This window comes from Lagopus leucura, unplaced genomic scaffold (genome assembly GCF_019238085.1).
Source record: "Lagopus leucura isolate 7727_CA_CO unplaced genomic scaffold, USGS_WTPT01 Super-Scaffold_100002, whole genome shotgun sequence".
Lineage (NCBI taxonomy): Eukaryota > Metazoa > Chordata > Aves > Galliformes > Phasianidae > Lagopus > Lagopus leucura.
Window position 1 is genome coordinate 68,127,324 of NW_024962263.1, and position 144,179 is coordinate 68,271,502.

A 144,179-nucleotide genomic window follows, 5' to 3' on the forward strand; every position below is an offset into this window, starting at 1 on the left:
ACAAATCCCATTTCCTTAATCAAAACCCTGTCTTCCTGTAACTTTTGGAAGTCTCCGAAGCCCTTCCAAAAACCAGAATGACATTTCATTTGCTTTATGTTACAGTAAAAGTACAGGAGCCACATTCTGAATCATTCATGCTCCTTACCCTGTAATTTGTTATTCTATTTAATTTCTGCTCCCTTTTCTGCTCTCTGAAGCAAACTGTACAACAACACTCAGATTATGTCATCAGTCAAGTAGATGACAGTCACATTAGCCTGACTTTAATACTAAAATGGTTGTTCGTAAAATAGTAGCAATTGCTTGCCCCATCGCTTCTCTTTTATATTAAACCCTTATCAGGACACACTGTGTGCACCGGAGCCACTGATCTGAACTCTGTAACACCTGTAACAGCTAATAACAAAAATCACTAGAGTCACTTCTTTGGTGTTTACATTCAGGCAACAAGAAATGGTAAATTATGCATTTCTCCCCTTAGTGAAAGACAAGATCTGTTACCTAACATTTATTCTGACCTGTTCTGAAATCTCCCAAATCTGGCTTGGTGACATGAGAGTTTCTGGCAAAACAGTTCTAATCATCTTCATTCTTTAGACTCTGTCACTGACACCCTGCTCACCTTTAGTCTCTCCTGCAACACTGTGTCACTCACTGTCTGTTCTCTGTGTCCTTCTTTAGCAAGATGATTTTCAGCCCATTAACATCATAACTCTAAGCCTCTGAGCAAATCTACTTCTCTCCAAGTCAAGCTGCCTATGAATTTTAATTTCTCAACAGTACTTCTAGAAAAAAATATGTATCACATAACCCGTCATAATTTTAAATATTTCTCCATATATACAATATCTGAAAGCACGAGTTCCTTGAAACTTACATTAAACTGCTGCTTGCACTGTGCAGATGCCTAGATCATTCAACACTTAGTTTCCAATCAAACTATGTTTTTTCATTCCTGGCTTATTCATTTTCTTTCTCATCCCCATGATGCTTCACTTCTGGTCCTCTGTAGATGATGTATTTTTCATAACTCTTGCAGATATAACCCTTGTGCAGTTGCTATGCTTGTTTTTCAAAAACACCTAACCTCCACTTGCTCCTTGTTGGTGTTGACAACAAAACTTTGTCACTCAAAAAATGGTTTCAAGTCACTGGCTTCAGAATTACAATAAAAAAAACTGCAATATCTGTCTTCTTCCTCACTTTTACCTGAAAGACTGCAAACTTAAAAATGCATTGAATTCTTTAATACTTAATGCCACACAGGTTTTTTACAGGTTCCCTTCTGCAGAAAAAAATTCTACAGAGTGGCACAATTTATTAACTACTGTTTACTGATTCAGCAGTAGCAGTAAGGGTGCAGATTGCTACACTGAAATGAATTAACAGATTTACTCTCAGTTACACCGCTAGCACAAATTCCAAAACCTGACCTGAAGTATGCGGCATCTCAGGAGAATCTATAACACAAAAAATACAAAGATGGGCTGGCTTTCATCCAACACGGAAGTTAACTGCCAAAAGAACAGGCAATATTACCAGCACTAACATCTTTATAGCTTTTTATCTTCTCAGCTGTGCCTGGGATCTGCTGGGTACAGCCCAGGAAAAGCTGCTGCAAAGAAATCACGTTTGAGCCCTGATTTGGGATCTGTTCACAGCCCTCACTTAGTTCCAGCTCTCCCTAAAGACTCTTAGGGCCACTCAGTGTTACATTTGCTGAGCCTGAGACCTAATCAAGGGAAACCCAGCTATAGTAGATCTCCCCTTCACGGATCCCCCATAATCCCACCTGTGGAAGAGGAAGGAGGTTGAACTGAAATCAGATAGGCTGGTACTACACTTCTAACATTAACTCTGTCACAAACCGTGCAATTCAAATAGAAAAACCCCATCCTGTGAGAGAGACACAGCCTCCTTCTACAGTGTGGATAAAAGGCAGAGAAGCGTTCCCCAACGTTGTTCACAGGTATACTTTTCATTCATGGACATCGTGGCAATAAGGCTTCAGAAACTAACCCAGTCTGTTTGCTAGACAAAACCTTATTTCTTCTGGATAGTGCAGCAAGTGCCATAATCAGACAACTTTGTTTGGCAGAAACCTCTGCAGGAAATGACATAAGATGATCTCATATTTCATGGCTTTGTGACAATAAAAACTTTCAGTCATACAGAATCTGGATTTGAGCAGATATGTAAAATTCCCCTACTACCTAATTCTGTAAGGCACCTATTCTTAAAGCAGATTTTAACATGGTGTCACCGCCTGTATTCATTTTAACTCCTGTTATGCTAAGTGGAAGCAAATATTGTCTTCATGAGGGTGATTTACGCCAGAAATGGTGCTCAAGAAATACCTGCTGTTTGAAAAACCACAGGAGAATTTGCAGAGGAAGGCTGAAATCATGGCTGCAAAGCCAAAATATTTTGCTCCAGTGGCAGCATAGAGATCAGTAGCTCTGGATAAGCACAGAGGAATGCCAGCATCCAGAATCCCTTGAGATCATTCTGTAGTGGTGCTGGGAGCCAGGCTGGGTCTGTCTTCTCACCTGTGATTTCTGAGAAATAACATTTGATCTGTTTGTTTATAGAAAGAAGCATTTAGGCTTTGAAAGCTATATTCCACTCTGAAGTCATAACTATTTCATAAAAGCTCTAACAAAAGGTAGACAACTGTACCCTTGTGTCTTGGTGCCCTACATGGTTACACAGTGATGTCAGTAGTGAAATTTTGCATCCATTAAAGTCAATAACTTACCCCTGTAGTGCAGACAGTCTCACACTTGCTTAGAAACAATCTTTCTGAGATTAACTAGCCCCCAAATCCAAAGTCTAGGACTCAGGACAGACACAGAAGTCACATACTCATTACTGTTGCACAGGATTCAATAAAATTACAGTAGAATGCATCTCTGCAAATATCCTTCCAGAGAATAATAGAAAATTCATACAGGCACTTCCAAATTTTTCATGCTCTAGTGGTATAAATTTGAGGTAATTCCATTGGAATTCACAGAGCTCTAGGGCTATAAAATCTGTATCAGTGATCAGAGACTCCAATTTATTCATTTTTGGCATATCTACCATGTTTTCTTTATGAATCTGACTAGACTTCTAGGTGTAATTTAATCAAGAGAATAAGCATTATTTGAATTTGTAAAATAAATGATAGCACGTCCTGGGAAATACTTGTGGCAGGTGCACTTCTATCTAAAACAGATTTAGCTAGGGCATCATTGCTACGATTGTTGGCACCTGGCTCTTTATTACATAACAGTCTAGTAAGAGTTACGGCAAAAGAGAGAATCATTTTTGGAGCAGATACATGCATGAGACTCTGGGTGTGTGTAAACCCAACCTACCCAGCTGCATCCAAGGCATTAAAGAGTTATATATACCCACTGGAAATGCACCACACTTCTGGCAGAAGTTCAAGAATCTCTGAATTTATATAATCCTCAGAAGACTTGTTAATAACCAAAGAGTGAAAGAAAAAAAAAAAAAGAAAAAGAAAAAGGTTGGCAAATCAGTCATTTCTTTTTCTTATATAACAAGGACTTTTTAAAGCAATAAACCTGAACTTTCAGTATGAAAGTCCTAAATTACCTTTCAAAGAAGAAACTTGCAGAAAACCCATGCTCAAAAACACATGGAAAAAAATGGTCTAAAAGAATGGAAAATTAATGAGCTAAAGAAAAGAGAAAAATGCACAGTAATGGGTAAAATATCCACGTATTCAAGATCGAACAAAATACCAAGAGTAAATCAGAGACTGTAAAACCAATAGCGGAGAAAAAAAAAACAATTAAATAGAAGGAATTGCAATAATGACTTCTTGTACATAGTAAGTTAATACTTCATTACTATAAACTGTCCATTCCCAATACATCAATTGAAATGAATGTATTCTCTGCTGAAAACTCCTGCCACTTTCAATCTCTTACTTATTTTCACAAAAGTTTGCAGAGAAAACACATTATGGGTTTTGAGATGACTTATACTGTTTTGCCTGTATTTTTCCACAGACCCAAATGTTAATGAGAGCAGGATCAACACCTGTTGCTAAATCTGAATAGTGGGCATTCACACCCAAGATAGAGACATAAATTTCACAAGAAACATTCACAGTTCACATGAGCACTGCTTTGTAGCACAATCTTATCAGTCTCTTATTCAGACACCCTGGGAGTCTTGGTGGGCTGGCAATGGCCACCTGCATGGACACAGGTGGATTCCTTTCCTTTAAGTTGAAAGCATTTGCTGCTTCTTTTTTTCTGGTTGCCTTTTAACTTTAATTCCATTTCTTTCTTGGAGGCTTATTTCAGCAGTTGCTTTTCTTCTCTCAGATGTTACATTACTTTATATATTCAAGGACACTTTTCCCAAATCTCCCGTGTCAGATAGCAGTGCGTGTCAGTATCTGCTAAGAGAAAAATGCTCAAGAAAAATGTTTTTGTGATAACTATAGCCCATGTAAGGAACCATCTGCTTGGCCCATAGACCCTCTTGTAATAAATGAGACCATTATCCACAGCAAGGACTACCACTGCAGGTATCTGTGCTATTTAAGGTTTAATAGGTGATGGTTAAGTGAAGTCAACACTTAGCTGTGGCCAAGACAAGGGCCTCATCTTTGAGTAAGGCAAGAAGCACCAGTCCACACTTGAGCCATGCAAATGGCTGTCCTTTTGGCACACTGCTTGCCTCAGCCATTAGCTAACCATTTTTACATCAGTAGGCACAAATAATTAGTATGTTGTTAGCATTATTAACACTATTAACACTATTAGTAAAACTGCAGTGAGATGCTACAATTATATATTTCCAGCAGCTGTGTGGGATCACCTAAAGAAAATTGCACTAGCAGTATTCTTACTTCTTTTGATTCATGGTAGTATCTGCCAATGTGATGTACACTTATCAAGACTATAAAGCAGCATCTGGATGCTTTCATAGCATTTCTAATAGTCATTGAAAAATTGAACTTTCTAATATTTCTTCTACATGAGACAACTTCATATCAGCTGCATTTGGGGTTATGTTTTGATACGAGGTACAGTTTTTAATGAGGAAACTAGAAAACACAGGTGGCTTATACAAGAAAAGTCATCCACTAACAACTACATTGGTGTCAGTAAACACAGTTTAATTAGAAATGTCATTATTTAGATCATATTTACACATTGTTCTCACATATCGTTTCCATACATAAGTTAAAGTTGTTTTCTTACTCCTCTGCAGATTGATCTTAAATGATACATCAGGCAGTCTTAGCTCAGAATGGTCCTGGATAACAGTGAATAGTTTCCATCAAGTCTATATTTGCCTTTATTTATCCATAACTGAATCCAACACAGTCCTTCAGATCTCAGTATATGGAGGACTTGATTATCTCCTCAGTGCTTCTGCTGCAAGTGCTATACGCAACCAGAAAGAAGGGAACATATTTTTTTTTTAAATTTCTAATATTTTCAATAACACTTCATCTTTTCACTTGTCTATTTCCAAGCAGGCAACACAGCTCCTATCAACTTCCATTCCAGTATTACTGAGCTTGGCTATTGTTCAGGATCTAGAGGTTTTGTACAACACTGTATCCTCCAGTTAATTAGCAATGGCTTCAACACTCATGCTACTGAGTTGTATGAATTTCCCAGTTTCTGTTCCTCTCAATGCCTTATACAGGAAGTCAAGCCAGACTTCATAGACAAAGCAGCTGTGAAGCTAAGTCAACTATTCTCAATTTACGATAGACAGAAAATGTAGAGTGAGCACTGGGCATTGGATAAGTCTGCTTCAGATTTTAATTTTATATTTTCTTCATTTTTTAATATAGGCTTCACATTTTGGACAATATATGCTGCTCTTTTATTATATGCCCTTACTGAAATATGCACTGATCACTGACTACTTTATCAGAGTGTATTTTTAACTGGGATCTATTACCTTTCCCTCTAAACTTCTCACAGGTGTGTAATTTTAGTCAGGTGCATCCTCTATTCAGTGCTATACACCTACCATCAACCACAGAAAACCCTGAAATCACAAATTCAAAAGTGATTCCATGTACTGAAACAATTTGGCGGAGATGCTGTGAGGTTTATCTTTTTCTGTCACAATCAGCCTCCGTTTTGTTTTCTCTGCAAAACAAAAGTCGAATCCTCAGCTTCATTAGTAATCCTTCCATGAATTTAAATCTGAAAAATAGAACTTTTTTACTCAGGTCTTTCTTCTCCCTTTTCACTTCAACATAGTAGGGCTGGCCTCCCAGCCTGTGAGGTCTCAGAATGTTTCTTTTGTTTTCCTTAGTTTCCTTCGGCTCTCTTTTACTCAGCTTTCAATATTTCATTCTATCAGGTGCAACAATCATGCTACTTTATCCATCTTTTGAACATTTGCTTCTAATGCACGCCTGGCTACCTGGTGGTGTGTAGCTGACACTGTCTTTAACATACCTTGAATCCATCTGTCTGTTGGACCATATGGTTTGAATTTATTTGGCAGCCACCCTCCTAATCACAAAAGGAGCATCCTCAAGTCTCTCCTATCTCATGAGATGCAGCAGTTCATCACTGCAGCACCAGGAATACTGGGGAATTTTAATCTCTGGCTTTCCCTTGCTGCTTTACCTCTCAGAGCCATCTTTAGCGTTCAGTAGCTCTCCCTGGGGATGTCCAGGAATGTGGAGCCTGTGGGTAAATCCTGATGCCAGATGTGATCATTTATAATTTCTCCTATGACACACAAGCCTGAGTCATAGCCAGTTTCCTTCAGAGAAACATCTGTTCTATCCATGCCCTAGCAGCTGTGCTGGCTTTCTCGCTTGAAGTTGAAAATAGTTCTGGCAATTGGTGATACTATCATAAGATGATCCTTGTTTCCTTACACAGTTTGGGAAAGATGGATCCATTTCTTTTTGATAGTCCAGAAATCATCTACTCAGCTTATTACTTTTGTATCTGGACTGCTGGTATATAAATCATACACTTCCTAACATGCATCTCTACATCTTTTTATCCTAGACCATCACACTCCACTCTGTAATCTTGTCCAGTTTTTTTAATTCCTAAATTTCCTTGAGGGTGAGTTCACGCTGTCAACCTGATTTGCGTGTGTCCAGGCACCATCCACATTTTACACAAGCCTATAGACATATGACACCTTACTATTTCCCATCTCAAACCTTCTTCTTCTTCCACTAAATCAGAGAGAGTTAGGTCTTGTTCTTGCAATTCTATCTTGCCTAAGCTCTCTGTCCTCCTTCTTCAAGATGATGCATCTGTTCATTTCTTAAGGGTTTCTTGGCCTTGCATGCTGAAGCTGAAGGAGGTGTACTGCCTGCTAACTTCATGACATTTTCCTTCCAGACAAAGCACTGGTCCTGCACCACACAATCTGAAACCGGTCCCTCACAGTGGCTGATCCTATGGTACGTCCTGAAATGCTGCCATCTGTTATCCTGAACACACAGTGACAGCAACTTTCCCATGATTATTTTGCTAGTAATTACACTCACTATCACGTACTTCATGTGAGTTGCTCCCTCTCCGTAGAAATTCGACCCACCTACAAATCAACCAATGCACTCTCTGTTTTTTTGCCCCACCACTTTAACATTGCCATCCAAAAAGAACTGTGGTTTTGGTTTGGGGAGGAAGTACTCATAGTCTGCCACTGCTTTTCTTCATCCATTATACAACTCTACAACTGCCTGAAAGGAGGTTCTGGTGAGGTGGGGGTCTGCCTCTTCTCCCGTATAACTAGCAATAGGACTAGAGGGAATGGCCTCAAGTTGCACCAGGGGAGAGTCAGGTTGGATGTTAGGAAATACTTCTTCTCCAAAAGAGTGGTCAGATGCTGGTATGGGCTACCCAGGGAGGTGGTGGAGTCACCGTCCTTGAAGGTGTTCAAGAAACATTTAGATGTTTTACTGAGGGACATGGTTTCATGGGAATTGTTGGTAATAGGTGGAGGAGGATCTTGGAGGTTTTTCCCAACCTTGGTGGTTCTGTGATTCTATGAAATCAAAGACTGCTGAGACAGATCTTGACATCCTCTTGCATCCCTTTGTTCAGCAGAGCCAGTGACCACTTGGTTAGTTCACGATTTGATGCATGATCTTATTAGTCTTTCCTGATAACAGAGACATTACCAGGTGTGTCTCAGGCTCCTGGTATGCCATAGATGACAGGAGTGATATATATTTGAAGCATGAATGATTAGCTTTCAGTTATTTCTAATCTCTTTCATAATAATGTAAGAGGAGATAACTGTTTTCATTTCAAAACAAAGTTGTCTTAGCACTTGCACCTTTCTTACATTTAGAGAAGGAAATGGTGATCCTTCAAACCTCTAGTTCTGAAAGCTTATCTCTCTCAGTTCACCCAACCTTCAAGCTCATCTAGAAATGCCAAATCTGTTGCTGAAGTGACAAATGTGAGTAGCAGGCATTCAGCAACTGAGATAAAAGGTCTAACAGACAAGCACTACTGGAACATCCACTAAGCAGTGATATGTAGTCTCTGTCAATAAAATCTCAGCAGTCTGCTGCCCAGATGTCCTGTGAGCCTTGAGGATCTGGAGATGATCTGCAGTAGAGATAATGTAGATTCAACTCCTTTAAGCTCAAAGCATTCACAAGTTCAAAGCACTTGCAGGTTCTCTGTTCTGGTCACCTTTTATAATTTTTTTCCAGTTCTTTGTTTACAGCTGGTAATGCGTCTTCTTACCTCAGCAGTCACTTTTCCTCTCTCAGCTGTTGCATTCCTTTCTTTATCTTTCCAAGGAGGTTTTCTTGGCTTTCCTTATCTCCTGTTTTGTTTATGGAGTCTTAGATAACACAATGTCAGCAGCTACTCTTCACTAGGAGGGGGGGAGGAAGGTTCAACCATAAATTACTTATGCTAGCTGTTGCTTATGCTGGCTACAGGCTATTTGGCTTATAGTCTACTGACTTAAAGTAAATCATAAAATAATTTAAATTTAGCTTTTGTTTGTCTAACCATATTAACTCATCACTAATAATTCTTCACAAGTACTTGAATAGATATCAGTAGCTTTTAAAACCCAAGCACAATAGAGCCTGGAGTTGTGTTTATCTGTTGTTTGTTTTGGTTTGTATTTTGTGGGTGTTGTTTGTTGTATTTTTTTCTCTTTTGATTTAAAGGATTCCTACTCTACAGGTGTAGGATTTTCTTTTACATAACCACTGATCATGTTCCATCATATCACGTCATCTGGCTGTTTTATAATTATTTGTAGTCACCCTTCCATTCAAGTCATCTAAGTTTTGCTGACTTTCTTATCATGCCCAAGTTTGCCACCATTCTCTTACTTTGAGTGTTGGTTTTAATCAGTGATAGTTTCAATCAGAGACATGCATCGGGACTGGATAATCTAATCAGCAGCCTCGTATTGTGCTCAGAATTCATGGGTGTTCTCTCATACAGCCTTGGAATTCTGTTACTTCTTATTCTTCCCAGACACTTTTCCATCTTTATTTGACACGAGTGAGATCTATGTAGTGGACTTCCTGACATCTTCTGAAAAGAGAAGCTTAACAAAAAAATTCAGTTTTTGGCAGACTGTTTACCTACCTTAACTGTTTGCTCAATTTTTTGATAGCTGGTAAAACGGCCACCACTTTTTTAATTCATTTGCTGTCCCTTATCGTAGAATCAACAAGGTTAAAAAAGACTCCAAAGTCCATCTAAAAATGACTCCAAGGTCATTAAATCCAACTATCCACTTACCAACAGTATTTCCCCACTAAACCATGTCCCTTAGTATAACATCTAAACATCAGTACTAAACCATGTGCCTTAGTACAACATCTAATATACTTAAAGGTTTCTTGTTGTGTGTGCCGATATCTCTGAATAGTGTTTCACCATATTCCATTTAATTAGGAAAAAATGTAAGGCTGTAATTAGTATGTACTCTGAACAACACAAAGAAGCAATTCAAGTATGTAAACACATGTTCAAAACCATGAAAAACAAGAACGTGACTGGGAACAGCCGGTGTGAATTTACCACAGGCAATTTCTGCCTGACTAACGTGATAGCTTTGCATGATGAAAAGGTTTGTACAGTGGACAAAGAAAAAGCAGCAGGATGTTCTTTTATGTTGACTTTAGCGATGTCTTTGCCATGAACTTCTACGGTATCCATATGGTTAAACTGATGAAATACAGATTAGTGGATGATAAGAGAATGGAAAATTGTCTGGACTGACAGCCTTAAGGAGCTGTGTTCACGAAGTCCAGCCAGAAGCTGGTTACTAGTGGCATCCCACGGGGATTGATGCTATGGCAAGTACTATTTCATGCCTTTATTAAAGACCTGGAAGAATCAGTAAATACACAGAGGATATCAGAGTAGCTGATAGGTTGAAGGTATACCTGCTATGCAGACAGACTTCAACAGATTTAAATAAAGGGCTGGCAGGAATCTCATGAAATTCAAAGAAGCCAAATACCCAACAGAGATATAATAATCCCATGCAACACTATAAGCTGAGAACCATTTGCTAAAAAAAAAAAAAACAACAGTAGTTTTCCCAAAAAGGACATAGGCGAGTAGATGGCTGAACACCATCATCAGTAGGCCCCTGCAGCAAAGAAGGCCAACACATACTTAGTCCATTCTAGCAGGAGCAGCCAGCTAGTTGAGGAAAGCAGTTCTTCCTCTGCTTGACACTAGTGAGATCACATTTGGAGGATTGTGTCTAGTAGGAGATCTCCAATACAAGGAATACAGACACAGTGCAGCAAGGCCAAAGAGCCATCAAGAGCAGGAGATATAATGAGGACAAGCTGAGGAACCCGGCTTTGTTCTACTTGGAGAAAAGGCTCAAGGGAACCTTACAGGTAGCTGTCTTCAGCTACCTGATGGCAGGGTACAGAGAAAAAAGAACTTTATGCTCTATCTGTATCTTCTCCCATTACCAGTGATTGGTAGGAGGACACTAGTGGCAAATTCTCCTTCACACACTCTGGTTCTTTCTTCTCAGGCATTCCAGCATGACCCTTGACTTACCCTGAATTTCCACTTTGGTAAGTGAGAACTACACTGTCTCCTGTGTTGCATCCATTTTATCACTGTTTTTATGATCACTTTTGAGAGAAGACAGTGATACTGTCTTCAATAGCCTCTGTTATTTACACAAATTGAGGTTTTTGTTTATTTTTGTTTGCCTCCAGAATAAATTTTATGAATACAAATCCTGTTAAATCAGCTATGCTTTTGAAGGGAGAACAGCAGATCTCTCATTTATATTCACACTCATACACTGTCTATCAACAATATAAAAAACAGTCATAGCAAAGCTCTCTTCTTCCTCAACAGTCTCTTTAAAGTTGGCATTAAAATTAGCAAATCAATCGCCTCCTTGAGATAAAGAAGGGACAAAAGTTGTCCAAGTAAAGTAAATGAGTACTTTTCTCAGCGATCCACCTAAAGATCCCCTACTGATTTATACGATAATGGAAAAACCTTCTGTGAGAATTCTTTGATGTCTTTTAAGGACAGAGCCTTTCCTATGGTGAGGTCCTGTAGAGTTTCATTCCTCTGTAAGGATTTCTATTTTTTACCCAAAATAGAAGAACACAGTGACTGTAAGATTTCTACCCACTTACTTATTAAATATGGTAGAACTTGATCATTAGATTCAAAAATGAGTTAGAGCTTTAAAGCACTAAAGCACATAAATTTATATGCCTTCACAAACACACACATGCATTCCTGTTACCACATCTCATTTGCTTAAGCGAGCAAGATAAAAATACCTTTGCAGAAATACACAAATGAAATCTCGTGAGTAATATTCAATCTTAGCACTTTCATTGGAGATGGTGATTTTTAACAAAACAATAATTTAAGATCAAGTATTAATATTTCATATGAGAAGACCTACTCACTGCACACAGCTATTCTATAAAACTCCAGGAAACAAGAAGGAGAAAAGCAAGGTAAATCACCACCTTTTATATATGTTATTCATACTCTTCCAATTATGAAAATCCATTAAAAGGTTGACAGTTCCAGTAGGATTACAAAGGATTTGTGTCAGAATTCCATCTGTTCCAGCCCTCCCCAACAAACGTGCAGTCATTGCTCTCAATTACTCAGCATGCATTACAATCACCCCTTTTTCCAATTTCCCACCTAGCTTAATAGGACTCCAGGTTAGACTCCACTCTAACCCTGTGGCCTAGGACAACATGGGATACACCAAGGCATAAGCTGTGCCTGCTGTCAAATGCATAGTTCTAGCTGTGCCCAAGAGGTAAGCATTAAAAAAATAGTTGGGGACACTGAAACTCCAAGTCAGAAATTCATGGGAGGATCTTTAGGCTGTTCAGCTGTGTTTTCACTCTATAATTCCCAGTTCTTTTTACACAAACAAGGAGCACATCACTCCTAACCACCACTAGATCTTCCCCACCATGACCTTTTCATCACTGTTACCATGGGACTTTCCTCCTCCGAAAGCAGAGACCATGGGTGGTAACATCCGTATGAACCAGACCTACTGCTGGCACCAGGCTGAAAGGCTACCTTCTGTGTGGAAAACAAAACAAAACAAAACAAAACAAAACAAAACAAAAAAAGAGCTGAATGTCCTAAGCACATTTCAGTAGTGAAACTCGAATGTTAAGAAATGTTAAAAAAACAATGTGAGAGAATCACAGCAAATTCTATTGTGATGACTGTCACTGCCATTTAAATTTAGCTTGCATCTTCTTTGTACTGGCATCTGTCAATCCAACACAAATTTTAGTCAATATTGATAGGTACGTTGTCACAGATTTATGTATTTAACAGTGTGACTTAAAACTGGCTTAGTTAAATTCATGTCAGTTTGGGGGCTAGAAAAGGCGTAAATTGCTAGAATAATCTTTCCAAGTGATAGAGTAGAAAAATTATATATTCTAAAAGAATACGAATCAACTAAAAGAGTTTTAAAATTATTCTAAGTGAAAATTATCATCTCTTTGGGAGATGAAAGTTATAGAAGAAAGCTTCATTAAAATGTGTAATAAGGTGCAGGAAATACAAAAGACTGATCATAAAGCAGCACAAACTAAAGCCCTGAACTACAAAGGTATTCCTGAAGGATTATCCCAGTCTTAAATAGGTGATTTGGATTTGATTAAGAGATTTTAATCCAGCAAAGAAAATGAGTAAAATTCAGGCTACATTTATGCCAATTGGAGACTGGTAACTTACGTGTTGTAAGGACTTCATTCTGTGTTTATTGTATACAGTGAAATCGGCATGTTGGCATTCAGACTGAAAGCATTTCATGTGCAACTTTAACTTTCCCTTGTCTGCTTTTATATAACATCATAATATTAAGGGTGCCCTTCCTCCAGTCTTCGTCTTCAACTCAAGTCAACATCAAACATTCAGTACTTTTTATTTTTCCTTTGAAAAGTTGAGGTCAAGAAAAGTATTTAAAAGAAGCTGCACTGCTGTGTTTGTACCTTGGCAAGTACTCTTGTCATACAATCCTTTATATGTAGCTTTCTAGCATTTGACAGACGTTTATGACATCATGTATGCAGCTCATAGGATGACAACATGTTATTGTTTTGTAAGGTGCCTGCCATATTCTCAGTGCTCAAAAAGATATGAGTGGCAATATTGTACAGCAGTATCTGGTCACTTTATCTTAAATCTTTAACGCAAATGGCATGACTAAGCCTCAGACGCGCGTATGGATCTTAGTGAGTAGAAAAATGGATAATTAAAATAACAGTTTCCATAAGTTTATCACAGAAATGAATTAGACCAATTGTTGACTGATAAAAATAAGTACAGTCATTAGTTAAGCTGTTTACAAAGCTGTAACTTCTAACTGCGCTCGGCTAAAAACAACTTTGCCCATCAAGCTAAGACAAAGCCTGTTCAAATGACAACAGCAGTTCCAGAAGAGAGGTTACAATTAAGGGGCCAGATGCCATTTCCTAGGATAAACAAAACAGTAGGCAGATAGTGGGGACAGGATAGGGTATAACTGTTTATTATTCATAATATATTACATAGTGTCTATTTTCATATGCAGGTTGTTCCTAGTAGAATAACTATTGTGCCAATGAACAAATAGTGGTCTGTGGTTATTTTAGCCAAACTTCCAGATTTTTTCACTGGTAATATTACTGCTTATTACATTTTGTGGGTTTTATAATCATTTTTATAAAAATTCTATTTGACAAGTTTGGCTTCATTCATTTCATCTCTCAGATTCACTTCTTCAGGAAAGGCTTCCTTTCAAACAGCTAGAAGTAAAGCTGTTGCTGTTATCTCTATCATAAAAGTCCCCAGTACTCTGAGGAGACCAATGTGGGTCTGACCCTACCCCAGGTTATCCACAAAGTACTTCCTCTTTGCAGGTGTGCAGTGGATACCAGGATCCTGGGAGTTCTGCACATCTGCAAAGCAAGCATGCTGAAATGCAAAGTTTGGAATTGGGTCACTGAGCCTTTTGTTTAAATACTGGTACAGGGCTATCGTGCAAGATCTCCACACTCATACATCCCCATCAACTGGAAAGGAAAGGATCTGAGCTTGTCTTTCTTTCTTTGTAATACAGATCTCGATGAGATATTCAGAATTCAGTGTGGGATGTCACCTCTGTAATACATCAGCTTTTCACTTTCCATGAGAATTTGTGGTCTGCTCATGAAATGTTAGTTGTCTCTGCCATGGCGTGCAAACCCTTGCAAAGCACATAGGAAGCCACGTCAGGCTCTGAAATACACATCTGGATATTATAGGTCTGCATCTTCTCAATGTGTTACACTAGATAGAGTGATGCTGTATTTAATTAAAATATATTTCTTCAGCCATGGATAGCTTAGGATGGTTACACTCTCTCTTTTGTCTAATATTCTCTCTTAATGAGACTATTTCTATTTTTGACTAAAAGTGAGCAATTTCATCCTGCTACAGTTGTCCTTTTCTTTTACGTACATATATTAAGCCTAATTTGCATGTATAAAAATTCCTTAGGGACAAAAATCAGTTTTATCTTAATCTATACAGTACACTTGACATATAATATTTTTCTAAGCACCAGTGTGTACTTCCCCACCCATCATTTATTAATAGGCTTACCATCTGCATTCAGCTTTAAATTCCACCAATTAATAGATTCAAGCCTGGCAACATTTTGGGTACAGCTTTCATAATGTGCAAAATCTAATAAACAATTCATTTTATTCTAAGGAATTTAACCCAATACCAAGGAGATTGTAAGAATACATTTGTTCCAAAAAAAAACCTTAAAATAAACTGATCTGGTTGGATGAGACAACTTTTACAGGCATTCATTTAAACTCTAAACCTCAATAGCTGCACAGAGTTAACAAATGTGCTACAAAGCTCTTTGACTCCCACACAAGCTGACTCACACAAGATAACAAAACTATTAGTTCTTGAATGGACTCTGCATTTTTCTTTATTATTCCAATGACTTCTCCAGTTTTGAGGGCACAATTTCAGAAGTGTATAGTATAGGGGAAGTGATGTATGGAAATGGATGGGTAACCAGGTTATAAATCAAAGAAACGACTCATGTTGACAAGTGGTCTATGTCATCATCCCAGCTGCAAAATCCATCTGAAACTGAGAAATTTATCCAGCTGTAACCATTATTTTTCCCACTAGCAAGCAGCCCATTCCAAAGCAAGCATAATCATTGTTGTTCAGTTCCCTCTTTTCACGGCATCCCTCTCATCTCATCTTCCCTCTCACCTCATCTTTCTTTTTTTTTTGTTGTTGATATCATTTCAAAACTCATTTCACATGCCCTTAGTTAATATGCCCACACTACTCATTTGTGCGTCCAAATGTTATTTTCTATGACTCACATGTTTTCTTCTAATACTTTTTTATCTCACTTGCTCCACAGTGAAATACTTTTTCCGCTGGATCAATACTGACCTGTCAAACACAAATCTCAAGTTCATGAGTTGTAAATGTCAAAATAAGATCTGATATTTCTTTTTCATTTTAATCGGGGTTTTTTTTTGTTGGTATTTTTTTCCAAACAGATTATGTTTCATAACGCTAATGAGGTGTCATAGTTACTTCCAGGAACATTATTTCTTTGCGTTGTGTAATGCACCTGAACGTGTCATTATTGAAGCAGTGATTTCCAAAACAGGTAACACCAATGCAGCCATGTGTTCTTCTTCTCTATTTTGCCTGACTTGGGCCCAAATACAAATAAATAATGAATAGAAAACAACAGAATCCTTGGTGTTCTTGTCTTTTAGGCTTTGTCCAAGCTGGGGCACCTTAGAGCCCTTCCAGCCTCCTTGGGCTGAAATATGCACTCTTCAACTTTAGACTTGGGCAAAAGCAAGCACACAACAGCAGCTGCTTTACTCTTGAAGCTGCCTGGTTTCCCCACAGTGAAAGCCAGAATACATGAATCAGATCTGCCAGTGATCTGAACCTTCAAGGGACTATGACTGCAGGTGTGCTGCTGTACTACATGCAGTTTATACACAGCATTAAAAAAATAAACCCAATTACTGAACAGTATGGGATGAATTAAGTCTTGTGCAGGTAGTTCAGTATGATAGCCAAGAATGTCAAATAACTGTCCAGAAGAAAACTGTTCCTCTTACAAAGAGAAAGCCTATTGTCTTTCTGAAAGGAAGAGCAAGGAATTGTAGATCTCAAGAAGAGGTTTGTGGGAAATCAACAGAGAGAAGACTGTGAGAGGGACTTCACAAAAGGGCAGAGAAACCAAGATGGCACTTCAGAGAGAATCAAGTGCAGAAATTCTTTAATGAGTCAGTCAGGTCAGAAAGAATGTCTTTCTGAAATGTGGAAACAAAAAATGGACTGAAGAAAGTTGACTTTGGGTTAAGATTAAATTTGAATTGAGAATATAATTTGAATTGAACAAGTCTGAATGTGGTTGTGAGAAAATTGGAGAAGAAAGAGAGGGTGTACAGCAGGCTTGATACCATTTGGCATCCATACTGACATGAGAATGGGAATTTTTGGATCAGGCTTGAAGAAGCTGAAGAGAAACAAACAAAACTCTCTGCTGATCTGTACACTGAGATGTAGAAATAAGACGAACTGCAACTACCACTTGATCTATTGATTAGATGCCACCAGATGATGAACTACAAGCTAATGGCAAGCTATTACCCGATTCAGTATAGGAGTAGTGGAGTAAATCAATACATAGAAGATCTGTGACATTTTTTTATGTTTTTAGTGGGAGGAATACTAGCAACTTGCTACATTCCTTTCAGTATGGACAAGACAGATTTACACGTTAGGAATTACATTTTGCTCATAAGATTTCATGGGGCAATTATTTTTTTTTCTCTGCTTACTTTGGTGGGCTGACTGGACCATGATTAAAAAGGCCTTAATCCCAGAATCATTAGCAACTTCACTGTTAAAGTTACACAATGGATTTCATAGGATTGTAGAATTGATTGGGTTGGAAGGGACCTCAAGGATCATCAAATTCTAGCTCATTGGCGATAGGCAGATTTGCCAACTTCTAGATCAAGAATTAGATCAGAATGCCCACAGCCCTATCAACCTCTCCGTAAACAGCTCCAGGGATGAGACATATCCACAATCTCTCTGGGCAGCCTGTGTCAGCACCATGCCATTCTCTCAGTGAAAAACCTCCTCCTGACATCTAATCTAAATCTCCCTTCCTTTAGTTTAAAACCATTTCCCTTACTCCTATCACTCTCTACCTGTGTGAAAAATTTATTTCCTTCCTGTTTATAAACTCCCTCTAAATACTGGAAGGCTACAGTGAGGATCTAATGTGGACCTGCTGTCCACAGTTTGGTGGAACATTTTTCAAACACATTTTTGAAGCAAGAAATTTGAGTAGTTACCTGTCTACTTAAGTAGAAAAAGTAAACTGGCTTCTTACTGACTTCACTGAGTCCCCTCTATTTCTAGTTTGAGCTATCTTCCAAAAAGCAGTTCTATATTCAGCTAATCCAACACCCAACAATTTCCTAAAACTTAATCAAACCTTCTTATCTTTCTTGCCTCCTATTTGAAGGGGCTCAGGCTTTGTAAGTTCTCTTCATAAGGGAACTACTCCATCCTCATTCATCCTAGCTGCCTATATCTTCTCTAATTCCACTGTCCTTGTAAGCAGAGACCAGAATTGCATTCAGAACCCAAGATGAGGCCCACAAGGATGATCAGAGGGCTGGAGCACCTCTCCTGTGAAGAAAGGTTGAGGGATCTGGACTTTTTAGCTTGAAGAAGAGAAGGTCTGGGCAGTTTCCAGTACTTGAAAGGAGCTTACAAGCAGGAGAGGGACTAACTTTTTACAACGTCTAATAGTGATTGGACAAGGGGGAATGGCATTAAACTAAAAGAGGGGAGATTTAGGTTAGATGTTAGGAAAAAATCTTTTACTCAGAGGGTGGTGAGATATTGGAACAGGTTGCCTAGATAGGTTGTGGATACCTCATCTCTAGAGGCATTCAAAGCCAGATTGATTGGGATCTTGGGCAGCCTGATCTGGTTGGTGGCAACCTTGTCCATGGCAGGAGGCTGGAACTAGATGATCCTTAAGGTCCCCTCCAACCCAAGCCATTCTATGATTCTATGTGTATATGCTACAGGCTTTATATGGTGATAATATCCCCTCCTTATTCTGTATATCCATTCTGATTATTTCCAATATTTTGTAAGCTATATTTGCTGCAGCACATCGATCCAAGAAATAAATAAAATGTCTTGAGTTTAGTCACTAAATGAAAAAGTATTAATCTCATCATGTTCTATTTTTGCCTTTCTCAGTTACGCTGTATTCTTATTGATTTACCTCAGCTTCAGTTTTGATACTATCAAGGAGTGTCAAGTTTTGAATAAGTTTACAAGTTCCTTATGGCAATGAATATGCCTTTTTTATTGTGAAGTGCCCATGAATTTCTTGAGCATGCTTCAAGACTGATGTAGCAGGAATGATAATGAATTTGTAGAATGATGCATTAACTACTGTCCTTCAGGACTAATGACAAGAACTTTTAGCTTAGCAATATCAGGAGAGGGAAAAAAAGTTTTTTAACTGATCGTATGGTTAATCCTAACCAAAGATGTCAACACTGGAGGTGATTTTGGTACAAAAAATCATGGAACTTACAATTGATTAAATGATGTAGAAAGAGATTTGGTACTGCTAACATGGACTCTACTGCCAGTAGTAAATCCTGATTTGGAATGCTATGCTTTAGGTTGGTTCCCCTTGTCCACAAACACAGAAAAGATGCTAAGAAGAGCTAAAAGAACAACTGGAAAAGAAAATAAGAACAGTCAACAAACTCAGATTATTAACCCAGACAAGCAGTCTCAAATGAGATAAGATTACTCTCAAGGAATGTAAAAGGGGTAATGTCAAGATTGAAAGGACTGATATACAAATCAAAAGAAAACATTAATGTAAATGGCCAAGAATAAATTTGCACTGGGAATGGAAGGAAGCAGAAAGAAAGGAGTAATAGATTGCTATAGGAAGATTTAATGTGTAGTGACTTATTTAAAAGTCCTCTCTCTTCAGCATTGTGTGGAGGTGGTTGGACAGCTCCTGAGACAACACTTTGTGAGCCACCTTGCTTTGCTGGGGATAGCTCAGCACACTGACTTGCTTCTCTGTCAAGGCACGTTTAACAGCTTGCTACACAGAGGTTTTTCTTGGGACTACTGGTCTCATAGGGGCCTCAGCAAACACTGGATCTCTAAAATTCCAGAAAAGTAGATAGAAAAAACTCTCCCATGAAAGATTAAAAGAAGGTACAAAAGATTCAGAATGAGATGGATATTTTTAGCTTAAGGACTATGGATTTTGTCAGTTTGCCAGGTTGCTGCTGTCTGTATCTGCCCTGAACTTGATCCTCTCTAAAAGCAATGCTGTGCTAGAAGAATTCTGTTCAACAACAAACCTGATAGGTCTCAGCTGGAGAACTTTGTTTAACTGCTTTCACATGACTATTGAGAGAGTTCAGGGAGAAGGCACACTTACACACAAAAACAGAAAATCAGTTTTGGAAAGTATCCTCTCATGACAAGATAGGAGTGGTCTGCCTGCCCACCCCGGGGAGAAAATCTGCTCACAGCCACTGACAACCAGGACTTCATAGAGGGAAAATCTCTTAGGCAGCAAAATGGCTTAAGTTCCTGTGTCAAAGTGGAAAATAAGATGGTGACTTTCAAAATGTGATTTCAGAGGAAGATGAGAACTCATTAACAGAGGAAGAATCAAAGATTTGGTTCAGTTACAAAGTCAGAGACTCAATACATATGCCAAAAATAAAGGTGAAGACCTGCTCTTGCTTTAATTATTTTCATATTGCCTTCAAAGTCTGTTTTTCATTCAGTGTTTTCACAGGTCAAGTATGCAAAGGGCACAAGTTTGCTTTATCCCAGTCCTCTCACTGTAGAGCTTATTCCAGAGAACAAGGAGAGCTTTAAATGTAAATTTTGCTCCTAACAGCTACGGATGATTTTACAAGAAGTCTCAAAGCACTTTGGAGCTTCTGGAAGAAACCAGCAGTTTCTTTTGAGTCATCTTACTCTCCTATTTCAGTGCCTTTCCTCATTAGAAATCACCGCAGCAAAACTATTTCCACCACAAAATTGTTTCATGATTTTTTCAGCCCTGTGCCTGTGGTTTTTTGAACGCATTGCAGTCCTAAGAAAAACATAGGGAGGCAAATATTAGGCTAGCATATCAGCGTATGAAGTGGCAATGTAACTAGATCAGTGAGCTTTTTAAAGTCCCAGTTTTTTTTACTCAGTATCTCTCTGTTCATTCACTCCAAAAGAAAGTACAACAAATAGTGATTATTCATCAGCAATCATAAATATGTACGATTATACATATATATATAATAATTATAAATAATTATTGTATGTTACAATGACTCCTCTTCCATGGCCTGAGAATGAAATAATAATGACTGTACTTAGAAATTTCACAAATATCCTTCTTACTGAGAAGCATAACATTTTTATTAAGAATGTACAGAGGTTCCCAGGGATCAGACAATTCTGCCTCTTGGCAACTTTTCAGAAGTTACCAACATCAGGCAGAAAGTCAAAGTGTTATGAACTGAATTAGGACAAGCCCTTCCAGGAAAAGAAAAGGCAAGCTTGAGAACACATGTTCATATCTTATAGAAATGCTCTTAGATCAAGATCCTTTCTGACTCATTTCTGGTGTCAGTTCTATGCAAGCTAATGATCACTTCAATTTCTCTCAAGAAGCTAAAATATATCTTAGCTGATTACTAAAGCTATGAATTACATGTTATTAACCACATAAAGAGAGTAGGATCCCACCTTAAGGGCTCAGTTCTGCCACGAGTAGCCACCAGGCTTACTGGTGTATCTGCAGCTTGGAAGGGTTTCCTGCAAACCTAGAAGTCTACTACATTGCTCTTGGAAGGCTCACTGCCCTCTCAGGTGTGATATCTCTCCTCACACCTTCCCACTGCTGCAGAACTGGGGCTGACACAAGTCAAAGGCCACAAACTCAAGGAAAAACAGATGCTCAGCTTTCAATTTCAAAGTTATCCTACACACTGTTGCCTTCAAAAGAATTCCCAGGAGCTGGGTGTGTTCAGCTTTCAGCTGTAATTTCAAACATCAGCCACCTTTTGTTATCCATAACATCTTCCTACCACTGCACTCAGCTGACACAAGGCCTTGCCTTCAGCTTGTGCCAGGCATCCCATAACTTGCATGCCTCTCCTCTGTGTATGTACACAGCCCATGGTCAGCAGGTGTAACACTCAGGGGTCTCAGACAAGCTAAGAGGAGCCCCTACAAGGTGCTGCATGCAGTTCTCCCTCTGCCCTCCCTGGATGGCTGGGGCTGTAGACCTGTGACATCAGCCCTGAATGGAAGAGCTTGGGGGGCTTCCTGACTGTCCTCAGAAATTTGATGACTGATTGGATTTGGAGAAAAAGGAAAAAAGTGACTCCATGAAAGAAGAGCAGCTGATGGGATGCCACTATAAGTTTCTGCCTGGCACAGAACATGGCTCTCTGAGGACCCTCCAGTGCCTCCAGACCTCTACATACTACCAAGTCTTCTTAGCCTCTCTTCCCCATCCAGGCCTCTTGCTCCTTTACTCTTTTGTTGAACTCGCTGTCTCACTCCCACTAGGGTCATGGAAGTAGCTTTCTATCTACATAGACAAATATCAGTACACAGTCAGATAGCTGCAACTTGAAAATAAAATATAAAACTCCTACAAACTAAGCATATTGATGAAACAGGCAGTGTAATTCAAAACCTGAATGAAAATTCCAATGGGACCTCAAGCTCCTAGTCAGAGAGCACAGGGTTGACAGAAAAAAAGGGATCCTGGATTTTTTCTACCTGAAGAGCACACCAAGTGCATCATCATCACTTAATTATATGGTGAAGTAACCTCTCAATTTTATTTGGTTCTATTCTTCAATGTTTAAAAAACTTACAAGCTGAGATGGTAAAAAAAAAAAAGAAAGAAAGAAAAAGAAACAGTAGTGCCATTAATCTGCTCCAGATATAACAGGTTGTGAAGTCCGAGGATAAGGATCTTCCTCAGATGAAGGTTTTCTTGTATGCAAGCTAAAAAAAAGACATTTAAAAATAAGGAGGACTGTTTCATTTTAAAGAATATTTTAGAAAAAATATGATTTATTTTAGCATACCATGCACTTTTTCTGTTAAGTATGCATCCTGTTACTGTCAAATAGAAGATTAAATTCCTACAAGCATCAATTTATTATTTAAATGATACTTTACAGTTGTAATATATTTCATTCTCTTTTGGCTTTCTAATCAATTCTTAGAACTCCTTATGTATACAACCAAAATTAGCTTAAATGAAGCTCAGCTTTAATAGAATCAATCTTCAGCAGATTTCTGTGAAGTGTCCAAGCATGTTTGCATTAGGAACATATCCTCCTGCTGCTGCACAAGAGATAAGAAGAGTTTTTCTGATTCCCAAAAACAAGTACATTCACTCAAATGAATCTCCCAGAACCCAGTATCTTTCTATCTTCCATCTTCTGTGAATTAGCATTGCTCCAACCACGTTTATAATTTAATATCTGCTTTTTTATTTTATTTTATTTTATTTTTTGCAACTACTTTCCATTTTTTCTCTTTTCAAAGAAGTCTGCTTTATGCAAGAATGCCTATGGCCAAAGTTTGTCACAAGCTTTTTGTTGTAATTCACTATTCAACTAATGAATTTTGTCTTGAACTTCCGCACAAACAAGAACAAATTGCTTTAATATTAAGAGTGTGTCCATAGGAATCTTCTAGCACATTTTGAAAGAAATGTAAGCAGTATGCTCTCATTAGAAACATTTCTGCATTTTCCACACATTTATTTTTCTGGAATATTATAAAATTGCAGTTACGCAGTCCATATCTGACAGTAATTTATATAACCTACAAAATACTAAGATTTGTTCAACTGCAGAATATAGAATTAATCACCTTGTGGGGACACGCTTCATTATTTCCTCATTGTCGAGGCTGACAAAATTAAATCTCCTTTGTAACCCTTAAACTCTTTGACAGATGCAGTGTCTGAAAACCTAAATTACACAACCTTAAGAATAAATAACAGTGCAGCTACCAGAGAGTTTGCTGTGTTATGTAGTACATGAACTAAGCAATTAGTTGAAAACAAATAATTTTTCTGATTTTCCATTAATCTGTATACATTTTACCTCTGCATTATCTGCAGTAAATGTACACTATCATGATGATACATCACCAAAGTTCAAAGCTGGAGTCTCTCACAAAGCACTGGAGACACTACTAATGGAGTATTATTAATGTCTTGAAGATAATCATGCAGATGCTGGATGATTCTGCTTTAAACTTTAGTTAAAAGCAATTATGGAAAGCACTTTGGCATTTCCATGATTTTAGTTAGAAGTGAAAAACATGCATATTTCAAAAGTCTTTGTTTTCTCAATGAAAAAAAAGAAAAAAGATTTATTTATTTATTTATTTATTTATTTTTTACCATAATAAGCATCATTTTAGCTATAATTTGTTTTCATTACCAATTCAGCTCTGCAAGTGATGGCAAGAACTGGTAAGCAAGTCTTGGGTGACCTTTGAGCAATTCCCTGGATACTTTTTCAAGCACTCCCATACTGCTGCCCTCCCAGCAGCTCGAGCTGGGCTCCAACTGGCAGCAGGGCAGCCAGGGTGAAAACCTCTCCGAAAGGAGCTTAATCTCCAAGGTCTGCCTAACACCACACTTAGCACCACATTTCAAAGCCTTACCTTTGCAGTAAGCATATCTTGACTCTATTGCAACAGCCAGTAGCATCGCTCTTCCAGAAGTATTTTTCTTGAATGTCCACTAAGTGAAAAAAAAGCACAGAGGCCAGGCCTAAAAGGGCCATAATGTGCGATATTTTCTATTTTGGGTGTGAACATTATTGTAATCTCAGCTAAAATTTGTATGGCATTTTCTTCTTAGCTGTGAGGTTGGCTTTTGTTAAATGATGTGGTTCCTTTGGGCTGACATGGTCACTGAAAACAAGGCTTAACCAATAGTTTCAGTCATTAGCATTGCTCTAAAGGTTTGCTTGACTGAGGATCTTATACCTTATTCATGTGATACATCAAATAAGAGCCCAATAATGTATGGAATCTGCAGAAAAAGACAATGCAGTATGACTTATTTATCTGATGACAGTATCTCATGGAGAATTTGAAGTGAGATATTTCTAATGTAATAGAGCAAAAATCTCAATTTCTAATAAGTTTCTAATGTCTGCTTGAACTGGAAATGATTTGTAAGGCGTGCCTGTCCGTGTGCGTGTGCATGAAACTCCAAAATACAAAAGTGGAGAGTTTGTGACCATTAACAAATGGGGATGACTTTATTGCAGCTCATGTTACACTACAGCAAGATTGCCTCCATATGTGCTCTGAGTGAGGAATGGGATGGATATTTTAGCAAATTCAAAGCAGCGACAATGGCTAATTTCACATATCTTATTTCTGTCAATCTTAAGAGGTCTTTTGTTGTTGGTGGTGGTTTATAAAGATGGCCAATTTTATTAATGTAGAAGCACTAACTTCCTGCTTGTTTTCAGTTTTGTGCAATTATGGTCTTAAACTAAGACGGGGGAGGTTTAGATATTAGGAGGAAGTTTTTCACACAGAGCGTGGGGATACACTGGAACAGGTTGCCCAAGGAGGTTGTGGATGCCCCATCCCTGGAGGCATTCAAGGCCAGGCTGGATGTGACTCTGGGCAGCCTGGTCTGGTGGTTGGCGACCCTGCACATAGCAGGGGGGATGAAATTAGATGATCTTTGAGGTCGTTTTCAACCCAGACCATTCTATGATTCTATGATTCAATGAATAAACTGACAACTGATCATAAAAAATTCCTTATGTGAATATGAAGTGATCTCCTGCCCAAAGAATGGGTTTCTCAGCGAGCTGACCTGTGCATGACCAGCTCAGATCTGTCAGCCACCCCAGCTGTTACGCACCACATCTGGGGCAGCTCCCAGAGCCAGCGCAATCCCTTGCTCCTCTCACTGAACTCCAAAAGCAACACACGAAAAGCTGACTCCTCAGCTTTTTTTTTTGTTGTTGTTGTGCCCACAGCGTAGTTATGCCCAATAAAGCTGTAAACTGGAAAGGTATTGACAGCTCTGAACTCAGTCGCAAATTTTGCTTGGTTATCTCAGCCTTTAGTTTTCTGATTGCTTTGCATTGGAGCTGTCAAGCTGACTTATTTACTTGTCTGCTCAGAGAACAAAATGAAAGCATGGCTATTCTATAAGGGCTGGAAACAAAACCTTGTGAACTGCGTGAAACAAAACAAAAATCCCTACCTCCATATAATCATAGAGAAAATGTATTCTACATCACGAGAAAGAAAAACACAGAAGTGATTCCCAGATTTTTAAGTTATCCAATTTGGATTTCATTGCTGAAACGGGAATAAAAGATTGAGTTTTTCTACTGAGATCTATTTAAAACTTGACTGATAGTTTAACAAACAGTAACTGTATAAAAACCTCAGCTGAAGCAGATATCCTTAGTGGTACCTTATTAACAGGGGAAGAGTTCACAGAGCTGTCACACAGGAGCACACGCAGCCCTGAATACACCACATGAACACTTGGGCACTGGCTGCAACCCCTGCCCTGAGAACAGAGGGATAGATAGTGAAATCTGGTTTTGGCAGTAGTCAGTAATGATGCACAAGGAACTTATTTGCTGAATTAGTTGCTATCGTCTTAAAATCATCACATTTCAGAGCAGAACCACAGTTTAAACATGGGAAATGCTATTTGGTGTATATGCAACAATTATTAAGCATAATGAAAGTTGAAAGCCACAGAACCACACTCAGTGCTACTGCAAGTCTATGGAACATTTCTGTGGCCAACACAATAAAGCACCATATGCTGAAGACGTAAGCAGCCAAAAAGTAATACACTAAGCCTAAACTGCAACATGCTGTGGGCCAGTATCTGTGCAAATATTTCTGAAACGAGTTATTATTCTAAGAAGCAACTATGCCATTGCAATCATCATTTTTAGATACACACATAGCCAAAAATTAAATATAATCCTTGGAGAAGAACAAAAATTCCCTTTATACGGGTGAAAACTCTACAGTATTTCCCTGCTAAGGACATCTCAAAGATACCATATCTAGCTAAAGTGTTTCACCTCTTGACTTTTCTAGAAGCCTTGCTGTGATTTTTTCAGGCACTAAGTCGCACAGAATATTCTATGTTCCCTTTGTACACTTCAGAAGAGACAACAAAAGCTTTTTTTTCCCTCTTACATTATGTTTTATTCATAGCCATTGAAAAGAAAAAATGAAACTATGGTGAGAGTCACTCTTTAGACTTGTCTCTATTAGAAAATTGAATCAGAAGTGTGAATGGTTTCTGATACAGATAGCCAGGGCTAGCACTGCAAACAAGGGTAAGAACTAATGCAGAACTAGAAAAGGTAATTCCAGCACAATTTTTCAAAAAGTGATTGAAATGAGATCACCAGATATACTACTGGAATCATTCACTGCTGGAACAAGTAAACAGTACATCTAGACAAAGTAGCTGTAGGCTTTGTCAGACTCCAAAGCAGCCATGGCACACAGCACACACCTTCCTTCCTCCCAGTGGTCCTGGACTCACGGCACTGGAAAGGAGTCAGTTCGCTCAGCAACAACCAGCACTGGCAAGAGCTTAAAAGCATAATTGCTTTCCCATAATGAAGAGATGTTTCTCAGCTGAAAGAGAGTTCCTCAGAGTGTATGTGAGCAATCCCATTTGCTGACCTGTGTAGTACTGCAACTATGACCGTCAGGGCCTGATTCTGTTACATTGGCTGTTATTTCTGATGTTCTGTTAATTGGTAAAAATCCACTTTAGGCCAGAGGACAGACAAACTACTTCTTAGATCTTCTTAGGCAACGATGTAGATTTTGCATTATCAGCATGAACTGAGCTATGACTGTTTTCATCCTTCTACATGCATACGCAGCAATGAGGAATAAAACTTACATTAGAAAACCTCCACAACGTCATCAGTTTATGTCTGCAGCCCCCAAAGAAGCTGCAACATGATCAGTTCCCAGTTTCTCTGACTAGAATTCAACTAATAGTAATTTTGAGAAGAAACTGTATAATTTTTTTCTTGAGAGAAGAAGAGGTAAGGATCATAAGGGCTACAAAGTTAGAATAATTTCTACTGAGATAGAACACTGACCAAGAAAAATTAAATGACTATGAGATGTTGAGGCAATTTATCACCATTTTCATTGACTACCGATATATACTTACATGTGGTACTTTAAAGGGAGCTACAGAAAAATGTATGAATAAACCAAAGTGGATTATATTTAAAATAAAACATTTATATATCATCTCTTTTTTTTGAAGTTGCATTAAGCAACATTTGTAAATCCATCATTGCTTTTCTCTGATTTTTTTTCCTGGAAAGTGGGGAACACTGCACAGTTCTCATCTACCATGTATGGCCATGAGAATTAAAAAATCTTTCAGGTTCCTCTAAATACCACAGAATAAAGCGGGTTAAAGAAAGTAAAAAATGTCATTTAAGTTAAATACTATTACAATCAGGTCACATACTTTTTTTATGTCAAGTGAATGGTAGCCATAGAAAGTTAATAAAAATGTGATGCTCGCACCCATTGTTCATTTCATTCTGTTTAAAGAATAAAATAAATAAATAATGAGTGCTTAACGGAAGTCTAATGTATTCTATTTATCCACTTGAAAAGTGGGGGGCAAAGACGGCAAGGAAGGCAACTGGGGTTTTATCCTGTTACCATCAAAGAAAATGGGAAGTCTGACATTAACTACAAGATGTTGGATTGTGCCTTTGGTTTGCCAGTAAAACTGTATGTGAATTTTGGATTTTCTCTTGTAGCTAAAAGGCAGTCATTTGCTGCCCTCTACAAGCAGACCATTGCACACACTTCGGTATATTCCAAATAGCCACATTTTTTAGGATATATGCAAAAACAATGCAAAGAAATGTTGAAACATTTTACTGCCTCTCCATAAGCACTAAACTATATGACTATAATACGACTGATAATGATCATAGATTTCTACTTTGTAGTTCATTCAGTTGGTGCTATGGTAACAGTTTTCAAACAGAAGGAATGGAGAGATGAGATGACCTACAAGGTATTGGGAATTGTGTTCTCTCAACTCAGAGCAATTTGATAATGTCTGATTATTGTGGTGGAGATCTGGAATGTTACCAGGTATTGCTCCTAAGACTGTTAAACAGAGTTAACTTCCCAGTGGAAATTAACTGAGATTATTCCTTACCCTGTTTAATAAAACTGAAAATTAGCAAAAGAGAATCATTACTGTATTTTGCTAAGCTCAACCCTCATCACGTTAATTCAGAACACATAGAGGAAGAATGGGGAAAACATCAGATTATGCTGAAATCATCATAAAATATGCCAGCAAGTTCTGATCATGTGTAATTTATTAATAGCTTTTTTTCTTGTCCCCTAAAGTTGTAGGGATCTTTATTAGTTCATAAGAGCATTATTAATAATGACTCTTTGATTATCAAGTTGCCAAGTTAGGTAAATTGAATCTGTAGACACTTACATTTTATATGCTCATAAACTTCAATTTATTAGTAATTTAAATGTTGCACCTCTTCCTTTGAAAAGTACAAATCAAAGATTCAAGAACTCATTTCAAACACTCTCTACATGTTATTTTTATTTCTAATCAACTTATCTAACATTAAAGCTTATTTTTAACTTCAGGTTTAACTTGAGGTTCACGACAAGGGCAAGAGCAAAGGGCCAGGAGTTTATGCAGACATTCTGTGAATAAACAGCTGTCTTCCAAAAAAACAGCATACAGACAGACTTTAACTAATCACTTGATTTAACTGCAATACCAGTAAATGTGTATACTCAAACACTAAAGGTGTATCACACATATTTCAAGTCCTGAGCATACCAATCAATATTAACGCAAGGCTAGCTATTTTAAATACTCACAAAGAACAATAAACCAGGAACTTACAAAGTTTTCTGAGCTTACTGGCTGGTAGTTGACAGCTAAATAAAGCATGGAGGGGATGCCACCAAGTGGTGGCTGTTATCACATACCGGTATCTTCAGCACTACCTTGCCTAAGTCTGCCACTTCAGCTGCAAAGAATATTCCTGTTCCTGCTGTTTGTTGGAAACAGAACAGTGCCAAAAAAAAAATTGCTGAGGATAAAATTATTTGCTAATGACAGAACTGTCAGAGACTTAAATGAAACCAATATCAACTTCCGTTTGAAGCCTTGTAAAGTATTTATAATATTCTGAGAGCAAACTCAAGGCTACCCAGAAAAGCAGAACTGCAGGTCCTGTTGTCAGCAAACCACCAAGAGCAGCCCCAGGTGTATCTGGAAAAGGCCCTCTGAGTAAAAAAGATTATCTGGACTGCAGGATGATGTAGGGCCATGAGATACAACCAAGTACTGGAGAATTATCTCATCCTTCCCTCACTCTCGGCAGCTTCAAATTGGTCTCTCAGACAAAGTCTGTGCACAGTTCTGGGAACGATATTCTCCAAGGAATAACAAAAAAGTCATTGTGGTTGAAGCTACATCAGGTCTGCTTCTTCCGCTCTCCAGTTGACTCCCTCTGTTCTTTACAATCCTTCAACTTTATTACAGCAAATTTTGCCCCTCAAATATCTCATAAACCACATCCCAGGACATATATAGCCTCGGTTCCATGCTATAAAAACACTCAGGAGGGCTATTTCGTGCCTTTGCATTATTTCAGCCACTGCGGCGCCGAAGAGGCCCAGAGGAGACATCCAGGCCCGCAGCACGGATGCAGCCAGTCTGCCCTGATACCAGAGCTGAGCCAGTAATTGCACTGAGGGCATGAGCTACCCCTGCCACTTGCTGTGGGATCTTTGGAAAGCACTTGCTTATATAAGAAGCAGCTTAGTAACATGCCCTGACTAGAAGCACATTCCTAAAGAGCAGCACAGACTTCTTTCAGGAACCCTGCCACAGCTCCAGTGTAAGTCATGCATAGAAAACATGAAGAAACTTCCATTGGAGGTATCACACCCAGGATGTGCTGCAGATGCCTGGCCCACTTGGAAGAGCTCGATCCGTCTCACAGTTTTTCCAAATTCACTCACTTTAGTCATGAGGGATCTAGGAGGAGTTTCCTACCTGCTGAATGAGGCAACAAAGTATCACAGAATTGTAGGGGCTGGAAACAGTATGGCCAGGTTCCTTTGTCTCCCGCCCCTTAAATATTTATGGACATTGATTAGATCTCCTCTCAGTCCTCTTTTCTCAAGACTGAATGGACCCAGGTCACTCAGCCTTTTCTCATAAGTGAGGTGCTCCAGGCCCTTTATCATCTTTCTGGCCCTCCACTGGACTCTCTCCAGGAGATCCCTGTCTTTTTTTGGACCGGGGAGCCCAGAACTGGATACAGTTCTTCAGGCCTCACCAAGGCAGAGAAAAGGGGGAGGATCACCTCCCTGGACTTGCTGGCCACACTCTTATTAATGCATCCCAGGATACCGCTGGCCTTCTTAGCAACCAGAGCACACTGCAACCTGTTGTCCACAAGGACCCCTAGGTCCCTCTCTGCAGAGCTCCTGTCCATCAGGTCATCCCCCAACCTGTACTGGTGCATGTGGTTATTCCTCTCTAGGTGCAAGGTTCTACGCTTGCTCCTGCTGAACCTCATCTGGTTCCTCTGCCCAACTCTCCAGCCTGTCTAGGTCTCACACCAGAATGGCAGCACAGCCTTCTGGTGTGCCAGCCGTTCCTCCCAGCTTCGTATCATCAGCAAACTTTTTGAGGGTGGACACTATCATTGATGAACCTGTTGCACAAGACCAGACCCAGCACCAACCCCTGAGAAATACTGCTAAATATAGACCTCCTGGTCTCTGGATTCTGCATTGCCAATCAGAACTCTCTGAGCTCTGCCAGTCAGCCAGTTCTCAACCCACCTCACCGCCCCGTCATCTATTCCACACTTCCTTAGCTTCAATATAAGGATGTCGTGGGACACAGTATCAAATGCCTTGCTGAAATCTAGGTAGACTAGATGCACTGCTCTCCCCCATTCTACCCAGCCAGTGATGACATCACAGAAGGCTACCAGGTTGTTTGAGCATGATCCTCCACCTGGTGAACCCGTGCTGACTACTCCTGATAACCTTCTTCTCTTCCAGTTGCCTGGAGATGGCATCCAGCACAAGCTGTTCCATCACCTTTCCAGTGAAGGAGGCTGACTAGGCTGCGGTTTCCCAGATCAAGAAGAAGAACTTTCTACACTCCAGTGTTTCTCAGGCAACAAAGTAGATTGCCACCGGTTTTGTATAAATATGAAACTGAGAAAGAAGAATTCTCAGTTGCTTGTTCTTGTTGACTCACACTTACTTCATAAGAAAATGGCAGTCAGATTGAGACAAAGCCGTACTTCCTTACCAGTCACTTGAAAACGAGACATCAAAAAGCCTCATATAGCAGCATATTTTGCCTTTCACCTTCAAACTCAGTTTGCACAGAGAGAAGCATAGAAGCAGAAATGTTTACCCCAAGGTAAGCAAGGAAGCAAGAATAAGAATTCAGCTTATAAAATACATAACTTCATAAAAGCACGTCCGTAATAAAAGAGATCAGAGATCCTGCTAGTCTTACCTCTGACAGCGGCCAAAGCTCTTTTAAAGAACTAAGGATACAACAGACATTCATAAATCATCAAGAGGCTTATATATTCTAACCAATACTGACAAAATGGATTACAGAAGGTTATACCTGCCTACGGCTATTAGCCTGAGGAAATGATGTTTTGCTGGGTTTTTTTAATTACGTTGTCATATTTTTCTGTAACAAACTGATTTTTAATTATGATATTTGGAACTTAGAATTAGAGTTGTACATTAGGGAAAACTGGTTTGCAGAAACTGCCTCTTGTTCCTGAGAAAAAAACAGAGAAGATGGTGTAGTTCCTGCCTTAAATAAGAGAACTGTGGACCCAAACTTGTGGAATTAGAGGAAAAGAAGAAATGCTGCAGTAGAAGAAAGGTCTTGAAATTATTAAATCCCAAAGTATAAACCCCAATCCATTATAAGCTAAATGCATATGTTAAAATTAATGTTATTTGACATACAAGATATACAGTGATTGCCCTTCTATGCAAATAATAGGATTGGACAGCATAGGAAGAGGTGAAAATGAAAAATTATTGAAAATAATAATTAAATATTGTAAAAAATATTCTAAAGATACAAACTGTGATAGCAGAAAAGTCACACAAACACACACACAGCTCTCAGTTACAGAGACTCCTTCACAGAAATGTGCATGGATGAGCCTCCAGACTCATGTGGATCCATTTGGAATTACTATGCCATATATGCAACATTAATGAATTTAAATGAGCAACTAGATAAATTCATTCAAAATTCAAAATTCAGTCCAGTAGAGGGGTTCTAACTTATCAATGGCTGCAGAGTTCCCTGAATACTACAGAATAAATTCTGTCCCAACCTGTGTGCTTGAAGTTACCCCAGAATCATGTACATCATGTTTTTTATACCTAGCTATGACAGACAATTTTTCACTGCTGCTGCAGACAGCTGGAGTTTTATACTATTTTTCAGTATGAAAGTACACGGAATTTACTTGAGTTCCTTTTGAGGGGAGAAGTTGCAGGGAGATTTCACATTGAGAGCATGCCTAAACTGATACCACAGTATAAACAGACATCATCATAAACCCTGTTAGTTGCTTATGCTCCGGAGAAATATTGGAAAACACTGCCAATTGGATATTTCAAAGCTTTCTTATCTTTAGAATTTGCCATTTGTAAGATATCATCATCTTTAGTATGTTATTCTAGAAACTTACTTAGAGGTAATAAGCAGGAAATTGGGCATTATTTTCAACATCATAATTACTTCTAAATGATAGCACAAAAATATTTTTCCATTCCGTGATTTATGCAGCTTGTGCTCTTGTGTGCACTCTGATGACTCAAAACTTCAACAGGCCCTCATGACATTAAAGTAATTCTTTTCAACCTTGTATGTGCAGCTGGAGCTGCTAGGCCATACATTTAGGACTATCTGTAGCATCATGTTAAGCAAAATTATGTGCAAAATCAGCATATACAAATTACATTTTTAACTGTCTATGCAAGTCCTATACTTCAGAATTAAAGTAGATTTAGTTTGCAGTAGCTGAAAATAAACTGTCATTGCTCTTTTGTGTCTTGTTCTATTGACAACCACTTCTTTGGTTTTAATGGTAGCTTTTCCTTATTTTCGAAGTATTTTACCTTATCATTAAGTGTCGGTTTCTGTCTCTCATTGGCTCCTAATTTGAAAATGAAGTAACTCTGTATTTTCCCTTAGAATGTAGCACTTTACACAGTGGCATTCTGCTTTCCTGGGTGGCAATTTGAAATAGGCTTTAGGTAACAGAACACGTTTTCAACTTTCAGACTTCAGTGCAACAGAACCAGGTCAGAATTTGTGAGCTAAAGGTCCTGCTGGAGTACAAGGGCTATTGAGCAGACAGGACATCTGCAGGAAATCGGGAGACTGAAGACATCAAGACCAATGCTTTGTGCTTAGGTATATAAAAGCAAGAAGCGTAAAAGCTGGAGACGGGGGTGAGTGGGGGAGAACATGTGACAGGATAAGCCTTGCTCTGTTATGTCAATTGCCTGTACTCAGGATAAACTGCTCAGACTTAACTGGACCTATGTAGAGGAACGAGGACAAAAAGCAGCACAGTAATTCGGCTGTAATTGCGCGTAATCAAAAGGCTTACGCGTGATGAATTCAAAAATTGTTACAGGATGGAACGGGGAGCGACGCCTTCCCTCAGCAGACCCCCGCCATCCCGGGGCGGGGCGGAGGGCGGGCGATGGTTGGTGTCCAAGGAAACCGAGCGCACGCCGAGCCCGCCTCCTTCCCGCCGGGCCGCCGCCGCCATGATGATGCTGGGCCGCGGGCTGGACGCCAGGTAACGGCGGGCGGGGCTGGGCTCGGGGCTGCGGGAGGGGAAAGGAGAGGTCCCGGGCCCCGTGGGTGGGCGGCTGAGGCCTGGTTGCGGGAGTAACCGCGCACCGCTGGAGCTCTCCGCCCGTCTCTCCCCGCTTGGCCGGGCTGGGTGAAGGCCCCGGTTCGGTCGCGGTGCCGGGGATGGGACCGGGAGCCCGCCTCGCTGCTGCTCCCAGCCGCCTTGCGGAGTGCGCACTGCTCTGGGCTGTTATGCTCACCTCGTAGTCGGGCGGTAAGTTTGCGATTGCCTCCATGTGGTCTTGAAGAACCAGTTAAGAGGGGAACAAAATAAATACAAGCACAAAACTTATCGCGCCCTCCTTTAAGGAAACGGCGTGTTTCGTGTCCCAAACCGTTAGCTGCGGGAGCGCGGCGGCATTACGATTGCCAGAGGGGCGAGCAGCCGAGCCGAGGGCTGCCGCCGGGAATGGCACGTTTCTAAACGCCAGGCCTTCAGAGAGGTGGGAAAGGAGAGGCACAGGGTGGAAGCTTTGCTATGCAGCTGTTTCTGTGCTCAAGCATGTCCTGCGGGAACAAAGTAACTGGGATTTATTTTTTGTTCTAATGTATGAAAGCACGAGGTCTCCTTTGAAACGTATTTTAGATAGCTTGCTGTAAGCAGCCTGTTTTCTCCCTGTAGCAGTACTTTTTTTTTTTCTTCTGAAGAACATTTCCTTGAAGAAAGGCGTACTTTGTCTGAAGTGACTGCATGTCTGCTCAGTCTTAAAGTATTGGTTTTTTTCTCAATTTTCTGATTTGCCCACTGTTGCCCGATTCCTCCACCCTTCACCTGTCTGTATGGATTGCAGAGTGCTGCAGGAAGCCATGTAACCCTGTCTCGGTTGAGACCTGCAGATGTTATGTCAGTAACAGTAATCCTGAACTTTGTTGTTAAACAGCAGTAGGAAGGCTTCTGAGATGACTTTTGTGATTTGGGTTTTCCCCTATTGGATCAGTAAGTACGAATCCCGCTTTATTTTGTTAGTCCTAAGAACGTGTTCCATTAGAACACTGTTAGAATGTTATGTTTTTAAGAGTAGGTCTGTGTTTAGCAGCGAAATGAGATATCCAAATCACGTATAAATTATTCACAGTATAATTACATGGTTTTTTATGCTGTATGTGTTGTAAACACTTTTCTCCGTCTTATTTTTCATTTTCTTTGGTATCTAGGGACAATCAAACTAGACAAATACAAGATGCTGTTTCAAATGTGGAAAAACATTTTGGCGAATTGTGCCAAATATTTGCTGGATATGTACGTAAAACTGCCAGACTACGAGACAAAGCAGATCTTCTAGTAAATGAAATATATGCATATGCAGCCACAGAGACACCAAACTTAAAAGTTGGACTGAAAAACTTTGCAGATGAATTTTCCAGACTTCAGGATTATCGCCAGGCAGAGGTACAAAATGAAAGCTGTACATGTTGCGTTTGCCATCTGAACTTTGCAGTTACTTATCTGTGATTAAAAGGGGAAAAATATGCTCTGTAATCAGAAGAGAAACATAGAAGAAACCACTTTTAAATGTATTAGTGCCAGAACAAGAGAAGCTGCCAAATCACTCATAGTTTATTGTGCTAATAACTTTAGTGAAAACTGCCTGTAATTAATCCTGCTGAAGTCAGTGGAACTGTGCATATGAATGCTCACAGAATTTGAGATAGAGCAAGTCTGCTACTGGTCTCAGATTTTGGATTACTATTTAAGGTTAATGAAGTGATGATTGTTTGTCTGATTAGTTGCTATGGAACTCAAGTCACAAAACATTTTCCTTTAGCTGAATTTGTGCAGTTCAGAAGAGAATCTTTCACTCTGACTGCCAGTCTCAGGTGCTGTTGGGGACCACTTTAGGTATCTGTAAGGCTGTAATTCAGTGCTTCCCATACGAACTCGGACAACACGTATCAGTACGGTCACAGTTCTGCTGGATGCATTGAGAGTGGTTTGTGCCACCGGTGAATCTTTAGGTGCAGAACTGTCACTGTTACAGTCAAATGGTAATTTATTAAATGCTTTTGAAATGCTGAGATTTGAAAGAATTAATTTACATTTACTTGATCAAAACAAATTTTGGTGTGCATATCTATTCTTCAGGAGGGCATCTAAATAGGAATTTTGTAGTTCTGTATCTTTCATGGTGTACACAGAACTGGGTTTTTAAGAAGTAATAAGAAATCCAAGGAGGTGGATTGTCTAATAGGGTTGGTTGTTTTTTGTTTGTTTGTTTTAAGCTTTAACCTTGTTTCTGCACACTATGCATGCAGATGATTTGAGCAGCCTCATGTTATCTTTTATAGGTTGACAGGCTTGAAGCCAAAGTTGTTGAACCTCTGAAAAGTTATGGGACTATAGTGAAACTGAAAAGGGTAAGTCAGATGTGCTTTCTCTCACAAAGTATGCTGTCTTCTGGCCACTCCATTGAAAATTTCTACTTTGTGATGAGGGAGTGGTGTGTGTGTGTGTGTGTGTGTGTGTTGCACTCACCAGTGAGAATGCATCTGAATTGAAGCTATTTACATGATGGAGGAAAAAATGTTTGTGAGGTCAAGGATATTCCAGATCTTGGATCCCACACAAATGCTTTAAAAAAAGAATAGTGGATAGTGAGAGGCTTCCTGAGTGGTGCAAATTCAGTTGGAAGATGTTTTATTTAAAGTAATGCCATTTTGTGTTATTATTCAGACTTCCAAAAGGTGAACTGCATCTATTGCTTTTGTCTCTCAGTCATATATGTGCTGGATTTAAAGCTTCTCTAACTCAGAATTGCATTCTGTTTTGATGCCTATTACATAGAAAACCTTTTCTGAAACTGACCAGTAGGTAGCGGTGTGAATCTATCTCCATCCTATGATTTCATCAGGATGGCTATGAAGATATACAGATAATGAGATCTCTTCATCCCCTACATTCTGGAAACAGTGTATATAAGGGTTCAAAATATTCCCACAAAATAGCTGTAAATTTCTTTCCCCCTTGTGGGATAGCTGGCTTCCCCTGAACAATGAAATTTCAGTGTGCAGTTACTGACTGAGGATGAAAGCAAATTCTCTGTGATACTTGTACATACATGTATTACATAGAGGTTACCTTCTGCCTGTAAACAAATCTGTAATTGATGTGTATATCTTTATCATAGTCTATGTAAACAGAAAAGTCAAGTGGTGAATACTAGTAGATGGTGTCTTATGTACCAAAATCTCAAAGTGTTTTCATAATGGTTAATTTGAGCACACTGTGGCATTGCATCTCAGACTGCAGTATTTTTTCATGCATTTTTGTTCTTGTATCACTTTCATATGGTAAAGAATCAAGCGCAGCGTTTGCTATGCTGTATAGCTTTCTCTTGGCACGATGAAGGTATATCCTGCACTCAGGTGGCCTTTGAAAAGGCAGTAAACTATGGGGTCTGGATCCTAGAGTTTAATAGCTAAATAGTCACAGTGAAGCACAGTTGGTGAGACCTAGAACTTGACTGAGTATTGTAAATTCAGTTGTAAATACTGAAGGTGAGAGACCAATTCCTTTGCATTGTTAACACGGACATGAGGAGACATGCAGAACACTGCACCAGTTCTTGGGAAGCATTGAAATACTGCCTTGAGGCGTCCTGTGTTGCTATGACAGCCAGTACTTGCTGGGTGTGGAACCAGCTGAAGCCAGGTCATGCCTTGGCACAACCAACAGCATTTCCTGTCATCTTTGCCACTCAATGCTATAAAGCATTACATAATGTTTATCTTTGCTACAATGAGGAGTCCAGGAGCATTGCTGAAGTGTAACTGGCATGCATCAAGATACTTTTGAAGTAAGAGAGATGTTACTAAAAATGTAGGCCATCGATTTATTTTTTTTTCCTGCTAATTTTTAAAGACTTTGGTTGAAACTTCGCCTCGCTGGTCTTTTATCATCTTCAAACAGTCAGATGTCTTTTAATGATAAAACAAAGTTTGTCACTCATGTAAAACTAGCACAGGGTGCTGGCTATAGGACCACTTCACCTTCACTGGTTAAATAAACCTGGCATAATGTATCATTGTATCACCCTTTTTTAAAAGGGTGGTTTTTTTATTGAATCTGTTCAATTGTATACACAAACTACTTTTGTGCCATATCTAAAAATAACTAGCTATTTCTTATGATAATAAATGCTTTAAAGAGACTGAGGTCAATCAGAGTACATTCATCTTTTAACTGCTAATGCAGTAAAATTGTTTGAATGAGGTGTTTACACTTTTACTATCTTGAGTAGACATTTGGGGCAGAGTTTGGCAGCCACCATGGAAGCTAGTTTAGTGGTCTTGGCCTGCAGTGCAGCTTCAGTTTAGGATTTGTTTCTGTTTTGCTGTTCTACACATCAGTCTTCATTTTCTTTTTGGCAACTCTCTTCCTGGTTCCTTTTCTCTGTATAAAAGAGGACATCATAAAGTCAAGGTGATCCACCTGTAGGAGAAAGAACTGGTTTGCTTTAATAACTTCACAGGGACTAAAGCAGGTGACAGTAGAGTGATGGGGATCTGCCAGTTCTCTGGTGGCTGTAGCTGTACTTCTGTGTGGTTTGAAATGAGATGGCTGAACAGTCTTAATGTTTCTTAAATTCACGGCTTAATCCAGAGGAACTATGAACAATTTAATATTCTGTATGTCTCCTTTATCTCACTGGTGATTACATTCCATCCCATTTCCCATTGGATGCAATTAAAGCATGTTTTTCAAGAACACATCCAGTCTGGGTCTGCAGACACTGGAGGAGTGCGTATGACTGTCTGTAATATTTAATGAGTGGTTTGCTGAGGTTTGTGGTGTTGTGCTTTAAATGAAACATTTTTCCAACTCTTTGGTGCCTGTTCTATCTTCCACTGAGATTAGAGAGCTCTATGATATTTATTTATTTATTTATTTTCTGGATGAAGGTATTTAGATGCTAATAAAAACCAATTTTTCATTGGTAAGCTAATATTTAGACTCCTAATTCTTTCATCATACTAACATTATTCCCCTCTTTTGAATATTTATATGGCTGTTCTCCCTTTTCAGTTTTCAAACATCTCAGGTAAAATATGTATGTAAATACATACACGTACATCCAAAATGTCAATATATCACTACCACAGCATCACCAAATCTTTGTCAGTCTCTGGCTAGCACAGGAAAAAAAGAAAAAAAAGTTTGGCTGTTCTTGCCACTGGGAACAGAAGTGGGGAAAGGAACAGTACAGTCAGCCCCAGCCCCTTTTAGACATTTCCAAAGCCATTGTGTGCTAGAAAAAAAATACTGAATTTTATAATGGTAAGTAATGTTTTTCCTCCCATTCTGAAGTGTACTAGGATGAAGGTCAGAGCCTTTTTTGAGCCAAGTGTTAAATTCATCTGAGTGATTCAAATGGCCCTTAACAGTCACTGCTGGAAAAAGTGCCCAGTCCTGTTACACACTAATAGCAGACATTCAGCTGTTATTGTTAGATACAAAACGGCCCTGCTCTATGGCAGAAATAAGTATCTTTTTGCCTCTTCTCTTTTTGTACTTTTAATTTAAAATGTAAAGCATCAAAAAAGCTCTTTTTTTTATTATAGTTGCTTGATTTTCACAAAGGAGAAAGCCATTTCCAGCTGTCTTTCAGATGGCATTAATTTGCTGTGACTTCCTTTTGCAAGAACAGAAGCAAAGTTAGTTTTGATACTCTAAAGGAGTGGTTGTTTTTATTACGACAAACCGGCTCTGTCTGTGTTCTCTGAAGACAATGCAAAATGACAGTCATATACACAAAGACACATAAATTGCAATAAGGATAGAAAGTAGGAGGAAACTGCACATTGTGATGCTGACTCAGTTACAGGCTTATTATTGAAGAAACACACAGTACTTCATCAGCCTTTACTGTATCATGGAGGTGGAATTATACTGGGGGGAAGAGGGCAGGACTTCATAGAAGGGAAAGTAGCAACAGGACAAGGGGAAATGCTCTAAACTAGAGGAGGGTAGATTGAGACTAGATACCAGGAAGAAATTCTTTACTGTGAGAGTGGTGAGACACTGGAACAGGTTGCCCAGTGAGGCTGTGGATGCCCCTCCCTGGAAGCATCCAAGGCCAGGCTGTGAGCAACCTGGTCTACAGGGAGGTGTCCCTGCCTATAGCAGGGGGTTGGAACTGCATGATCTTAAAGGTCTCTTCCAACCCAAACTGTTCTATGACTTTATGATTCTGTGATCAACAAGTTTTATCTTTTCCAGTTCCATCATTACTAGGATGTACTTTATTCCAAATGTAACTAAGCACTTTACTGCATGTACGAATATGCAGTTAGTTGACCATTTCGGCCACAAATTTTCTATGTCATCTTAAGTTCTTTATAACAGTTTTCTTCTTAACTTGTATTTTGAGCCTACTGCTGCCTGGTGTTTTTTTGTTGTTGTTTGGTTGCTTTTGTTTGTTGTTCTTCTTACTGATTTCTTAGATGTTGCTTTTTAGTTCCAGATGTCAACTTGATTCCATTGCTCAAATAGAATGGATTTCTTACTGCTTTGAGGATTTCAGCTTTTGACTGCCTACTGTACTTTCTCCAAAAAGTCATACGTTTCTTTGCTTTTTAAATTATAGTGTGCATTATGTAGAGTTGTGCAAGGTGCCAAACTCTCTTGTTCCCCATTGCCTTCTTTTTCAGGGCAACATTTAATAGGAGATAAGCTCAGTAAAACACAGTTTAGTTTAAACCAGAAGTTTTATTTATGTTTTCCAGGGAACCCTCTTATGATAAAACGTATATTTCATATTTTCCTAAATCTGTTTCAACGTGTCTAAAATATCTTTATTTCCAGGACGATCTTAAAGCAACTTTAACAGCAAAGAATCGAGAAGCCAAGCAATTATCTCAGCTGGAAAAGACACGTCAGCGGAATCCATCGGATCGACACATTATTGTATCCTGTATTTCTAATTACAATAAGATTTTATTTTTAAATTTTCCAGTACTTAAAGTATTTAGAAGGTATTTAGAAAGTAATAGAATGCTTTTTAGAAAGACTATTTGGGATATTGATTTTTAGAGGACCTATGTTGATTTTGGATCTAAGCAACTTTTCTTAAACTTGGTAATTATAAGTTATTATTGCTATAATAACATAGCATATAATAGTTGCTTTGTTATCAGATCTCTTTTTGATTAAAAAAAAAAACTGAGGCAGATGATGCATTTATGCAGGAGAGGTAAGCATAGATTACATTTGGAGTACTGATGGGCTTTGAAAATAAGTAGATACTTTTTTTACATCTGTGCAGTTTTTGCTTTCCTTTCCCCTAATTTTGGTAGTTCTGCTTCCTTGTCACTGAGCAGGATATGAATGTTCTCTAGCTATGAGATGATGTGTTATCAGAAAAGTTGCAATTCTGCTAGTTGTGGTCAAGTCATACCGCTCATTCTCTGAAGAGACCAGTGACCCTTCCCAGTATATTCCAGGGAAAAATCGAGCCTCTAATTGAATTTCTATTAAAATTTTATAGTAGTTTCAAATTCTGTAACAATGAGAATCTAGAAAATAACAGAATAGAGATCTTAAAGGTAATCCTAGTTTGGTTTCTATGCACCTCTGTGTTATGACACAGCATTTAAGTTCATTTCCATGTCCTGTTTTTCTTGCACACTTGGAGTTGGACTCAGGGCTGCACAGTAAAACAGTGGTATCCTTTGTAGGATTTTGTCTACTTATTTCAGAAATTAAGACTTTTGTAGCAAGTGGGGCATGGTACTGCAGAAGGAGAAAAATAATTGCAATGGCCAAATGCCACCCAGGACAACCACATTCTGTTTTTCTCTGTGCTAAAGAATTTCTGTTTATTTCTAATGAAATCAACTAAACTAAGTGATGACTAATCAGATTCCTCGTGTGACACGTGGGAATCAGCAGTAGGACTGGAACTTGAGCTGTGATGTAGAGTTCTCCAGTGAGATTAAGATAGTAAATATTAACAGTAACACATTATCCCTACAGGGAAGATGTTGCTTTTTTCTTCTCTCTTGATTTAATTCCTATTTAATTTCACATATAGATTGCTGGCAACTAACGTGTTTCTTCTTCTCTCTTTGCACTTCCAAATGCCCTTGCATGGCCTACCTTCTTGTAACACCTGTGTTTTTGTACTTAAGATTTTGCCTGAAAGCTTAAGTCTATTTTCATATATACCCAAAGGCATATGCACACCAAACACCATGCATTTGCATTTAAAGTGATCAGCAAAAAATTTCTAAGAACTACTGGGAGTAGGAAAACATTGTGCAACTTGGTGGGGCTTCCATGCACCAGGAAGAGACTCGGCGCTCTAAACTGCCTTGAGACAGAAAAGAACACTGCAGTTGAGTAAGTTTTGTGGCAATGTGGCTATGACAAATTCTGGTGAGAGGTGGGTACAGTGCATTCGAGTGAGTGCAGACTGAAAAGAGCTTGTTTCCTTTTGCATGTCGTGTCTCATCTCAGTCTTTTCTATTGATGCCCTGCACAGTCTCTGTTGTTTAGTCTGTCTTTTGTGGTGCTGCAGTCAGCTTCTCCTCCACACTGCCCAGGACCAGCTAACGGTATTCAGAGCACTTGTTAGGAGAGCTTGGCTCCAATCCCTCACCCTCTTGCCAAAGAAAGAACATCTGTTTCATTTCAGTTGAGCTGGAATATGTTCAGTTACTTTTGAGGATGCGTGCAGGCCAGCTTTCAGATCTGTGAGGTTTCAGCATGCTCACTGATGATAGCACAGCTGTTAGGCTCCAGCAGTGGTTCTGTTCTTCATGCACAACTGTCATATTCCAGCAGCTAACAACTTTGGCCACAGATAGCAAAGGAGTTGTACTTGCTCCAGATTTTAAGTCCATCTTAGAAACCATGGGAGTAGCTCAGCTTAGCAAAGAAAACCTTGCCAAATTTCTTTCTATATAAAAATGCATCTTTAAAATCAAAACTTTTCCTGACATGGTCAACATAGGTTGTCTGAATTAATTTAAAAAACAAAAAGTAAATAACCTTCAGTCCAAGACAAACAGCTGTCCTGAAATACTTCAGCCTCGATGTCTGAATTCTGTAACAAATTGCAAGAAAGCTTTAACAAACTGTAAGTAATGTCTTGCAACAGGAAGCTTCAGGCAGTAACTCCTGCCAAGTAGGGAGAAGTTGTCAAATATCTGAGGTAAATGTTTCACAACATATAACATGTGGAACTGGAAACAGCTACTTTTATGGCTATTGGTTACTTTGCTATTTGTTTCCTTTACTATTACTTCCAGTCACAGGTGAGTGTTTCAGACAAGAAAATATCCAACCGCTGTTATGGAAACTATGCGGGTGCCTCAAGTTTGAACATTTCACTTTACAACAAAGGAATTTCCTTTTCCAAAGCTTCTGCACGTATCTGGCCAGTCTATTTAAGATGTCTCAAGAAGATACATTTGATCATCATAGATATAACATATGTATATTCATGTGTAATGGCTGCTTAGGCATAACAGCTGGCTTCGACAAAGGATGGCACTGTAGTATCTGAGAAAAGCACAAAATGTATTTTCTTACTCAGTTTTTCTCCTGTGCTTTGGACAAGATCAAGAAAGGGAAGTGAGCCTATGACCTGAGTCATACTATACTGGGCTACATTAAAGGAAGTGTGGGGCCTGAAGATCATGGAAGGTGATTGCTTACGTGGGACCCTACCTGGAGGTCTCCCCTGGGAGACCTTACAGTGGCTTTACAGTACTTGAAGTGGGGCCTACAGGAAAGATGGGTAGGAAATCTTTGTCAGGAAGTGTAGTGCTACAACAAGGGGTAGCACACTTAAACTAACAGAGAGTAGATTTAGATTAGACAGGAAGAAATTTTTTACTCAGAGAGTGATGAGGCACTGACACAGCCCAGAGAAGCTGTGGATGCCACATCCCTGAAGGCATTCAAGGCCATTTTGGCTGGGGCTATGGGCAGCCTGGTCTGGTGGGGAGCAGCCCTGACCTTGGTGGAGAGAGGTGTGACTGGGTGCTCTTTAAAGTCCCTTTTGACTCAAACTCTGATCACCACTAATTTTATATCCCAAGTAATGTCAGAATTATATCTGTGCAGACTTAGAACCATTGTGGTATGGAGATTGTCTGAAGTTGATAAGCTGGTAGTCTAAGCTTAGTAGATTTTGAAGAAAAGTGACAGAACATGCCTTATGTATATTTTCAATAGATAAGTAACAGTAAAAACTGGATCATAGAAATTGGGCTTGTGATGTCTGTTTCCATGCCTTAGCACTCACATTTAAGGAAAAAAAAGAAGTTCCTAAGGTACAGTTCAGAGAGATGTGAAGAATTCTACATCTTGATAAGATACGACTGTTTGTTGCATATACCATTTCCAAATGCCAAAACAGAACAGATTCCTAATGATACTCGCTGACCTAGTCTTTAAATAAGGACTTGACAAGTCTGTGATATTTGACCAGTAATTTATGGAAAATAAAGCAATTTTCAACCCAAATGTTGCAGCTTAAGTGCAAGCTCCTAGAACTTCACATCTTTTTTATTGTAATAGTACACAGTTCTCAGACTTTGGATTACTTAACCAGCTTCAATAATGTTAAAGCAGTACTGTGCACATAATACAGTTATGTCTAATTAAAATACTACAAAAAACTTTTAGGATATGTAATAAGAAAAGCTGCTTATGTATTAGGACTTGGTTTGTACAACCTTCTCGCCAGCGCCCTGTTTAAGGTATTTTTATAAAATAATTATATCAAATGTTTCTAATATAAAGTATTATAAAATAGATAAAATGCTTTTGGAGCTCAAAATGTTGCCTGCTCATCCACCACTCTGGCTTGTGCATTTCTACTCTCTCCATTATCAGCAGCTCTACTAGCAGGTGAGTATTAAGGAAGATGGCCAGGACAGTGAGACTTCCCTGACTGCCTGGAGTTCCTTTTACTTTTCATGTTTTGCATCAAAATCCCAACAGTATAAGAGACATCTTTATTGAAACTACAAACCCAGTAATCAGAAGTGTAGTATTTTGAAAAACAGGTTTCATAGCAATTATAACAAATAAATTTGTATCAAATATAGCACTAATTTCACCTTTGTGTTACTTCACCAGGCTGAAAGTGAATTGCAAAGAGCTTCACTGGATGCAACACGAACAACCCGGCAATTAGAGGAAACCATTGATAATTTTGAGAAGCAGAAAATAAAGGACATAAAAGTACGTGTGCTCCCATACCTGTAACACCACACTTTTCCTTGCATAACATTTACTATAGTTACTCTTCAGCAAGATTTACACCTGTACAAATACAAAACTTAGGATATTGAGAATTTCATAATCTAAACATCATGAGCTTTGTAACTTGAAAATTTATTTCTCCATGCTGGGATTTGTGTAGGCTAATGTAGTGCAGAAAGCACCAGAGCCTTACTGACTGCAAATAATCAAAGGTTTCATTTCCTTCTTAAATCTCAGACGTGAAGTAGCGTAAGTCCCAAAAACTACAGTAATTGAAAAGCATTTAAATTGTGTGATATAATAACAAAAATGAGATAGTTTTTATTAAGATTAAATAGGAACGAGTGATTAATAGGGACAGGGTTGGGGAGGGGAAAAGAAACAGAACAGTGATTTTTATTAGATATACGAAAAAAAAATTGTATTGAGTTCTGTATCACCCATTGAGAGTTATATATATAGTGTGTATATATATATATATATATATGAGAAAAACAGATAATTATCTGTAAGTTATAGATGTGTGTAAAGTTTACCACTGATTTGTTGAGTTAAAAAAAGATTCCTATCAATGCATAAGTAAGTCAGTGAACAGTTACGATTGGATTGTGAAGAAAATCATCTGAGCTTTTAGTGTGACGTTTTATTTACTCCTTATAACTCTTATCTTCAGTGTAGGAGTGCTTCCTCAGAATTTAGTATGAAATAATGACTGCTTAGATGACAGCCCAGCTAGTATTTACATGTAATTTCTGAAAACCAGGTCTGACCACTTGTTACAAGAATGTAGTAGGTACTGTGCAGTTATTTGTCTCATACAGATACCAAGTACAGAATTCAGTAGTTCCTGGCACTTCAAATAGAAGTATTTATTGCATTAAGACAACTTTATTTTCATTTCCTTTTAGAACATATTTTCTGAATTTATAACTATTGAAATGTTATTCCATGGGAAAGCTTTAGAGATTTATACTGCTGCCTACCAAAATATCCAAAACATTGATGAAAATGAAGATTTAGAGGTAAGAGTGATGAAGGTTTGCTTTTCAATTTACTCGGTACAGAAAGACAGCTCTCACTCTTCAGCAGTATTTACGTCTCACGCACAAAACCCAACATTATTTTTCTGGTTCCCAGAACTTCTCATTTACACTAAGCCCCTTTTTTGCATTTCTCCAATGAGCGTGTAGGTTTATAAGCACAGAGAGTTTAGAAGCAGACAAGAACCATCCGGATCATCTAATGTTTCCCACAAAATACAGATGAGAGACTTTTCCAAAATTAATTGTTATTCCATGCTCAGCTATTCACAGTTTTTAAAGAACACCTTTGCAGGGAATTTTACAGAATAGATACACAGAAGAGAATGTTGCGCTACGCTGATAATTTAAAGACTATTCCATTAAAAATCTCTGCTTTTTGTTCCGAGTCCTGTTATTTTTTATCTTTCAGTTGCTTTACGTGAGGCTGTATGCTGTGGCAATTTTGTGCTGTTCTAGTTTCAGAATTAAAATGGTATATAACACCGCTTAAACAACCTTTAAGTCAGTATTTTACCTTTCACAACCAAGTTTCTAATCTCGTTTTGGAGTTCTTGTTAATCTCACAGCATGCACTTCCCATGAAAATCCTGACTTACCATAACTCTTACGTCTTCTTTCATGTTACTAATGAAGTTTTGCACAAATTTTTCTATTATTTTTCATATCAGGCTTAATTCTGTCATGTACTCTTTTTGGCTATTGGAAGGAGCTATTAAGTATAACGGATACTGTGTTCTCCCCTGTTCTATAAGAGTTTTCCAGAATTATTCTTGAATTGCACATTGCTCGAATGTTTCAACTGGAAAGCCTGAGAGTAGCTGCTGGGGTTGCTGTGTTGCTGGGATAGGTTAGCCTGAAACTGGCCATGTGGTAATGGGAAACCATTACAGTTTTTCCTTTGTAAATTCCTTCAGATATCCGACAAGTGGCTACTCTGACCACATAAATGTGCATAAGTTTCAAGTTGAGTAGGGTTGTTTCACTTCAGCTGAAAGCAATTACTCCAAACTGCAGTCAATATATCTATCTAGAGCAGAGTTAATTGTCCAGTGCTGCACTTTTATTAGCGTCAGGTTTGGTGGCAGTTAACTTGCAAGCTGTATCCTGGCATCAGTGTAACAGCTTTCTTCATCTGAACAGGTTTTTCGGAGTTCACTTTATCCACCAGACTATCAGTCTCGCTTAGACATAGTTCGTGCAAATTCCAAGTCCCCCCTGCAAAGAACTGGCTCCTTAAAATCTTCACTGAAGACAGTCCAGGTAAGAAAATTTAAATGTTAGATCACTGTATAGAGAGAATGTCTTAAGGAAAACCTTAGCCAATGTGAATGGACATTAATCCACTACCTTTAGTCAGTTTAGAAAAGTCAAAAAGTTTGGGCATGAAGATCATATTAACTTTTAAATAATGCAGCTTCAATTTTTTTTTTTTTTTTTTTTTAGGAAAAAATACAAAGTCATTTTAATTTTTAATTTTAATTTTAAGCAATGTTGTTTGCTTTTGAAACTGCCGTTTCCAGTGATACCATTTCTTTTATTAACAAACAGTGGCATCTTGCAGTGCAAAGACATAGGAGCTTCTTGGAAACAGAAGTGATGTTCTTTAAAAAACACTTGTGTATTACTAGTCAGTTTCCAAAGCCCAGTGTGAATTCCCTACCACATCCTGATTCAGACTAGTGATACCTCCTAGCAGCAAAGCAAAACTATGCCCAATACTCCAAAACTTCACAGCAGATGAGGTAAAGGAAGATGGTAAAAATTAGTGAAAAAACTGAACCAAGCATCACTGCTTCTGAACTGCTAACTTGCAAAAATCTCTGTTGTTTGCAACACTGAACTTGCAGTTATCATCACTAAATAACTATTTTTTTTATTGCTAAACTGATTGTTAGTAGTGTTTCAGTTACAGAGATGGCCAAATGTAAAATGTATGCATCCCACCTTTCCTCATTGGATAGCCATGCATTGGTAGTGTAACACTGGAAGGTTTTCTTGATTCCATACTCTGCATTACCCCTTCTCTGCTCTCAAAACTTAAAGGATCATTACAGTTGAGTTACTCTGTTGATCAAAGCGGGAGTTGTGCCATCTGAAACAATGAAAGCAAGCTGTGTTCCAGGGCACGATGGCCAACTTTGACTTTAGATAGGCTGCCCTTCCTCTTTAAACAAGCAAATTTCAGGTTCAAGTTATTTCAGAAATTGTTTAACCATTCCTTTTTGAAGACCAGAGAAAGCCATGAAAAATCCATTGCCACAATCCTTGAGAATTCCCTGCAGTGCCGTAAAACTTTATCAGCATTATGAAGTACTTGTAACTTCAGGTGAAACAGCTGTATGTTTGATCTGTGTTGAGAAAAATGGAAATCTGAATATATACGTGGTCAGAGATGGCACAGACTGTTTGGACTAACATGCAAGTTTACCTTTTCTCCCCAACCTCTCCTTTGGCTATGTATTTTAGCGTTTAATGTTCTCTCATTATTCTTATATCTGAGCGGAATGGGAAGTCACCTAGACCCAGAGGGGAAAATAATGCCATGTCACTGTTATGCAATGTATCCACAGAGGAGGATCCTACAGCTGGGAGGAAAAAAAAAAAAAAAAAGAAAAAGGTGGAATACGTTACTTAACACAGTCACTAGAGAGCAGTAAAGGGACGCAGACATCCCGTTCAGTACCTTCCAACTACACTGCTCTTTCTGGTTCTGCAAATACCGCGTAGCCATCAGCTCCTTGAATTGCACTAAGGGCTACAGTCTCTTAAAACCACCAGACATCTCGCTAGCAAATCATGCTGCTTTCAGGAAAACCTTCAGCTGACTGGCAAGATCTTTCTGTAGATCTTTCTCTCCTAAAGTTTTCCCAACTGTTTGATTTCACGCGTCATAGTAATCTATTACTGACCACAAGTTTGGAATTTTCGATCTAAAGCAATATAAGTAATACTAGTTTGTACAACAACACAGACTAATGCTGTAGGGAGGGGAAAAAAAGTCACTGCGTATCAGGTGGGATGAACTGTGCCTATAATAATACAGTATTTGTTTTTCAGAGGATTTAGCTCATAGCATCCTAGAATTAATTTCTAGTTCTGCAACTGGTTTTCTGCAGTTGTTTCTACATAGAAAATCAGAAGTGATCCTTAAGCATATAGCTAGATGTGATAGCCATTCTGTGGGCAGCAAAGTATTTTAACCATTGTTAGAAGTGTACACAGCAAGGTGTTTAACACTGTATGTGACTAGCAAGGAGAAAAAGCCAAAATTAGCAGGAAGTGGAAAGCAGCTTTTATTCAGAAACGTGATTTGAGCTCTCTTCTTTCTAGAGCATCTGAATTTCTTAAGACTTAATTTTCCAATCTTTTTTTAACCTATTGAAACAAAGCTACCTTAAGAGGCTCAATTTGCAGCACTCCGATTACAGATTGGCATTGTTGTCCTTCTTCTTTCACAGAATGAAAGATTGGTATTTTAGGCATTTAGACTCCATGCAGTTCTATCTAATGATTAACTCAATTTTCCTGTTACATTCAGAAATTTGTAACCAAGTATTTGTGTAGACCTAGATAATGCATTTTGTGTCAACCCAACTGAGGATTCTTCTGCTTTCATTGCTTTGATAGTTTACTTTTACGCACAAAAATACATACACAGCTGTACAAACTGTGACATTTCAAAAGTCAGAATAACCAGCTTTTAAAATAGGGTGTTGGAGGAAAAAAAAGTTTTGTCTTCAGTACTGAAGTTTGTAAGTTCAAGTGCATGTGAGAAAACTAAGGAAACAACGTTAGAGCAGCAGCTTCTCTCAGAGTACTGCCAAAACTAGAATCATCTTTCAAAAACACTCCAGATGACACAGACAGGTAGAGAGCTGTCTTTGTTGAGTTTAATGTTCCTTTATTTGAAGGGGGGAACAAACACCTGCACTCTACCTCAAATTTCAAATACTCCATATTTTGTGCAGAATCTATCTTTAACAGGATTGAGCTCTCCTTAGAAAAGAACTATTGATGGCAGAATCTTAAATCATTCTGATGGGAAAAATGTACTGGGAAAAATGTTCATATGTGAATCAAGACTTCTAGTCAGAAACGTCGTAGAGCAGCACAGTTCTGAGTTTCTCAGCTGACTGAAAAGATTTGATGTCTTCAAGATAAGATTATGCCCTAACACTCACCTTCAGCCTGCTCTCTACGCAGCCAGCCTAGCAAAGACCTGACTTAAAAATCAGCAGCATGTAATATTAATTCAATCAGTAGTTTTCCTTATCATATAAGTAGCTCTCAAGACTATGGGAATGTTAAGCTTTTAAGATTCATATGCTGTTTTTCTATTTTGTGCCTTATCTTTCTGTTGGCATTGTGCATTTTGCTGTAAGTTGCAGATTAAGGGATAAACGCCACCATCAATAAAACCATAAGAGTACTTTCAGTGCCAACAGAGAAGTTTTTGTTGTATGATTAGAAATATACTTATGTTGCATTTTCATTTCAGATTTCTAGCAGTACCACAAGGAAAAATGAAGAGGAAGAAGAAGAGGAGGAAGATGAAGAAGAGGAGGAAGAAATATAGATGCTAAGAACGAAGAGACGTAACTAAACTGTTATGTCTGAGTGTCTTAATTGAATGGCAAATAGAAAAGACATCTTTTTACATAAAGGTATTTATGTATTAATCAAGAACTTCACTGTGGTTGTATTTTTAAAAATTGCAACAGGAGTGAGAGTTAGTACTAATGGTAAAGTGTACAGACAACAAATGATGTTTCAAAGAATGGAATGTTAACTTGGTGAAAGTGGGCAGTTACAGTAGCTAGAAAATGAAAAATTTAAATATAACCCTGTATTAAACAGGCTCAGATGTTCTAATAGTGTAGTCATTCATTTAAGCTCAGATAGAATCATAGAATGGTTTGGGTTGGAATGGATCATTAAGATCACGTAGTTCCAACCCCCTGCTATAGGCAGGGACACCTCCCTCCAGACCAGGTTGCTCACAGCCCCATCCAGCCTGGCCTTGAATGCTTCCAGGGAGGGGGCATCCACAGCCTCACTGGGCAACCTGTTCCAGTGTCTCACCACCCTCACAGTAAATTTCTTCCTGTATCTAGCCTAAATCTACCCTCTTCCAGTTTAAAACCATTTCCTTTCATCCTGTTGCTACATGTCCTTATAAAAAGACATTCTAGCTTTGTAGCCCCCCTTCAGGTACTAGAACACAATGTTCAAGAAGTGCACTCAGCTGACAATTTTCTCATTCCTGAGACTTGACCTCTGATTCCATTCCACATACAGAATGAAGCATTCATGATTAAGGATCTAGCCCAGTATCTTCTTCCAGTACTGCATTGCTTGTATTTAAAAGTGCCTTCATACTGAATCCAGTTGACATTTTATATAGTTGACATTTTTTATGTTAGTTGAGATTCCCTATATATAGTTCAGTTTCATGTATTTAACTGGTTAAGTTACCATTTCCATCAAACATGTAAGAAATTACACATTATGAGTGTAATTTTCAACTTTTCTATTTGCTAAATGTATAAACGGATCTTCATAAATTCTATGAAAAATGAAGATTTTTTTTTAAAGTTTTTAAGGTATTTAGCATGTGTATAAATAAGAATTTAAACTTGTAACTGGGAAAACAGTTTCAAGTTAATAAACAAATACTCCCTCAGTTAAGGAAATAAACCATTAATATTGATGCTATCCTTTTTCACTGACATCAAGTGTGCAACTCACACCTGACAGAACAAGTATGTAAGTTTTGCCAAAAACTGCTGTGATAAAAATCTGAGTGAAAATGTTGCTATATGGGGTTCTGGTTAAAAACCCAGCCATTAGTTTTACAGCACAGTATAATCATTTAACTACTGCTGACAAGGAGTGCTAATGAACAAAAGCTAATGAACAAAAGTACCAAGATAACTGATGTCTTCGTTTCAACAGATAGGCACTTAGATATATATTTGTATCACATCAGGACCATCGCTGCCACCACTTTACCATTTCAGATTCAGTCAAGCACTGCTGTCCATTTCCTAAACAAATGGTTGTGGTTAATTTCATGACTGTACCAGTGTGGAACAGCTATATGCAAAAAGGTATACAACTATGCTTTCAAAACCGAATTATTAATAAAGAAGGAAAGTGTTTACATCAATTCTCAACTAACTGGTTAGGACAAGAAAAGGTTACCAACCCAAAAACGAGCAGTCCCTTATCAGCGGTTACTCAGACTTTCCTGTAAGCAGACAATGCCAATGAAGTAGGCATTTTCCGACACAAATCTCACACTTAACCAGCAATCAATTTTCTTACCCTTTCGGCCTCCAAATCCTTTTTGTTACAGAAGTATGAGTGTATCAACGTTACTTTAGAATCATGGTAAAAATTTTATCCATTTGTATTTAGTACTTGACAGTCACTATTGTGTAGATGGAAGAACTTTAGAAAGAACAGATCATGTAAAACTGAAGGTGAATATTGTTTCTTTCACACAACAGCTGGCAACAGAGGCAAGACTTAATAGTATAAATGATATTAGCTTACAAAAATAATCATTATTAAGTTCGCAGTAGCACAATTAGACCAAACAACTTTATTTTGAGGATTCTTGTATTCATGCTATTATTTTCCCTGCAAAGTCTGTTGGCTTTGTTAGGCATGGTTGTGAGCAACTATGAAGTAAAAGCATCATTTTTTTTAAATTGCATTTAAATTCAGATTAGTATACAGAACAGTAACACCTCTGAAGTTAATTCCTAACAGTCAGCAAAAGAAGATAAGTATATACAGAGTGTGAAAGTTTGACCCCATCTAAGTTCCTGCTGAGGAACCCTCATCTACACACCTGGCATTAGCATTCTGATTGAATCATAGAATCACAAGGTTGGAAACAACCTGTAAGATCATCCAGTCCAACCATCTTCTCATCACCATTGCCATCACAAGCACTAAACCACATCACGCAGCTCCTCATCCAGACGCCTCTTGAACACTGCCAGGGACGGCGACTCCACCACCTCTCTGGGCAGCCATTCCAGTGCCTGACCACTCTCTGAGAGAAATAGTTCTTCCTCATGTCCATCCTAAACCTCCTCTGGTAGAACTTGCAGCCAGTTCCTTGGGTCCTGTTTGTTGCCTGGGAGAAGATGATGTCTCCCCTGAGCCTCCTCTTCTCCAGACTAAACAACCCCAGCTCCTTCAGCCACTCGTATAAGATTTGTGCTCCAGGAAATTTATGCACAGAAAGTACAGTTCTCCTAGCACTTCAGGATGAATAATATGCCTCAACAAATGAAACTATATTATCTTTTTAAAGGTTACGGAAGCAAAAGGGGTTTGTCTTGTTCATTTCTCTAAAGACATTACATGAGATGTAGTGATTAAGGTCAACAAGAAGTATTATCCACAGAACTGGTTCCCTAATAAGCCTGAATTTTGAATGCAGTGCCTTTTCCTCAAATGGGCTAGCTTTTATTTCTTACTAAAATTTACTTATGTTGTTACCAAACCAGTCACAGCATTCTGAATACTAATTGAGATTATTTTCCTATGTAAGACAATAACATAGCTGGTTGCCAGCACAGTTGCCCATGACAGATGTTAGTTCAAACTGATCATATATTGACCTAGAACGCATCCACACCATCATCAGCAAGTTAACATTCATAGTGTGAGCATGTGAAGGTGAAACAAAGCTACAGAAAGTTATGGCTGAAGCCAAAATTCTTGACCCAACTCCAATATCCATTTTCTGCTTCAGAGGAACAACTACACTGAGTGAAGAGAAAGCCTATCAACCTCATCTGTATAGATTTTTGGAGTCTTTATAAACCATATATTCATTGCTATGTTGGCAAATACTAACAGATCAGTCTTTCCACAGAAAGCAGCCAGGATCATTCTCACTAAGATCCACATGTGCTGAGAAATAGCTGAGATCAGTAACCGTACAACTTTTAAATAGGACAGACACTTAATAGCAATTTCTTTTTTATTTAAAAAAGTTGAAAAGCCAGCAAACCCAGCTAATGTGAACAGGAAGATCTTTTTTCTTCTAATAGCGATGCCTGGAACCACATAAAACCGAACAGCTTATTAAAAAAAAAAAAAAAAAAAAAAAAAAAAAAAAAGCAAAAAAGCCCAGTCATTTTTTAGTTTTATTAAGCTAACCTCAATAAGAACTGTTTTCACTAATGCAGGTAGCGCTGAAGTTTTTCTATTTGAACTGTGCATGGTCATTCAACCAACACTTACAATTTTATCTGATGCAAAGTCAGGGAACGAGGAATTAAAGCAAACTAAAAAAAAAATAAACATAACAACCCAGCATTTTTTTCCTTAAAAAAAAAAACCATTAAAACTCCATGCTTTTATACCTTGACGTAAGATACTGAATGTCCTCCAGAACTTTGAAGCTCTTCTCCGTTGTAAGAAGTAGGCACTATATATTTCTCGTATCTTAACAATACAGATATTTTAACCAGGAACTTAACCGAATGAGACACTATTTACAACCGTTGTTGAAAACCATTTCTTCTGCATCTTCTAGTAATTAAAAAAGTGAATGTAACCGTCAATACTGTCAAATCTATAATGTTTTATTCTAGAGCATCCTTACTTCCTCTACAGCAAACTCAACTTAACCTTCCGTGGACCAATTGGCCTATCGTTCAATTCATTAATAGCAGTCATAGCTTCCTCATAGTTTGTCATAGCGACGATGGCATCACCTGAAGGTAATCCTTGTTCATTGTACTGTACAGAAACCGACTCTGGTATAACTCTGTAGCCATAGAAAAAATCCAGAATCTCGTTAGGAGTTGCTTTAAAAGGTAAGTTTTTCAAGCGGATAGGAACAATCCGGTCAGAACCACCACTGAAATTCGGGTCCGGCATAAATCTTCCTTCAGGAAAATTTCCCATTTTATTATTCCCGAATTCCATTCTGCCAAAAGGTTTGCTGTCACCACCAAAATCCATGAGGGGCGGTGGACCTCTAAAATCCTTAGGAGGGCCCATGAAATTCTCAGGGGGGTGCCTAAATTCAGAAGGATGCCTGAAGTTCCCAGGGGGACCAAATGAATGCATGGGTGGCCCTTGTGGTGGTCCAGGTGAGCCGACCGGACGGGACAGCTCACCTCTGTTATACGCATGTGAATGACCCTGCATTTCATTGGGTGTAGAGAATGGAGCAGTTACACCAAATTTCTGCATCTGCTCTTCAGATATAAGTCTCAGTAATACCTCTGTTCCCAAATACCGTTGATGATTTAAATTTTCTGCTTTCATGGCTTGTTCTTCAGATTTAAACTTCACTAACGCCTCTCCCAGCCCAACGCCTTTGTCATCATAGAGCAAATAAATATCATCTTCATCAATATCAAACCTCTCAAAAAACCTTCGCACTTCAACTTTGGTCACATCAAATGGAAAATTCCTTACGTAAGCACATATCTTCAGGCCAGAATGACCTTCCCGATAACTTTTTTCTGTTAAGGCCTGCCCAGGATGACCTCTTTCCTGTGATCTTTTCCTCTCGTAAGAATCAAGCATTTTCAACATTGACTTTCTTGAAATTGGAAAAATGTAAACAGAACGATTGAGAAGAACCTTTCTATGACATTCCAAAGCAGCTTGATAATCTCTCTCGTTCCTTAACATCACAAAGGCATCTCTAGTCCTCCTCTGATGCTTTTCCGATAAAATCTTTATTTGTTTGTTGCTTATATCCAGATCAGGGAAAAATTCTCTCAAATCTCTCTTTTCCACATTAGTTGATAGATTCCTTAAGTGTATGTAATATTCCTGGCCGGAAGGCGATCGAGAACGTGTTCTTTGTCTCCTAGGTGATCTTGAATGAGAATGTTTCCTTGCATGCATGTAGCCTGAACTTCTTGGAGAATGTTCTTTGCAGAAAAAGTGATCCATTTCATTTGGCATGTCTACCCTCCCACCATATTCAATCCACCGTTCCTCCGTAGTTGGACTTATTTCTATAAACCTCTGACCCATGTACTGTCTGTGCCGTTTAAGTCCTTCTAAGGCATCACCAGGCGTAGCAAATTTTACCAAGCAATTACCGTTATTTAAACCATTACGATGCTTAATCAGAATGACTCCATCCACACGTATCCCAGAAAGGAAATCGCGTACTGCATCTTCTGTTGCAGAGTAAGGTATACCACGTAGAAATAAGTAAAGATCATCTGGGTTAAATGCATGAGAATCCTTTCTTGACTGATAGCCTGATTTAGGCATACCTACATCACCTTGTCTCGTACCATTGGTGTGGAAGCCAGCCTCTGGATGATTTGGTGGACCGTAACCAGGTTTATTTATCCCTTTTGTAAATGCTGCAACTAAATGTGGAACATCTCCAACACCTGATCCACCAGAACCATTAGGACCTGTTCGTCTAGACCCAGGCATAGCTTCTCGTCCCCCACGGTCAAATCGCTTCCGGCTCATTTCTATGGTATTCTGCATTTCTGCCTTGCTGCTGAGAAAGAGCTCTATGCGCGAGTCCTTGATAAACCCTCCCGAACAGCTCATGGCACGCCGTGCATCTTCATCTGTTGCAAATATAATAAAAGCCTCCCCAATTTCTCCTCCAATAATATGCACACCTCCATCGGGAATATTCAATCCCAAGAAGAAACGACGGATATCTGCAGGACCCGCAACAACAGGAAGCCCCTGCAAACGGATGACTACAGCCATGCTGAGCTCAACCCACAGCAAAAATCACCTGCAGACAAAAAGGTACACATGATAGCACGTCTTTAGTACTCAGCTATTACAGTATCTTAACACTTAAACTAGAGCCTTTTTAAATGACTGTCCTTGTCTCAATCAAGAGAAAAGATAGCAAAATAAAAAAGAACACCTTCGCGAGTTCACAAGAATAGGATTAAAACGAGATTCACTGAAAGTTGATTAGTCAAAACAATTAGCTACTCCACCTGCACAAGTCTATCAGCATTCCCTATCTTAAGGGCAACCAAATCCACCTCAGTTATCCTCTCCATCCATGATACCTGAAGAACACCTACAGTCTTTCACGGCACAGCTGCTGTATGCCAGAGAGCTCAGACCAGTCCTAAGGAACAAAAATTCCTGTTTACTTTTGAACAGGATGTTTGTGAACATAAACACTAAAAATACTAGATGAAAAAAGGAGAAAAGAAAAAGGGTAACTGCGACACTGGAAAATGAAGTAATTCAACAGCAGTGATGACTTTACTGCTTTGACAAGTTGCTCTAACCAGTGATCAGTTCTGCAATCACGTGTTTTTCTCAGCGTTCAGAAATGTTGTCTCTTTCATGTAGTCAGAGTATTAATTGCAGCAGCCACATGCACTCAGAAGAGCATATCCTAGTTCCCAGCCACAAGTCTGTGCGAATAAACTGCCGTGTACGATCTTGTCACAATACTCAGTGAGAAGTGTTAAGCTTTTGGCAGCTTACCTGTTTCTGCTTGGAAGACCTGATAAATTCTGTAAAATCAACTTAACTGTGGAAAGAAAATGAAACATAATTAATGGCTGATTATCTGTACTTCGGTTTACAAACTTTGCTACATTGCTGCAGCTTCCATAGCAGCGGCTAATATTAAAGCCAAGCATGTAATGAAACCACAATCTGTGATAAAATGAAGGCCTCCTTCCATGTTCCAAGGAACATTACATCTTTGTGTTTCCAAAGCAAAGGATATTCAAAAGTTGACTTCTGCAAATGATGAAAACACGATGAGGTTCATCAACTGTGTCATACCAAACCGCTGAAATCAAACAGACCGACTATATATCGGGGATAACCCTCAAGTCTTTGAGATCTTGAAAGATGCGTAAGTCCATCTCAAGATTATAGTATGTGTCCATTCTTCCACAATCCACCTTCTTTCACAGTTCACAAGAGTATGCTACTCACCAGTCCAGCACCATACTTAACGTAAGGAGTGAAGACAATCAAAAGAGCAAACATATGTAGTGAGAAGAACCTTCAATGAGCTCCTCAGTTCACAAAGCAGAATTCAGCGTCTTCCCTAAATATTAACTGCCTTTCAAAATCACTTAATACACTGACTTGATCACATCCAAATTGTCAACATTATCATCTAATGACACGCAACACACAGTGTAATACTGTCAGAACAAAGATAAGCTTCCAGAGCACACAACTACATCCCTTTAAAAAGAACAAGAACCCAAGGCCCTGTTAACAAGCATTTGCAAATATCTCCTGCAAAAAACCCTTGTTCAGTAACAAGTATAAAGCATTAGATCCTGATGTCAACTCAGCTACTGATCACAGTAACTCTCATTTCACCAAAGTCCAGAAAAGCAACAGCAAAGACCAAATTCTGTAACTAACACATTCTGGTCACTTCTACATCACCACTTTATAAACAAAACTAACCGAAACAAATGCCTGTTTAATACTTGTACTGAAGATCATCAGCCCTCTGTAGTTTTGCAGTGAACTGACTCCAGCCAGCAGCCACGCAGTTGATTGTTTACTCCACATCCCCATCAGCAGGGCAGGGAAGAAAGTAAGAATGGATGCAAGAAAACTCTTGGTCAAGATAAAAACAGTTTAACATGTAAAGGAAAGATTGAAGAAAAAAAAAAAAAAAAAAAAAAAAAAGGAAAACAAAGGAAATCACTCACCAACTCCTACATGAAGATCTGCCTCAGAACAATAGCCACCTTAGAAGCCAAAAACATATCCTGCCTCCCTTTCCCTCAAAAAATCCAGAGAACAAAAATCTTCCTCTATCTCAGCTTTTGCTGCTGAACAGGATGCTATATGGTACAAAACATTTCTTAAGTTACCCTGGATCAGCTGCCTTGGCTGTGTGCTCTCACAACCCCACTTCCACTATACCAACCACTTCCTGTCTATACCAACTGGAGTAGCTGAACGGGAAAAAGAAAGCCTTGACCTTGTATAAAGGCTGCTTAAGGAAAGCCAAAACGCTGGTGTCGTCAGCACTGTTTAGCCAAAAATCCGGAACACCATTTTGTCTGCTATGAAGAAAGTTAACTCCATTCACTCCATTCCAGCTGGACCCACTTTAATCTATCTTCTCAACAGATGTGAAAGCAATGCCAGAAGCAAGGAGAAATTCAAGGGCAGGATTTTCTTTGTAGGGCCTTCATGTCTTGAAAAGTCAAATCCGCTGCCCTGCTACTTGCCGATGTATTTAATCTGTAGTATTTCTGAATTTCATCCCAATCCTTAAACAGCATTCAGAACAGATCTCCTCAGAACTTCTTCGATGACAAATGCCAAGTTCTGTATGACGTATCACGGATACAATGTACAACCTTCACTGGTTAAAACCAGACACTTCAAGAAGTCCTTAAACAGAAAAGCAAGATCTGATAACACATTTTTACTCACTGCACATTAAACAACCAAGAAGCAGCAGGACCTGTAGACAAGCCATCCAACTGTTTAACTGAATGAATATGGTGACTTTCAGGATGTAAGTGCCAATTCATAACCTGAGCAAGGACTTCAGAGAACGGGGATTTACATCATAAATAGACTGACAACCTCATGCCACCCATTTAAAAACATGGAAGTACACCCACCAATGCTTTAAGAGATTCTGCGCTTGATTGGGTTGGCTAGAAAGCAGTGCTACATCTATACTTCCACAATCTTAGCAAATTTCAAATACCATTAAAACCTCACTAAATTAACACTTCTCTCTCTCTCCCTCAAAAAAAAAAAAAAAAAAAAAAAGTAACATTTTATGAAACTAAGCCTGAATCTGACTAACATTCTTGCTGCAATGTAGTGAGATTGCAATGGCTTGGAGACAGTGAATGTGCAAACCAGAAGGCACGTTCACAGAAATGTCAGAAGTGCAAAACCCGGTGTGTATGAGAAGTGTCAAAGAGCTGGCGGGGTGATGATGATTTGTTATTCCAATCGTCTTACAAACGGGCACTAGCACTGGCAACGGGCTGTCGCACACCGGTTTCCCGTCGCGAAGCCAGATGCGGATGACCGCCGGAGGCAAGCAGGCCGCTGGCGGCGCCGATCCCAGCGCCGCAGAGCCGCAGCTCCGCCCGCAGCCAGCGCAGCGCCCGCCCGGAGGGGAAGCGGATCCCGCCCGCCAGCAGGCCGCAGCTCGGGGCCGCGGGTTGGCGGCCGAGCAGGGAGCTGCGCGGCCGCGTCCGGGAGCCGGCCCGGCAAGGAGCGAGCCCGGCTTCCCCGGAGCAGGGTGACGGGAGGGGCCGCGGAGGGAAGGGCGAGAGGCAGCCCGGCGGCGCGAGGAGGCCTCGGGCGACGGCCGCGCAACGGCTCCGAGAGGGCCGGGCTGCCGAGGAGCGGCGACATGCGGCCGGCTCGCGGCGGGAACCCCGCGCCCTCGGTGACCGGAGCGCCCCGGGACCCCGGGCGCCGTCCCTCACGGCATCCACCCACCGGACAGGCCGCCGGGACAGCCTCCGCGCCGAGTGCCGCTCCCCGCAGCTCGCGGCGCAGTACCGCCAAGATGGCGCCCTCCGTCGCTCCCTCCCACAACGCTCCGCGTAGGAACCCAACTGCGCCTGCGTGACCCCCTCCCCTGCCCTCGAAGCCCCGCAACTTCTTCCGTCTCTCTCCGCCAGCACCCGGTGCGGGGTTTCTTCCGTAAGGCGCACTTCTGCAGCCGGCACCGTGTGCGCCTGCGTGGCGCCTTAGCGCGCAGTCGGAGTCCGGCAGCCCGGAGAGAAGCGGCGCTGCGAGTACAGCCGGCGTTCAGCTTTCTCAAGGCGGTCGGGGCGGCGCGGGCCGTGCCTTGGCATCGCGGTTACCTCAGTAGCTGCGCTGCCGGTTTCTTCTCAGAAAAATAACACACAAAGCACTTCTGTTATACTTCGTTATCATGTTTTAACGTTTGGATAGCGATAGACAAGGGGGAACTGTTTCAAACTGAGACGGGGGAGGTTTAGGTTAGACATGAGGAGGAAGTTTTTCACACAGAGAGTGGTGACACACTGGAACAGGTTGCCCAAGGAGGCTGTGGATGCCCCATCCCTGGAGGCATTCAAGGCCAGGCTGGATGTGGCTCTGGGCAGCCTGGTCTGCTGGTTGGTGACCCTGCACACAGCAGGGGGTTGAAACTCCATGATCATTGTGGTCCTTTTCAACCCAGGCCGTCTATGATTCTGTGATTACTGTGTTGTGTAACCGCTCTACAAGTGAGGCCCCAGAAAGCGAGCCGCCAGCCCCCTATTACCGCACTGTTACTGACCCAGCCGCGCTCCCCCCCGCGCACCCCGTCACACATTCCCGCCCCGCGCCGTCCCTCGCGGCCGCCGTACGAGGCAGCCGTGGGCGGGTAGCGCTGGAGGCCGCCCGTAGCCATGGCGACCGCTGTCGCGCTGCTGCTGCTGCTGCTCCCGCTGCTCCGGGTGCCGCCATCCGCCCGCGGCTTCTCTCTGCCCCTGCAGCGTCCCGGCGACTGCGGCGATGCGCACTACTTCGACATCTCGCAGCTGTCCTGCGGGCCCTGCGGGGCGCACCAGAGGCGGAGCGCCGGCGGTGAGCGGGGCGGCAACGAGTGGCGGTGCGGGGGGGCGAACGGAACCAAAGCACGGAGCGGCTTGGGTTAGAAGGGTCCTTAAAGCCCGCCGAGCTCCAGCTGTGGGAAAAGACGCCGCCCAGCAGCTCAGGGTGCCCAGGGCACCGCCGACCTGGCCCTCAGCGCCGCCAGGGATGGGGCAGCCACAGCTCTGTGGGCAGCTGTGCCAGCGCCTCACTACCCTCTGAGTGAGAAATCTCAAGTCCCGTCTAAATCTCTGGCAGGGTAACCCACCATTTTGACAAATGCTGGTTCTGTAAAAGTGGGCTGGTAAGGATACTAGTGGTTCTTGCAAAATCACATCATTGCACGTGATTTTTACGCAGCCAAATTTAGGAGTTTACATAATAAATACGGTTCATTAGCACTTAGAATCAATTTTTTTTTTTAGTATGTGCTTAAATATATGGCAAAATGTCTGTGATACAGAGGCTAAAAAGTTTATGGAAAAAAAAAGCTATTGAGCATTAGCAAGTGCCATGGAAGTAGTGTTTACATGAATTTCAATGTTATTCACTGAAATTTCAAGATAAACCTTAGTTCACATGGAAAATATTAAGTGTTTAAAATAGCTTTAAAACTACTTTTATATTGTTATGAACTTTTGCAGGTAAACATAGAATCATAGAACAGCTCAGGTTGGAAAAGACCTTCAAGATCACTGAGTCCAACCACAACCTGACCATACTACCCTAACTAACAGCCCTCTGCTAAATCATGTTCCTGAGCACCACATCCAAATGGTTTTTAAACACATCCAGGAATGGTGACTCAACCACCTCTTTGGGGAGCCTATTGCAGTGCTTAACAACCCTTCTGTAAAGAAGTTTTTCCCAATATCCAACCTAAACTTACCCTGGCACAACTTGAGGCCATTTCCCTTCATCCTCTTCATCCCCTCTTCTCACCAGTGAGAAGAGACCAGCCCCGCTCTCACTGTAGGCACCTTTCCAATATTGGAAGAGGGCAATAAGGTCTGCCCTCAGCTTACTTTTCATCGTATTCAAAGGATAAAAACTGAATTCAGATACATAATGCTGGTGACAATGTAGAGAGTGGGCTAAGGATGGCACTGTGGTATTATTATACCAACTGATAGAGTTGGAGAAAAAACACGAAAGTGCAACTTTTATGTGTTCCTCCTTAGCTCCCTCATGTTTCACTCAACCCTGTAACATTCTCCCAAAACCTATCCCTAGAAACAATGACATGAACATTGTTTTAAAAAACAGGGTAACTTTCACATCTTACTTCTGTATTTTATGCATACATCTGAAAAACTATATTGATTCCTTGAGGAAAAAATAACATTTGTTCTTAGTATTCTGTGACAAAAAATCAATTTTGTATAGATTAAAAGCTTGTTTTTGCTTTCAGGTTGTTCATGTGTATGTCTGCCAGGGTATAGGATGGTTTCTAATAACGGTGGGTCCTCTGTTATTTGTGAAAAATGCCCAGCAAATATGGTGAGTATTGAACTTTGCACACTTTGCCATAAAACTGATACTAGATTTCCATCTGACTGCGAGCTGTTTTTAATTTAAAATAATTTTGAGAGATAGTCTTTACTTGGAATTTTTTTACTTTAAAACAATGTTTATCAATAAGAATATATTTCTCTTTAGAATGATATATTATTTCAGAGGCATCTTTTCATTATAAATTTGACTGCACTGTCAAAGCAAGAGGATTTAAAATGTTCAATTTCCCTCCAGTGCTGTTGAGTTCTGTCTCATGTTATGTTACCTTTATATTACTCATGTTATATTACCCTTGCGCAGACACCAACCACTGTTTTATTTAATGCTAAAGAAGAATTGGAGCTCATAAGTGTCTTATTTATATAAATTCTATTATAGATTGTTATATTCAGGCAGTATCTTTCTACTCCTTGATACTTTGCTTTGAAATGAGCTGCTGTTTTTATGTTACTGTAATTATACCTATGTGCCCTTGTAGTTTGCTCAATTCTTTCAGCCTGTCTTGACAAATTAAAGTACGATTCAGTGTCATATTCAAAGCATAGAGCTGGAGGCACCAACCTTAACCATCTTTCTCCCTCTAGAGTAAACAGAAAAATAATATTTCTCCAGGAGAAAAAAATTCTAGAAGGACACCAAGCTGAGTGGTGTAGCTGACATGCTGGAGGGAAGGAATGCTATCCTTGAGGGACCACAAAAGGCTTGAGAGGTGGGCCCATGCCAACCTCATGAAGTTCAGCAAGGCCAAGTGCAAGGTCCTGCACCTGGGTCAAGGCAAACCCAACCACAGATACAGGCTGGGCAAAGAATGGCTTGAGACTGAGGAGAAGGATTTGGGGGTGTCAGTTGATGAGAGATTCAACGTGAGCCTGCAGTGTGTGCTTGCAGCCCAGAAGGCCAACGGTATCCTGTGTTGCACCAGGAGAAATGTGACCAGCAGGTCCAGAGAGGTGATTCTGCTCCTCTACTCTGCTCTCGTGAGACCCCACCTGGAATATTGCGTCCAGTTCTGGGGCCCCCAACGTAAGAAGGGCATGGAGCTGTTGGAGCAAGTCCAGAGGAGGGCAGTGAAGATGATCAGAGGGCTGGAGCACCTCCTCTACAAGGACGGACTGAGAGAGCTGGGGTTCTTCAATCTGGAGAAGAGAAGGCTCCTAGGGGACCTTATAGCAGCCTTCCAGTACCTGAAGGGAGGCTACAGAAAAGCTTGGGAGGGACTTTTTATAAGGGCAGGTAGTGACAGAATGAAAGGAAATGGCTTTAAACCGGAAGAGGGTAGATTTAGACTGGATGCTAAGAAGTAATTCTTTACTATGAGCGTGGTGAGGTGCTGGAACAGGTTGCCCAGTGAGGCTGTGGATGTCCCCTCATTAGAAGCATTCAAGGCCAGGCTGGATGGGGCTGTGAGCAACCTGGTCTACAGGGAGGTGTCCCTGCCTGTAGCAGGGGGTTGGAACTACATGATCTTAATGATCCATTCCAACCCAAACCATTCCACAATTCTATGATTCTAGAATAGTTTCCTTCTCAAGAGAAGAGCTTAATTGCATAAGTTTAGCAACTAACTGGGTAATGCGAGTAGTTTTTCTCTTCTTTTCATCTTGTGACTAGACCAAGTCCTTGGCAAATATCTATTGATGTTTTTGTCATTCCACTTGTACTGGTGGTAATTTTCTTCGATCCCATGGCAGTGGAGAAGGGAATAACATCTGTATCACCCAAAGATGGTCGTTTATCTTCACTTCTCCCATTGTTTTTGATCTGGGGTGCCCTTATTCCTTAATATAACAGAAGTGTGCTTGTGAACTGTTCAGATACATGCGTGCAATTATGAGAGCTGATCTACTCTAAGACTTCTTCATTTCCATTAGTTCTGTATATGTAAATATGACTTTATGCATTAGTATTTTGATTGCTTTTATATATATGTATACACATATATTTTAGCAGAAAAACTCTGTACCTTTTTTAAACCCAGCACTTTCAGTGAACTCTAGTCTTTACTACAGGTGTTAACTAATGTTTCAGAAAAACTCAAAAATACTTTTTTTGGTCTGTCTTTGGATAGAATTATGTTGTATCTGAACAAATTTTCTAGTAAAGAACATCTGGATCAGTCATTCGTCACAGGTATTTGATGATTGTTTTTGAAAAAGTTAATAGTTTTATGTTTAATTTTAGAGTGGGGTTACTCAAGATGGATGGAATTGTATTACTTGCCCTAAGGGCCTGACTTCTGAAGGAAAATGTAAATGCCTCAGTAATGAAATATTAGGTAAGAAATATATGCAAGTTATGAGATATTATTGCTTGTTTTAGATATTTGAGTTCTTTTAAATAAAAAAGGAAATTTAACATATGTTTGCATTTGTAAGGTAACGATTTAGCATTGCTATCAATCCCAAACTTCGTTCCTCAAAGGCAGCAAATCTTTATCACTGCTCCTAGAAATGAAAACTAATGAGAAAGAGTTGTAGAAAAGAATACTGCAACACTACATCACTTTCCTGAAGCTTCCATGGTTGGCACATGGAAGTAGGTGGTGAAATGGGGAGTAAAACCAATTTCAGTGCAGACATGAGAAAAAACACACATGTGTTTTAGAGAATATAACGCGTGGGTACTTTGCAGTATGGGAATTAGAGATACATGAGCAGGTGGAACCAGGAAGCCTGAGTGCACCAAGCAAGCCGTTGTGTGTTAAGATCTGTGGATTTCACGCTTCCCTAAAATGCACTGAATCTGTGATTCCCTGACAAATGCCTGCCTAAATCTGCAGCTCTTACCTGATGCCCTGTAGTAGTTACTGATGCATTGCAGTAAACACAGAAAATGAATTTTGCTGTTCATTTTAGTTTCTGTATTAAATACATTTTTTTGCTGATCTTGCATAGTAAAAAAAGAGCAAAGAATGACTTTATTGAAGGATGTTAAAAAAGTTTCTGAGAGCTCTAATTTTCTTCATTTGCAAAGACACAGGATGGAAAAAACTTCTCACGTGTCTGTAATTCTCTGATTAAATATTTAATGGCCAGTTTGGTTTAATTTCTTACACAGTCTACTAGAGAGTCATTCTTTACAGGATGACTAATTTTAATTTTTTTAGGAATCTCTAGAGATGTTAATATCACATGAAAAAATACATCTATTCTGAGCCTTTTTGGTTTGTAACAGCAAAGCAGCAATACATGAAATACTTCATGACTACAATGGTGTGTATGCACTGTATAAACAACACATTGGCATACGTACATATATAGAGTCAGAAAATCATTAAGGTTGGAAAAGACCTCTAAGATCATCGAGTCCAACTGTCAGCCCAACATAAATAAATATGAGTATGCATTTATGGTGGATGTACTGTGCAAGTTGTGCTTTTGATTTGGAGGAGACAAAATCTTTACATTTATTTCAGATCTCTGCACTGACGCTTTCATTCTTAGCACTTTTTTTAAGCTGCATGACATACTGTGCATCACACTGTTATATCACAGCTGCTTTTCTTTTCAACTCAGTGGAAAGGAGTGTTGATGGCATTTTGCTAAATGAAGCATTGTGTGTAGTTTGTAATGGGAGTGCAGAGTCGTTCTCCGCTTCAGATGCGTTAGGAAGCAGGTAAGTATTCTTCCTTTTTACTGATAATTTTGGAAGTCTCATATTCTGTTTAAATGGAATATTTCTGAGATAAAGTCTGTATCCATGGGATACAAACAGTTATGAATAATAGAAATGTTCTCTTTTGCTTCTACTGTATACGCCCTTAAAGCTTGGTGAGAGTCTTAAAAGCAATGAGTTGGAATTTCTCAAGCCAATATCAAACTTAATATGCATTGTGTTTGATAAAATCCTTACCTTACCAGCATTGTTCTTTTGATTTTTTGTGTGTTTTGCTTCTGTGGGCTTTTTCTGTTGTTTGTTTTGATAACTGTATCATTTCTTTGCTTCTTCACTGACAGTAGAAACAAACTAATAACGAGTTTTGGATTTCAGTTTGAATTGTTGAAGATGATCATGGTGTCATTAGGCCTTACCTCTTTAAAAGGCATCCTATGTAATCAGCATTCACTAAGCACTTAATATCATACTTAACTGCATTTTAAGTGTTTCTTTCATGTTTGCAATCCGTAGGTGTGTAAGATGTGAACAGACATTCATCAATGTAAGCAAGTCGTGTGACTGTAGCACCCCAAATATTTTAGTAAGTAGAGGAATGCTTATTTCATCAAAGTTCAGAAAAATGAAAAGTTGTGTTGGAAAATGCAAACATTTCCATTTGTAAATTTCGTTTCTTTTTCAGAGTGGAGGTTTATGTTTCAGCGCTCGTGAAAGCTTACCTCCAAAGGGAATTGCAACTGTTCGGTTTGGACAGCTAGTAAGTATTTTTGTACTGAAGCATTTTCAAGGTGTATCCAGCAAGTCTTTTAAATTCTCTTCCTGGAAAACGAAGGTGGTGGTTTGCTGTCCAGTCGCAGTGATTGTGAGGTAATTTGCATCAGCATAGAGAGAGGAGTAGATATGTAGATCTGGCAAGCATTGCTCTGTTGGGATAGGTTTAAGAACATCTTGGAGGCTGAAAAGTGGAGGTAATCTACACAAGTTTGGTATCAAAACAAAGTTGTATGTGGTCTGTTGTATTTATTGTGTGTGGACTTCTTTGGTGGCATGCAGCAACAGAACAAAGGGCAACGGGCAGAAAGCTTCCTGAAGGACAGGAAATTCCATAATAACACCAGGAAGAACTTCTTTACTGTGTGAGTGATGGAGCACCGAATCAGGCTTCCCAGAGAGGCTGTGGAATCTCCTTCTCTGAGAATATTCAAGACCCATCTTGTTGGGAAGATTTCTGCTCCAATAGGCTTGCTCAGTTATCCCAAAAAGAGACACAGGAGTCTTCAGCTTTCTTTATTCAAATAAAGGGAGAGTCTCCTGAGGGCATTTCTGAGTAGGATCTCTCAATCCACCAGAGGCCCAGCCTCTTTTTACTACTATACCCTGGTGCTATAATGAGCTTGCCCCCTTATCCCCCCAGTACTCAAGGTTCACATTCTTCTCAGTTCACCTACCACATGTTCATCTCCCCACTAGATACCCCCCTTTGTTTCCTGTGTTTTTACAAACTTTGTAATCTGAATTCAGTGTTTGCTGTTTTGCCCAACTTTGTGTCCTGTCAGTCATGCAAGATGTATAAGCAAGTATTAAAACAGCATCTCCTGTCATATACCCAAGATAAATTTGTTCAAATAGTTCTCCTCAGTTTTCATTTGTCAGTCTTACCTTATTTTGCAAGCATGTCTTATCCTTTCTTCATTCACCTCAGTCTCAACTCCTATCTGTGTGACCTACTGTAGGGAATCTACTTTAACAGGGGGGTTGGACTCTGGAAGAGGAGCTCAAGAGTTTGGTTTAAATCCAATTATAAAATGCAAGTGGTGAAATGAATTTGGCAAATGTGGTTGCAAGTTAAATTTACCATCCAGTCAACTCTTTACTCTTGGAATTATTAGTACTTCCTTGTACAGGAAAAAGAGCTCCTCTGCCACAGAATCTGTACTCAAAACTTCAGTAGTTCCACTCTTATTATGTGTATTTTGTCTAACTTATTGGAGTGAAACAAAGGATTTCATTTTGGTGGTTGAGTTTAGAAGGGAGCTGGTTCGATTTAGACATTTTCAAAGGTCAGAAAGCTCTTATAAAAAATAAGTAGCTTCTTCTGTTTGACAGTTTCCCAGACTGTTGTGTTCAGTTAATTGTTCTGAACAAAGACAGTGAAGCTGTTCCTTACTTACAGGGTGTAACACTGACATCGGCTTGGTTTCTGAAAAACCTGCAATCCTCAGCCTCTGCCTGCTGGGTGAGTTTCATTAATGTTTGCAGTTTGCTTTTTTATGCAAAACAAGTACTGTGCATAAAAGCCCCTCTAACATTGGGGCTTTAGTTTGTGGAAGTTGGCTTGCTTTAAATAACTTTATGTTGAGAAGACAATAGATAAGAGAAATATATATCCAGAATGCTTAGAAAGGCTATTAAGCTCTAATGAATGGTATTGCATTCAGCCACTCTCTGTGGCTGAAATCTTCACAGGGTGAATAGTGTGAAAGTCCTGCAATAGTCAGTTTTCTACTGATAATTCTGTTTTGTGATGGAAAAGGATAACCACTGAACCTTCCATTTTATTTCTGTTTTGATTTATGTGTTAATTTATTTAACTGCATATTGCTCTGGGTGGCAGTAACCACGAAGAGTGGCTGCAGCAACAGAATCACGCACAGTAGCGAAGAGGATAAGCCTGCCTCGTTTACCAGCCCCCTTTTCTCACTCTTGCTTTGCCGCATTCCTTTCCTCTCAACCTCACTTTAACTTCTCATGACCCACGTTTTCTCCCCATTTCACACACACTGCTCTGAGATGCATCCTCCTCCTCATTCCCTTCATTCTCACCAACTGAATCTGTTCTCATCCCATCGATAAGTTTAATCCTGTTTCTCCTGCTGAGCTCTTCCAAGGTGCTGCCTGAATGTTTGTGCAGCTGCTGATCTGACCCATCTGACCCATGCAAAGGCAGTGGGTGCTGGCGAGTTAATACTAGTTCTGTTATTGGCACCTGTGTGCAGCTGCCAGGAATCACTTCTGGCATCACATGGCAGCAGTTTGTTTGCCAAAATTGAACAATCATGTAAATTCAAGGTTTAGAAACAGCAGATTACAAGAAGTACTAAGCTGAAGAGAGGATATTTCTGAAGCATGTAGCTATAATAAAGCCTCATTTTTCAGGTGCAATTTTGATTTAATTTTTTTTTTTTTTGCATCATACGATCCAAATAATGCAAAAAAAAAAAAAAAAAAAAAAAAAAAGACATCTTTAAAAATGTAGAACCAGAATAACTTGAAGAAAATATTAGATGTTGGCAAAACAAAATCACTTTCAAGTGAAGATGAGGTTTAGGAATGACTAAATGTAACAAATTTTGTATCTCACAAAAAACTGCTCATAGATTTTTTTTTTTTCTGTGTTCCTGTGTTTCTCCACTGCAGTTGTACTCTAACCTCACAGCATGCCAAGCTCTTGGAAATATGTGTGTGATGAATATGAACTCACTGAGTTCTTCAAGTACAGATGCCTGCACTTTATTTCAATATATTTATACCAATACAGCAAGGCTAGGTATTGTTCATTCAATAGCATTCTGGTAAGTTACCTTTTCCATTACATTCTGTCTTGAATTGTGTTTATGGAGTTTATTGTTCTGAGTGTTCTTTGATTTAAAACACTGTGTTTCTGTAGAGAAAACGTTGTGATGTTTTTCAGGAGGCATAATCTGCCATGGCTGTATTATGGCTATCAACCAGGATTAGCATCCCAAGTGCTTGAGACAAATCATCTCCCTACTGTCTTCAGTTTTAAAGGAAGAAGTGAGGTAAGTGGGAGGCAATAGATGTGGGGAATTGGATGTTAGGAAGAGGACATCATCACTTAAAAAGTTTTCAGTTTGTTGCAGATCCAAGTCCACTAAAGATAATTTTTAGGCAGCTGGTGTAACAAAACTCAGTGGGAGATCTGTATGGAAGAAGAGAGTGATATTTATGTTAAAAAAACTTCTCCAGGAAAATATTATTTTACTAACTCACACTTGCAACACATTTCTGTTGCTCATACTTGTGTGCTCACATTCGTAATGCAGAGCTAAGCATACCTAAGTGATCTGACCAGGACCAATTGTCCTCAGTAAGTCCTCAGTAAGACTCCAAGATTCTTATGGATTGGCAGTGATAAACTAGAATTTGGATCTTTTATACCCCTACAAAGTTAATAGAAGGTTAGGCATTGTCCTTCACTCCTAGTATTCTTTACTTCAATTTCTCTAAGTCTTAAGAAAGTTGTTACATGTGTTTTTCCCTTACTTGAAATGCATACGTCCTTACAGCTCTGTCGGTTTTCCTCATGAGCTAATTAGAAAAATAAGGGTGTAAGTGATGTGCTGTAACTTTGCTGCTGTACTCCTGGTGTCAGGGTGCAGAGTTTTTACTGGCATGTCTGACCTGTAGTTTTATCTCAGCCCTCTCCTCAGTTGCAGTGATGGGAACTGTATTCTCCATAGTTGTTACACTATTTAAGCCCTTCCTTCTCTTGTTTCTGGCACTTATGCACATATTTCTATTCATATGTCCATTACATCAACTTTCATTCTTGTGTTACAAGTCTGAACAAGCTGAGTTCTATCAAAAATTGATTCAATCTATCATTCCAGCTCAGAAATGTCATTTTCTTTAGATAAGTAATTGGTGTTTTATTTTATGAAATTGTTTTAAAGTTAGTAAAATTGCTGCGGGGTGACCTCATTGCAGCCTATCAATACCTGAAGGGAACCTACACCCAGGAGGGGAGTAAACTCTTCAAAAGGGCTGATAACAGCAGGACTAGGGGAAATGGATCCAAGTTGAAGGAGGGAAGATTTAGGTTGGATGTTAGGGGGAAGTTCTTTACTAGGAGAGTGGTTAGGCCCTGGAACGGGCTGCCCAGGGAGGTTGTGGATGCCCCGTCCTTGGACGTGTTCAAGGCCAGGTTGGACGGGGTCCTGGGCAACCTGATCTGAATGTGTATGTTTGGTGGCCCTGCTAGGCAGGGGGGTTGGAACTACATGATCCTTGAGGTCCCTTCCAACCCGGGTGATTCTGTGATTCTGTGATTCTGTGAATAGTTTATACAGATTAAGTACATCACAGAGAATAGTTTTAGTGGTAACCTGTTGTTTGTACTGCTATATTTGTCTTTTTTTCCAGTTGACTCAAAAATAAACTATTAGGCTTTTTAGCCAAGTTGTGTTGTGTTTTATATTAAACAAAGTTGCAGTGTTGCAGTTCAGCTTCTGCTTTAACAAGTAAGAAGTGTTCATTGTAAGGCTGAAATTCTGAGGCTGCTGTATGTTAGAAACCTGCATAGATTTCAGATTACATAGGGCATATCAACCTGTATAATTTTCTTAATGTGAATAGATTTTTCCAGTCCTACCAGTTCTAACAGCAGAGGCCTATAAAACAAAATACTTATTATATATCTATAGGAAATGGAAATAAGAGGCTGGAGAGATATACAAAATCCATTCCAGCAAAATAGAAAAAGTCACGTTATAACTGAGCTGTTTTGTCACTGTCAATTAAAATATCTCAGTATTTGTTACTTTTGTTAGGTTTACCTTTACCTGCCAGTACTGAGATAAATACAGGAGGTCAGAGGCCTCTCAGCAGAAATCAAGAAGTAAGACTCGTGTTCTTTTTCACTAAGTTTAAATAAATGTTTTTTACAGTCATTTAAGGCTGTCAGCCTTTAAATGAGGTTAGGGAGGTTCTGGTTATGCAGGTGTACTGTTTGCAGCTGTGCTCCTAGGCCTGGCTGTGCCCCTTCACCAGGTGCTTCAACCATTGGTTCAGGCCACGACCTAAGGGTCTCATACACCACCAAATCACCACCAAATGTGAAAGTAGTTGAATAAGCATGATCTGGTAGCAGCATAGCAGTGGTATGGTTTTGTAGCTTTTAGGTTGTAGGTAATTTGTGTTGATTGTGAGTTTGAGTTGAGCAAATGCCTGATATATCTAATATACAATTACGGGTGTGCACTCAAGAGAAACCATTTTCTATTCTCTTGGAAGCTTTTGGTTTGAGGGCAAAAAAATACAAGCAAAAAGTGAGGCTATAAAAGAAAAAAAAAAGGTAATTAAGTTTAAAAACAAGCAAACAAAAAAAGTAAAATACCAAAACTAAAAGCATAAAATCTAAGGGGGAAAAATAAATCATCCTACTGAAAGTTTTAGAGGTGCATAGAACAATGACACAGTAATCCCTAAAGTGTTTTGTTGTTTGTCTCCTTTTTTTATCATCAGGATGTGAAACTGCAGTTTATTGCAGCCTCGTATGATGCAGCAGGAAACTTTCTTAAATGGCAGAGTTTGGAAGGAGGCCTCTTACAGGTAGGTTTGATGTAATTGCCTTTTTTGGGTAGCGGTGGTGTTGTGACTGCCTGTAGGCAAAGCCTTCAAACAAAAGCCAAGTGTCTCATTACTACAGTAGTGACAGTTCATAAGGCAAACGTGGGTAGATTAGGGAAAGTAACCCTCGATTGAGTCTCAAGATGATCTCTCCAAAATGAAGAGTGTAATCTCAGCAACCCATCGTCCAGTGGTCCAATATCTGCTTAAAATACCTAAAAGTTCTGAGAAACAGCAGAAATTGGAAGCTATGGAATGTAACAAAGCATAATTCGGTCAGCAGTCCAGCAGTGATGTAGGCTCTCTCAACAATTCTCTAGGCTGGCAATAAGAGGAGGACGGGCAAAAACAATCAGGAATTGTCCATCCTCTTGTCTAAGCCCTTCACGTCACTCTCGGTGCACTTTGCTTTCAGTGCTTCAGTATCTGCAGAAGAATAGCTGACATTCAGGATTTAGATGATGGTTTGCTGTTTGTACCTTCTCAGGATGAATTGTCTTGCTTCTGCCTTCCAGATTTTAAGGAAATGAGTGTTTGAGAAAATGGGTTACTGAGCTAGTGATGACATTGGAAAATACTGTGCGAGAGTAAATTCAAACAGCATTTTAACACCTACATTAATACAATAAGTATTATTGCTTACTCTTTAAAACCAATCCTTAAAAATAGAACAAAATAAAACTCGGTGTATATTTCATGAACCTGCTGATTATATAAGCTGCTTGGGGTACCTTTGAATTTTTAGTGTCAGAAAGTAATAGCCTAATTGAATTAGCCTAATTATTATTATGTTTTGTTCAGCTTTGTCCTGATACTCAGACTAAATTGAGTGCAGCTTACGTATTTGGAACAACTTATGAACAAAGTGTAAGTAAGAGAGAAAATGCTTTTCTGACTATTTAAGTTAAATTGCTTTATGTATCATCAATAACTTAGTGCTAAGCAGTCCCAGCTCTCTGCCTTTCCTTACAGGAGAGGTGCTCCAGTCCCTTAATCACCTTCATGGCCTTGCACTGGGCTTTATCAAGTAGCAATGTACCTCTCATGCTGGTGAGCAGAGAACCAGACACAATATTCCATGACTGGTGTTTGTGCTATTTCTAATTTTGTGTCTGAAAGTTGCTAGAATATTTTTTCCTGGTCTTTTGAAAAATAGCAGAAGAAACGTTAGCAGAGCTTCATTCTCATTGGTTATCTGCTCAACTGCAGTCATTTTTATGAATCACAGAATTGTAGGGGTTGGAAGGGACCTCCAGAGATCATCGAGTCCAACCCCCCTGCCAAAGCAGGTTCCCTACAGCAGGTCGCACAGGTAGGCATCCAGGCAGGTCTGGAACATCTCCAGAGAAGGAGACTCCACCACCTCCCTGGGCAGCCTGTTCCAGTGCTCCGTCACCTCACTGTAAAGAAGTTCTTGCGCACATTTGTGCAGAACTTCCTATGCTGCAGTTTCCGGCCGTTTCCCCTTGTCCTGTCTCCACTCACCACTGAAAAAAGTCCGGCTTCACCATTCTGCCCCCCACACCTTAGATATTTATAGACCTGGATCAGGTCTCCTCTCAGTCTTCTTTTCTCAAGGCTGAACAGACCCAGTTCACTCAGCCTTTCCTCATAGGAGAGATGCTCCAGGCCCTTCACCATCTTCGTGGCCCTCCGCTGGACTCTTTCCAAGAGATCCCTGTCTTTTTTGTACTGGGGAGCCCAGAACTGGGCTTCGTATGAAATCATTAGTATGCCATAATTGCAAGTAGCTGGAATGCGTTGTCTTTTGCAAAGGGCAGAACAGATTTCATAGCAGTTTTATAAGGGAAGAATCCACGAGTTGAGAAAATCATGAAATGGCTGAAGTGACCTTTGCATTCTGATGGTTTTTTCCTCGTAGTGCAAGATTTCCGTTTCCAAGATTTTACTGGATTTTACTAATCCAATCTTTTATGACCTGTTCTATGAATATAACGGTGACAGTGGACAGCAATACCTTTGGGCTGTGCCAGTGTTAAATCTGAATCTGCAGTACAGTGAGATGTATGTGAATCAAGGTAAGAATATCACAGTAACAATTCTCTGAATTCTGATAATCTGAATAACTCAGAATGCCAAGGCTTTGTGTTAATTACAGTCTCCAAGTTGTTTTTCAATATACCTTCATCCACTGAAACTTCTTCCTTCCTCCCTTCCTCCCTTCCTCCCTTCCTCCCTTCCTCCCTTTCGTGAATTTATCATTTTTCTAGGCATGTTCTAATAGTGTTATGTGCAAATTTTGATTGAAGATACTGGTCCAATCAATATTATGCACAAAAAGGTTATCTGGTGTTATTATATACCAGTTTAAATTGGAAATACGTAGTTCTCCATCCTGAATACAAGAGTATGTACTGCTTTTATTAGATTTCGTCCTGCCTGTGCATTGAGTTAATTTCTTCAGTATTGAGACTCTCCTTTTCTTTCCAAAGGCAGCAGTATGAGAAACTGGCTTTTGACTCGTCGCTTCTTTTTGGTGGATACATTGAGTGGAAGAGAAAATGACTTGGGAGAGCTACCAAGAATAATTCGAGTTGCTAGCAAAATAACAATAAGGTGATTAAATGCATGGGATATACAGTCTTGTGCAATCTGCATTTTATGGTGTCTTAAGTGGAAGTTGTTTTCTTATTTTGTTTCTCCTATGTTCTGTGCTGTTTTTTCCATTGCTTACTTGACAGTAGCAGGAGTTTCTGTAGGTTATTCTCCTGAGTGAGAGAGAATACCTAACACTGATCTGTGGGGCTTAAAGTCACTGTGATTACTTCACACTTAAGATGGATCAATCTATGTATGCATAATGCAAGTTAATGGGCATTCAGTCATCTTATATGAGCAAGTGCCATCAGAACTCCTCTGTGGTTTTTTGATGTGTATATTGCTGACTGTATATTGCTGACTGTATAAGGGTGCTATTTCATATTCCATATTCTTTTTGCAGTGTTTTTACAAGCTCTGGCCTATAAATGTTGTCATACAGTCCAGAATGGTCTTGTAGTCATTATACGTACAGTAGCCTTGTAGAGGAAGACTGCCTTTTAGGGTCATCACTGCTTGTGAATCTGCAGTGGAATCTGTTTTGAAAGAACATTTTCTTTCCTTCTTTATGTAACGTATTTCTCTGAGATCGGTGTCCAAACAAAATTGAGATCTTTTATCAGCACTTCTTTACAATTTAGTATGAAATTATAGTTAAAAAGATTGCTGATTAGCAGTGTCTCATCACCTATGCAGGTAAGCATCTTGAAAGTTAATTTAATGTACCAGCTCTGGTCGTTATGACGTACATACAATGCTTTTCAAAAAGGTAAGGATTAGTTTATTAGGAGACCTGAAGAGAACAGTACTGTTCCCCTCCTCCTCCCCCTTTCAAAAACAGAATAATGAAATAAATTCTAAACAAGTATAGAAAAACTTGTTCCGCAGTGTTTTGAGAAAACTCACCTTTTGCAATTGACTTCCAGAATGTGAATCCAGTATGTAAGGATTGATTCGAGCACCACCTTACAAACAAAGGCCCTCGCCCAGCTTTTCCTTTTATCTATTTGTGTCGGGGTTGCTTTTAAAATGTGAATTGCCACAGTTCTGAGTTTGCATTGCGCATTTGGTTGGTCAGGTTGTTCTCTTTATGTAGCATTTTCTGTCAGTGCAAGTTTCAATCAATACCTTCCAAGCAGCTCATCCCTTTGCTGCGGTTAAATAATACTCTGTTTGTATTTCTGCAGTATTCGTCTGGTATCCCACGCTCAGAAAGGAACTATCCACCCACCTCTCCTTACTGTTGCTTACACAGATGTGCTTGTCCAAAACCCCGATACCCAGAGCGTGACGGTGAGACCCTCGTGCTATCTCAATTGCACTGGTTTTGTTAATCAGCCTTTTAGTTCTGTTGAAATTCTGCTTCACTGAGCATGCTGGAAGGGTTGTAAAAAGCAAAGCAGTCTGTAGTTCTGCTCAGTTGTGAAGTTGCAAGTTTTCACCCAAACAAAGCTTTTAAGATGAAGCAGTTGAAAGCTTCTTCCTTTTGTCTCAAGTCTTTTCTAAATCAAGATATGTAGGATTTTACAATTGGGTTTGTAATAGTAAATTAGACTGTAGGGCAAAGGAAATACTAAAAGTGTATCTGATTTGTGGAGTGCACTAAAAGCAGCATTTTATGCAAGAAATTGAATATTTTTCTTTAAAGAAGTGCATTAGGAGGAAGTTGTTATGACACAGATCAGATCACTTGTGGTTTAAGTTAAAATATTGATAATGCATATATAACATCCTTTATTTTTTTGTCTGCTTATGTTAATTATTTGCAACAGATCTTAAGAATTAAAGTGAAATAATTCAATAATCTGTATCTGGAGGGAATCAGAAACAAGTGCCTTGTTTGCTTGTTAGATCACACTGCTTATAAATAAATGAAAATACTGAATTTAACATAACACAACAATGATTCTGCCACAAATAAATACTAATAATAATGTTTTCTGCTTATCAACATTCCTCTGCAGTTCAGGTATCCAGTTCAGGTAGACATTCAACTGGGAATTCCTGGTACTGGAACCATTCCTCACATTCTGTATCAGCTGAATGAAATGAAGGAAGGGATGGGGAATTAGAAGAATAGGAAAACAAAAGTCAGCTTTCTTCTCTGTCAATATCACGTCTTTATTTAACCACAGAATTAGGTCTTAGAATAGGTAAATAGCTAGAGAGAGCAATTTTGGTGTTGTGTGACAGTTTTTATTTCACTCAAGTTGGAAAAGAAAGGTGTCTGAGCTACGTAAGAGCTCACTTAATGATTTTGTATGTTGATGTAGTTAGATTAAATCTTCTTTTAATCAACAGTGGTAAGGGGGAAAGTATCAAACCTGTGGTGTTCACTCTCAGGTGGAAAAAATGCATGCAAAGTTGAAAAGATTATAATAGGGTGCAGCTGTGAACCTGGAGGTAGTAAGGGTTCATCCCCAGGGTTATTGTTAGTAAAGCCAGCACTAGGAGTTGGAAGCACATGTGCTACTTCTGTGCTTGGTACTGTAGCGCATCAGGTGAGGATGTGTGCAGGAGAAGATTGGTGTTGCACCCACACTGTAACCCTAGATGGGGATCCCTATCAGCTAACAACTGGGACCCCACACTGGTTACAATCGTTGTGGCATCTAAAAATTTCTACAGATATTTACTTTTTCTATCTGAATTTTCAGGTTTCCTTCTCAGTCCGTTATGAGATGAATCAGTCGGAGGCTCAGATCCAGACAGATGTAAGTTGTATTGCCATTTAACTCACCAGTGTAATGATTTGCTTCTATTTTGTCTTCTTAAAAATACCTACAGAGAATGTATCATATATTTCAGATCACGTTGGGCGTGCTGGGGGGGCTCGCAGTGTTATGGTCCCTTCTCAGGACTGCAGGCTGGAAGAGGCGTACAGGCAGTTCTGTGATTGACTTACAGGTATAAATAACTGTAAACCAAACAAGGACGTTTTCCTCTCTTTAAGGAGACCTTTGCTGTCATTCATTCCCTGTGATGTAACTATTCTGTTCCCTATGGTAACTGATATAATTTCTAGCCTGCCTGCACAGAGCTATGACTTGGAGTTAGGGTCACTTGAGGAAGTAGGCTTCTTGCATTCTTTGCATTCTGATGCTGTCATTCAGGAAATAGCTTTGCTTGGAGATAAAGTATTTATCAGAAGAGCTATTCGGATCAGTTGAGTGGCTTTGTTTTCAAAGTCATTCTTTTATATATTTATTATATTATGGCTGCAGTACAAAATTTATGTCTGGGGCTACTTCTCACTACTAAGAGGTTCCTGAAATGTCTTATGCAAACATACACATGCATGGCTTAACTATTTTTGCAAACCTGTACAGTGTGCTTTTATAATTGCAGACAGTTTTCAAGTTCTTACTATTTTATGCTGGAGACCTTGCCAACGTGTTCTTTATTATCACAGTGGGCACAGGGATTTATTGGCTCGTGTTCTTCAAAGTAAGTGTTTTCCCAGATTTTGGTGTTATATGAATAACTATTAATATGGCATTATTTTATATGATCATTTTTACACAAAAATTCATTGTCTTTTTTTTTTTTTTTGCCTTTCTGATCAGACCATTGAGGCAAGTTGGTATATGATATTCCATTCTGTGTGCTTAAGTTGTTGTGATCACCTGTTTCTCTTCCTTAGGTTCCTTTGTGCTTACAGTCTGCTTAAGAGTCAGCTAAAATATTTTATGAACTTGAATCCATTGCATGTTAAATATGGATCTTTTTTGCAAAAGGCATTCAGGGCTCAGGACTGATAACTGTAACTATAACAAACGTAACTATATTGTTACATTTGCCTTCTGCACTGTTTCAATGTTGGTTCTTAATTACAGGCTCAGCAGTTTGTCTCTGTCGTTTTACCACTCCCATCTCAAGAGAAAGCTTTTGTTACATACATAGCATGTGCTTTTAGCTTAAAGGTAAATATTTTTCCTCTTATATTGAAGACACTTTAACGTACGCATCTGTATTTTCAGTAGGCTTGAGCAGTGCATTTTATTTGTGTGTAGAGGTGAACAATAATTGTGTGCATCTCTAATTATTTTAATCTGAATTATGCTCATTTTTAATCAGGAACTGACTGCAGTTTCCTGCATTAAAAGAAAGCATTGGCTTTCTTGATATGTTGTTAATTTCTTTGGGTTTCCTTAACTTTTCTCCTTGAAAGAATAACTTTCCTTAGAGTCCTTACACATTTGTTTTCCCATTAAGGCTCCACAAAATAAATTTCTATGGAAAAATAACATAAATAATTATCTTCAAACATTCATGTAGAATTAAGATGTCGTTTTTTTGTCTCCATGGAAGCGTATTGAATCAGAATGCATACCACTGGTTAATATGTTGTGGAAAATGCTGGGCTGATTTCTTGGAATTTATTATTTTGCTGAATTCTGTTCATAACTCTGGCCATCATCACATGACTTACCATTCTTCCAAGCTTTTAATTATATTTACATATCAAAACTTAGTAACCAAATTGCAGTCTCAAGTGTAGTAAAGTGCATTACTTATTATGAGTTCCATTTCTCTCATTTTCTTCTCTTTTTATTTTTTTACAGGCTCTGCAATTCTTGCAGTTATTGGTTTCACAACTTACTGTAGATATTTTCTTTATTGACTGGGAAAGACCAAAGGGCAGAGTTGTTAAAGCAGTTGAAGGTAACTCCAGCTGTACTTGTTAATATACAGAACTTCGGTTAAATCTTGATATTGATCCAAAATATTAAATTCCAGAGCTTTAATGTGTGTATTCTTTTTAGGTGAAGGTGATGTAAAAAGTGCTGCTGCACCTGTGAGCATATGGAGAACGTATTTTATAGCCAATGAGTGGAATGAAATTCAGACAGTGAGGAAGATAAACCCTCTCTTTCAAGTGCTCGCCGTTCTTTTTTTTCTGGAGGTATTACTGCTAGAGTTGTTATTTTTTATTATTCACATCCAAAATGGAACAGTCTGTATTTAATTCCTGCAGGCTCTGCAGATGCCTTTCAGGACCGCTTGCATGCATGCTGCTTTGTGAATAACTGTTTTGCTACCTTCTTTTATTCTTATATACAGGTGTACACATCACTGTGCTATTTCGCTAAGGAAGTCTTCAAAGAAAAAACAAACCCTTAGGAAGCTCCATTAGTTTTATTTGTTCTTAAGCTAATGAGTTACCCTAAGCAGCTAAGAGGCTGATACATTTGTGTACGTGCTCAGTTCTGTATTTGCTTACTTGTTCCCTGCTGCCACAGTCTACAGCTTTATGTCTGGTTTTATATTTGTCTCAACTGGAGTTTCCTCCCTGCTAATTTGCTATTTGGTGTCCTTTTATAAAGCAGGAAATGAAATGCGCCAATTCTGTTCCTGATGTCATCACATAAGGCAGTGTTACAGCTTCAGTTACAGCTCAGGGATATGTGAGAAATCGTGCTTTAGCTTTTCAAAATCATTTGGGCTTGTTTCTTCAGTGCAGTTTAGTAACTACTATTTTGGCAAGTACTCTTAAGGCATATAGCTGTTTATGTGAGATTTCTGACATATTTTTAAATACTGTAATTCATTTTAATATATTTTTAATGTTCTATTTTTCCTTATAATTAAAGCCAGTTAACAAATTAATTCTTCATTAACTGTTTCAGTACTTTTGGTAAATATTGGCCAGATCAGCTTCAGTGCTATGATACGAGGAAGGAGTGAGAGGAAAGAGAGCAAGTATTCCCAAAACTTAACTAGCCTCTGTTGAATATTCTTAGGCTCCTGTTATTACTAGTAGGGAAAGACTAATTTATTTAATTTTTTTTTAATTTTTTTGTTTGTTTGTTTTTACATTTTACTTGATAATTCCTGCTGTGAATATGCTCTGGAAGAGTCCCTTTCTTGACACTGATAGTGATGGAAGTCGTGAAGGATACCTGAATAGACTAAAATTGGTGTTTGTGAAAACCTCCAGTAATTTTAATGTCTTTCATTGCTGTTCTGGAGTTTGAAATGTAGTTTCTCTGGAAGGAAAACGTGCTGGATAGATAGAGCTATCAGCTGCTATCAGAAGAAAACTGTATTGGTCAAAAACTGTTCAGTTCTCATTCATCACAGTTACAGGCTGTGTGGTATTGGTATAGAAGCCTGCAAAGTATTGGTTGGAGGAAGTTGGAAAGTGCTAGAGGAGTCTCCTCTGTCCTAAGGCTTGTGTCTGGCACCTAAGCAGCCTGTGGCTGGCACTGGTCACCATTGCAATGGTGACTCTATGGGTACTGAAGGTAACGTTGGCAATGTCATTAAGGTTTTGAGTGTTGCATGGGGTATGACTTGGATGGAGTTGAATTTTCTCCTAGCTCTCCATGCGGAGCTGTATTTTGGATCTGTGGCTGCAACAGTGTTGATAACATAAAGGTGTTTTAGCTGTTGCTCAGCAGCATTTGCACGATATGGCCCTTAGCAAGCAGGGAAAGGGACACAACTTCCCAAAAAATTGGGAAAGGACAGAACCTCAATAGCTGACCCAAAATGCCCATAGGGACCAGATAGCATCATGCACAACAAACCAGCCCTGAGGGGGATAGGTTTTTCTGATCAGGTAACTGTTCCTGGGCGCTAATCTACTTGTGGGAGGTATTTGGCGACTGCTTTTTTATCACTTGTTTTAGTTGTTTGGGATGTTGTTGCTGTTCCCTTGTCATTGCTTATTAAATTATCTCCACCTTGACCCGCAAGTTGCATTGCTTTTGATCGTCCTGTTCTCTGTCCCATCCTGCTGTGGTGGGGATTATTCCACCACAAATATGTTTCCGTTGTAGTTTTACTTCTGAATGATTTTCACGAATGTTCATCACGTAAGTGTTTCAATACCAAGTTTTTCTCTCATTATTTTGATTTGGGAACTTTGTTTAGATGGTTTATTTAAAACAGATTCAGCTATATGGGAAAGTGGAGGAAAATATATTTCTGCTCAAAAAAACATCTCAGATTCTTACACTTGAAAAACAAAAATTTGTGATCTCTTCAATATATGTAGGACTGTACAACTGCCTGAAGGGAGGTTGTGAGGAGGAGGGGTTTGGCCTCTTCTCCCAGGCAACAAACAGGACCTGAGGAAATGGCTGCAAGTTGTATCAGAGGAGGTTTAGGATGGACATGAGGAAGAACTTTTTCTCTCAGAGAGTGGTCAGGCACTGGAATGGCTGCCCAGGGAGGTGGTGGAGTCGCCGTCCCTGGCAGTGTTCAAGAGGCGTCTGGATGATGTGCTGCGTGATGTGGTTTAGTGCTTGTGATGGCAATGGTGATGAGAAGATGGTTGGACTGGATGATCTTGGATTTTCCTTTCCAACCTTGTGATTCTATGATTGTGTGACTAGAAAGCTAGAATTTGGCAGAAATAAGATCTCTCTGTAGTTGAGCAGTAGATTCTTCTAGACTTTTTGAGGAAAAATTAATCTTGATTTGTCATGAGATTTAGCTGTGTATGTTTATTTCTTTGTAAATATTTATATATGATAACATAAATATATACATCTGTGCACAGATCATGTTTTTAAGTTTTCTCAGTAATAATACTGGATCCCACGACTGGGCTATATCATAATGAACGTGCTGCTACTCCCAGCTCTTTCCTTATTTCCTGTTTTGAGGAAACAGACAGAGCCATAAGTAATGCTATTTATTACTTCACATTTTTTATATTAACCTTTTTATCTCTTCAGGTGGTGGGATTTTCAAACCTGGCTTTAATGGATTCTTCTTCCAGTCTTACAAGAAGCAGTGAGAGTTACATAGCGCCATGGAGCCGCATTTTAAGATTCGGTGTGTCTGCTGCACTGTGGTTAGCCATTGCCTTCCTGCAGGTATGTTAGGCACATACAGAATGATCAGGTCTTTGTTTTGCTGGTTCTTGGAAAGTAAAATATATCCCTATGGCATCCCAGTGATAATAACACCGCTTACTATGGCAGTGGGTATCACAGAATCATAGAATGGCCTGGGTTGAAAAGGAGCACAAAGATCATCCAGTTTCAACCCCCTGCTGTGTGCAGGGTCACCAACCAGCAGACCAGGCTGCCCAGAGCCACATCCAGCCTGGCCTTGAATGCCTCCAGGGATGGGGCATCCACAACCTCCTCGGGCAACCTGTTCCAGTGCTTCACCAGCCTATGAGTGAAAAACTTCCTCCTAATATCTAACCTAAACCTCCCCGTCTCAGTTTGAAATCATTCCCCATGGTCCTATCATCATAAACAGCCGTTCTCCCTCCTGTTTATATGCTCCCTTCAAATATTGGAAGTATTGGAGTTTAGGTTGTTTTTCGTTGTTTTTTTTTTTTGCTTTTTTGATCTGGACTTTGAGCTTGTTGAGTGTGGCACAAGATTAGAATAAAAAAGTGAACCTGACTAACTGTGAGAGGTCTTGCTTTGTTGCAGTTTTAATTCTGTCAAAGGGAAGAATTTACTCAGTTCCTTTTTTTGCTGTAAGCAAATTTAGAGCATCTACCAAGACCAAGAAATGAAAAGCAAATTATTGCTACATCCTTACTTTGTAGAGGAAGGATGTCAATCCTATTTCAAAGAGCTTGATGCAGTGATAACCACTGCAGAAGTCCGTAATTTGTGGATGCTGAACTTTGAAGTTAACTGCTTTACAATTCAGAAAATAAAGTAAAATCTGCTGGAATAACAAAATAAAATACGGTTGATTTATTTCAGATTATATTTTTTGCTGTGTTCTATGAAAGATTTGTTGAAGATAAGTTGAGCCGATTTGTCGATTTGTGTTGTGTGAGCAACGTAAGTATTCCTTTGTCTCATTTGGATGGGGACATTTTCACTAGAATAACATTTAAGTTCATTATAAGAGCATTAAGTAATATTTATTCACGTAATTTGTTCAGAGATCACAACCAAAGGTGGTGATTTTTTTTCCCCTCAATTTACTGGTATAACCTACAGGATGATTTTACTTCAATTTGAAAACGATTCTGGAATCATCCATATCAGTATGTACTTCTAGACATGATTTTTACATTGCTATTTGAAATCATATCAGTTATAATGCTCATACAGAATTCAAGAGTAGAAAATGGTGACAGAAATTTGAAAGGGAGTCATTTTTTGTCATTTATTTCTACTAGTTTTGCATTTTAGTACTTTTTTCTTCTAGACACAACCATATTGGTTTCAACTTTATGTCCCATTTCCATTCTTATCTTCTGGTTCTTCCTCAAATGTTGATGACTGCCCTGCCTGAAATAGCTGTCATCTTTCTCAAAACCATTCATGTATGTCTGAACTACTTCCAGTAGTTTGAGACTTGAAGTATTACAGGAAGACTAAGTGAGAACACACAAGATTCAGTCATTTGGCCAAAAATTTAAAAAAATATGGGTACAAACTCCTTTTGTCAGCCTTGCTTTTTGCTTTCCCATGAAAATACCATGTAGTGCATGGATCGCAAAGAAAGTTAATTTTGTGATACATAAGCATTATTTCATACTGACTGTTGCATGCAGTCTCCTAGAAACTCAAGTGAAATCACACATATGTGTTATGTGTCACAGAATCAGAATGAAGGCCAATTGGTTACTTTGTTCTCAATTTTTCATTTTTTTGTTCTGTGGAATTAAATTCTTCAAGTTCTTGACTCTGTGATCCTTGCCATTCATAAACTAAACTTGAAGCTGTTCTGCATCCCTACTTAAGCGTAGAGAAATAAGTGAAGATGTTAGTAAATGTTTTCCTGCCATACATATTTTGATACGTACCTCCTTTACATTCTCAATCTGCTGATTTACACTGTGGAAAAAATGGTCGTATCTACTGAAAGTATTCTTCTCTTCCTGCACTTCTCTTAGATTTCAGTGTTCCTCCTGTCACACAGCTGCTTTGGTTATTACATCCATGGCCGCTCCGTGCATGGACATGCAGACACCAACATGGAGGAAATGAATATGAACCTAAAGAGAGAAGCAGTAAGTAGGGAAGCTTTACACCTACTCTTAATTATTTTCTTTAATTAATTAATAAATATTGGTATATTTTGAAAGCTTTCAGTTACAGACCTAGTCTCCCGTGTTATGTTGCACTGAGTTAAGGTACTTAAAAGATACCAGCTGCTAATCTGCAAATAAGTGACTTGACATTTTCTTTTTAACTAGCTCTTCACCTTTCTTCTTTGCTTTCTCTTTTCTTTCTGTTCTTCAGATTCCTTACACACGAAATTCCTGTTTTTCTAACAAGGTTATTTTTTTTCCATGCGTTTCTACACCATCTTTTTTTGTATTGAAAAACTATATATTAAAAAAAAGGATCAGCTACTCTTCTAATAAATTATTTTGTTCCATCTCTTGCTCCTCTGGTGACATCAGCTACCCTTTACAGGCATTCATTTTAATAAACTTAGTAATTATTTTTTCATGTTTCTCGTTAGTTGTATCTTTGCAGCAAGTGTGAAATATCAAATATGATTGGGAGCACAGTGCACAAAATTCCATGACATCTTGCTTCGTTGTATGGATAACTAGAAAGAAAGTGCCTTTGGCAAAGGATGTGTCTGTTTTAATGCTAGACAAGAAAAAAATCTAAACATGAAAATTAACATTCAAATATGGAAATGTAGAAGAATCCATTAAAGGTTATTTTTGTGTCTCCCTGTGTGTTTTTTTCTGAATTTTAGCATAATACTGGGAGAAGCAAGGAATTTTTTTCCCCAATGTAATTAATGAATTTTCAGTGTTCTTGGGTTTTCTGAGATCTATGAAGCATGACCTGAGAAAGGTATGGAGAAGTCAGGAGTGCAAGGCATAAGAAAAAAAGCAAGAAAAATAGAGAATAAATGATAAATGCAAAACAAAAGGCTTCAGAATGAACCTTAAAAGATGTGTTAAAAGGTAATGAATAGAACACAGGTAAAAAGATGAATATGACTTTGTGACAGCAGGGGTCAGGATTTCATGTCCTAAAAAAATCTTGCTGTAATAGCATCAGGAGTGCAGTGAATTCAAAGATTTAGAGATATCATGTTGTGTATGTATATATCAGGATATCAAGAAAAACTTCTGTATGGAAAGGGTTGTTAAGCACTGCAATAGGCTCCCCAAGGAGGTGGTTGAGTCACCATCCCTGGATGTGTTTAAAAACCGTTTGGATGTGGTGCTCAGGACATGATTTAGCAGAGGGCTGTTAGTTAGGGTAGTGTGGTCAGGTTGTGGTTGGACTCAATGATCTTTAAGGTCTTTTCCAACCTGAGCTGTTCTATGATTCTACATAAAAGAGAATAAATGAAAAGCCCTTGACTTTTTTTTTTTTTTGCTTGTATATGACAAGAATAATGTTAACTTACAGTTATTGTAATTTGTAGGAAAACCTCTGTAGTCAGAGAGGTTTGCTACCAAACACAGATGGCCAGACATTTCAGATTTCCATTTCAAGAAAAATGAGGCTGCAGTATGACAGGATTCATGAAACCCTGACGAGAGTAAGTGAGGCATTTTTATTCTGTTAATGTTATTTAAAGTATGTATTTCTTCCACTAAAGCCAAGGCCATGTTGTATTTCAGAGACGTGGTCCTGCTAGGTTTTTGGACTCATCTGCAAATACTTTTGAACAGAGCACGAGGGCATACAACACCATGAACAAATTCCTCAGTTCTTTTATTGATCACGTATGTATATTGATATTAATATATTAAAGAAAACTACAATAGACTAAAAATTGTGAATCAGCATGCCTGTAGTTTCTGTTTAAGCATATGTCCATAAGGACCCGCTGTTCAGGATTTCATAGGAACTGAAACAGTGCTTCATTCAAATAAAAACTTGGAGTACTGTGCAACAATGCAGCCTGCTCTTCAGAAAGACAAATCCTTTCTTGTTATGTGTTTATTTTTACCTTGGAATGGACCGATCCTTTCTTCATTCATAGGGGTCTGAGTGGCTGTGCTCCACTTTGGAAAAGCTACACTTCCTTTGAGGCCGTAAAACAGAAGTTGCGCCTTTGCTTTTCTTACAGGTTCATAAAGAAATGGATTACATTGTCAAAGATAAGCTGCTGCTTGAGCGGATTCTGGGCATGGAGTTCATGGAACCAATCGACAAAAGTATTTTCTACAATGGTAAAAGGATGTGTGACTTGGGATTTGTACTTCTATAAGTACACGTGTTTCAGCATAGATTTACATGCAGGATTTCCAACCTAAACTGGGCTTTACGGCAAGAGAGGCCTTAAAATGATTGTGAGGGAAGTATCTAAGAGGTCTTCTCTAGGTTAGAGAAGTCCTACTTACTATTTGTCACTTAATTGCAATGTGTTTTTTTTTTTTTTTTCCTGTAGGCATCTTGAAAGGATGCAGTGTAGAGATGTGCAGTTTTTTATGAAGTGTTGCCTTAATATCCACTTTTTAAATGGAAAGGAGATCCTCAGTATTTAAATAGTTCAGCACTATGCTTTTGTAGAGAGCTAAATTTCCTGTGGAAAAAACTAAAAGAGCAGAAAGACAATTTCTCTAGGGAAGATACTGATCACAGTGAGAATGTTTTAGTGAAATAATTGATTATATTATACCACGCATTTTTGGAGACTCTACTGAACTTAGTTCAGACCCTTATTCTACCCCTAACCATAAATATGGGCACCACTTCAGTGAAAACTAAGTATTGACGAGCAACCAGTGATGGGGGCTCATTTTGAGCCCCTTAAATACTTGACTCTCCAGTCTCACTGTTCAGAAACATCAAACCTTATCAGAACCATAATCCGATCCATTGGTACTAACAGAATGACCATCACACCTAAATATGCCATTCTTACATAATACCAATCCCCAGGTTAGATTATTGAGCGCAGCAGAACTTTTTCTGCTGTCTCCGATACCAAGGCTACAAAATTGAACCCCTCATGTGAATCACAAACCTTGCTCTGTAATCAGGAGTACAGCACATGCTTTCTAACCAGATAGGAGCCGTGGCTGTAGCCTGATGGTCTTGCAGTCTGGATGTCTGAGCTGCATATAATTCATCAAAGGACTGGGCTCTCCTTCCCTGTTACATGGAAGTACTATCTTTAGTAATGAATGTTACAAGATAACAGTAGGAACTCTCCGCAGCCTCTGGCTGCCAGTCCCCACCGTACAGTTGTTCCAAAACCCTATTCTAGTCCTCAGGTCTACTCAGCCATCAGTACTGTCACATACTTCATGTTTGAGTTAAATGCAGAAGCACAAGAAGGCGTCTCTAAACCATGCAGTGTTCAGCTTTTAATCTTTTGACTGCCATTGTTTCAAAGATCGTGTAAGCGCTGAAATGAATATTTTGCTTGATGGGTTACACTGCAGCAGTCTCCAGAAGTTCAGATACAAATCAGGATTTCATAAAAGCAGAACATAAGCAATGTTTAATGAAAGTTTTATTGGCAACACCATACTTTCATTTTATATTTTAATAAGAAAGCAGAAAGAGAGAGAGGAGCACTTTCTGTACTTGCTAAATGTTCTCTTTTAAGAGGCACTGCTTATAAAAGGAAGGGATGGATAAGTAATCTAATTTGGCTACAGAAAATGGTGTTTTAAGGTTAAAATACCTATTTATGGGGAAATCAATTACTAAGTGAACAAAGATACCATTAAGCTCTGAAGCACCTTTTAGGTGAGGTTTAAGCACGTTTTGTTGTGTTTTTTGACCTGGGGCCAGAGTTTGCACTTGCTGTAAATCTCAGTGACAAGGAAGTTTTGTCTGTTTCATACTCAAAGCAGCCTTTTTTCATAGAACCATAGAATGGCCTGGGTTGAAAAGGACCACAATTCAGCTGGTTTCAATCCCCTGCTATGTGCAGGGTCACCAACCACCAGACCAGGCTGCCCAGAGCCACATCCAGCCTGGCCTTGAATGCCTCCAGGGATGGGGCATCCACAGCCTCCTTGGGCAACCTGTTCCAGTGTGTCACCACTCTCTGTGTGAAAAACTTCCTCCTCATGTCTAACCTAAACCTCCCCTGTCTCAGTTTAAAACCATTCCCCCTTGTCCTATCACTGTCCACCCTCATAAACAGCCATTCCTCCTCCTGTTTATATGCTCCCTTCAAGTGCTGGAAGGCCACAATGAGGTCTCCCCAGAGCCTTCTCTTCTCCAAGCTAAACAAGCCCAGTTCCCTCAACCTTTCCTCATAGGAGAGGTGCTCCAGCCCTCTGATCATCATTTTTTAAGTGACTTAATTGAGACTTCTGGAGCAGATGAAGTAAAAATCCTTCAAAAACCATTGTCTTCCCACAGATGAAGGACACTCTTTCAGTGAAGTTCTGTATTACGGCAATGAGACGACGCTGCTCATCTTTGATATCCTGTTTTTCTCTGTTGTGGATCTGGCTACCCAAAGTTTTGTTTTAGCGGCTGTTCTAACCTATTTGCAGCAGGAGGTAAACTTCTTCTATTTAAATAATATGGGGAAGTCTGAGAGCTTAAATAGTTGGATAATGAAAGCCTGCACACAGTATGTGGTGTTAAATAGTCCAAGTGTGCTCATATGCATGTCATAAACAAAGAGAAGGACGATCAGCTTTCACTGGAAAACACGAAAAAACAGTTAAAATTAATTGCAATTAATCGAACCATATTTCAAGATGGAAAGATACTGGAAAAGTTTCAAAATCACTAAAGGCAATTAAACATTTGATTCTCTCCCTTAGGATTAGATATAGTAGGGAGTTATTCTGCGCTCGGTATTGAAGCATGCTGGTTTAATTACTTGCTCTTTAACATATTGCTTTTGGTGTTAGATTTTTAGGTTCATTCGTAATACAGTTGGACAGAAGAATTTGACTTCTAAAACTTTGGTGGATGAAAGATTTCTCATTTAATTAAGAAGACTGCAGACCTTCAGCACTTAGTAGAGGAGATTGTGTCCAGGACCAAAGCATCTCAGACCTACAGATTAACTGCAGTGCACTTCTCAGTAATAGTGGGATGGTTTTGAAATGTATCATTTTGATATTGTCTGTTATTCATTCTTATTTTTGGTATATTTACAGATGCTTTTGAAGTTGGGAACACTAAACTGTAGGCCTTTAAAAGAAAAGGTACATGGAAATAAGACAAGAATAAACATAGTTTTGTTATTATTAGAGTAAGATTTAAAAAAAAAAATTAATGGCTTTTCCTAAGACATGGAGAGCTGACTGAGGCAGTAATTTGAGTGTTGTGGTTGGCAGTTTGGTTGTCAGCTCTTAGGTTTCCTGAAAATCCCTTAAATTTTTTCTTTCCTCCTTTTTTTTTCTTTCTTTCCTCCTTTTTTTTTTTCTTTCTTTCCTCCTTTCTTCTAATTTGTTTTGAGACATAATGTTTAGCAACCGTACTTCAGTTTTGTTCAGTCCAGAATTTGTTCTGAATTGAATTAATATTTGAAGAGAACTATTTAAAATCACTTGCTCACTGGGTTTCCTACTTGAATTTTCAACTTCACTGTGTCGTAGCATTGTATGATTCTGTCTGTCCTCTTCAAGTTCAGTTATTTAGTTCATTGTTTTTTCTTGGGTGTAGACAATATGTGTCAAAGTTTCCTTGTGTTTGAGATACAGTAGCATTACAGTGATGCAGAACAGCAGTCTAATCATAATTGCAGAGAGATGTTTATAGGTACTTTCAGTCCTGATCTTCTCTCACCTGATGTGAGATGCCCAGGGAAACAGAGCAGTAATTCTATGCGGTTTCCACACAAGTGAAAAAGCAGCATTATTCCAATCTGTTGGAAGCATTTTCACAAGTGCCTGCATATGATCATGCACTTCTGGCTGTCTGACGTTTGGGCTTTGATATCATTTCACTTTCATCGTTATTTTGGAGTGCAGAGAAGATAATAATTATTCAAGTGCCATGTAGTGAGTGTTAAAGGAGATCACGAATGGCCTTTGGAACACCTTGAAGTGGGGTGTCTGCCTCCCATTTGTATCTCTGAGAAGTTTCCATACTTTCCTAAAGTTCACTGGTTTATATAACTGTTACTTGTCTTTGAATAACGACCAGAGACTTTCACCAGCAGAAACTCTAGAAAAATGTAAACCAAGGATGGCATGTTTGCTGCGATCACAGACGAAGGATATGTTTGGTGGCACCCTGCACGTCTGGAATGCAGACACACCTATCTGAGCTGAAGCAGCACTGTACTGTTTTTCAGTTGTTTCTTGGCTTCATGAAGAGGAAGGAGGTGTTGTGTTGATACCACATCATATCTCAATTTCAAACTTTCAGCAATACAGACTTAAATCTCAGGGTCACAGTTGCTCTAATGCTTTTGCTTAGTAACTATGTCTAAGTACAGTTTCCAGATCTTGCAGGTGATACTGAAATGGTGATGTACCACATGGTCGATGTGAATGAAGGATGTAGAAAGTGGCTGGGGTGTGTAGATGAGGAAGTAGACCACAACTGATCCTGATGGAAGTCTTCCTGTGGCTTTCCAGCAATATAATTGTGCCAGTGATAACAGCAGCTTTTTCTCTGTGCAGATTCTGATGACGTGTTCGTAGTCACAAAGTTATTTCAGGGAATGGAACCACACTTCAAACATATGTCCTCCCGAATGTTCTGATTTATGACTGACTTCAGTCAGAGTAAGTAACGTGTAGGAATCAGACCCTGGTAAACTAGGGAGTGTCTGCAAACAAACTGAAGATGTGATTGTGCCATCTGCAGCCCTGTAACTAATTTAATTGGTCTGCTAACAGCACAAGGGAAGGTACAGCTTCATGTCACTTCTCACTGTATACCCAATTCTCAGTGCTTTTGCTCAGCTGGTTTGTTTCTACACAAAATTGTGCTTTCACTTTTCTTTAGACATGCCTTTAACTCAGAATGGCCTTGCAATTTGAAGGACCTACTGCTAAAGGCAACTCTTGTTACAGATAAATTAATGTGAACTTGTCCTAACAGTTCTGTCACTTGCCTTCCTTTTTCTCCTCGATGCACACACTACTGTGTGTTTTATCTTTCCAGGCCATTTATCTAAGATGTTAATGTAACTAACATTGCTGCTGTATGTGATCTAGGAAATAATTACAGGAGACAAAAGCTCCAGGAATTCATAGTAGCTTTCCTTCATTCTTGCTGTGTAGTGAGTGCTTGAACTGGGTTGGCTGCCCTGTGATCTCCTATGGGTTCAAGAAATAGCTCATCATTGTATTTCCAATTTTGTTTTCGGCTTTTTTAAATTAGTATGCAGCTGCAGGATGTCGTTTATATATTACATGTTTTTTAACTTTATAAATGTTTTAATTAAAGGACTTTCCAAGGACCGGACCCAAGCCTCTGACACTCCATTCCATCCATAACCACGAGGGCTTTCAGAACAGGGCAGGGACTTCTGCTGGCTCAAGTGGCTGTCTGAGGAGAAGTGTAGGAAAGGGATATTGTGGGCTGTGTGGCAGCAGAGGGACATGGGTTTGGGATGATGGAATGAATGAGGGGTGATTGAGGGTTATTGAGGGGTGTCTGTTGGGCTAGCTGCCAAAATAGCAAACTCCATAAATAATTACAGTTCACGTATACAGACATGTCATCATGAACAGTTGCAGTAATTTCAGTATCATTAAAATTCACTTTCATTTCCCAGTGAGGACGTGATTGATTTTTATTTTAGTAAGGCAGTCATTTCAGTGATAGGTCTGGTTGTATCTTTGCCTTTTATGCCCACTGAGGTAAATCATCCAAGAGGTGAGAAGTACAACTGGCACAGAGCTCCACGTCTGTCCGGTTGCTGCAGCACAGGCACAGTGGCAATGCCATCAAAGTATTTGTGTGTTTATTTGCAAAGTATGACTAACAGGTGACTTAGGGAGGGTGACACTGCAATCTACTCATAAGAAAATCCCAAGTAAGCTAGGATGGCAGAAGATGGCAGCAAAACCCTGGGAAGCAGCCTCCTTCAACAGCGGCTTCCTCCTACATCTCTGCTTTTCTCTAACCCAGGTCAGGGCCTGTTCATGGTTTAAAAGCACTTCTCCCAGGTCCTGCACCTCAAACCAATACCTCCACATGTGATCTTGCTGCAGCTTCATACTTCACCCCCACATCATCAATAGACACACAGCTCCTACCCAGCCCTTCATGTCACGTTGGGCAGCACGGCTGGGCTGGGCGGTTACCACCTGTCTGTGCTTCTGTGCAAGTGAGGAAGATGCTATCTGGCTGGCCAGAAGGCAGTGGGGAAAAGGTCTTTGCTGTACAGCCTGCTAAAATTCCCTTACAATGAGTTACATACCAAGGTGTTTTTTACATGTTGTTCTACAGGGGGAAGAATAAAAATCCAAATATAGCATCAGAAACCAGTTTAGTAGCGTGAGGTCATGATTTCCACATATGTACAAAGGGAAAAGAACGAAGCTAAGACACCTCCAAGCAAACTGCATCAGAAAGAAGCAGTTTGGCTTCCTCCAGCTTTGCCCCCTTTGCTGCCTGTGTGCCATCTCCACCCCAGCCCTCAGCTTCCTCACAGGGCTCTGACACCACTCAGCACACAAAAGATGACACAGGCCATTGCTGGCTTGGAAAAGCCACCGGATTGTTGGCCAGCTGCTGGCCACCAAAAGAAAAAAAGGATGCCTTGTCCTCAGCAAAGGTATTGTCTAAGTTTCAGCTGGGACAGAACTGTTTCCTTCAGAGTGTCTGGAATGATGCTGTGTTTTGATTCTAGGAGGAAAACTATGCTGATAACACACCAATGTAGTTGCTGCTACGCAGAGCCAAGGCCACTCTCAGCAAAGCTGAGCTGGGAGGGAATAGAATGAGGACTTAAACTGGACAAAGGGACATTCCATACCGGGTAACATCATGTGAAAGGAGTTTTGAAAGGGATAGGAGTTCATCTCTTTCCTGTTGCTCATGGGGCAAGCTGGGCAATGGTCAGAGGTGGTGAGCAATTGCTTGTGCATCACTTGTTATATACATTCATATATATGTACATATATATATATATATATATATAGTCATAACTTTTATCCTTTTCTCTATCTTAGTAAGTAGTTTTATCTCAACCCACGAGTTCTTTTTTTTTTCTGATTCTCTCCCCATCCCACTGGGAAGGGGGGAGAGTGAGTGAACAACTCACTCAGCCACCTGCCAGATTAAATCACAACAGGAATTAATAATTAATTTAAATTAATACAGCCTCTCCTGCACCAGCTGCTGCTACTTATGCCCGAGGACCTTGGCTCTTTGATAAAAGTTGGCAGCTTGCTCAGGAAAGGAGCAGCTTGGCTCTATTTCTGCAGGGAGCCACATGGAAAGCAGTCCCTCTCGTAGCTCACTGCTGTTGCCCCAGTTTTGAGCTCTGCATCGGGGTGGCAGAAAGCCACGGTGTGAAGTTGTTGGTTGTTTTTTCACAGAAAATAGCAAATTAAAAGCTGGCAAACTCATGAAGGATGGAAGGAATCAAAATGGAAAAAGCCAACAACCTGTAACGTCATCTTCTCTGTGGCCTTCTTACCCTGCTTCTCAACCAATAGGAAACAAAGCCCTTCTGATCACTCGCACTGTAAGTCACCAGTTCTCCCCGCAAATGAAGACATTGGCTTTAAGCTCTGATCTCTGGGGCAAGAAGAGCTGTGCCGCTTTCTGGCCCTGGCCAACAGCTCGCTGCCTCCCGGAGCCTGACCTCACCCCTTCCTGTCGCTGCCCCCTGGAGCAGGGATGCTCGTCAGACACTCATGAGGTTCACCACTGGAAAGGCCAAAGCTGCTCATCTGTGCTCTATATGCACTTGTTATCTTCACAAACACTGCAAAACGTTACAGCGTGGACAGATGTATGACACAATATGCAGGAACTATTTTCCATGAGGAGATTGCTCTGTGGAGGCGAACTGTAACACAAAATACTCAAGCCTGGCGCAGAACCCACTGAAGTTCCCCCAACAGCATCCCTAACATGGAGAATCAGGGCAGTATCCCTCTCCATACAGATGCAGACAAAACCTGATAAAAAAAAAAGAGAATATTGCTGAATGTTTTGCAGACACCTGAAATCCTCAGCCCTGACTTAATACCTGATCACATGTTATTTCTCTTATGTGGCATTGTGTATGTGGATTTGCATAGCAGACAGCAATGCTCTGGTTGGAAGGCAAAATCTCCAACTTGACGTGAAGATTGGGAATGCTGCAGTGGACTGCAGGGCTTGATGAGGATGGTGGCGTGGGAAGGCTGAGCCGAGAGCTGGAGCCCATCTGGTTTGACCACAGAAGCAGCAGGAGCATACAGCAATGCTGTGGCTATCTGCTTCATGAAATAGCTACCAGCTTGGAAGTTGTGCTTCCTCACCCCCAATACTGTGAGGAAACCACAACTTCCTGAACCACTCTTGCTGTTTAGAGCTTGCACTGCTCTCCAGCGGCTTATTTCTGATTACATGAATAAATGCAGAGTGATGCTTGGAGGATATTTCTTGGAAATAACAATACTCAGTGCTGGGCTGTGTGGCAGTGGGGGCCTTTAGGCGGCTGAGCCTCACTGTGTGCCATGCAGTGCTCTCAGCTCCTGGTCCCCTCCACTGCTGGGTTTGTCATTAAGGGCATTGCTGTCTTTACTGGAAGGGCTGGCACTATTAAAGACACAATTAAGTAGTAGAGGCACTTAAATATTTCTAGAAGAGCAGAGAGGAGTTCATCCCCTCTTGGGATTGGCTTTTATTCTGTGAGCCTTTCAGGGCCTCAGTCCCAGCTTTCCATCTAACCCTGTTCGGCTGGAGATAGGATACACAAATAAATACCAAAAAGGCAACAGATAAATCCTGGCAGTAACACAGCTGGGATGGGGTCTCAGCCAGCACCCTTACCTGAGAAATGCTGCTGGGCTGGAGCCAAGCATGGCTGCAGCCTCACAGGCTGCAGGAAGCTCCAGACTGCAGGAAGCCCCTGTACATTCCGTGTTCCTTCAGAAAGGTGCAGCCCTGGGCCGGGCCATCCTGGAGCCTTTTCCTCATCCTCTGGTGAACAGCACAGGGCTGAGGGGAGCATGGTGTGGTCACAGTCCTGGTGAACAGCACAACTTCACAGAACTGTACACAAAGCATGACGCTGCCTGTCCCTGGATCAGCTGAGGAGACCACATTCGTGACAAGTGTGCTGGAGCAGGTCTTAAGGAAACATATTTATTGGGAAATAAAAGCATTGTTTTGATTAAAGAATGCGGTGGGAAATAAAAGCATTGTTTTGATTAAAGAATGCGAGCCAGCAGGGACTACATGCACATAAACAACACAGCCAGCTGGGTTGGTTTGCCACTGACAAGGTCCAGCCCCAGGACGCCAGCCCAGGCTGCCCCTCACTGCCTTCCTAAAAAACACTGCTCCAGGCCCCAGTGTGTTTATGGCCAAAGGCCCAAGAGCCAGCAGGGCCCAGCTCTCCCTGTGCCCCAAGGCATTGCTTAAGAGGAAGGTTGTAAGCAATTGTAAAAATGTCCCAAAGCTCACGTTCCCAGTCCAAAGTCTTGTGACGCTACAATTTTAGAGCAAAATCGCCCTGTTTGCTTTGGCTGCTGCTGCCTGTAGGTGCTTTGGTCAAAAAAAAAAACAAAAAAAAAACATTAAGCCCATGCTGACAGCACAGCATGGCCAATTCCCATTGCTGCCTGATAGCACAGGCTCTTACACAGTTTGCTCCTCAAATATTTACTGAGCGGAGAAGTTACGTGCAGCCCTTGTGAACAATGCTGTGAATGAAATATGATTTTCCTTTGCATTTGTAGATGCAGAATGAAAGAAACCTGCACTCCAGCCCAGCCTCAAACAAAGACGTTTGCAGTCACCTCAGAATGCTGTCTGGCTGCTGACTTCTTCAAAAAGTTTACATATCCTCCTCTGCAAAGCCCTTTCCAAACCCAAACCTGCCTGGCAGCACCGGGCTTGTGGCCGACACACGGACCTGCTGGGCCAGCAGTACCAGCAAAGCTACCACTCACTCTCTTGTCTCTTCTGAAGCACGCAGGTCTAAGTGAGGCACAGCTCACAGAAGGCGATTTTGGAAGCCACTTCAATTGGCTGAGCCAGCGCTGGGACTGGCGCTGGGTGAGGGGCAGCGCTGGCAGGGGTGGTTTTATGGCAGCCAGCCTCTTTGGGAGCGTGTAAAAGCGTGGCACAAAGGATCCCTTTCTATAGAGCAAGGGTGCGGGAGGAGGGTAGGTGCTCCTGGCACCCCTGCCTCGCTGCTGCTCCAGCCGTGGCTGCGGCAGCACCGCCACAGCCCCGAGCTGCCGACCCGCCTCCAGGAACGCATTTTTGGCAGATGCAGCGCCTTTGGGTCAAACGTATTGTGCAGCAGCTCTGCTGTCAGCTGGGCTGAGCTGCTCCAGCTGAGAGCGCATCCTGCAGCTGCTGCTGGGAGGAGGGCAAAGCGGCCTGGGAATGCAGGAGGCTTGCTGCTGTTCTCTAACAGTACCTGGGCTGAGAGCTAAGAGCTGAGAGCGTTAGGGTGGCAGCTTCAGCCACACAGAGCTAACAGCACACAGGCTGCTTCAAAAGGAGCAGAGCTGTGATGTCCTCTGACCGTCCCACCCGTCTGCTGTCACAGCTGGCTGTTGAGGGGCGAGTCTGGAAGACACCAAAGAGCAAGACTCCCATTTCTGTCTGTGACTAACTCTGTCTGGTACTGAAGAGCGAGGTAAAACTAAGGTAAAACTGAAAGATCATTCTCTGAGAGAGAATAGCAGATGAAAAAGCATACCAAAAACTGCAAAAGGTCAGGTCAAAAAAGGATTGTTGCTTAAACATCCCCCTGCCAGGAAATGACCTTAAATATTCACTGTTTTGTTTGTTGTGACAAACTTGCTTATGTTTACTTGATTCAGCCTGCTCCGTGCTGCTCCTCTGGGATCTTTTCTGGTGTCATTCCCCTGCCCTTCTGTGAAGCCAGCAGTCACAGCCACTGCTTCCCTTCTCTTGGTGCCAAGAGAGGAGGGTGAAGGAACAAAGTAGCAGAGCTGGTGCTTCCAGGGAGAAACCGTGGTCCTGAAGTTAACCAAAAACAATCTCCCTGGAACGATCTCAAGCTAATGTTGTTTTTTAATGTTAGGCCTACAATACTCTGAGTCAAAGGTGTTGTATTGTACTGTTACGTGCATATGTTGCACATATCTGCTGTTACATGCAGCAACACACAAATCACTGTCATCAGCTCCTTATTACTGCCATCTGCATCTTCCAGACTTACTCAGAAAGTATGCACTGGTGCAAAACAATTAGATATTACCAAACTCTCAGTTCTCTTAGACTCGTTCTGATCAGAAACACACATCCATGAAATGGTATGTTGAGGCCACATACCCACCTGCATGTACATACACTCTCTCTTTTTGCAGTGTAATCACTTCAGTAGTTAAAGTCACATTTTCTAACCACCAGCACAGCAAAATGCAAGTAGGAGACTTGTTTTGCTGCTCTGCTCCATATATCACTGCCAAACATCAGCCACAAAAGGGCTCAGGAATGAGTGCTTAGCTGGCAGTTCTGCTGATAACACAGGAGGCAAAGCAGCCTGCTTGTTTACAGCTGCATTGTCACTGCTGACAGAACTAAAAATGTGCTTTTGTCACTGTCAACAAACAAATTAGAAGGTGCACAGAGAGTCAGGAGCCCTGCCTACCCCTCTGTGCCAACAGGCCCAGAGGGCCGGGCACTGCTAGCAGCCAGCCCAGGAGATGGGAAGGAGGGAGAACCACCACAGCCTACACTTGATCCTGCTTCTCACACCACCCTGCACCAAGGACATCAGGATTCCCATGCCCACCTCCAGGGAGCAAGGAGTCCGGACACATTGAAGAGGACCCAGATAAATCAATAGGAAATTCCTGAGGGAAGGAACACTATACCCAAAATAACAGACCCGATGCCCAGGTTTTTGTTTAAATCTCACACGCGCCCATGGCTTTATCTAAACTCCCAGTCTGAAGCCCAAACTCTGCTTTGTAGCTGTGAGCACCAAACCCAGCCATCCTTCTGCTGCTGGGCAAAGAGAGCACTTTGGCTTTGTAACTCTCCATTCCCCCTCATTCACTGCAGGAATTGCCATTCCCAGGGATTTCTTATGGGACAGTGCTCTTCCCTCAGCACAGCCTTTGCTGTATTGAGGGCACACGTTCTTTCTACCCAGCTGCTTCTCTCCCTTGTGTTTGATGCTTGTAAGAGCTACTGCCTGATGATGTCCAAGGTGTCATAATAGCAGGTGTTGCTTCTCTTATGAATGAAACTGCCCGTATGAGATCCAAAGATACGGTGGAATAAGAGACCTGGCTGTGGCTGTGGCTCCCTGTTTTCCTCTCGGTAGATCCTTCCTGCCAGCACTCAGTGCACAACCAGGCATCAGATTGGACAGGTGTAAAATAGATCAAGGAAGCAACAGTTATACTGTACAGTTTAAAGGCATTTCACACCACGTAACAAATCCACAGCCCCCACCTCCTCACCTCGACAGAGCCCTTCTGATGCCTCACCAGCACTTGGTTATGAGCACTGACTTGACTTTCTCTACAAGATCCTTGAGAGTCCTGATTTAGGACCAGACCTGGTGCTGCACACCTGCAAGGGGTGGCAGAGAGCTGAGGAGGTGTCTCGCAGCTCTGGATCCATTTGAGGAAGACGTTAAACATATTTATTTTGCCTGCAGAAAGTAAAGGAAGTGAGTGATGTAGAGCATGGCAGACAACATGAGGAAAGGGATTTCAGAAGAAGTTTTCCCATTGTCACCATGGAGGCTTGGTGCCTACAATAGGGTTATGAGACACCTTCTGACATCACATGTATATGATATATGACATCATATATCTTGGCCTGGTCTATCACTTCATTTTCCTTAATCACTAGACTTTGATCACCAATCCCTGAGCAGTGTCTGCCCGACCCCGGCCAAGCCTCCTCAGTTGTATTGGTTTCTCACATGATGTCATATGGTATGGAATATCCCTTTGGCCAGTTTAAGTCAGCCCCCTCCGAGCTCCTTGTGCCCCTCTCACTGGCAAGACAGTATGAGAAGCTGAAAACTGAAATGTCCTTAGTTTTGTACAGCAACAGCTAAAACACTGGTGTGTTATCAACACTGTTTTTCTCCTAAAGCCATCGTAGCAAACACTACAGTGAAAATCAACTCTGTCCCAGCTGAAACCAGGACATACATTCAATGTCTTGCTATGTCTTGGTCCATCAGAACCACATGCAGCTCAGAAAACACGATTACCTCTGCAAACAGGCAGCTGCCCCCTAGAAACAGAACCAGACTGCACTCCATCTCATCACCAGGTGCTGCGGAAGTTTACAGATCAGCTTTGTGAGCTCCACAGTGATTGATGTACAAAGCAACTGTACCTTACAGTCCCTCACAGGTGTGTCTGTTCTCCCACCAGACTTGGCCAGCTTGTCACTAAGTCCATCAGCAAGGCAATGTACTCCCCTAACATGTTCATTCACATTTTATGGTTTAGTTAATGATGCAAAAGAAAATGTTTACAGAATCACAGAATCACAGAATGGCCAGGGTTGGAAGGGACCTCAAGGATCTCCAACCCCACTGCCACAGGCAGGGCCAACAACCTCCCCATTTACTACTAGACCAGGCTGCCCAGGGCCCCATCCAATCTGGCCTTGAACACCTCCAGGGACGGGGCATTCGAGAGCCAAGATGCAGTACATGGAGAGATAAGCTGATTGGTGGACCATCCTGCATTTCTCCCACACTGATGGACACAAGTTTTCTGAGCTCAGAGACACAACTCATCAATCTTTCACTCCCTTCTTCTTGATCTCTTTCTGCTTTTGCTCCATATGCTGTTAGCAGGGCAAGCTCTGCTCAAATCCCTCCCATGCACATGGTACATGGTGAGCCCACCAGCACCATGCACATGTACCTGAACATACAGTGTGCCTCACATTAGCAGCTCACTTCTAGGTCCAGTGTCACTTTGCTCTTCGTCTCATCAGATTTGCACTACAGGAGAATTATTTCCAGTGTTAGGTTTTAGTTTAAAAAAACAAACAGTTTCAATTCTACTCATTATTCTGATGAATTTCAACAGTTTTAATGGAGCTAAACGTGCGCTTATTCTTTTGAAATTGTTTTTTATCATACGACGTTTCATTTTCTAATTACTCCATGAAGGTTTGGAAAATCCGATTTCCTACGGTCTGTGTTTCAGATGAAGGCTCAATGCCAGTTTGCTACGGGTATTTAATACAAAGTCAAGATGAAAGAGTAAATGCAATCCTTGTGTTTGATACAGAAGCTGGCAGTGCTGTTTCTGGAGCTGTGCAAACTGATTTAGAAAGGAAAACTCAGCTGTAGGCTTTCTGAGATAACCCAGTGCTAACTGAAGCAGGGATCTCTCTCTCGCTCCCTTTTTAAACTGAACTTTATCAGAAAAACAGAGACATCCTTAATATTCCTAACACAAATAAGGCTCAATTCCAAAAATATTTTACCTCTGAGTAACCAGGGAAATGAGCTTATTTGCTATGCATCCTACTCCACTGACTCACCATGCAGTGCAGCCCAGAGTGCAGAACATCCCTATACAGGGACCTGGCAGCAGCAGCACTCAGCCAAGTGCGTGCCAGTGCTGGGCAGAGGCAGCTCACTAAAGCACTTATATCTAACACACTGACAAACACTGCATAGCTCTGTTTCCAGCTTTGGGAATTGCACTTTCTCAGTAATGGCTCTGGAGAGAGCAAAAGCCAGCACAAGGGAGGGGCAGGGCTCCTTCGGTGGGAGATGCAGGTAGAAGGAAGGAGTGCAGTGAGCATATACTCCCTGTGTGCTGTGTCTGCCCAGCCATGCTGCCCCAGCTCCTAGTGCAGACCTGGGCACAGCCATAGCCCCAAGCACAGCTCCAGGGCACTGCATCAGGGGGTGACCCCGAAGCATGGGACAGGCCTGGCTGTATCAAGCCCTCGCCTACAAGGCACTGTGACCTGGTTTGCAATCTGCTTTGCAATGACCCAGGCGTCTGCAAAACCTCCAAACCATTACCAATTATTCATCTGGCATTCTGGATGTGCTAGCAAACAGTTCCTGGAGACAAACTGTTCTGGCAGTCAGACAGATACCTTATCAGCTCTCATCTAGACAAGGAGCTGTTTGCTTCTTGGTAGATACTACATGAAGTCCTTGACAATTCCTTCGTACCACCCACCATCTCAAGACCCAATCCAAACTGCACAGAAGTCCACGTTCAGACTGAATCCAGTCACACTACCATCTCTTTTTGTTGGCCAAAATAAGTGCTAATATTATACAAGTCTTTACAAACAACATATCCTTCACAAAAAAGGAAGTCAAGGTTCACTTGCTTGTTTTACAGTTCTTATTACTGCAACACATTAAAATAGCAAGCCAAATTTCAAGAAATAATTAGAAGTTATGCACAGAATTTATGGGTGCAGGAGAAATCATGTAGCTCACTGCTTCTGCTGAAAATGAGGGTGAAAAATGTCCCCCCTCAGACAATTCTAAATGAATGAGCAGAATTTTTTAATTACGGAGATGGAAACGTGTCTTTCATTGTACCTGAGCAAGAGGGGAGAGATAAAAAACTAGAACTGCACTACAATAAAGCTTACTTCTGAAGTGAGCTGTAACTATGGTAACCTTCATTCACAGTATTTAATGGGGAGGACAGAAAGATGGTGCTCTCGGCGAGCCTGAAGAAATTATCTACAGCACTGGCTGACAAATGTTCCAAAGACATGAACTTTCACAAAAATTAAATCGGTAAGAAGTTTAAATTTGCATAAACATAAATTTGCACTTGAGATTACCTCTGTATTCCCTGATTGCATTGGCTACAGGACACATCTTCACCAAACAGCCAGGCATTATGAGAAATGTGTTTCAAGACGACAAGCAAAGGAAAAAAAAAAGTGAATTCCAAAATTCAGTGTTAACATAAATCTTAGTAGAATGTGCTGTGATTGTGCAGCTAGTGTTAAAAGCTGGCATTGTTACCAGCAGTAATGATTTCAGATTTCCTTGACTGTACAAAAGCTAGAGGTGGCACTGAGCCAGATTCTCCTCTCACTCCATGTTTTTCCTCTCCACATCCAACTTCTGATGCCAGGAGGCAGCTTCCCTTGCCAGCTGCTGCCACACACATGGACAACAATTGTTTTGCTCTGCTTCATAGGGTGGCCTTCGTCCTGCTCATTTCTGATGAGATCACATTTTGGAGTGCCCACCACAGCAGCAAGATGTCACAACAGTGGTGGCACCAAGGTTGGGACCAACTACAACATGAGCTACATGGCCAGTCCTGCCCCGCTGCTCAGACACGGAGATGGGGTGGTGGGGGCAGCTCCCAGAGAGAACTATTTCTGAAAGGCTCCCAAACTCAGCAGATGGTGGGAGCAACCTCGCCAGGGAGGGAAAATAGGGATTAGAAGTAATTTGTGCAAACCTGTGTTCAGCAAGCCTTTGCATCGGGGTGGGCTCTCTACAGGAGAGAGGCTTTTAACAGCTGCAGGCAGCTGGTCCAGAAAGTGGCTGTAGCTGAAAGACGATAAAGCAAAAGGAAGAAAAATAATAATTTTCAAAAATCAAAACTCTTTAGCTATTAGAAGCTGTCTGGTTTAGGCAGCCACTGAGTGTGCTTTCAGCTGCTTATCAGTTTTCAAAAGAAGAGAAAGAACACTGCGGATGCTTTGATGTTCACTATACCAAAGCATGGCGTGGAACAGCAGCAGAGTGACAGTCTCCTTAACCAGTTAGCCCCACAGGATTGACTAGCGGTGCTTGGATGCAAGAAAGAAGGATTTCTACTCCTCAGGGATGGGTGGCAGGGCTCTTATCACTGTTATTCTCCACAGTGTAACAGCAGTGCCCTTGTGGGGCCAGAGTCACGGCTTCCCAGCACCTCATCTGATGAATTGGCCTTGGCAGGAAGGCCAAACAGCCTTAGACATGGTCACAAAACCTGAGGAAGAGGTCCAAAGGCTCCTGACAGCACTGTGATTGCTGCAGGCATGCTCAGACCCTGCAAACATGAGGGTCTGGTGCTGTGGCCTTAAGGAACGGTCTTAAGGAAAGGCCCTGCAGAGTTGGAAGATACTACAGTCCCTTATCCCTTAGTTGAGTTTTCCTCACTTCATGTACAACATCACTGCTCACAGGTGGGTTGGCACTGCTGGTTACAAGCATGCGGGGTCATGCAGCATTTGAGACCAGGAGGTAAGGCTGTTTTCACAGGTCATCCTTAAGCATTTAAACCCAGCCCTCTTTATCTATTTTTTTCTTTTGGAGGAAGCAAAACATTTGAAAACTTTTCTTTCCTGACACGATCGGAATGTTTGGGTGTGAGCCTTGCTTTGTGGCAAGCCCCGTGCCTGCAAGCACAGGCTGGGCACGGGGAGCCCACACTGTGGGCACATGGCAGCCCGAATAAATCGCAGGCTGGAAGCGGTTCAGAGTTGTCGACAACGAGGATTTGCTAATCAAAGCCCCGCGTGGCTGAAGGACGCAGCGCACTGACCTTTCCTACGGCCCTGGGAATGTCGCAGCAGCCTGAAATGACTTCCTAGAGCCGTTGCTGCTGCTCAAGTCAGGGAAGGCTCTTTGCCAGCGCTGTGTCTCTGCACAAAGCACCTTTTTCATATGTGCTTTTCAGAGAGAAGGATTTATCTCTGATTCAACAGGGCATTCAGATACCATTTCCAGATGGCCACAGTGGCTTCATTCAGTTGCACGGGCTTCAAATTAAGAGTTAATGAAAACTAACACGCTTCTCATTTCTCCTGAGGAGAGAAACGCTCTCCCACTTAGATGGCTGAGGAAATTAAGTCAGAAGAAAACTCCTCCCTGTTTGACAAAGGGTGTGGGATCTCAGAGCTGACTGCACATTCCTACAGCGGTATCATTGCTGTCATTTTGAATTAGAAGTGCTCATTTTCCAAGGGTGCGTTATAACAGCCTCCTACAATCGATGTGCGTGCAAGTAAAGTATCATTAGGTCTGATGGGCACCCTTTGTCTTCTCAGGAAATGATTAAACGGTGTCCTCAAAAAGATGACAGTTGGGGAGTAGTAGAAATTACAGATTCATGTTTGGCACGGAGTGTCGCATTCACAGCTGTACTGAGTGCCTGCCAGGAGCCATCTGCCTACAGAACATGCCGTCTTCTAGTTGCTCGACCTGAGATAGTTCAAGAGGGTAACAGCAGTGGGAGAGAAGAGAACAGGCTTTCTTTGTGCAGATATCTTTTGCTTGGTTTTATAGCTCTCTGGAGGAAAGTGAGTTTGTTGCCAATTTCCAAGTGATGGCAGGTTCAAGCAGTGCTTTCTAGATTAACCCAAGGCATTGCTTTTTGACCCTGGGTAAGGTTTTTCTTCATTATCAACATGCAAGAAAGATATAAACCTTTCAGTTATATATTCTACCTGCTGAGATGTGCAAACATACAATAGCAAATCTTGAATTTAGGAAAATCAACAGTTTTTGTTCGTATGTTTGTTTTTTGTTATCATCTCTTAAGGCTTGGTAGCCCCTGGTCTCTTTTTCACCACCCCCTCTTTATGGCCAGTCCTGTGTGATCCTAGCAATCACCCCTAGTCGTGCTTCTGGCACCGGTTACACTGCAGCAAACTTTACACAGTCCCTCGATTTAACAAGACACGTACAAAGTTCTTGTTTTTCTGAGCACTGCAAAAAACATCCAGGCAAACAGCAAGAGCCTACCTGTGCTCACATTCAAGCCCTTTCCAGGAAGCCCTTTGCCCTACTGTTCCCTTTTTTCTGTCATTTTTAGTGACATGTCCCTGAATTCACTTTGCCCTTTCATTTTTTATGGTGGTTTGTTGTTGTTGTTTTATCCCTTTTTTTTCTCTTACATGCATATTTGGGATTCATATTTATGGCTTAACCACCTTCTGTCTGTGCCATCTAACAGCACACTGTAGAACCAATCTGCACGGGATTTACTATTGCCTAATTTTGTATCAGATCCTGCTCCCTTGGCTCTGGTGCATGTTCTTCCCTGCTGGTGCCTGCTGAGCCATCTGTGGAGCCATGCCCTCAGCTGCTCTGTGTGAAACAATCCAAGCCTGAAAGTATTTTTTGGCCATATTTTAAATATGGCCAGACACTGGGGTTAGCACTCTGGCAGTGGTGGTGACTTGGAGGGCCAGGGTGGGAACATGAAGGAGGATACAAGGAAGAGCTTCCTATGGATGAGCTACAGCTGGATGGCATAAAGCAGGCAGACCACAGAGTGAACAGAAACCTGCACAAAGGACTTCTGTTCTCTGGTTTGGTGCCTTTTACCAGCATTGCTATGACTAAGCCAGATTACCCATGAGCGTAGTGACACAGTGGTCACTGCAAGCAAGTTGACCATTGGGTGGCACGAAACACTCAAGTACACACCTCGATTGTGGACCTCATGTTTGCTGTTGAGAACAAACAGTAAGGGATAGTAATTATTGTGAGCACTGAAAATGAATAAGCACTGATACTGCCTATGATGGAAATATTTGTGAATGAACTTGTTTTCTGAAGACTGAAAGTAATTTTTTTATTCACTGTCTGATGTGTATTTACATAATGCATACATACAAAATGATACAGCAATGCATATAAAAGAAACAGGAATACTGTGACAGTGCAGTTTGTTAAGGAAGCAGTAACACTGACTTCAAGTCCAGCAGCCCTTGATAACCAGTGCTGTAATTTAAAACGTAAATGCCTTTCTGAGCTCATCTATTCTAAACTGGATAGAGCCCAGCATGTTTCAGTTTTTAAATAACTCATTCCCATGACCTTTGCAACTCACTAACTTACACAACAGTGCAAAAAAGAGGCCCATACACATGACTCAGGCTGCCTTAGGGTTGCTGAAATTTAAGAAGGCAGCCTACATAGCATAATCACAAGCAAAAAGAAAATAAAAGACTGATTATATAACATCCAGTCAAACTGAACAAATCTCTGCAGTCATACAAAGCTGTAGGCTGCAGAGATGCACCCAAAGCTCAAAGAAGTTTGAATGAAACAGCCTGCTGCGGTTGTTCTTTAGCCTCGGTGCTTTGTATTGGAGCTAGTAGGAGAAATAATCTTTCCTCCCAAAATACACCGTACCAGATGCCTTACTGAATGTCTTTCTGATGCTTCTGGATCTTTCTGGAGCATCCTCACAGGCACAGTCCATCCATGGGGAAATCTGTCATTTTGCACCGCTTCCCTGAACGCTGCCACCAGGGCATCATTGATCTGTGCAGCTGAATAGTCAGGTTATTTGGAGTTCCAAAATAAATCCAGTACTGGGCTGGAATCTTGTGGCACAGAAGTGCCAGTCTGTGGCAAAACAACAGCTGGGATTCCTAAGTGACCTTCTGAAAAACTCCTGAGGACAAGAACAGCACTCTGAAAGCAAGCCTGGTGGAAATAGTCACAGTCCAGCTTTATTTTACAATTAAAATCTTGCTCAGGAGCATAGCTTTGTTCTGCTGAGATCAACAGGATCTCTCAGTTCCTCAACAGCATAAAGAAGTTCAGAGTTCTCTTCTATGGCAAGGTTTTGCTCCTTCCACCAGTTCCTAACTTACTGTGGAACAGCCCAGTGGCAAACACTTAGAGAATCATAGAATCATGAAGGTTGGAAAAGACTAAGATCACCTAGCCCAACCATCGTCTCATCACCACCACGCGCACTAAGCATGTCCCTCAGTGCTACATTTACATGTTTCTTGAATGTCTCCACAGACAGTGACTCCAACACTTCCCTGGGCAGCCTGTGCCAATGCCTCACCACTCTTTCTGAGAAGAAATTTTTCCTGATATCCAACCTGAACCTCCCGTGGTGCAACTTAAAGTCATTATCCCTTATCCTGTCACTGGTCAGAGAGGAGGTCGACCCTCACTTCACCACAACCTCCTTTCAGGCAATTGTAAAGAACAATAATAAGGTCTCCCTGAACCTCCTTTTGTGCAGACTGAACAATCCCAGTTCCCTCAGCCACTCCCCATGTTCCAGGTCCCTCGCCAGCTTCATTGCCTTTTTTTTGACACGCTCCAGTGCCTCAGTGTCTTTCTTGTAGTGAGGGGCCCAAACCTGCACACAGTACTCGAGGTGCGGCCTCACCAGCACTGAGTACAGAGAGAGGATCACCTCTCCAGTGCTGCTGCCCACACTATTTTTGATACAAGTCAGGATGCCACTGGCCTTCCTGGCCACCTGGGCACACTGCTGACTCATGTTCAGCTAGCTGTCAATTAACACCCCCAGATCCTTTTCCTCCACACAGCTTACCAGCCACTCTGCCCCAAGCCTGCAGTACTGCATGAGACTGTTGTGACCAAAGTGCAGGATCCAGCACTTGATCTTGTTGAAGTTCATACAATTGGCCTCAGCCCATTTATCCAGCCCACCTTCCTGGCCTTTCTAGGCAGGTCAACACAATTTGGTGTCCTCTGCAAACTTACTGAGAGTGCACTCAATACCTTCATTCAGAACTCAATCCCCTCGTCCAGTTCCCTTTAACTGGAAAACGCTGGTATAATTTTTACCTTCTGTCCAGACTTACTGTTTTTCCAGGAGGCTATTCTGACTGTGTGACCATAGGTCAGCTGAGGTGAGGGTAATCCTTACTCCAGCAACGAAGACTGGTCTCTGACACACAAGAATCTGCCACTCCTTGACTCAGGACCGTGACCAGGGCTCTGTGACCTTCTGCTGACAGTACTTCACCTGGAAGAACTGAGTAATTTACTGGATCTAGCCTTACAACTTCAGATCTTTTTAAATGTTTTTATTAGTTAGACTATATTGTCAGATATTTGTCTGTGGCTTGACCTAAGCTAATCCTTTCCACAGCCAACAGCAAAGTATTTTCTCTCTTTTGTGCAGCACACTGTCCAGGGACAAGCAGACAAGCCAAGCAGAAGGTAAGAGGATGAAACAAACACATCTTTGGTTTGTTGTTTAAAAACAAATACAAACTAAACATACGGTATAAAACAATCAGTAAATATTTATGTAGGTGGGTTGTGACTGAGACAGTGACTCTATTTATCAAGGAAAACAGTAACCTAACTCATCTTTCCTCTAATGAAAAAAAAGAACAAATGCTTCTATTTTTGCATCACATACAAATTTTAAATTCCAAAGGATAGAGCTGGATGTTATATTCCCAGTGTTTAGGCAAGGATAAACTGCAGGAAAGTGTGAAAGTGCTCTCTTTTGTCTGGCGGTCTTTCTAACCTTCCCTGTTAGACGAGGAAATGTGAAGTGTAACCCAGGGCCCTAAGACATCTAAGAGAGTAGTTCAGAGTCTGCTCCTGGTTCTAAATCTGAGCAACTGATTTAATTTCCAACACTACTTCCCACTCCAAAGTACACTTTAGCGCCAAGAAGATTGCAGTCATTGAAGCAGATTGCTTTTCTCATCGCTGGGGAAGTTACTGCTCTTTAACGTTCATATTTGCCTAGTGAGATCTAAAATCAGACAGCTGTTTCTACCCACCATCACTGGCTTACTGTATCTTGACTGCAGTGATCTTAAGCATCTTCAATTTTAGTCTCTGAAAGAAAAATCTTTCATTTCAGAAATACTGGGGATGATAGAATGAAACTGGGATATCATTGTTCTAGCAGTCTCAGATAAAAAATGTTTCATCTGTTGCTAAATGTGAGCTATTTTCCTTCTGGCAAAATTCAGGCAGATTCCCCTCCCCTCCCAGACTTCATCTCCACTATTTCCCCCGGAGAATCTGCTGCACAGCAGCCACCATAACTGTAAATGCTCATGCTTTTTTAAATGGCTGTAGCAAATCTGTAAAAATGCACACAACAACAGCTGGAAAAGGGATCTGCCCCTTCAGAGCCAAGCTAATTCTTGGAGCCAACAGATTTCTTCCACGTAGAACAGATAGTGATGACAACTTAAGTATCATTCTTGAAGCTTGCCAAAAAGACTTTTCCACTAACAATTTAGCATAGTATATTCTTTATCAAGTTGCCAGAATGCTGGATTCCTCAAATTGGATAACAAATCCTGGAAGATCTACTCAGAGGAAGTACATAAGCTAGTGCACAACACCTATCAAATGCACGAAATGCATTTAATTACATGCTAATTAGATTTGAGGAGTACAATATGACAGTGAGAAGAAGCCCTGAAAGGGCAACAGTCAGCAGACCTATTCTGAGCAAGGAAAGTTTTGTTTAAGGAAAAAAAAACCCTTCACACCAAAAGTGGGAAAGCATGAGACCTGGGGCTCAGGAAGGCTGCAGTCTGTCCTCAGAGATGTGCTAAACTGGAAAGGCCACGATCCCAAACAGCCTCACTGAGCTGTGAAGTTGGCTTTGAGTGGGGAGTGGGGCTGTGCGACCTCCTGAGGTCCCATCTAGATTGTTCTCTGACTCTGGGATGCTGGATCCCAGCTGTTCTCAAAAAACAAAAAGCTGCCAGATGCACAGCTTCATTCTGGAAAGGAACTAAAAGTGAAGATACAAAGCCTCCAAGGAGACAAAATAAGTCAAACTATCTTTGGGTCCCACAGTGACAGCAAAATGCCCCCTGGAAGCAACTCCCTCTGCAATTCCCCATTAGCCTCCCCTCACTTGTATCAAAAAAGACAGCAGGGAAAGAGGAGCTGTCTCTATGACACTCCTGCAGAAGGTGGCTCAGTGCCGCTGCTTGACTCTCAGGTTGACATTCTTAAGAGATGTTTTTAAAACATCACCTTCTGCAGCACTTACTCTGGAACTTCAGAAACTTCAGAAAGCCAAATCCAGCTGTGTTGGAGGAATGCAGTAGGGTGACTGCACCATACACAGCAAACACTCCCTAAGAGGGCAGCAGAATACATGAATGTGCAACCTAAGCCTTTCTTTGAAGCAAGACTGAATGAAGATCACAAGCCATCACTGCTTGCAGGTGTTCTGTCTGCTTTGAGTGCTGATTACAAACTTCTTTTTTGCCATGTAATGCTCGTGATTTTTGTTAAAAATAAATCCTGGATCAGATTTACATTACTGTCATTGCTTCTGCAGTGCTTTCAGGGAAGGTGACAAGGTAAGTTCAGCCTTGTCTTATTCCTCCCATTTATTCAGTGCATGCCATAATTCTCTCCTTTGTTTTCCCCCTTATTAGGCTTTTCTTCTGGCATTCAAAACTTGTATGACTCTTCTTTTATGCTCCCAGTTGGTAAGGCAGCATGCCAGCTGGGAGTGTTTGATCTGTGCATACAACTTTGAGCCAGCTGTCATAGGTGACTGCTCTTTTCACCAGGCTCAGGAGCAAAACAGCATTTTGGGAACACCGCGGGCAGCGATACTGTAAAAATGTTAACAAGTCTAGGGACATAAAATCAATGGAGGAATTACTCTCTGTTCCTGGACCTGCTTTCAGTAAAACTGAGCTGATAAAATACTTATTCATTAGGCACAAAAACTTACGTAAACTAGGAAGTTATTATAAGCATTGTATTTAAAACCAAAATGCATTCCGATGACCTGTAATGCAGATTTCACTGGAAAGCTTGTGAAGAAAGCTTGAGAGTAACTGCTGCAGCACTTAAGCTGCAGTGAAATACATAGCTCTATTGATCCTGCAATGCAGAATTACCCACTGTTGGCCACAGACAAAGCAAACAAGAAATGATGTGTGTTGTTAAACTCACATGGTAAACCTTTCAGGGTGAGATTTCACAGTTTTGGGAGTAGCTACAAGCAATTGCTTTTCTATCAACACTTGATGTAAATATGAAACAGTGAACAATCTGCTTTTATACTCACATTTTCTTTAAAATCAGCAAAATGGACAGTTGCTCAAAGTGCATGAAAAGGTTTTAGCAGCACCAATGTGAAGGAAAAAAGAAACCACATAACTTTCCAGTCAGCCTGCAACACGTAGCTCCTGGCACACCAGCTCACTCATATCAGTTTAGGACCAAAATGTCAGCCAAGTTTTACTATTTCATCCTTCATTTGTGGGATTGACTTGAGGCTAAAGCCAAATTCTCACACAGTATTTTAAAATTCAAGTTTTATTATATTTTATTTTATTTTTAATATCTGTGCTATGAGCAGGGTATAAGATAGGGAGCCACAGACCCAGGTATCAGCTCTTTTGGCCTTAAAGCAGGAAAAAAAAGAAAAAAACAAGGGGGGGATTGATAAGATAAACAGGGTGGCTACAACACTAGCCTTGCAATTTCACAGCATGTTATGGGGAACTGAATTAATGGTCACAAGATGTTCTGAAGACCAAGACTGCCACATGCTAATTAATTTGAGTTTTTTTCCTCCATAGACAACTATAGGAAGAGACTTCTTCAGATACGAAACAGGAATCCACCCTCCAAAAACCATATTGGGAATAGGAGGCGATCAGTTGTGACTTCATCCCAATACATTTCTGCATGCCTACTCATACAGCTATCACTTAAACAGACCCAGGCATGGGTCTATCTTCCTACAGCCTTATACCTTCTGATGGAGAAAGAAGATGCCTTAATTGTACCTTCTTACACAGTCTTTAGGAACATTTCTAATCTCAGCTGCTTCATAGTCACTCTTGCTGCAAGTAGAAAATTATGTAAATGGTGGCTGTTACAGTATTCTGCCAATCTATTTCTATCCATGCGCTACTGTTAAAAAATTACTCATCTTCCATTGCAAACAGTGAAATATTTTATGTACAGTGGTGCCTGTCATATATGCTTAACTTGCTTTTCATTCCAAAACGTGGTACAAAGAGAAAACGATGTGCATTTCTAGAGAAATAAATATCAAAAAAGTCACTCCGAACATCAATCAATGATAATTTGAATATTCTGTACTTTCAACTGCTGCTGTGGGAGAGGTGTATATTGAAGGATGGCACAGTGTCTTCCCAGCTGGTTTCCACACACGGGGTCACCAGGCAGTACTTCCCACTTTCCTGTATCCCAGATATGCCTTTTGAGTCTTCTGGGTAAATAAGCACAGGCATTTTCCTTTGTTTTCTCTGCTCATTTCACCACACATCTGTAAACAACCTAACGTTGTTGGGTAAAGACATAAATATGGTAAAAGACCTAGGTTTTGTTATAGCCATGAATGGAATGCTGGTTGCAATACCCCACAGGTCAATGTCTGCTGCCAGCACCACAGCAAAGCGGGCATCCTGGCCACACGATGATTAAAAAGCCATGAGAGCACATGCATCTGTAAACAGAGAAGACAAAAGAAATCTAAACCTTGTTGAATTTATGTGCTTTTTGCATTCTGAAATCATGGAATAGCTTGGGTTGGAAAAGACTTTAAAGATACTCTAGCTCCCAACCTCCTGCTGTGAAAAATGCGTACAACGAAGGCTTGCTCAAAGCATCGTGAAGCTTATGCAAAAGTGAACGCTGACTCAGAGATGTGGAACGCGGATAGGTTTGGATGTAACACACAGGGGGCCGCAGCTCCCTTCTGGGCAGGGCCGTGCGCCCCAGCAGCCTCCACAGCCCTGGTGCTCCCCAGCATAGGGCAGAGGACCAGCCTGAGGCCCCCTGCCCTTGTCCGGATTTGGGCTGGTGATGACAAAACGCTGGGGAGCGTTTTGGGGAGACGGAAAGCCCTCTCCCGGGGTGAGAACACGGCTCCGGCACAACTACCGTACCCACACCGCGCCCCGCCGCCGCCCGCCCCTCACAGCGGGGCGTGGCCTCGCCTCACGCACCGCGCGGGTGAGAGAGGGAGGAGGCGGCGCTGCGCCACCGTCGCATTCGCGCCTTCCCGCCCCTGCGCGCGCGCAACGCCCCGTTCTTCTTCCTCCCCGCTCTGCGCTCCCTCAGCCGCCGCCGAACCTCCGCGTCACGTGACCTCCTTGCCCTCCGCGGCAGCCAATGGGACGCGCGTCGCGGGCGGCAGGGCCTTTATAAGGCGGCGCGCAGCACAGCGGCCGCGGCATTGTAGTGGTGGTGGTGGGGGGTGTGCTCGTCTGGCAGGGCGGTTCCTGCGGTCGCTTCCCGGGGTGCCCGGGCTGAGGATCTCAGGAAGGGGCCAGGTCTGTGTCTGCGCGGGAGGAAGGAGGGGCTCCTCGGAGGGTTGCGGCAGGGAGGAGGGGGGCTTGGAGGGGCGGCCATGTCGCGCCCGCGCGGCGCCTCGGGGGGTAGCGGTCTACGCCGCGGCGACGCCCAGCGCTGGCGGGGCGGGGCAGGCAGGGAGCGGCGTCTCGCCCCCGCCGGAAGGAGAGCGGAGCCCGGCGGGCGGGGTGAGGGATCTGTGTGTCCGCAGTCCGGCTGCGTATGTGCGTGCCTCCTCTCTGCGCCCCTCCGCAGCGCTGGAGCTGTCTGTCTGTCTGTCCGTCCGTCCTCTCTAACGAACTCTCTGCCTTGCTTCTCCCCCCTTCCCCCGGGCTTCTGCTTTGTGGATGTTGGCGGCTTCTTGTTGTGACAGGAGAATGTGTGTGTGCCCCGGGCCCAGGCGCATCGGTACGTATCTCGCAGCGGGGATAGCGGGGGGCGGAGGGGCCGGGCGGGGCGGAGGGCCGAGCCTCGGCACGAGGGAGGGCTCAGCGCTCCTGGCCCGTGTTCCTTCTACCCCGTGTCGCTAGCGTTGTCAGGTGCCCGAAAGCCACCGGTGTTGTTGCACAGCTCAGGCGGGTGCTGGAGAAGCCTGTCGGTGGCATCAAGTGTCCTTAGCGTTGTATAGCCATAATGCTTCTCCTTAAAGCAAGGAATTGTGTGTTTGTTTCATCAGGGTGGCACTACTGAGTCCTTAAATTACCCAACTCTTTATTTATGGTGCTTGTGTATTTGTACCCTCTTCTAGTATTGAAGAGGCTTTTAAGACTGCTGTGATACTAATCACCTGACAGATGTTGACTAGATAGTAAAGATTTTTATCGAACATCTTTTTTGTGTTCTTTCATCTCTTGATCAGCTGTAATTAGCAAGGGGATTTGAAGTACTGAAAGGGTACTGCAGTGGTTAGATTTAGAGGCATCCATGTTGCAGGGATAAATGAGAGAGGCTTGGAATGATTTCAGTTGATGTTGGCAGACTTGGAATTTCTCTTCGACTTGATCAGCAGGACTTAAATCTGCTATGCAAAACAAGTTGACAGCTTAAAGTGACAGAGAGCTGCTGTGAGGGAATGTAAGAGATAGAAGATTGGAGGCTGCATCCTTATGCATCTCCAGTAATATTTATAGAATCATAGAATCACAAGCTTGAAAACAACCTGCAAGATCATCCAGTCCAACCGTTACCATTGCTACCACAAACTAAACCATATCTCATAGCTCCTCATCTAGGCACCTCTTGAACACTGCCAGGGACAGCAACTCCACCACCTCCCTAGGCAGCCATTCCAGTGCCTGACCACTCTCTGAGAGAAAAAGTTTTTCCTTATGTCTCATCAAAACCTCTTCTGGTACAACCTGTAGCCAGTTTCCTCAAGTCCTGTTTGTTGCCTGGGAGAAGAGGCCAAACCCCTCCTCATCATAACCTCCCTTCGGGAAGTTGTAGAGTGCAATGAGGTCTCCCCTGAGCCTCCTCTTCTCCAGACTAAATAATTCCAGCGCCCTCAGATACTCCTCATAAGATTTGTAGAAGATTTGTAAAGAATCATAGAATCCTTAAAGTTGGAAGAGACTTCTGAACGCCATCTAGTCCAACTCCCCTGTAGTGAATCCACAGCCAGATCAGGTTGCCTAATTACTAAATTAATAACTAAAAATCAGCAAAGTGAATTCTGTTCCTGAAGAGCCACTCTTAACAACAGTATGTTTGCAGTTCTTCTTCATCACGGGTTGACAGTAAAGCTGTCACAACAGTTGTGGAAACATCCATTGGTCGTCCCTGAACAGAAATATATAGTGGGCAGGGGAGCTTGGTTCAGCAAGAGCCAAGCAGGAGACCAGTGTGAAATCCAAGGTACTACTGTAGACTTGACACACCAGTAAGTTGCTGAGGTTCACATTCTGTAAGCAAAGTTGTGTGTATTTCTTCATATGGTATTTAAAAGCAACGACTGTTACCAAAATAGCTGCTTTATAATTAGAAGGCAGTAATCGACCTTAAAAATCTGTATTGCACTTCACTTCTGTCATGCTGTATGCATGTGAAGCCTGGGCTAGAGAAATATACTTTCTGGGAAGCAAATGATTAGCATAAATTTAGTACGCATTTGGAAGTTCAAGCCAGAGCATAGGGAGAGTTGGCAGTAGTGCAGCCAAAGCTCTCCCTGGTAGCTGAACAACAGAAAACTGGCAAGTCAGGCGTCTTAGCTGTCAATAGGAGACGTGGGATAGGTCAGTGGAAAATCTTCTGTCACTACAAGTCAAGACTGATAAACACTGATTTGTAAGGGGTGAAGATATTGTGCTAGAAGGCCTCCAGAGTAGTAGACAGTGTTATTTTAACTGATTTTCAGCACTTTACATACTTTGTAGTAGAGAAGCAGGATTCTCTTAGAATTGTCATAGAGTATCATCACTTGCTTTCTTACAACACAAAGAATGGAGTGTATTCCTGTTTCTGGATACTTCTTGGCCGATGATCTGAATTCTGTGACAGAATCTGTGAAAAGCATGGAGGAGCAGTGATGGAGCTAGTGCTTAAGAATAAGAATTTAAGTTGTGGATGCCCAGTCCCTGGAGGCATTCAGGGCTAGGCTGATGTGGCTCTGGGCAGCTTGGTCTGGTGGTTGGCAACCCTGCACATAGCAGGGGGTTTGAAACTAGATGATCTTTGAGGTCCTTTTCAACCCAGGCCATTCTATGATTCTGTGAAGAATAATGCTTAGGACTCCAGGGAGCCTTGTATATTATGATTTGTCATGATCCTTTCTAGGAAGAAGTTGAAGCTTCATCATGAAAAATGGGAAAAAGTAAATGGCCATTAGCTGTACGCTTCCCACAAAAGAGCGTAATTCCCTTTTCTTTGCCCTGTGGAATTGCTTTTCTTAAGTATGGTGTTGTAAGAGTCTTCCTGAGAGTGAAACATAATGGAGAAGATTTAGGCGGTGCTTGCACAGGTGTTGTAACTGGGTGTGTAAATGCAGATAAGGAATGTGATGTTAGAGTACTCTGTTGTCAGAGGAGTGAAAACTTAAATGAAAAATTTAGGTTTAGGTTTAGGAAAAAGTACTAATATTTTTCTTGAGTACTTGGATTTTGATGTAGCTTTGATTTATTGTACATGGCTCTCTTCTATTGATGAAGGAAAACACAGCTTGTGTAGTTCTTCAGCTTTAAATTATAATCTTTCAAACTTATTGGGATAGATGAGCTGTTGGTAACAGAGATGTTCTCTGCCACTTTTATCTGATAAGCCAGAAAATTGTTGCCTAGACTCCTGTGGCTATTTGTAGGTATACACATTATGTATATGTTCACAAGTGTGATAAAATTCTGTGTGTGAAAAGGGGGAGAAGAAACATCCTGCTAGAAACAACCTGCTGCTGGCTTCTGTTTGTCTGAGATCTACCGTTTATGACTTACTGCTTGCATTTTATCACCTAAAATGTATTTTTAAAACCACTTGTCTGTTATCTCAATTGTTTTGGAATCTTTGTTAGACACATTATCTCTTCAGCCTTACAGAAAGACTATTTTCTTCCTGTCACATCTGGTTCTGTCAGCTGGAATCTCAGGATTAGTAGGAAGAGAAATCTCCATAAAATATTTGCGGAGTGTAGCACAGCTATAGCATGTTGTATGCTGTTGCCTTAACTTGCATGTGAAACTGCTTTCTGTCTGGATTTTGTTTCCACTGCCCTCCTACTATTTGAGTGGTTGTAAAAGCTACCATATCTATGCTGAAGTTCAAAGTATGGTAGCTTTCTTCTAGCCCAACACACTGTATATAAACAAATGCCTCTTCCTCTTCTGTTCCCAGACATACTAAATCTGTGTACTTCATATTATGAGGAACTTTGTTCAGTGACTGTAAATGCTTTAACAGAGACTTCTGGGAGAAATCTGTTAGCTGTCTCTCTAAATGCGGTTGTTCTCTTGCCTTTCAGCAATTCCAGTCCGAAGCTCCAGGCTACCACTGTTATCTGATGCCATGCCAGCACCAACTCATCTGTTCCCATTGATTCGTAACTGTGAGATTAGCAGAATATGCAGTACTATGTGCTACTGCCACCATAAACATCTGTGTTGTTTATCGTCTCATTTTGCTCACGGTCACTTCAGATATGCACCTCAGAAGAAATTTGCAGCACTCTATAGGCCAAAGGAGAACTTCTATCAGTTTATTCATGCGAGGGATTATGCTTCTACACCACAGAGGTTTTACCTCACTCCTCCGCAGGTCAACAGCATTCTGAAGGCAAACGAATACAGTTTTAAAGTCCCAGAGTTTGATGGTAAAAATGTAAGTTCTGTCCTTGGCTTTGACAGCAACCAGTTGCCTGCTAATGCTCCAATAGAAGACCGGAGGAGTGCTGCCACTTGCTTACAGACAAGAGGGATGCTTCTGGGTGTGTTTGATGGCCATGCAGGTTGTGCTTGTGCTCAAGCTGTCAGTGAAAGACTGTTTTACTACATTGCTGTCTCCTTGTTACCTCATGAGACTTTACTTGAAATAGAAAATGCTGTGGAAAGTGGTAGAGCTCTCTTACCTATTTTACAGTGGCACAAGCACCCCAATGATTACTTCAGCAAAGAAGCTTCCAAGCTTTATTTCAACAGTTTAAGAACTTACTGGCAGGAGCTCATTGATCTCAACAGTGGAGAGACTACAGATGTGAAAGAGGCTTTAGTTAATGCTTTTAAGAGGCTCGATAACGATATTTCTCTGGAAGCTCAAGTAGGAGACCCAAATTCTTTTCTCAACTACTTAGTACTAAGAGTAGCGTTTTCTGGTGCAACGGCCTGTGTAGCCCATGTGGATGGTGTTGACTTGCACGTGGCAAACACAGGAGACAGTAGGGCCATGCTTGGAGTTCAGGAGGAGGATGGATCTTGGTCTGCAGTTAATCTCTCCTATGACCACAATGCGCAAAATGAACGTGAAGTGGAACGTGTGAAAACAGAGCATCCAAAGTCTGAAGAAAAAAGCCTTGTGAAACAAGATCGTCTCTTAGGCCTTCTGATGCCTTTCAGAGCTTTTGGTGATGTGAAGTTTAAGTGGAGTATTGAACTGCAGAAGAGAGTAGTTGAATCGGGCCCAGATCAGCTAAATGACAATGAATATACAAAGTTTATTCCTCCAAATTATCACACTCCCCCATACCTCACAGCTGAACCAGAAGTCATACATCACAAGTTAAGGCCACAGGATAAGTTTTTGGTTTTGGCCACAGATGGGCTGTGGGAAACTATGCACAGGCAAGATGTGGCTAGAATTGTTGGGGAGTATCTCACCGGTGTTCACCATCAAGAGCCGATAGCTGTCGGTGGTTATAAGGTAACTCTGGGACAGATGCACGGTCTCTTAACAGAAAGAAGAGCAAAAATCTCTTCAGTTTTTGAAGATCAGAATGCAGCAACTCACCTGATACGCCACGCAGTGGGCAATAACGAGTTTGGCACTGTGGATCACGAGCGGCTGTCCAAGATGCTCAGTCTTCCAGAAGAGCTGGCTCGAATGTATAGAGATGACATCACAATTATCGTGGTGCAGTTCAACTCGCATGTTATAGGTGCATATCAGAATGGGGAACTGTGAATTTTCATGTAGTGAACTACTTACCAAAGCTGTAACAATGGCCAGTATGAGCAGCAGATGGGAAAAAGACAAATTCAATAAGCAAACAAATTTCTTGCTTGCTAGATTTAATGTATCTATTGTTTCTGCCTTCCCCCAGAGCTCTAAATACAAGAGAAGTGCTATTGACCTAATATAAACTTGAAGAGGATGTCTGGGAAAAGAGATTTCTGTAATAACTTTGCACTATTGATTTCATGAATGCTGCTAGAACAATGCCTTGAATTTGGCAGATCTGGATGAGGGAGGGAAGGAGGATAAAGGATTAAATATCAAGCATCTGGTTGTTCAAGAAAAAGCCTGTTAACATCTGAAAATATTCACACTCTTAAAAAAATGAGTAATAAGGAATATTGTTGCAAGAATTCTCCCTGTAGGAATTCAAAATAAGTGTGGTTACCTGTGAGTATATTCTGTCAGCCTTTTCCTCTGAATAGGAGGATAACTTAACCATGTAGGTCTTCAGTGTAACAAAGTTGTCTTGCTCTCATATAGACAATGTCATTCACTTAAGAATATTTGTTTAAGTGTTGACTTTCAATGCAGGTCTAAGCCATAATCAGTACTTGAGATTCTGTTATTGCTTAATTGTATCCTATACACAGTAACTTCTAAATGTCCGTGCATCAGTTGCTTCTTGGCTTGTAGGTTCCTGCACAACTTGTGGGGCAATAATACATTACAACGTGCAGTAAGATATCAAGTAAAGTTGTGGAGGACCTCAGTGTGAAGAAAGTTTCAGACTCTTTAAAGAGTCAGCGTTGCTGGTCAAGACCATTGTGTTTCCTAAAGGTCATGTTCTTTATGGACTCCATCCCTGTCTGGTGTTTCTTATCTGGGAGGATAAATTTTCACCTGAGAAGATCAGGAAATCATTGCTAACCTCATTGTGGCTTTGTAATTTGCACTCATTTTCTTTGGCTATTTCAAATAGTGACGTATTGGATGTTTTGCACTTGAACACATATTTGTAAGTATGTCAGGTTGAAAACTACAGATTACAAAATGAAGTATGGTTTGTAAGTAGAATTTCAGTTGGGGAAGCCAACTGGCATGCATGTATATGTTTAATGGCTTTTTCTAGCAACTTTATTAGCAGCTTTTTATCTCTGGACAGCTGGTGTATGCATGTTCTTACAGTCCAGAATGTATTATCACAACAGTCTCTTGGATGAGTCTCTCTGGCTTGTGGTTGAATTTGAACTTACAAGGTGGTGTCCTGGGCTGTAACTTGTGTGCCTAAAGTTGTTGGGCTCATAACTGTAAAAAGTGGGGACTGACAACTAATCTAATGATCATCTTTGCATCTGTTTTAGGTATGTTGCATTGTGTAGCTTACTCTTCAGCTGCCCTTACTTCAAAAACCCAAGTGCTATCTGAAATACCATTCCCTGATGACTGATAGAACACTTGTAACTTGATTCCTGTGTTCTGGATAAACACTTAAGCAGTTGTAGGTCAGCGTATTTGATTTCATGGAGGTGTTTCAGTTAAAATAACTTCCTAGCCTTCAACACAGCAATTAAAAAAAAAATATTAAAAACCTAGCTTACTTTGAGTAATGTGCCATTTTCCACTAACTAAAAATATTGCCAGTTAAAGCTACTATTACATACAGGATATTTAATACTGACAGTGATCCTGTGCTGTAGTAAACATTGGGTCCTCAAACACAAGTGCTGTGTGTACCTAGTGGCCTGCAGCTTTAACATGTCTGCTTATTTACCCAACTTTAAAAAAAAAAAAAAATCAACTTTGCAATAAGGTTATTGATATCTGAAGTTCACATTGAAGATGTGAACAACCCTTCTTTATTTGAAGGGGAATGGGGAACTCTAAAATGCTTAGACTAGTACTGGCTTTTGACATTGCTTCTATGTTGTCTTCTGGTGACTATCATTAGCTAGGTCAATAGACTTTGTTCTTCTATCATTCAAATACAGTATGTATCTAAGCTGTTACAGTATTTAACTTTCCTACTTTTTTTTTTTTTTACTGTTAAATCTCTATTACATGTATTGATGTATTTAACCTATGTTTCTTGATATGGATCTGGGACAAGTCATGGCTGGAAGGACTGACTGTTGATTCCATGTATAGAACTTTTATTGAGGAGAAGCTGCTTTTTGTAGTAAAGATGCGTATGTCTGGGGTCAGACAATAGTATTTATGTATTGCTTGGAAACTTGCTCAGTATGTATGCAGTGAATAGAAATAGCATAACTGCCTGCTGAACAGGTGATCTGAACAAACATTTTAATAGATTCCAATAAAATGATCAATTATGCAGAAATCTGTTTGTATTTGGTTGATACAGAAAGCAATGGCTGTTTTGCTTAAAGCTTGTGAACAACTTGGTTCTCAGAAATGCTTTCCATCATCTAGTCACTGTTATGAATAGACCAGATGGCCTAATGAAGCAATGTGCAAATGGAAACAAGCTGGGAACTGGGCTTCAAAGCTTTGAAATGTCACTGTGAGGCTTGAACCCAGTATCAGGCATGCTGGTTCTGCTGCCCCCTGGCAGTGAAGCTTGTATGTTTCCCTGTCAGCATCTCCTGAGTGTTCCTGTATCAATTTGCCTTGCCTCATCATCCCTGTGGGGAGAGGGCATTAAAGGCTGCAGATTAAGCAGTCTACAACAGTGTACTGCCTAATCTGTCATCAGTAATTTGTGGACTGTATTCTGTACAGAACAACAAAATGATTTCGTACACACAGGTTCAAATGTCCTAAAAATAAGTTGCTGGTAAACTAAATAGGAACATCTTTTATACCATTGGCAGAGGATGTGTTTTGTTGCACTGCAGAAAGTACTGCAAGTGTATGGCTTAACCAAGAAGGATGGCTGAAGTTTGACAACACAAGCTTTCAAGTTCACCTTTAAGCTATCTTTAAATTCTTTATAGATGATTATTAGATGACTTCAACAACTGTTTAACAGTAGTAATCCTAGGTAAGAGGTGAGTGGGAAATCTTCATCAGGTCTGTTTTCAATTTAAGGATTTAACTGTGCTACCATTTCTTTTTTAAAGAGTAGTGGTATGTGTATTATTATAAATATTGTCAGAAACAAATGCAGCATGTTGCAGCAGTTACTGTTAGAGCCTTCATGTTCTTAATTTGCATTCCATATGCAGAATTTGATGAGCACTGAACTCTGTAATTTTCTGCTTGTTTCCTTATCAGAGGGTGGAGTTCGGCATTCAGAGCTCTTAAAACATGGCACATGCAGTGAGGAGCATAGTTCCATCATGAAATGCTGTTTATAGCTGAACTCCCAGTCTTGGGTTTCTGTACTTTGAACAACCTTGGAGCGAAGGATATTGGGTGACTGCTTTCAGTATATATGTTTAAAATGGTTAGGCTACTCTTTCTGCTCTGGGAAGATACAGCTGTAATGAGATTATCTGGCATAGATGGAGATGCAGGTTTTCAGTCCTACCCTACACCATCAGCTCACTGATGGAGATAGTCTGTCTGCTTTCATGACTTCTAATAAATGCATGCCTCCTGATTTGCACCAGTGATCTTTACGAGCATGAGTGCTGAATGCTGTCATCAGTGCTGCTACTCAGCAGCTCAAGAACAGGACTGGCACAAGGCATTTGGGTGTGCCAAGGGGATAATTATTCTATAGCAGATCCTGTGGGTGGTGTGAGAAGTAACTCTTCCAGCCTGCCAATTGCACACTGCAGGCTGATACAGCATCTTGCTGTGTGGGACAATGAGGTTAGGTTCAACTTACCAAAATGAGCTTAATTGATTGTCAATCTGGAACCTCCTGAGAGGTGCTTCAAGTACATTAGTACTGGTTTTGTAGACACTTTTTTTCCTATTATGTTCAGAGGCTCAAGTATGGAAGTTAATAAAATACTTCATTGTTGTGTTTTGGTTCCTGTGTGAAAATAAAGGTGCTTTAAATGAGGTGGGCTTCAGAATGGATGTGTCTGTGCTTTCAAGTGCTGGGTTAATTGATTCATCCTTTTCTCCCCTCTGTTTTAATTGGAAAGCTCTCCTTTTCCGAATGCTTTTCAGGATCCTGCTTCCTATTGCTTTGCTTCTTATTCAACAATGAATGGAGGATGTTTGTGTTTTTCCTGGCACCAAGTATTTAATGTCTACCTCTAGATATTTGTGCAGTAAAAAGACTTACTAATGTGTTTGGATTGAATTACTCATCCAGAACTTTTAATCATTCTGTGAACAAGTAGGTGTCTCCTTGTCAGGAGTGGTATCAACTATAATCATGCAAACTTGTTACGAGAATATTTTGAGAACTTGATTTTTCCAAATCTTGTTTAGGGAGTTCTTTTAGGTTAATCCCTGCTAATTAGCGAGTGATTGGAAATTAACTACATAAATGTTCTATCAAATACTTGTTCAGTGAAGGAAGCCTGTGGATTCACTTTTCTCTCTTCTCCTAATGAGCTAGGCATTAAATATTGATGACTGATTTCACTTGCTGTCTTATGAAAAGCCAAGTGTGACGCTTGTTCCCGGGTTGCTCTTATCATTTTAAAGCGTGTTCTTGTGGGAAGGGAAGAAAATACATGTTTCTTTGATTTGGCTTGCCATCCATGTGAATATACTGAACATCAGTTGTGCATAGTGTTTCAGTGATAGAAAAATCAGAAGAACTGAACTCCAAGTCCTCTTGGCAGAATAAAGAAGTAATAAATTCCCTACCACATTAATCTGATGGTAAATCCAGATTGTATTTGTGGTACAGTAGATGAGACCATCCTCATGAGGGTTATGCCTTCTGTTTTATTTTTGCTCATGTGTATATTTTAATAATAGATTGGGTAGTAGGGAGGGTTAACCTTCTAACCTTCATAATTGGATCACAAATGAGCATGAGTTTGCGGTAGCATTGTGTGGTGAAAACAAAAGCAATCTGAGATAGATAAGTGGTTGTCTGTTCTCATCTGTGCTGCAGGGCTTTGGCATTAAAACCTTGTCTCATGCACTGATCTCAGTGAGCAAGTCTTCTGGGGGAAAAAATGCATTCATTGCAAATGACTCATCTAATCACTTGTGAAACTGTCCAGGATTACATCAAACGCAGCATGAGGAAGTACAAATTCAAGTTCTGTCTAGCATAATTGACCACTGCTGAACTCATGTAGCATCATGAGCGAATAGTTCAGTTTTAATATCCTTTGGCCGTACTTAAGGGTAGCATTTGCTAGTGCCTCGCATTGTAATTGCAAAATTAATCCAGTTAGGTCTGTCTGTTTGCAGCGTCACATGCCTTACAGCTAGCTTTCGGAACAGGGAAACAATGAAAAACAAGGAAATCAGTGATGTTAACAGGAAGGCACCCTGTGAGTTGGCACAGCCCTGCCTGTTCAAACACTTGAAGTTCATGAATTGAGGCAGCTCCCTATGAGTTTTGTCTGACAGAACTGTTGTAAATTTATAGTAAAAGTCATCTTATTCACATGCAGATAGTTCCATTCAGGTGTTCTGGAAGCAAAGCCTAACCTTCCTTTCCAGAATCTTCAAGGATACAGTCACTCTGCAGTTCTTGCATCTGCCCACACTGTACAACCACTAAAATATCTAAGGTTTTTGAATTCAGTTTTGCACATAACGCACCTGCGAATATTTTATTTTTGTCCATTGGTCCACTAGGTAACTGGAAGCACCTATCTTGCCTACCATCTTCTTTATATTCATATGTTAACCTACACAGGAAGCATATAGAATAAGGTTATCGTCCTTGTTCTTCTGCTAAAAATCTCACTTGTAAGAATTAACACCTACATAGAGAAGATGATTCTTACGCATAGTTCACTTTTCCCTATATGAAGAGGAAATAAAAAATCCAGAATGGTAAAGAAAATGCCTTGTATTGAAACATCCTGGTTGGTGAATGGATAAAGTATAAGTAATAATTAGGGGTATAAAAACTATTAGCTGTGGTTAATAATATAGAAGTGAGTCTTCTAGTAGGGAGCCTTGCAGAAATGTAGTGTAGCAGTGGAAGAAGTATTGCCAGTGAATCTGATCTGGAAGCAGACAGTGAAGTGCAATTCATTGCTTAGCAAACATTGAAGTGAAAGTCTGAGAAACTGTCTAGCAGTTAAGTATTAAGTCTTTCTGACAAGGTAGATGACAGTATTTATTTTTCACTGTTTGGACCACGTTTCTGTAACTTTAAGTGAATTCATCTGATTCTTCTCCAAGCAGGTTAAAAAGAATCCAGAGGTGCTCATTTCTTGCATTTGAGGAATATTACTGATTACTGCCCCTGATGCTTTGTTGAGAGTAGGTAAGAAATTTGTAAAAATACAATGGATGATGAAGTACAAGGAGAGAAAGGAATAGAAAAGTAGGTCCCCAAAATAGTGAATGCCTCCCTCTTTCCAAGTTGATAGTCAGCAAGCATTCAAGATAACATTACTTGCATTTTTAAAGACACCTTAGCAAATGATATTTTATGAAGGAGAAATACTTGAGCTACAACAACAGTTTGAACGCTTAGAATATGTCATTGAGTTTGTTCAAAGACAATTTGAACTTCGATGTCTTCTGATTTTGTTAACCTGCATAAAAATAGAAATATCAGAGTGCTACGTGCCCTCTTTCCTGGTGCAAGTTCTTGTGGAAGCTTTTGAGGCATGTCACTGCTGTGAGATTAAAAGTTCAGTCCTGAAGTCAGAGTCATGAAACTCCCTTTGATATGAGATCAAGCCTTCCAGTGTACTGACAGGAAGGGCTCTTGAAAGCTCTGCCTGACTCAGTGCCTAAAAACATTACACAAGATCTGTTTGTCTAATGAGAGACGGAGAAAGCACAACATAATTGCTAAGGCAATGAATGAAATAGCAGTAAATATTTAGATGACTTCAGAAAAACAGGAGAATGTGTGGTTTTTCAATAGTACACAGAATTACAGAGAAAGTGAATCCTAAAAAGATCAGATTAAATTAGGTAAATCTAAGGGGAGAAATAATGTAATAGTGTGTTTCTGAGGCTGAAATTGCACACATGAAACTGAACAAAGCACAGGTTTTGTTCCCTAATGAGGCTCACTTTCCCACTTTTATCTCCAAAGGTGAAAACAAAGGTGAGTCAACAGGACAAATTCATGAATGGGGACAGTCACCTGCCTCTTCCTGCTGGCTACCTCTGTTCTGATGCAGCCTAGAACACAGTTGGCCTTCTGGACTGCAAGTGCACACTGCTGGACCCCCAACTCTCAATGTAAGGCTATTCTCTGTGAATTCTCCCAGTCTGTACTCGTATCTGGGATAATCCTGACTCAAGTGCAACATTTGCCCTTGGCCATGTTGAACCTCATTAGGTTCATGTGGGCCCATTTCTCCAACTTGTCCAGGTCCCTCTGGATGGCATCTCTTCTTTCTTTTGTATCAACTGCTTAGTGTCCCCATGGATTCTTTAAACAAAGTGTGCTCAGTGCACTGATAATCCCTGCCAGTTCCACAGAGAACATCAAACAACTGTGTCATCTGCTAGCAAGAGGGCAGTCTTGCTCAGATGACAGAATTGTTTGGAAAACTGGGAGCATCGCATATTCCTGGCAGCTACAATGTCATAGAGGAAGACCTAAGATTTACTTCATAAACTGGTTTTCTGGGTTGTTTTATACCCAGGCACTTTGACTGAAATAAATTAAGTTCCTAAAATAATTCACTGGTGAGAATTTAGTAGAGCAATAAATATTAAAGTGAGAATTTGGGCAAAATCTGCAAGGAATGTACCTCAAATGTACATTTGGACTCTGCAGTAGTGAATTATTGATTTATTAAGATGATTTTGCAGGTCGTTTCCAACTTTGTGATTCTATGATTCTATGATTTGCATAGAAAGAAGGTCAGAATAAGGAAGAAATGGTGGTTTGAAATTTTCCAAAAAATTAAGCAATTGGAAAGAGTGGGCTGTATTGTTTTTTAATATGAGGATGATTTTGGATTAACTGCATAAGACTTTATTTTCACAGAATTGTAGAATGGTTGATGTTGGTAAGGAGTTCTGGAGATCCAGTCCGCTGTCCTCCTCAAGCCCTCTGTTCAATCAGGTGAATTGCTGTCTCAGCTAAAACAAGCAAAACTTCTGCAGGTCAAAAATGTTTAGAGAGTATGCCTGAGAAGCCTCAACCTGAGACCTTGCAAACTCAGTACAGTGCTTATGGCCTGTTTACAAGCAGTGGTGATGCTGTATTCCAGTGTGCATGGTTGAAGGATCCATGCTGACTATGCGCAGTCACCGTGTCTTTCTTATGCTTGGAAGTGGTTTCTAGAAATACCTGCTGCCTCAGTTTCTAAGGGTTGTAGGTGAGGCTGACCAACCACTAGTTTCCTGAGACCTCCTGTTTGCCTTTCCCAAATGTACAAGCAAGATTTGCTCTTTTCCATTCTTCAGGAACCTGTCCTCATCACCATAACCTTTCACAGACAATTCAGTGCCATAGAATCATGAAATTATTTCTGTTGGAAGACATGGTTGCATCCCAGAAGTTCCCATGAACTTGTTTATCTGCCATTTTTTCCAAATGTTCTTTAACTTGATCCACATCTTTTGCTCAGGCTTTCTCAAATGGTTCAGGAGCCCAGAGCACCTGAAAGCTGATCTTACCTGTAAAATGCAATTGAAAGTAGGCACTGAGTATCTCAACCTTCTCCTTATCCTTTGTACCCCATTCAGCAGCAGGCCTGCATTTTTCCTGGTCTTCCTTTCGTAGATAATACACATGTACAAGTCCTTGTTCTTGTGCCTCTTGCCAGATCCAAATATAGGTTGCTATTGGCTTCCCCAGCTCTGTTCCTGCACACTTGAGCAATATCTCTTTATTCCTCCCAGGACACTTGCCCTTGCCTTTTGCTTGCATTCTTTTTGTATTTGTGTTTTTAAGAAGCTCCTTATTTTGCACAGCTTTGTTTGCTTGATTTCCAGCACATTGAGATGGATCATTCCGGAACTCATGGGGACTTGAAAGCCAACTGGCTCTTCTGGTCCCATCTACTCTGTAGGGAGTTACTGCTGTGTGGGCAGCTAGTTAAGAAAACAGAAAAGTAATCAGGATAGTAACATAAAAAAAGAGGAACCACTTACCTTATTCTGAATTCTGAGTGAGTATGTAGAATGTTTAAAGGGGAAGTAAAAACCTTTGGCTCTGTAAGCCACTTATAGAGAAGGTGAGCCAGTTGAGAACTGAACTAACATCATTTTACATGGAACAAGTTTTGAATAAAATGTGGTTCGTGAATTCTAGAGAAATCCTTGCTGTTTCTCATCAAGTCATGTGGCAGGGTTTCGCTTATCTTGAACTGATAAGGATTTTGTTCCTTATTCTGCCAGGCACGGCTGGCTAACCAAAACCAGTTTGCCTAACATGAAGTTTCCACATGTGGCCACCTAGTTTACAAACCTCAAGTTTTGAATTTTTTTTCAAAACCCACATCGGCTTGGAGTACACATGCATCCTTTTGGCATCACTTGGCTCTCTGAATACTCATCACTGAATATCAAGCAGAAAGAACCTGGCCTAGTAGCAGACCTGGCAGTTGGTGGCGCTGCCTGACGCAGAGGGGCTGGAACTTGATGGTCCTTGGGATCCCTTCCAACCCAAACCTTTTATGATTCTATGAAGTCACAGCCAAGGAAGCACCTTGCATGCCTTTCTGGCTAGCAATGTGTCAGTTGTCCTCTATCAGAGATTCTTATAGCCATGAAATATTAATGATACTATTTATGAAGGCTGTGCAAAGTTAAACTGGTTTGATTTTATAGACTCTTGTTACAGGTGGTTTGTCTTTGATGTTCTCTTTGTGTTTGTTTCCAGTTATAACGTGTCAATTCCCCATGTAACTGGGAGAAGTTGAGATAATGTAATTAGGAAAACATATTTTAGCTGATGAAACTTCTTCCTGATGGGACTTTATCTGAAAGGAAACACCTCTTTTTTTATCCAGCAGTGATTAGTCACTAATCTGTTTAATGTGGGTACGGGCTGACGGAGAGCTGCAGTGAATTTTTCTTAATGGATTATTTGTTAATGTGGCTCCTCCTCGTGGCTGATCTTTGTAACACACAGCTGGGCAAACGCGCACTCATCTCTGCACAAAAAAAAAAAAAAGAAACAACACATTGAGCCTAAATCTTCAGGTTGTTCAGAAACAAAGAGCAGATTATTAATAATTAATAGCCAAAAAGTGTTTCAGCCATGTGCCTACACCCACTACCCATTTCCTTGTGGACCCATTGCAAGTCAGTAAGCTGGTTTGTGGCTCTCCAATCCGCAGGAGGCTCCGTGAAGAGGCAGATCAAGTTGGTGCAAAGGGAGGTGCTTGCGCAAGGAGACCAGCAAGCCTTTCAGTGGTGTTCACAGGAGATGTAATTTGCTGTGTTTTAACCTTTAAAATATCATATCTGTACGTTATACTGAGATAAAGGATCCTTTTGAAGTGGAAACTGGCTATTTGAGTCTGAAAAATTCGGTAGTTGACCTGTGTATCATTTCGTAGATCCTTCTCATAGGCAGTGTATCTTTGATATTTTCTTTTCTGGTTATTTACACTCATATTTGTTCTCTATACGATAACGAAAAGTCAAAATAATATTAGGTTCACCTGGAATAAATATTTAGAATTTCTCAATATAGTACTTTTGGAGCTTTTATTATCTAAATGTCAGTATTTGTGATAGGGAAACAGTCTTTAAAAGAAAACCGGCACATTCTTTATAAGATGATGAAAAAATCCCTCCTGACTTTATTTTCTGTGATTTAACAGACCAAATATTGCATAGTTTAGAATGCACAAATGGACAGTATGGCTGGAGCAGATGTGGTTGTATAATGCTATTTGAGACACATCATAAGAAATCATGTTTGTAACATATCTTAACGGTTTTCTCTCTCATTTACTGAGTTGTCTGTTGTGGGTTTTTTTTTTTTTTTTACAGTGTTTTCAGAAAGTACTCTTTGTCTTTGTACCCGACAGACTTCCCAGGCAGAGAAAGCTGTGGGATCAGAGGATGATGCTGTTCCTGGTGGTGTTCTGTTTGTGGTTCCCACCTTTGCAAATAGCAAGTGTAACATCCACAGCTACTTGGCAAAGAAGACAAAAAAGCAGTCATTCAATTTCATTTCACTTTAGTACTGTTTTCACTTGCAAAGAGAAGGAGGGATAAAACTATATCTCCATCCAACATCTTTATTCTCTAGCAAACATGTAATTAGGTATTTGTCACAAAACCTCAACAGAAAGGGATATAAACTTTCTAATATGCAGGTGACCAGACACAGTCCATAACAAAGACTAGCACGTGCAGTCTCTCTTTGGTCCTCACTCAAATTTTCACTCTATACAAACTCAAGCAGTGATATTTATGATGAGGGGAAATGGCCTGAAGTTGTACCAGGGTAAGTTTAGGTTGGATATCAGGAAAAACTTCTTAACAGAAAGGGTTGTTAAGCACTGGAATGGGCTCCCTAGGGAGGTGGTTGAGTCACCATCCCTGAATGCATTTATAAACCATTTGGATGTGGTTCTCAGGGACGTGATTTAGCGGAGGGTTGTTAGAGTTAGGGTGCTGTGGTACCTGAGCAATTCTATGATTCTATTTTTCCTGCTATGGCTGAGATACACACCTGTTTGCATTAACTTGGGTGGCCACAAGACTTGTGTGTACATTTGTCAGCTACTATGAACTTGCTTGGCAGCATGATTATGGTCCAAGGACCTCTTTTGTCTCTTTCTCTACCCCTTAGCTTTACTCTGCTTAATGAAAAATGACCCTCGAAGCAACCAGAGAAGTTATGAAAGCGCTTAATCTGCAATGTGGATTTAACTGAATATATCCTTGGAACTTTTGGACAATCACAGTACTGTTGTGATTTTCATAACAGCCAATAGCTAGGTGTATTGATTTTTCACAGGGATTAGGGTTGCAACAACAATTGAGAGAGGACATGGAAGTAATAATTAAAAATTCATTTTCCTAATCTGGCTTGGAGATTTGGACTGATACAGTGCCCACTGCCCATGCTACTGGGTGAAAAAAAAAGAAAGGCAGATATGAGAAAGTTTTTCTGTACGAGTCTAGATAAAATAACTCAATTTATTTACTCTTCTTCATGAGAGAAGGAGACACTCAACAGCAGTGAAAGGAAATAAGTAAGAGTAAGAATTATAGAAGAAAAGTTTTTCTTATAACCAGTCCATTGAATATGTTGTCAAGAAGGTATGACTGTCGGTATTTGTGTGTCACTGTGACAGAGTGGCAGTGTCATTAGAACATAAACGGCTGAAGTACTTGCAGGATTTTGTAAATGCATTTGGAAATTGGAAAGACTTTCATACCTTTAAGATAAAAGCTATTTTGAGAGTGCTGGAGAGAGCTTGGTGTCCTACTGCAAAGTTATTTTTTGACTGCATTGCATGGACTTTGTGTGCCTTTCTCTAACACTTATGATGTTGGCTGTGGAGAAGATAGAGAATCTTGGAATACAGAAAGAAAAAAATTATATAAATATGATGTAATAATTTATCAGTTGTAGTCCTGGCTCAGTCAGTAATCCAAATACACATTTCCTGCAGAAGCTAAGTGCCACTTTATTGTAATTAAAGTGAATTTCTTCAGAAACACTGGCAGAAAGATGGCCTTTAAAATTCAGTGCGCATACTGTTTCAAAAAGGAAGAGTAAACTTGTCTGACCACCTTGAAAAGAACAAAGAAGACAAAGAGTTGGAAAATATGTGAACGGACAGGTCTGATTTAGGAGAGAGAGAGTGATATGTGAATGGATAAGCGTGAAATTATGACCAACCTGCCCATCTCTCCATGCAGAGCACAAACAGGCGCTTCATGACAAGTCAAGCAGAAGCATTCTTTTAGTATAAGATTTGTCTCTGTAAATTATCCTATGTCTTGTGCAAGCTTATTCCTGACATTTATAAGTTATTAATTCTATCATTGACTTGAAAATCTCAGAACTGCAAGGCACTAACTTCAGTCAGAGTTGCTTGGTTGAGGGGCATGGAGTGTAGCCCATGACATCAGCCTAAGAAGAAACTATACTCACATCACATCACATCACCCCAGATACAGAGAGAGGTTTTGAAAGTGAATTTATTAGCACAGCTACAACCATTTCAGATACTGATGGTTATCTTAGTGCTTTGCACTAAATGAAATTCTAACCTGAAATATCTAATAACTGTCTTGCTAAATTTGGTCAGTAAGTCGCCCTCAGTGTACCTTGTGAGAATCAGGTTCACCTGTAAGGAAGCCAAACAATTTAATTTACTGATAGTATAACTTTCTGCCTGACAGAACACCAGTAGAGAATATAGTAGGGGCGGCTTCCTAGGTTTCATGTGGCAGCTCCCAGCCTGTCCATCCAACAACAGAGCCTGCCTCTGAAAGATAAGGCAGTTGAAGCCTAGAGGATTCAATTATTGCAAGGCTGAAAAAATCTCTAATATTTGGATTTTTTTCTGGTGTTTGCAGTGATTAAAAGAAAAAGAAAAAGACAACAACATCTGCATGTCATCTCTAATCACAGTCTTAGTGGTTTTCCTTGTGCATACACTAGGTGCTCAATACTGTGCCTGAGAGATACTGCTATGTGGGAAGCACTTTGTTCCCTTTTGCTAACAGCATTACTGCTGTAATTGTGTACTTCATGATGTAGGCAAAATTCAGCCTTTTGCTGGAGGTAAAATGTGCATCACCATTCTCTAAAACAAGAAATGTGTGTGTTTGTTGATGCTGGGTGTGCTGCCCTACAGAACTTTGGCTCCTGGAATGAATGAGTAGGGGCTGAGCTACTAGGGTCATTGGGTATCTTTATTGCAGCATTTGAATTCTGCTTTGAATGTTAAAAAGATAACTGCAATTTTTACTATGCACGGCTGATGGAAAGCACTGGCATTTCTGTTTGCTATCTGTTACATGTGTCATGAGGTTTGGCCCAGCTGAAATGCTCCCAGCAGGGGCTATCTGGAAAAGCTCCCCAGCTGGCAAGTCAGAATGTGTATGTCTCTAGTTGGCACGAACAGGGTGACTCAGCAGTCAGGAACATTTCTCTCTAGATTCCATTCTGCTTCAGAGCTTGAGATTGCTCTGCCTTTGCCTTTTGGCTGACATGAAAGAATGTTAAAGTAGGTAGGGTTTTGTCTCCAAGAAGCTTCCTTGGTTCAAACTGAAATTCTCAAATATTTTTATTTCACAGAGCAGCAAGTTCAGAATCATAGAATCATAGAATCATATATTCTATTATCTATTATCATATATTCTATTCAGTATTTTCTGAAGATAATTTATTTTTCTTAAATGGCTCATGTTGAGTAGTCACGTCTGATGTCAAAGCCCTTCTTTCTTGCGTTACTTACGCAAGTAAATGCTCTTAAAAAGACTGACTGTTCATTACATTTAAAAACATTTTTTCTGGTGGGAATTGATGGAAACCTTGTTACTCGAGGCCTTTGACACGGTCCCCAACCACATCCTTATCTCTAAATCAGAAAGATATGGATTTGAAAGGTGGATAAGGAATTGGTTGGAAGGTCACAGCCAGAGGGTTCTAGTCAGCTGCTCTGTTCCGAGGTGAAGGCTGGTGGCAAGTGGTGCACCCCAGAGGTCTATCTTGGGACCAGTACTCTCTAATGTCTTTATCAGTGACATAGATGATGGGATTGAGTGCACCCTCAGCAGTTTTGCTGATGACATCAAGCTGAGTGGTGCAGTTGGTATGGCAAAAGGAAGGGATGCTATCCAGAGAGACCTTGGCAAACTTGAAAGGTGGGCCCATGTGATCTTAATGATGGTCAACAAAGTGCAAGGTTTTGCAGTTGGGTTGGGGTAATCCCAGATATGTATACAGACTGGGAGAACTCCTTGAGAGTAGCTCTGCTGAAAAGGACTGAGGTGTCCTGGTAGATGAAAAACTTAGCATGATCCAGTAGTGTGTGCTTGGTGCTCCAGAAGGCCAACGGTAACCTGGGCAGCATCAGAACAGGGGAGGCCTGCGGAGAGAGGGAGGGGATTGTTCTCCTCTCCATCCTGATGAGGCCCCATCTGGAGTACTGCATCCAGTCTGGAGCTGGCAACACAGGAAAAGATGTGAAGATTTTGGAGAGGGTACAGAGAAGGGTCATCTTCATGACTAGAATGGCTAGAGCATCTCTCCCATGAAGACAGACTAAAAGAGCTGGGCTTGTTCAGTCTGGAGAAGAGAAGGCTGTGAGGAGACCTTATTACAGCCTTCCGATTTTTAATTATGCAATTCTTATAGATGTTGTAGATATTTCCTTAGTGCGGCTTGGCTCAAGCTCCAGGTAAGAAAAATTGTCTCCCTGTTGCCACCTATGTGCTATTTTGACTGTTGAGTGTTGTTAGCTGTCTTTGAGGGGGATGTTCTCCAGATGTTGTTTTTATTGAAGATACTTCCAATTTTAAACAAACAGGGATGTTTTCTAACAATTTATTTGAAGAACCAGTTGTTTCCAACAGTTTCAAAATAACATTATTATAATGTTAGAAGACTAATACAAGGTCTGGACTGGCTTTTCCCTAAATTTCAACCTGTTTCTTTGAGTATTTGGCACTTTCTGAAGCACTGTGTTGTAATGAATTTCATTAATTTATAATATGCTTAAAAACATAAAGCAGTTGAAAAAAGCTGTATCCTCTGAAGGAGCTAAGGCTTCTGTAAAGCCTTTCTTCCTCTTGCTTTGCCCCATGTTCCCTCAGACCCAGTTTGGGGGTTTAGATCCTTTTCCCAGTGCTCGTATCTCCTGCTGGAGTCTGAAAGTTGTGCTGGTGAAGCTGAAGGGACAATTCTCAACAAAACCCTCACCCACCGGTTTCTGCAGATATTCTCTGCAGTCCCACACTACAGCCATCCTTCGTCTGTTTTTAGAAAGATAATATGCAAAATCAACATAGGAAACTGCTAGAAGGCCTGAAAAAATGTTATTCTAAGTTATAATTACAGACTCCTTAAGACATCTATCAATTGGGATGCTCAGAGTAGCTTTGATTGCCAAAGAGATGACCATAGCCCACCCTAGAAATATTTTAGCCAAACACAAGAGCTGGCCTCGTCTTGGGAAGATTCTCTTCTGGGGTGCCCTGACACCTCTAGAAAACTCAGCAATACAGAATGGGCTTTTATTGAAAAGTATTTCATATATAGAAACTAAAGCACTCGTGCAAGCATTCCTGATTGTCCAAGATCTATCTACATCATTTTAAATTGACTGTGATTAGAGTTTTTGGAAGAAAGGCCTTGTTGCTTCTGGAAATTTAGTTACCCTAGAAGGATACCAACTGGATTTCCAGTGTTGATTTTTACAACTGAAATGAGCAAAGCAGCGAGGGAACTGCACAGCAGCTCATTTACCCTCTGCAGAGTTTCCTCCACAAGCTGCAGGCTCCGGTAATAAGCACCCAAAAATATTACAGACTTTGGAAATGTTGTCTTTCTAAACATCACGTGCAAGAAATGAACAAAGGTCCTCCTGAGACACACCTATCTGCTGCCCCCCGGAGCCAAAATGTGTCATTTCCCTGTCTTTGCTACAGCTCAGCTGGGCCCAGGAGATGAGCAGCCAGACAGAGGGCAGCATTTGCTCAGCCAGCGGCTGGGCTCTGGCTGGGGAGGGCTGCGGGGGTTGGGAACGAACTCTGCTTGTTTGTCTGCAGCTCCTGGGGAATTTTGCAAGTGCAGGAAAAAAGTTTTGATTTTTTTTTTTCGATAAGCTGTGGTGGCGGCAGATCAAAGCAACGGCAGCCCCGATGGCAAAGTTATTTGTGGAGACATCAAAGGTTCCATGGAAGGAAACCTACTGCTGTGATTTGTATAGCGTTGATGGCTACAAAACTGGGTGCTAAAAAAGAATGAAGCAGTTGTAATCAGTGATGTATCTGGCTGTGGGCTTTTTAGTATTGCATATCATCTGGATTTCAGAGGAAACAAGAGGTGACAAAGTCCGCTTTACTCCTAATCCAAGTTATTTGTTCTCATGCATGCATGCAGACCTTGTTTCTTTGTGATAGATGATGTTATTTGTGTAAAGACACAAAGAGCTGCAGACTGTTGTGAGCATTTGAATAACAGAATGCCTGTGCAGCTACTTGGTTCTGATGCTGACAGTGGAAGCAATACATTAAGATTTAAATTAGAAAAAAAAAAAAATCAAGCCAATTCCTAACCACCTATAACAAAAGTTATATATATATGTATATAACAAAAAGATTCAGTGGGCATGGTGGTGGTGGGATGGTGGTTGGACTAGACGTTCTTAGTGGTCTTTTCCAACCTTGATTCTATGATGCTATGATACAAAAGGCTGAAGTGACTAGACTGTGAGACCTAAAAGTTAGCATCTAACAGTCTGTAATCACCAATCACTGTGGAGCAGAGCCTGTGCAAAGTAATTAGCATCTTATTCCCTTTCATTTTATTCCTAAGAGAACAGTGTGAGCACTGAAATGTTCTTGTGTGTCTGGTCCTTTAAACCGTTAGGCTTTGGTCACCTCCAGGCACTGGCCAGCTTCCATCATTAGGCAGGGCTCTGCTATAGAGCCCTCTCACTCTTTACAGGTGAGTTACAGGTGCTGGATTTGTCACTGCAGCCCTATTGCTGGGATTACATTGAATACTGGCTCTGCAAATCTGCTTCTTCCTGGAAGGGGGACTGTGGATTTAGATCTGGAGTCTTGAACTTCCTTGTCCATACCTGTGGCTTTGAACCCACCTTTATCTATCTTGGCTTCCAGATGTCTAGAAACCTGCTGGCAGGTCACTGCCTGCAGCATTAAAACCATTGCTGGCTGCAGAAAGGTCCCCATCCTTGCGTGATCTGTTGTGTTGCTGCTCTGTGCTGCACAGAGCTCCAGAAGCAGGGCAGGGGATCCCTTGGGAGGCCAGAGCAGACCATGCAGGCTGAGTGCCACGCTTGCAGCAGGGACCGTGCAATGCTTGGTTTTGTAAGGTGGTGGCCTTGTGCCCGCTGGTGCCTCCTGCTCTGCTAACACACTGAGATTTGCAATGCAGTGATGCAGTGTTAGAGCCCAGCTGGTTCTTCAGCCAGGGGAGGACAACTGGAATTATCCCTTCCACTGCCCACTGGAGTGCAAGGGAGGGTTGTCATTGAAATTGGAACCAGGTGTGTTCTTAACGGCTACATTCAGAAATAAATTTAGACAGACTGCAAGTATCTGGTCCAGAAGCAATTTAGCACTTTGTCTTCCTCAGCATTTTCTTCAAGCTCTTATCCTACATGGTGAAATACTCTCAGTAGAGCACAGCAGGCTCAGGGCTTCCCCTACAGCTGGGCCAGTTTGGGGGAATTAGGGCAGAGTCGTGCTGCAGTCTCTGGAGGACCCCATACCTAAGATTCAGAATATACAAATTTTTGCCAAAGGACATACAGAGAGCCATAAGAGCTGCTTTCTCCTCTCTGCTACAGGACTGCTTCTGCCTCTTGCCTCTGACTACCTCATATAAACAACAGGCATAATCTTGTAAGTGGGAGCTACAGCATTCCCTTATCCTTGTCAAATATCCTTACCAGAGCCATTATGTTTTCTTCAAGACTTCTCACTCCCTTTCTTTCTGAAGTGCCAAGTCTCTACAGTTCCAAACCAGCATGCAGTTTGGACAGAAGGAGGGGCTGTGTCCCCGTCTCTCCTTCCTCCCCTCCGCTAGCAGTTACTGTGGCCTGCTGAGAAGTGGCAAATGTTTTGAGCTTCGGTCTCACTCTTCCTGAGCACTGACATCACTGGCCAAGCAGCTAGAAAACAGTGGATTTTGCTCCATTCTTTGAGAGAAGTGGTTTAGGTACCAAATCTTCCTCTGCCTCTGGGTTCACCATAAATTCAAGCACCTGTTTGCAGCCCTGAATTAATTCCCCCAGATCATCAGCCTTTTTCCTCCATCTCAGTTTTTATTTACTAGCATAGAGTAAAGGGGTTATGAATATTTCTTTGGAGCCTCCTGACCCCATCTCACAAAATATAAACATACCCAGCTCATGCAAGAGAATCCTGCATACTACTGAACCAGTATTGCCTGAGTTCCTTAGCTGTTTGCTAGGGATTTCATAGAATCATACAATGGCCTGGGTTGAAAAGGATTTCAAAGATCATCCAGTTTCAACCCCCTGCTACGTGCAGGGTCGCCAACCACCGACCAAGCTGCCCAGAGCCACATCCAGCCTGGCCTTGAATGCCTCCAGGGATGGGGCATCCACAACCTCCTTGGGCAACCTGTTCCAGTGTGTCACCACCCTCTGTGTGAAAAACTTCCTCCTGATATCTAACCTAAACCTCCCCTGTGTCAGTTTAAAACCATCCCCCCCCTTGTCCTATCACAATCCACCCTCATAAACAGCCATTCCCCCTCCTGTTTATATGCTCCCTGCACTCAAATCCTCCATTTGGGTGTTTCAGATAGTATTCATATGCAGTTTTTTTTTTCATATTTATTTCTTTAGAACTGTTGGTTGCAGCTATTTTAAACGTATCACTGAGTTCAGCCAAGTGAATCCAATGTTTTTTTTACCAAGGGATGTGATGGCACATTTTCACTGGCTATTCTCATGGTCTATCATCTGTCTCTAGCTTTTTAGTGGCTTCCATTTAAGATTATCCTAAAGTTCAAATAGAAAGAAAAATGTACTACTAACAATTATTTGTTATTATAAGTAAATACATCCTTCCAGTTCTTGCTTAAAATTGGAAGTACGCAGTACAGCACTGAGAGTAGGCAGAGTGAGTTCCAAAGCAGAGATATGATTTAGTCCAGGCTTTAGTTTTGATTCTTATATACGTGCTTACATATTCCAGCAAGGGAAGCAGCATGAAATTCTCAAATAGATTTTTTTTTATGAGTTAACAAGCTATTCTAAGTAAAGATTTGTAAGATTAAAGGCTGGTACAATTCTCTACAATGTTAATTCAATTTATGCAACTTAGACTGCATTATTGTAATATTAGACTTCAACTGCATGTGAACTGCTTCATTTTGTCACATATGGGCCAGACTGACAAAAGTCATGAATATCCAATATTATCCTAGCAAATTGCAAGCATGTTTATTTCCACATTCAATTTTAATTAGGTTGAGACCATGAACTGAAATGTTCTTGGGACCCATTTTAATGACATTGTTTTGTTTGTTTTTCCATGCAAACTTTAGTTGGTGTGTTCTCAGAAAAGATAATTAGTGATATACAAATATACTCTTCAGAAAGCAAAGTTGTCTTTGTTACTTAGTGAGACAAACAAACAAACAAGCAGAGCTCATTTGGCCAGTTTGTCTAGATAGTAGGTATATAATGGAACAGCTGAAATTAAATATTTATTCTCTTTCTGATTTCTTACTCGGGTATGATATAGTGATTTAGACCAAAAAAAAAAGAAAAGAACAGACAAGGAGGACTCTTTCGCTGTTGTGGAAGCACATAATGAAAGAAGACTCGTTTCCTACCTGCAGTAGCTGAGAGCAAAGCCGCAACCCACAGCAATCGCTGAGGCTGTCTCCATTGTGCAGTGGGTACATGCTGTCCCATGCCTGTCTGCCCATAGGAATGCCATGAACTATCACCCAACACTGTTTTTTAAACTAGAATTTATTCTATTTATTCCTAATATTCATAATCATGATGCTTCAAATAAAAAATGTGTGTATATAGGTATAAGTGAGTTGAAGCTGTTTTAAATGAACTGATGACCTCCGCCACTTTCTCCATTGCCCCATGCAGTGAAGTCAACTTCTAGATTATCTTTTTCTCTAAAATATGTGGGAATGTTTTAATTCTAATCTGTGGCTTTTCTTGATATTCTTTAAGAGAATTTACAGAATTTACCAAACTTATGCATTTTTCTAAGCACGTACAGAATATGTTGCACTTTCAGAAAATAGCACAGTGCTGAGACCTTCTACTTTGCAAAGCTGTTCTTCATTGATCAGTGTAAGAGTCTTCTACACTAGAATAATTCCTTGCTGCCATGGTGGCTGTATCTTTTCCTAATTCATATAGGAATACAGTTGGAATATTACAGTGGATGAAATTAAACACTTCACTGTAACCTGCTTTACCCACAGATCAGTTTTATTTTTCTCAATCCTGTGTGCAGGGCCATCCAGATGGCTCTTCTTCCTTGTTTGCTGCTGATGCATAGTACTGTTTTACAAGCTAAGTCTTCCCATTAATTGTGCTTCATTGTTTTTGCTAGCATGACTTGCTAGAATGCAGACAGTGCCAAAGTTTGCAAAAATTTCCATGCGACTGCAGGGCATACTGCAGGGAGGAGGAGACGTGATAGAACGCACCTTTTATTAGTGCCAGTGCCTCAAATCCAACATAAGGAAAAAGTGCAGGAAATGACAGCTTATTTAGTTTCTGGTTTTTCTGCAAGAGTAACTCCTTTGTCAAGGAGTCAGGGTGAGCTTCAAGCAAATTTACGAAAACTCATTAACTGTTTGAGTGCTAGAAATATCCTCTGAAACGCATAAAAAAAAATCTTATTCTGAGCTTTTACATTGCACTAGATGTCCTCCTGTGTTTACATATGCCGTGCATCTAATACATCAACTCTTTTCTTCAGGCATTGCATCAGCCTTTCAAGAGAGCTTCTGATGAAGCATCCTCTGTGAGGCAAGGTGACCACCTGTGCAAGATAGATCCTTTAAACTTGTTGTCAGTCAGATAGGAGTTTGGTGGGATGAGTGGGAGGTCTTCTAATCCCACTGAAGTCAGAGGAAGGATTTCCGTTAACAGGCTTTGGATCAGTGCCTGTGGGAAGCTCTTTTATGAATCCCAGCTTGCTTTGATCAGCCTAATAACGCCTACAGTTCTAACTTACTGACAGGTTGTCATATAAAACCATTCCCTACTTCAATTTTTCTAGGGTTACTTGGAGGAATAAAGTCACCCTGTTGAGCTCAAAATTAGGATCTTGGAGATTAGAAGAAACTGGTGGTATGTCCAGTATTTTCTTTGATGTAGCCTTGTTTATTTGTGAGGAATGTAAATAACTTTTTTTTTTCTTTCTCAGAGCACAGCTGGGATCAAGGTTACAACTCTCTTGCAGCATTTCCTCTCTTGTCTTTTAACAAATGCAGTCTTATGCCTGTCCACAATAGTGCTATTGTTTGACCACGTAGCACTGTCAAGTGCATTCTACTTACTCTTTAGAGTAAATTACATCTTCACTCACAGCATCTAACGTGATCAGTATTTATACTTACAGTGCAAGCAGTGCAAGCTTCTGGGAGGAGCAAGCATTTCATTTTCTGTGTGTATACATCAATGGTCTCCTGGTCCACCATAATAACAATAACAATAAAGCATGGTTCTCCTGGTGTTTTTTACTCAGAGGGCAGTGGGGCCCTGGCACAGGCCACCCAGAGAGCTGTGGGTGCCCCATCCCCGGAGGCATTCAAAGCCAGGGTAGATGGGGCCCTGGGCAGCCTGAGCTGGTGGGATGTTTGGGACTTTAAGGTCCTTTCCAACCCAAACTGTTCTGTGATTCTATGATTCTAACCACCTTCCTCTTCACTCGGTAGTGCTCTGGTAACTGTCTCGTGATTTTCCAGCTGCAAAAGAGTTAATGAAATGGCTTTTCCCAGCACTTTATGTTAAAAATAAATTGTTAATTGGAAGATGTCATAAGGGTAGGGAAAATTGGCAGAAGAAGGGAAAGGGCCTGAAATGATATAGAGGACTATTGCTTTCCCAGTTGAAGCCCACAAAAGGTTGAGGCACGTAATTTAGGTCCGGGGGTAAGAATTCAGGACTCGTTAGAAGAAGAAGTTCCAGACCAAGATCTGCAGAGCCTGTGGGCAGCTTGTTTTGAACAGTCAAGTATTTTCCGAGAAGAATGAAGGTATTAATGAGAGTGTTTTACAAAGAAATGCTTGTCACAGCTGTTGCTGACAGGATTTCCCGTCCCAATGCTTTGTAGGAAAAGGGGGAAATACTTTCTGGAAACAAATTATTTTCCTTGAAGAACTACTTGGCATCAAGAAAAGAATTCAGTGTGTTTGCACT

The 144,179-nt window shown here is 40.7% G+C and overlaps 4 protein-coding genes and 1 long non-coding RNA gene across 7 annotated transcripts; 4 read left to right on the top strand and 1 right to left on the bottom strand.

Annotated features, from left to right (window-relative positions):
- The first annotated feature begins 34,421 nt into the window (after window positions 1-34,421).
- CIBAR1 (CBY1 interacting BAR domain containing 1) lies at window positions 34,422-51,581 on the top strand. Its single transcript, XM_042869767.1, has 9 exons — window positions 34,422-34,588; window positions 35,800-36,034; window positions 36,931-36,999; window positions 41,447-41,548; window positions 43,894-43,899; window positions 45,734-45,838; window positions 46,768-46,881; window positions 48,043-48,162; window positions 51,401-51,581. The coding sequence occupies exons 1-9, from the start codon at window positions 34,422-34,424 to the stop codon at window positions 51,476-51,478; spliced, it is 996 nt and encodes a 331-aa protein (XP_042725701.1). The 3' UTR covers window positions 51,479-51,581.
- A 2,490-nt stretch (window positions 51,582-54,071) lies between these two features.
- On the bottom strand, window positions 54,072-61,443 carry RBM12B (RNA binding motif protein 12B). 2 transcript variants are annotated; one of them, XM_042869896.1, is made up of 3 exons: window positions 61,357-61,443; window positions 58,384-58,429; window positions 54,072-57,664 (listed from the first exon to the last, which is right to left on the bottom strand). In XM_042869896.1, exon 3 carries the CDS (start codon window positions 57,634-57,636, stop codon window positions 55,540-55,542), a length of 2,097 nt encoding a protein of 698 aa, XP_042725830.1. In that variant the 5' UTR covers window positions 57,637-57,664; window positions 58,384-58,429; window positions 61,357-61,443; the 3' UTR covers window positions 54,072-55,539. The 2 variants fall into 2 exon arrangements, with proteins under 2 accessions (XP_042725830.1, XP_042725832.1); XM_042869898.1 differs by lacking the exon at window positions 61,357-61,443 and having other exon boundaries at window positions 57,879-60,941.
- Window positions 61,444-62,279: 836 nt separating this feature from the next.
- TMEM67 (transmembrane protein 67) lies at window positions 62,280-93,779 on the top strand. The gene is made up of 28 exons (XM_042870173.1): window positions 62,280-62,457; window positions 63,875-63,963; window positions 66,160-66,253; window positions 67,494-67,593; window positions 68,107-68,176; window positions 68,276-68,350; window positions 69,767-69,829; window positions 71,011-71,165; window positions 71,285-71,393; window positions 73,858-73,944; window positions 74,764-74,829; window positions 75,845-76,001; window positions 76,416-76,539; window positions 77,709-77,814; window positions 79,179-79,235; window positions 79,330-79,428; window positions 79,870-79,968; window positions 80,358-80,444; window positions 81,087-81,186; window positions 81,288-81,427; window positions 84,210-84,350; window positions 85,206-85,286; window positions 86,351-86,467; window positions 87,856-87,972; window positions 88,055-88,159; window positions 88,507-88,609; window positions 90,762-90,904; window positions 91,265-93,779. The coding sequence occupies exons 1-28, from the start codon at window positions 62,280-62,282 to the stop codon at window positions 91,343-91,345; spliced, it is 2,943 nt and encodes a 980-aa protein (XP_042726107.1). The 3' UTR covers window positions 91,346-93,779.
- A 16,351-nt stretch (window positions 93,780-110,130) lies between these two features.
- LOC122179209 lies at window positions 110,131-114,247 on the top strand. Its single transcript, XR_006178588.1, has 4 exons — window positions 110,131-110,204; window positions 110,351-110,388; window positions 112,198-112,382; window positions 113,760-114,247. It is a non-coding gene; the product is annotated as an uncharacterized LOC122179209 (long non-coding RNA).
- Window positions 114,248-115,376: 1,129 nt separating this feature from the next.
- On the top strand, window positions 115,377-123,433 carry PDP1 (pyruvate dehydrogenase phosphatase catalytic subunit 1). 2 transcript variants are annotated; one of them, XM_042869074.1, is made up of 3 exons: window positions 115,378-115,484; window positions 115,877-115,911; window positions 119,450-123,433. In XM_042869074.1, exons 2-3 carry the CDS (start codon window positions 115,881-115,883, stop codon window positions 121,099-121,101), a joined length of 1,683 nt encoding a protein of 560 aa, XP_042725008.1. In that variant the 5' UTR covers window positions 115,378-115,484; window positions 115,877-115,880; the 3' UTR covers window positions 121,102-123,433. The 2 variants fall into 2 exon arrangements, with proteins under 2 accessions (XP_042725010.1, XP_042725008.1); XM_042869076.1 differs by lacking the exon at window positions 115,877-115,911 and having other exon boundaries at window positions 115,377-115,484.
- The last annotated feature ends 20,746 nt before the right edge of the window (window positions 123,434-144,179 follow it).

Excerpts from the sequence above, each read along its gene's own strand:
- CIBAR1 (XM_042869767.1), top strand. The coding sequence starts at position 34,422 with ATGGAACGGGGAGCGACGCCTTCCCTCAGCAGACCCCCGCCATCCCGG. Across the intron at positions 34,589-35,799 it reads GGCCGCGGGCTGGACGCCAG|GGACAATCAAACTAGACAAA; the intron begins GTAACGGCGGGC and ends TTTGGTATCTAG. Across the intron at positions 37,000-41,446 it reads CTATAGTGAAACTGAAAAGG|GACGATCTTAAAGCAACTTT; the intron begins GTAAGTCAGATG and ends CTTTATTTCCAG.
- RBM12B (XM_042869896.1), bottom strand. The coding sequence starts at position 57,636 with ATGGCTGTAGTCATCCGTTTGCAGGGGCTTCCTGTTGTTGCGGGTCCT.
- TMEM67 (XM_042870173.1), top strand. The coding sequence starts at position 62,280 with ATGGCGACCGCTGTCGCGCTGCTGCTGCTGCTGCTCCCGCTGCTCCGG. Across the intron at positions 76,002-76,415 it reads TGAGATGTATGTGAATCAAG|GCAGCAGTATGAGAAACTGG; the intron begins GTAAGAATATCA and ends TTCTTTCCAAAG. Across the intron at positions 86,468-87,855 it reads TGAACCTAAAGAGAGAAGCA|GAAAACCTCTGTAGTCAGAG; the intron begins GTAAGTAGGGAA and ends TGTAATTTGTAG.
- PDP1 (XM_042869074.1), top strand. The coding sequence starts at position 115,881 with ATGTGTGTGTGCCCCGGGCCCAGGCGCATCG. Across the intron at positions 115,912-119,449 it reads CCCCGGGCCCAGGCGCATCG|CAATTCCAGTCCGAAGCTCC; the intron begins GTACGTATCTCG and ends CTTGCCTTTCAG.